Raw genomic sequence first — 144179 nt, 5'->3', positions numbered from 1 at the left:
AAGGCTGCAGCAGAACCCCATGGAGAAGCGGGGCAGTCGGCCTAGGGCCATGTAAGGTGCCCCTTAACACCACTCCCCACCCCCCGGGCTGGAGGTAAAACTCTGCAGATAAACTTTTGAACTCTGGAGCTGCACTGACCAGAGACAGAGACTTTTGGGGTGTTGGACTTTTGGGACTTCGGGTGATTTTTTGGGTTGCTGGATGAAGACCCTGGTGGGGGGAGAGGAAGGATACTGCCAAACTTACTGGGGGGGGATGGTGGTCTTTTGCTCATGGTTTGTGTTATGAATCCTGTTTGTGGTGTTTCCTCAACATAATGCCACATTGTTTCCCTCCTTTATTAAAAGGATTTTGCTACACTCAGACTCTGTGCTTGCAAGAGGGGAAGTATTGCCTCTTCGAGCCAGTTTTGCATTGTGTTATTGAAATGGAACCCCTAGATACTGAACCGGACCCTTGTTGCTGCCAACTCAGACAGGCAGAAGGGTTACATTAGCTTAGTGCATTATTGTAAACCCCCCTTGTTGTGTAAAATGCAAGCTATGTTTTGCTCAAATTCCTCCTCGTGCTCACGGCAAATTTCAATATATAACTGCTGCAAATGTAGAGGACCACTATTCTGTATAAACACAAGCTAATTATCTTTACTTTTAAGACCTTTCACTGCCTAGCTTTGCCCTGCCTATCCTCTCTTATATCCTATGGCTGACCTGTGCCTTGCCAATAATGCCAGTTCATTGCCCACTAGTCCAGTTTTCCCTCAGAAATCTTTATGCTTTTTCTCATGGTGTCCTTTAACTCTTTTTTCTTTCTTCACATGTAGTATCTAGTCATGAACCTGAGAACTGAAATCTGTCCGGAGCAGTATAGCCAGGACAGAGTGATTCATCCATTTCTTTAAACTGCTCATTTTGTGACACATTAATTTTTATCCACTAGCCACATCTCTCTCCAATAACTAACAGTAGACTTTGTCGTGCTTCTGTAATCTGTTTATTGTCTCCTAATATGTCTAAGAGGCATTATAAGTGCTTTGTTCACAGGGGCAGCTCTAGGCACCAGCAAAGCAAGCATGTGCTTGGGGCAGCCCATTTGCAGAGGCAGCAGGGATCCAGCATGGGAGCTGAGAACCAACAGGGGGCTCTGGGAGCTGTAGTTCCTTAGTTAGCTCCCTGCCTATAGAGGCAGCCCTGGAGCAGGGAAACAACTACATTTCCCAGCATTCCCTTGGCCACTACCAACAGGAAAGGAAGGGGGAGGGAGTGAGGTAGCTGAGACCTCATGCTGTAGCCTGCTGTGAATGGAGAGCTGCACTGTGAAGGGCAGGGATACCATATTTTAACATTCAAAAAATAGGACACTCCATGGGGAGGGAGGGTAGCCCCGCCCTGCCACCATCCACTCCCTCCAACTGCCCCCCACAGAAACCCCAACCCATCCAACGCCCCTTCTCCTTGTCCCCTGATTGCCCCCTCCTGGGATCCCTGCCCCTTAGGGCCCCACCTCCTATCTAAGCCTCCCTACTCCTTGTCCCCAACTGCCCCCCAACTTTCCCCCTAGGACCCCACCCCCTACCTGTCCCCTGACAAACCCCTGGGACTCTCATGCCTATCCAACCGCTGCCTGTCCCCTGACTGCCCCGCCCCGAACCCCTGACCCATCTACCCCCCCTGCTCCCTGTCCTTTGACTGCCCCCCTGGAATTCCCTACCCCTTCTCCAACCCCCCAGCCTCCTTACCATGCCACTCAAACCAGCATGTCTGGCTCCGAGCAGCGCCAGACACGCTGCTGCATACATGCTGCCGTACTCCCCCGCGGAGCCACAGCCCACCCCCAGCACCTGCCTTCCAGATTTGAACACCTCAAAATTCAGGGGTGCTCAAGCTCAGTTTGGGCAGCTGTTACTTCATTTCTCCCAAATCAAATATACTGTTCCATTGTAATTTGCTGTAGAAAAAGTAGGATAAAATTGAGCAAGAAATGCTTCCCAGTGGTTATTAGGACTGGAATTGCTATTTTCAACAGCCATTGCCTCTTTTTTTGTTTGTTTGTTTAAAAGGAAGACAGTGATATTGCACTGGCAAATTCCCCATAGAAAGAAAGAGTGGAACAAAAGAATAATAAAGACACCTCAACTTTTCCTAATTTATGTAGGACAGTCTTATAATATGCATCCAGATATCCTCCAATCACACAAGCTGAAAATTGTTTCACTTTACTGCAGTTCTGTAATGATAAGGAAACCAGTCCTGTCTGTTTTCGGTGCACATCTAAAATTCCTGCTGAATGACCTGCCCTGGGAGCGAGTTACCAGTGACCCAGGGCTGCGGCGGAAGGAGGGTGCAGGTGTGGGGGGGAGAGCCCAGGGCTGGGGCAGCAGGGGGGTGCGGCAAGGAGCCCAGGGTTGGGACGGGGGGGCAGCCAAAATTTTTTTTGATTGGGGTGGCAAAAAAACCTAGAGCCAGCCCTGTTTGTTCACTTCCCATTTAATTTTTTAGGATAATTAGTTTTAATTCACAGACTGAAATTGGAGTCTAATGCTTCAGTATAAAAAACTTTCAGATGCAGTTTATGCTCCTGAAAGTATTGCAGAGTGACATAGAATTTTTAAAAAATAGATAAAAGCTGGAAATACTAGAAAAAAACGGGTGAAAAATTCCCCATTGAGCTGGGCTTTCAAGAGGAATAAAACATTCACAATGGGCTTTTCACATTCCTAGTTGAGTGGTTTAATAGACCACATTGGATTTTCTATTTTTTTTTATAATGGGTGTTAAACCAATATTTAAAATCTAATTTAAAAAAAGTTGTATAATTTTATAGGCTACAGTGTATGCAAACAAGTTTTGTGTCTTTACTCTCATCTCCAAGGCATATTTTTTCCCAATCCTTTGGATGTAATTTATTTTTTATTTCACACACAAAAACAATTTTGTTAATAAAATACAAAGGAGAACACATAATAGTACAGCTATGTAAATAAAAGGACACATGGGCAATTAGGGTATGTGAAGATTTTTTTTAATAGTTTGAACAGTTTTACAAATGTCTTTACATCTGTTTATTCAGTAACAGTCACTGTATCTGCTTAGTATGTTAATGCTTGATCGCACATTAAAACTTTAAACTTTTGACCATGGATTGAAATAGAAGCTTTGTTGCTTGAGGCTGCTGATATTTTTTGCAATGTTAATCAACTGAAATGTTTATAGCATACACTATCAATGGGCAATTTTTTGTCCAAAAATAATGAGGTTTTATTTATTTATTTATTTGCAGTGTTCCAGTGGAAAAAAACTCCACCTAAAAATATTTGATTGAAAATGTTTCTTTTAAAGAATACTTTTTTAAAAGTGTCATTTAGCATTATTGTGATTAAAATAAAAAGTGTTGCTGCTGAACTCTTATATTGGTGATTTTTTTATTACAATAAAGATTACATGTAAACCATTCATACTTTAGTATCTTTGTTTCCATAACTTGGAAGAAAGGGGGAAGAAGCACAGAATATTGATTTGGCTAGAGTGCTCTTTGACTTGAGGCCAGTTCTGATTACCATAGTGATGGAGAGCAGCAGTGGGAGGAAAGGAATCAGGACCTATTATTAAAAGGGGGGAATGACAGATCATGGGAAAGTACACAAAGAACGAAAGCTTTAAGAGAGGACAAAATTACTTGGGAAAATAATGAAATGAAAAGCAGAAGAAGAGGAGGAAGAGAGGATCAATTAAGGCCTGGTCTACACTAGTCTGTTATTTTGGAATTAGCCTAGTTAATTAAAAAAAAAAAAGATTCCATCCACATGACCAAACCAGCTTTTTCGATTTTAAAGGGCTCTTTAATTTGATTTCTGTACTCCACCTCAGCAAATGGAGTAGTGCTTAAATCGAGATCGCAATCCCAGGTTAAAGGTATTGTGGACACAATTCAACGTTATTGGCCTGTGGGAGCTATCCCAGAATGCTCCCTTGTGATTGCTCTGGACAACACTCTCAACTCCGATGCACTAGTCAGGTGCATTTCCTGTTTGGTCACCATCAGCACAGTCCACCATCACAGCAGATCATGCAGTCCCGAATTTGCAGACAAACTCCAGCATGGTCCGAACAGGAGGTACTGGATCTCATCGCATGTTGGGGAGATGAATCTGTTATGGCAGAACTACATTCCAAAAAGAGGAACACAAATACCGGTACATACGTTGAAGTCTCCAGGGCCATGATGGAAAGAGGCTACTCCAGAGACACACAGCAGTGTTGTACAAAAATCAAGTTGCTCAGGCAAACATACCAAAAAGCCAGGGAGGCAAATGGGCGCTCTTGGTCACAGACCCATGCATTCTGCTTCTACAGTGAGCTGCATGCAATTACCCCACCACTACCCTACCACTGTCTGTGGACACCTGCAAGGGGGGAGTTGCATGGAGCGAGGAGGAAGAGTCATTGGAGGCTGAAGAGAAGGAGGAGGATGAGGAGGACAGTGCTCAGGAGGCAAGTGGGGAATCCGTTTTTCCCCCTAGCCAGGAACTATGCTTAACGCTGGAGCCAACAGCCTCCCTGCACTCCCAGTGCAGACTCCCAGACCATGACCATGCTTCCGCCGCAAACTCTGCTCTTGCCGCTTTTTCCATGTTGTCGGTCCTGGGCTCCCGTTGATGCTATAGAAGGCAACAATTCCCTGCTGTTTCTCGGCCATAGTGAACAGAGCCGCACAGACAATCTGGAGAAAGCAAAGGAAGCTGTCCTGGGCTCCTGTGGAAGCTACAGAGGACAACCATTTACCACCTTTTATCAGCCATCTTGAACCGAACAGCTCATTTTGCGCCCTTTTTCAAGGATTACCCGTGCAGGTGCCATTGCGCGGCAAACATGGAGCCTGCTCAGATCTCTGCTGCAGTTATGACCATTGTAAATAGCTTGTGCATTATCCAGCAGTAAGTTCAGTACCTGCAAAACTGGGTGAGGAAGCGACGACAGTGTAATTACTATACTGATGAGGACATTGACACAGACGTTTCTAGATGCATGGCATGTGGCGATTGGGAGATCGTGGTGGCATTGGGCCAGGTTCATGCTGTGGAACGTCAATTCTGGGCCCGGGAAACAAGCACAGACTGGTGGGATCGCATAGTGTTGCAGGTCTGGGATGATTCCCAGTGGCTAGGAAACTTTCGTATGCGTAGGGCCACTTTCATAGAACTTCGTGACTTGCTGTCCCCTGCCCTGAAGCGCAAAGACACCAAAATGAGAGCAGCCCTCACGGTTGAGAAGCGAGTGGCCAGAGCACTGTGGAAGCTTGCAACGGCCGACAGCTACCGTTCAGTCGGGAATTAGTTTGGAGTGGGCAAATCTACTGTAGGGGCTGCTGTGCTGCAAGTAGCCAACGCAATCATTGACCAGCTGCTATCAAGGGTAGTGACTTTGGGAAATGTGCAGACCATTGTGGATGGCTTTAATGTGCTGGGGTTCCCTGACTGCGGCAGGGCAATAGACAGAACGCATATCCCTATCTTGGTACCGGCACACCGGGGCAGCCAGTACATAAATCGCAAAGGGTACTCTTCCATGGTGCTGCAAGCACTGGTGGATCACAAGGGACGTTTCACCGACATCAACGTGGGATGGCTGGGAAAGGTGCATGACGCTCACATCTTCAGGAACTCTGGTCTGTTTGAACAGCTGCAGGAAGGGACTGACTTCCCAGACCAGAAAATTACTGTTGGGGATGTTGAAATGCCTATAGCAACAAATAGACTAACAGACGTTTTGCAGCATGAGCTTTCGTGGGTGAATACCCACTTCTTCAGATGCAAGTGACTTTCACCCACGAAAGCTCATGCTGCAAAACGTCTGTTAGTCTATAAGGTGCCACAGGATTCTTTGTTGCTTTTACAGATCCAGACTAACACGGCTACCCCTCTGAGAAATGCCTATAGTTATCCTCGGGGACCCAGCCTACCTCTTAATGCCATGGCTCATGAAGCCATACACAGGCACCCTGAACAGTAGTAAGGAGCAGTTCAACTATAGGCTGAGCAAGTGCAGAATGGTGGTAGAATGTGCATTTGGACATTTGAAAGCGCGCTGGTGCAGTTTACTAACTCGGTTAGATCTCAGCACAACCAATATTCCAATTGTAATTGCTGCTTCTTCTTCGAGTGATTGCTCATATCCATTCCATGTAGGTGTGTGCGCGCCGCGTGCACGTTCGTCGGAAGACTTTTACCCTAGCAACTCAGTGGGTCGGCTGGGCGCCCCCTGGAGTGGCGCCACCATGGCGCCGGATATATACACCAGCCGACCCACCCACTCCTCAGTTCCTTCTTACCGCCTGTGTCGGTCGTTGGAACAGTGGAGCACGGCTTAGCTGACCTCCACTTCCCTAGCTACTCATAGTTTCTCTCGTTAAGTATATAGTTCAGATGTTTATAGTTGTAGTTAACCTTATTTGTTTGTAGTATAGTATTTATTTCACAGGGGTTCGGGGTTTATCCCCTTCCCCTCACCCGGTGCCGGGTCCGATGCCCGGTCCACAGGGTTTTATAATGCTCGGCCGGCCACAAGCCGATGCCGACAAGAGATCCTCTCCTAAGTGCCTCGAGGAATCTCACCTCATAGATAAGTGCCGCATTTGTGAGGCCTTTAATCCGAGATCAAAGGAGAGCGGGACTTTCGTCTCAAACAGCTCCTGAGGGAGGCAGCTCTTGCTCCTCCGCTCTCGGCACCGAGCGCTGGTTAATCTTCAAGGAGCGCTCCCTTGGCACTGGATCGCCGGTACCGCCAAGGCCTCTCAGCACCGACCGTCGCTGGCTCCGACGTCCACTCGGCCTGGAGGATGAAGAGGCACAATATCCTTGCTGCGTCCGAGCCGCCTGCTCCGCAGCCGAGCGCTATGCTCAGTCGGATCGCCCGGCACCGATGTCTGCCGCGGCACCGACGATATCCGCACCGTTAACTCCGGCCAGGCAAGAGCCGTCGAGTCCGGTGCTGGAAAGCTCCCCAGTACAAACCGTGGTCGAGCTTGCGATTAAGCTGCGTCCGAGCCGCCTGCTCCGCAGCCCGAGCGCTCTACTACGTCGCACTGCCCGGCGCCGGTACCTGCTGCGGCACCGACACTATCAGTACCGTAGACTCCGGCCACGCAGGAGCCGTCGAGTCCACCACCTGAACGCTCTTTGATGCGAGCTCTGGTTGTCCTCACTATTCCCTCCACACAGGAAACATTTCCACAGCGAGGGTGTTAATGGCAAGGGAAGAACCTGCGCTGCTTTAACCCCTGGTACCACCGGTGCGGGTTATATTGTTGATCGCGAGCCTGTCTTGCTCATGCCACCCGGCGTCGGCACCACAGAGCGACACCGTTCACGATCGCAGTCCCACAGTTCTCGGTCCTGTCGTCAAGCCCGGTGCCAGCACCGTTCACGGTCTTGGCACCGTTTCCCCATATCGGTACTGGTTGTACCCGCGGCACCGATCAGCGGCCCGTTTCCCGACCTGGTACACTCGGTGCAGATCCAGCTCCCGGCACCGGTCCAGGCACTGGACTCACGTAGCCACTCCCGGCGTCGAGCCTCGAGATCTCGGCCAGCCTCCCGGCATCGCTCCGGTCGCAGGTCCCATTCTTGCTCCCGGTACCGGTAGGCCTCACGGTACCGATTCCCGGTGCCGCGTTGAGCGCCATGAGCTGCAGAGGGAGACTCCGCTCAGGGCTTTAACTTCTCCATGGCCATCCATTTGGATGTGGACACCAGAGTCTTCCGGGTGCTCCAGGACAGGACCCTGACCTCCATCAGTGGCTGCCCTGTACATCTCGGGCGCGCTACCTGTGCTCCCATCGCGCTCTGTTCCGTCAGAGCAATGGGTACCAGGGGTGACAGTTAGTCGTCCCCCTCCGACCAGGATGGAGGGAGTCCGGTTCTGCCACCGGATTCCCACATCCCACTAGAGCAGCAGGTCGTCCAGCAGCGTGAGCCCGCACAAGACCCACTTGCCCCGGGTTTTCGTCTCCCTCCTCCCCAGATGAGGCGGTGGCAGAAGCGTGCTCCTTAGGCCCTCCCCTAATCGGCCTGGGGGCCCATCAGGACCTCCCGAGACGGGTGGCATTCACTATGAATCTCCAGGTGGCCACTATCCCGCCTGTAGGCACGGGAGTCGAATGCATGTGCATGGTATCCTCCAGGGGCGACGGGCACCTCTATGTACGTCTTTCCCCCTGCTCCCTTGTCATCTAGTGGGAGACTTTATGGAGTTGGGTTCTCAGATCTCCCGTCAAGAGTTTAATGCCCTCCTGGAAAAAGGGTTCAGAGTGGCGAGAGCTTCCCTCTACACCTTGTTGGAGGTAGCAGACTCCACAGCCACGGCTCTGGCCTCGGGTGTTGCCACGAGGTGCATTTCATGGCTCCAGTTATCAAGCCTTCCCTCGCAGCTGCTGCACACTATACAGGACTTGTCCTTCAATGACAAAGGCCTGTTCTCAAAACTGACCCTAGGCTGCAAGGCCCAAAGGTCAGCGAGGTCACTATGCACTCCCTCTCGGCATGTACATGCTGATGTCTCACCGCCGACCTTTCCGCCCAGCCTCACCGCCCTTACCCTGCGCCTAGCCAAGACAAGGCTTTTCCAGCAGGCGACGCTGAGGCAGTCGTAAGTGTTGGTCGGGACCCCTAAGGGGCCAAAATCAGGGTCCTCCTAACCACCAATCGGGCAAAAGTCTATCCCTCCTCGTCCCTCTTAGGGACCCCTCTCATGAGCAATTCCTCTTGCAAGAGGTGCGGGCGCGCCTCACCATCGGAGCTATAGAGGAGGTTCCACAGTCAAAAGGGACAAAAGGTTCTAGCCCCACTAGTTCCTGATCCCCAAGGTGAAGGGAGGTCTCAGACCTATCCTAGACCTGCGGGAGCTCAACAAGTTATGATATACCTGGAGTTCCGCATGGTATCCATGGGGACCGTCATCTCATCCTTGGATCCCGGAGACTGGTATGCCGCCCTCGATATGAAGGGCGCGTATTTTCATGTCGCCATTTATCCTCCGCACAGCAGGTACCTCCAGTTTGTGGCCAACCGTCATTTCCAGTTTACGGTCCTCCTGGCTGACCTATCCAGCCCCCTGTGTATTCACAGTCTCTGGATGTAGTCGCCGCCCTCTCCGCCACTGTCGAATACATGTTCTCCATATCTGGACGATTGGCTCATTCCAGGGGCCACCGGGGCCCAAGTTACCACTCGTGGGCATCGACGAGGTCCTATTCCTGCGTTTAGGCCTGAGGATCCATATAGCGAACTCCACCCAGATTCCCGCTCAGGGAATACACTTAACTGAGGCCACTCTGGACTTCAGTATCGCACAGCCTGCTTACCTACGCCTTGCTTTCACGCGTTGGTAACCATTGTACAAGGTCTACGGACCTTCCCGGCAACTTTGGCTTGAACTTGCCTAGATTTTCTGGGCCACATGGCTGCCTGCACGTGCGTAACCGAACATGCCAGGCTTCGCCTCCGTACACTTTAATCATGACTCACCTCAGTGTACTACCCGGCCAGAGACAGCATGGTCATGGTCGCCTCGATCCCCCCGAGCGTCCTAGGCTCCCTCGACTGGGGGTCGACGCCCTCCCTGACGTGTGCAGGGGTGCTGTTCCATCCACCTCACCCTCGGTGTCCCTCATGATGGATGCCCCATCTCTTGACTGGGGTGCTCACTTGGGTCAGTTTCCCACTCCAGACCTTTGGTTGGCTCAACAGCTGCCCTTGCACATCAATGTCCGGGAGTTGAGAGCAGTCTGCCTTGTGTTCCAGGCGCTTCAGCAGCACCTACAAGGCTTTTGTGGATCCGTGTTCACAGATAACACAACGGACACCCGTTGCATAAACAAGCACGGAGGAGCACGGTCCTCCTCTTTTTGGCAGGGAGCTATCCAGCTCCGGGTCTCCTGCACAGCTCAATGGACGGACCTGGTAGCATCCTTTCTCTTGGGGACCGGAACACTCTGGCGGATCGCCTCAGCAGTTCCTTCCGGTCTCTCAAGTGGTGGATTCCTCCGGATGTTAGCCATTACATTTCTGGAACTTCGCTCTCACGGGAACGGAACGAGAGAGAACTTCTGCTCATGCCAAGGCCTCCCCCAGGACTCGATCTTGGCTGTTTTTCTGATGCCATGGACGTCCATTTTTCCCACTGCTCCCGCTGGTTCGCAAGGTCCTGCTAACACTCCGCAGGGACAGAGCGCATCTGATCAAGATCGCTCCAGCGTGGTCCAGGCAGCACTGGTACACCATGTCGCTAGACCTGTCAGTAGCCAACCGCTTCCCCTGCCTCTTTGCCCAGACCTCATAACGCTGGGTCACGGCAAACTTTACCACCTAGATCTGCAATCCCTGCACATCTCCGCATGCCTGCTGCGGGCCTACACCGATCCGTGTTACATTTGTTTTGCCTCGGTTCTACAGGATTCTCCTGGGTGGTAGGAAGCCTTCCACTCAGTTAACGTTTCTGCCCAACTGGCAGTCTTTCTCTTGCTGCTACGAAACACAATGTTTCCCCCACAGAGGTTCCATTCTATTTCCTCTGGGATTCCCTATGATCTTCAAACAGCAGCGCCTGGCGCAGTTCATCATTAAGGGTGCACTTGGCAGCCGTCTCTACCTTTCTCCCAAGGGAGAGTGGCCGCTTCATATTCTCACACGCTGTGGTTTCTAGGTTCCTCAAGGCCTTGGGGCATTTATGCCCCCAGGTTCACCGCCCCACCAACTCCTGGGTCTTCAGCCTGGTTATAAGCAAACTTATGCCTGCTCCATTCGAACCACTGACAATATGCTCGCTGAGATACCTGTCCTGGAGGACAGCTTTTTCCTTGTCGCCTTGCATCGGCTGGACAAGTCTCCGAGCTTCGGGCTCTCACAGTGAACCCACGGTACACTATGTTGCGTAAGGACAAGGGGCGGTTGTGACCATGTCCGGCCTTCCTCCCTAAGGTGCTGTTGACCTTTCATATCATCCGGGATATCTTCCTTCCGGTCTTCTTCCAAAGCCCCATTCATTGCGACGGGAGCACATTTGCCCTCCCTAGACGTCCGTAGAGCGCTCGCTTTTTATGTCGAGCGGACAAGCCTTTTTGTACGCCCCCAACTCTTCGTTGTATTGGCAGACCGGATGAAGGGCCTACCTGTCTCCTCCCAGAGCTTTCCATCTTGGGTGACGTCATTCATTTGCTCCTCCTGTGACTGGCCATGTTCCGTCGGGCCACCTTACTGCTCGTTTCACCAGGGCTCAGGCTTCTTCTCCTGCCTTTCCGACTCACATACCCTTCCAGGGGCTATGTCATGCCTCTATCCGGACCTTTGCCTCTTTGGTCTGTCTGTCCAGAGATGATGCAGCCTTTGGCTCAGCAGTTTGCATTCTGCAACATCTCACTCCGACCCCACCGCCTACGTAAGGCTTGGGAATCACCTACATGGAATGGATATGAGCAATCACTCGAAGAAGAAAAAACGGTTACTTACCTTTGTAACTGTTGTTCTTCGAGATGTGTTGCTCATATCCATTCCAAACCCACCCTCCTTCCCCACTGTCGGAGTAGCCGGCAAGAAGGAACTGAGGAGTGGGTGGGTCGGCTGGTGTATATATCCGGCGCCATGGTGGCGCCACTCCAGGGGGCGCCCAGCCGACCCACTGAGTTGCTAGGGTAAAAGTCTTCCGACGAACGTGCACGTGGCGTGCACACACCTACATGGAATGGATATGAGCAACACATCTCGAAGAACAACAGTTACAAAGGTAAGTAACCGTTTTTTGTTGTGTGCTCCACAATATCTATGAGAGTAAGGGGAAGACGTTTTATGGTGGGGTGGGAGGTTGAGGCAACTTGACTGGCAGCCAATTTTGCACAGCCAGACAACAGAGTGATTAGAAGGGTGCAGCAGGGTGCGCTGAGCATCAGAGAAGCTTTGAAAGCCAGTTTCATGACTGGCCAGGGTACGGTGTGACAGTTGTGTTTGTTTCTCTTGAAGTTACCTGCCCCCTATATATATGAAAGGAAATTAAGTCAAAAATTATTTTAAAACCGTTCTTTATTATTTGTTGCACAACACTTTGAGAGAAATCAGAAGGTAGACCGGGGGTGGGGGTGGGGGGAGGCGTAATTGGGTTAGGGAGGTGGAAGAGGAGGGAAGGACAAGTCCAGATACCAAATCAAAAGTTCGCATATGCCAGCTTTCTGCTGCTTGGGCGATCCTCTGGGGTTGAGTGTGTGGGTCCCCGTAGCCTCCCCCACCCCGTGTTCTTGGGTGTTTGGGTGAGGAGGCTATGGAACTTGGGGAGGAGGGAGGGCGGTTATACAGGGGCTGCAGCAGCAGTCTGTGGTCTTGCTGCCTTTCCCGCATTAGATCCACCATACAGCGGAGCATGTCAGTTTGTTCCCCCATGAGCTTGACCATAGCGTCCTGCCTGCTCGCATCGCGTGCACATGGGCGCCAACTTATATGGGCTCGTGGAGCTAAAGCCCCAGGAATATTCAAAATCAGGGGACTACATGAGCTCAGCAAACATGTCTTCCCGAGTTGTTTTTTTTGCCTTCTAATCTGGACCAGCCTCTGAGACAGAGTAGATAGGGGCCACGTTGAAACATTTTCATCTGCGGGAGGAGGAAAGGGGAAAGTAGTGTATTTTAAAAGAAACATTTCAGAGAACAAAGGGGACACTCTTTTTCATTTAAACAGGCAATTCATAGTACACAGCACATGTTCTTTCTGTACAAGTTAGCATTTTGCCTCTTGTACTGAAGTGCCTGCCACTTTGGTGTGAGTAAGCCATCACACACGGCCGGTCAACAGAATTCAGCTTGCAGGCAGCCATGGTAAACCCTAGGGGCATGCAGGGTTCTGCTTCTTCCGCATTCATTTCAATGCTTTCAAACTGCCAGGCCCACTTTCCCATAGCAAGCAATGCCTTGTAGGTTTGACATATAAAAGGAGGGCCTGCCGGCTCTGTGGGATGATCGCTTCACACCAGACCCCACCACCCCGCGTGGCTCCGATGTGGCGGCTGGGATTTAAAGGGCTCAGGGCTCCCCGCGGCTGCCAGCAGCTCAGAGCCCTTTGAATCCCAGCCCCTGGCCGCTGATTGCCCCCTCCCCAGACCCCTGCCCCAACTGCCCCCCAGGACCCCCACCCCCTATCTAAGCCCCACTGGTCCTTGTCTCCCGTTACCCACTCCTGAGACAACTGCCTCTAACTGCCTCTTGGGACCCCAGCCCCTATCTAAGCCTCCCTTCTCCTTGTCCCCAACTGCCCCCTCCTGAGACCCCACCCAACTTCCCCCCAGGACCCTACCCCCTACCTGTCCCCTGATAAACCTCCTAGACTCCCATGCCTATCCAATTGCTGTCTGTCCCCTGACTGCCCCTCCGAACCTCTGCCCCATCCAACCCCCCCTGCTCCTTGTCCCTTGACTGGCCCCTGGAACCCCCTACCCCTTCTCCAACCTTGTAATCTTGTGGCACTGACGCGTTGTAGCTTCATTTTATATCGGCTTACAGGGCGGGAGTGGGGGGGCACCACCATTTTGGGCCCCACCAAAAATTATACAAACCTGCCGCCTATGTGCATGCATCCCTCCTCTCTTCGTGTTCCTGTAATGCTTTACGGGACTCTGCAATTGTTTGCCTCCACGCATTCAGCTGGGCCCTATCAGTGCAGGGGGACTACATGAGCTCAGCAAACATGTCTTCCCGAGTTGGTTTTTTCGCCTTCTAATCTGGACCAGCCTCTGAGACAGAGTAGATAGGGTCCACATTGAAACATTTGCACCTGCGGGAGGAGGAAAGGGGAAAGTAGTATTTTAAAAGAAACATTTCAGAGAACAAAGGGGACACTCTTTTTCATTTAAACAGGCAATTCATAGTACACAGCACATGTTCTTTCTGTACAAGTTAGCATTTTGCCTCTTGTACTGAAGTGCCTGCCACTTTGGTGTGAGTAAGCCATCACACACGGCCGGTCAACAGAATTCAGCTTGCAGGCAGCCATGGTAAACCCTAGGGGCATGCAGGGTTCTGCTTCTTCCGCATTCATTTCAATGTTTTCAAACTGCCAGGCCCACTTTCCCATAGCAAGCAATGCCTTGTAGGTTTGACATATAAAAGGAGGGCCGGCCGGCTCTCTGGGATGATCGCTTCACACCAGACCCCACCACCCCGCGTGGCTCCGATGAGGCTCTGAGGAGGGATGAGCCCTTTAAAGTAAACACGAACAGCCCAGCGTGGCTAGGTTTCCCCTGGTCCCCCACCATGTGGCTCCGATCAGGCTTTCACTCATCAGAAGTACCTTCTCCAGGGTCATGATCTGGGAGCCCACCTTGGGAGTGGGGGGAGGCTATTAGCTCCAGTGTTAAAAATAGTTCCTGGCTAAGGGGGAAAACGAATTCCCCACTTGCTGCCTGTGCACTGTCCTCCTCCTTCTCTTCATCCTCCAATGACTCTTCCTCCTCGCTCCATGCAACTCCCCCCTTGCAGGTGTCCACAGACAGTGGTGGGATAGTGGTGGCGTCATCCCCCATAATTGCATGCAGCTCACGGTAGAAGTGGAATGTATGGGGCTGTGACCCAGAGCGCCTGTTCGCCTCCCTGGCTTTTTGGTACGCTTGCCTGAGCTCCTTGATTTTTGTATGACACTGCTCTGTGTCCCTGGAGTAGCCTCTTTCCGTCATGGCCCTGGCGACTTTAGTGTATGTATTTGCGTTCCTTTTTTTTGGAATGTAGTTCTGCCATAACAGATTCATCTCCCCAACATGCAATGAGATCCAGTACCTCCCATTCAGACCATGCTGGAGCTCATCTGCAAATTCGGGACTGCGTGATCTCCTGTGACGGTGGACTCTGCAGGGTCGGCTGTGATGGTGGACTGTTCTGATGGTCACCTGTGCTGATGGTGACCAAACAGGAAATGAAATTCAAAAGTTCCCAGGGCTTTTCCTGCCCACCTGGCTAGTGCATCGAAGTTGAGAGTGTTGTCCAGAGCGGTCACAAGGGAGCATTCCTGCACCCTCCCCAAACAAAGAATCCGGTACCACAAAACCTTTTACATGCCTGTAAGCATCTATTTGACCACTGCAAGCTCTGCAAGCAGCTGAAAGATGACAACAGGAGCGTCCCAAGCTCCTGAATGATATGGCTGATATCGAGGGAACTGAGTCTATGATGGCCCTGCTGATAAGAGTTGCTGCTGCAGACACTTTAGAAATCAAGACCATAATGGCCACTGTGCAATCCACTCTTATGCCAATTGATTCAACTCTGCAAGCACCAACAGGATGGCTGAAGCAAGATATAAGTAATGAAGGATCAGGTACAAGGCTCTCTGCCTAGGTGCAGAGAAGCCTTAAAGACATCTTCTGTAAAATTTAAATGGGCAGACCTTAAGGAGAGGTCTTGTCATCATAATCTGAGAATTGTAGGGGTACCTGAAGGAGCAGAGCAAGGCAAAACCCTAGAATTTGTCCCCCAGCTCCTTACAGAAGAGTTTTGACTACCAGATGGTTTTGAGTTTCTGCTAGAAAAAGCACATAAGTCCCTGGCTCTTATATAAGCCCTAAATGCCAAACCTCATGCATTAATTGTCAAGTTTCTGAGTCACTCTAAAAGCAGAAATAATGCAGCTAGCTCATGATTGAAAACACTGTTGGGGGGACGCTATGCAATGAGAACTTTTCAGTGTTTAGCAAGATGTGGTAGAAGAGAGAGCCTTTAGTAGGGCTAGGGAACTTGACAAGCAACAAGGCCTCAAATATTTCATTATGTTTCCAGCTTGGTTCCATGTCCGGATCGGTGAGGACGAGCATCCACTTCAAAAGCCGCAAGAAGCAGAAAGTCTTTTTAACTAGCCTGCAGAAAACTTTATTATTAATGATGTTTATTACAGACAGTAGAGCCTAAAAGGCCAGCCAAGAACGGGGCCCCAATGTGCTAGACACTTTACAAACAGAGTAGTAGACTATCCCTGCCCTGAAGAGTTTATAATCTAAATAGACAAGACATCACAGGAGTAGAAATACAAGCAGAGTGAACAATATGATGAAATCATGCCATTAGTGCCAGGATTTTATTTATCTATTGGGGTGGGTTTAGGTAGGATGGGATAACCTACATGGAAAGAAACGGGAAGGGGGGTGAAGGGGAGGGCAGAAGAGGGGCAAGTGTGGAGCGAAGCTGAAGTCAAAAGACTGGGAAGGAGGAGAAGGGGGGAGAAAGGGTTGGCTGTTTGCTGCAATCAGCACAGGACCGAGAAAGTTCAGTAAAAACTGCAGAGAGTTCTCTGAATGTCTGAGTATTTGTTCTCCGTTATCAAATTCTGCCCTACTTGCAGATATGAAACTATCCAGGGCCTGTGATAACTTTCTTTTCTGGGTTCTCTTCTGCTCCTAGTTTAGCCTGTATTAGGTTTTGTGACATGTAATTCAGTTCTCTTCAGTGGCTGAATGTGAGGTGCCCCACTAGAGGAGTTAAGGGAAGGGTTAACGCTAAATGAATATTCTGCCTAAGCTGCTCTATGTTCTAAGACTAGGTAGCTGACCTCTATATATTCCTCCATACTGGAGCCTTCCCAGGTAGCCCTGGTCAACAGCCACAACTATTATTTGAAAGCACTGGTGTGCTTTTATCATGGCACAGTTGTCAAACTGTTTCCAGCATGCTACTACCTCCCCACCTGGGTGAAACTTGACTGTGTACTAAACACCGGATTCCCACTGTGGGTTTTGTCTGTGTCTGGACAGTGCCTACCACACTGGGCTCTGCTTGGCTCGTCTTGTTCAATAGAGAACAATAAGGTGCAGTGGTGGCTGCACAAAGGGTGTGGACAGTCCTAGCTAAGAGGTACCAGCTTCATCCTCGCCTTCCTGCAGAGGCGCCTACGTGGGGCACAAACCTATAATTTTGAAGAAGTTGCTGAGCAAGGGCCTCATATGGGTCTCCTAATTAGTCAGCGATGAGAGCTTTGTCCCTTTTATGCTAAAGCAGTGCTCCAACCTGCCACCCTCAGCAGAGTGGCATTACCTACAACATTTACTAACATGTCAGTTTGGCCCAGACTTACTAGGACTGTGAGAGGCCTCAAACTACTGGGAACTTTATAAAAGCTTCATAAACTCCCCGGGCCCCTGTCCACTATGTATGCTTATTAATAAAGAAAAACTCGGTTAGACTAGAGTACTTTGTGAAAGCACTGGAAGGGGATTTATCACAGCCTTAAAAGTATTCCCATGGCAGAGCATATTACACAATGTTACAAATGCTTCTGTGGCTCTCCGGCTATGCTACATACAACAAGAGATTTTATTCAAAATATATTGGATGCCATAAAGGTTGCACAAGATGAAAGCCTTTTCCTCGGTTTGTTGGTACTACAGACAATGGCACACATGCATATGCTATGCAACTGTCCAATGATCAGGCAGCTGTGAAAAAGAGAGAGACATGAGAGTTAAAATTGCACTTGACGTCAGCAGCCAAACCTCTGCTGAAACTTACCTGGTAAACTGGGTTTAACTTCTCCACAACAATTTTGGTTCTTGAGGGCTGCAATGATCACAAAGTCTGTTTTACAAAGATAAAGGAGTAGGCTTATGCCCAGAGTAGTGCAGTGGCATTCAGACCTGTCTGAGTCAGCAGCCAATGAAATAATAGCTTCTCACGCTAGAGATAAGTTATATGAAGGTTGGATCCTGTTTCTAGGTATGTTTGGATAAAAAAATCAACCAAACTTTGAGACTGTTAGAAGAATGCCAGACCTCCATTTCACTTAACCCCCTCCCCCTCTAGTCCCTTCTTTATGTACCGTATATCTTCTCCTCTTTTATTATTGTAACCCCTGTCAAAGGACATGCCTGCCCTGTAGCACTATCTGCTGGTCAAGGATGGCTCTGTTAAGGCCTGGCCCCTTCAGAAATTCAACCAGGCCAGATATTCAAAATATTACCCCTTCTGGGGTCCAGTTTAGTTAGCCCTGCACAGTCTTGGAAAAAATCCAACTCAAATTTACAAAGTCTTCATCCCAGTTTCAGATGGGCCCAGCTCCCCACCTGAGGGTCAGAGTTTTAACACTAGTGACTCTTCTGCTCCAGTTCCAATCTGGACACAGCCCTTCCTCCCTGAGGGTCTGTCTTCCTGCTCTCCCAACACCTCTTGCCTGGAATTTGGCCTTCTCCACAGGCCTTCCCTGCTGGTGCCTTCCCCCTGCTGACTCAGTGCCCCGTAGGAGCCTTCCTAGACCCTGCAGTGTTTGTAGGCATCTGCCAACCAGCTACATCTGCTTCCCCCTTCATAAGGCCCAGGTACCTTCCCTTAAGCCCTAGTGGGCAGCGGGTAATCAGTCAGGTGCACTGAACCTCACTCCCTCTTAAAGGGGTCACTCACCCTGTTGACACTCCCACACTGCAAGATCAAGCTTTGGAGCAGAAGGACCACAGGTCTGTTTTATTATATGAAGTCCATTGTGGCCACAGATCTGTTACAGAAGCACATGTGCTATTGTAGATAGATGATGTCCTTCTGTGTTTGAAGAGTTTGGAAGGCATGTATTTTGGTTTTGCCTTTCATTTATTTAGTCTATTTGCTGGTTATATAATAAACTATACGATATTTGTACTCAAATTTGGTTTGAAATTTCTGAGTTCTTGAGTTACTACCTGGATGTCTCTAGAACACGGGAACTCTTATTATGCAATTTCTGTTGGATGTATTGTTAACAGTATCCTTTAATCTTAGATTAAAATATTTTGTCTGGTTTCAGTATCAGGGCAGATAAGAAGAGGAAAAGAATACAATTATATATCATATAATGAGAAAATAAACAAAACTATTAGGTGAACTACACAAATAATAGAAGTACTGGTTTCTTTTGTTTGTTATTTTATTAATTATAGCACCTAAAATTGGACTACAGGCAAAACTGGAACAATTAGCCACATGCCCTCGAAGCAGAAAAAATATAAGTGAGAGTGTCATCAGTTTTTATCTTTTCCAGATTCAACTCTGAAGAGAAGCTTAAAAATATTAAGGCTGTATCGCATTCTATCATAGAAAGAGGTTGATCTATTATTTTTTGTACATTACTAAAGTGAATTGTTAGCAATTCCATGGGTCAACAAAGAATTCAAGACTTTTTCCTTTGCATTGTATAGGCCATCTGAATTTGTGATACCATTACAGTGTTCTGTTATATGATGAAATGTTACCATGGCTGCGGGATGGGAGGGTGAGAATGATAAAAATAATATCACATAAATGATTAACCATTTGGAGTTTACACTATGAGGAAAGGAAGTTTTATACTTGTCTTCTTAAGGGCCTTATACTGATTTATTTGCACACCCCAAGCTTGAAATGAAATTAATGAAAGTTGCAATGTGCAAAGAATGGAGGATGACTGTCCTAAAAAATAAGCTTTCTATAGCAATCAAGGGTTTGTCTGCATGGGAAAGTTATACAACTATAAGCTAAGACAGGCCTGCACAACATGCGGCCCCTGGGCCGCATGCAGCCCGCGTGGGCTCACTGTGCGGCCCGCAGGCAAGCAGCGGGGTGGGACTGCTGGGTTCGCCCCCTGCCCAGGGGGGGCCCCACCTCACAGCCCCGCGCTCGCCGCATTCCAACTGCCCTAACGTCCAGAACTGCATGGGTCTCCATCTCCTGCTCCCCCCTCCTGGCGTACAGCAAGTGCATCACTTCTGGGGCCCGCTGAGGTGGGAAGCGCTGGTGCTGAGTGAGGGGAGGGGCGCCCGGCCTGGGCTTGAGCCACAGCTCGGGGGGGGAGGGGGACTGGGCTGAGACCCCCCCCTTTGGTTGGGGGCGGGGCGGCTACTGCACTGGTTGGTCCCAGGGCGGCCTCCGTAGTGATTGGGCCGGGGTGGGGGGGTTGAACTGTCTGTGGGCAGCCAGGAAATCTCCAGGGGAGACATGTGTATGTGTGTTGCACCTGCCCTGCCCCGACTGCTGCCCCCTTCCCTGGTCCAGGCACCTTCCCCCTCCCCAGCCCCTATCACACTGCCTCCCCCCCTTAGTTAACCTGCGGCCCCTGTGTTTGTGTGTTGAACAGTCACATCCGATCCCTTCACGCTACCCCCCTTTCCCCTCCCCTTAGTTCATAGACCCAGAAAATCCCTTCAAACTGTCCCCCTTTTCCCCTCCCCTTATTTCATGGGGGGATGATGAGCTGAGTGGGCGGGTGGGCAGTGGCGGCGAGGCTTTATACTGGGGGGGCGGTGTTTCCGTGGGGCTGGGCGGCGCTGGGGTTGGGAATGTGTTTCGGGGGGGGTTGGGCAGCGCTGGGGGGGTGTTTCAGCAGGGCTGGGGGGTTTCGGCCCTCAGCTGTTTTGTTTGGAGTAATATGGCCCTTGCCACTTTACGAGTTGTGCAGCTGGAGCTAAGATGTGAATTTAAACTGAGACAGTTATACCAATATAACTGCCCATGCTGATGCTCTTAGTCCATGATTGCTGGTTTATCTTATGTTACTTTGGAGCTGTTTAAGCTACCCCTCCCCCAATCACTCTGAATAAGGGCTTGGCTACACTGAAGAGTTACAGCGCTGGTGGTGGCTTTACAGCGCTGTAACTTACTCCCTGTCCACACTGGCAAAGCACACATATAGCGCTGTACCTCCCTGCCTACAGCGCTGCATGTACTCCACCTTGACGAGAGGAATAAAGAGAACAGTGCTGCAGCGCTGGGGTGTCAGTGTAAACAGTGATTAATCTTACTACGCTGTAACTGACCTCTGAAACCTTCCCATAATGCTTTTTAAGTAAAGATAACACTCTTTGTTTTGTTGTGAACTGGGGGCTCCCAGAGCTGCTTATCTAAAAAACAAACACAGCTACTGTTTGCAGTGAATGAGGCAGGGGGATGAATGTCCACAGCTAGTGTTTGCTTGAGGAGAGAAGCAGCCCGGAGGGGGGGAGGGGGGATCCGTTTTGGAGCAGCTGCTTATCTGGTCTGAAGGCTATTTGCATTTAGTGAATGAGAGAGGGCTGGGGGAAGGGGTCAAAACTTTTAAAATGATTGAAGGTTGGTGCTGTGTATCTTCAAGTCCTTAGAACTTGCAAGGCAGGGAGCTGACACAGTGTCAGCTCCAAAAATCCACTCTCTCTGTCTCCCCCACGCTCCCTGTCACACTCCACCCCACCCCCCTCCTTTGAAAAGCACGTTACAGCCACTTGAACGCTGGGATAGCTGCCCATAATGCACCACTCCCAACACCACTGTAAATGCTGCAAATGTGGCCACACTGCAGCACTGGTAGTTATCAGTGTGGCCACACTGCAGCGCTTTCCCTACACAGCTGTACGAAGACAGCTTTAACTCCCAGCGCTGTACAGCTGCAAGTGTAGCCAAACCCTAGTGCCTACAGGAATTATACTGGTATAACTATATCAATTTAAACATACCTGTATAATTTTACCAGTATAATTGGTAAACCTACCCCATGTAGACAAGCCCTGGGAGATGCTGGCCAATAAGTTAATAAATTAAAAGATGGATTTGAACTTAATTTTTCTCAGGGCTTTACTCAGGGTTAATACTTTTATAAATCACTCTGTGCTTCTCTAGATTTCTTTGATACAGAATTACAAAAGCCTTGAATGTAAAGCTGTTATTTTCACTTAAACTGTTTATAGTCTACCAGTAAATTTACCTAGTGAAGTGTGTTAATTGTATGAATTTTGCTGAGCAGAAAAATATATGTATTTTTAGTACAGTTATTTATTAAAGGTTGGAGTTTCATGTTCCATTCAAACTGAGAAAATTACATTATTTCCCACACGTACAATTTTTTAGTTTCTGCAAGCAAAAAATAAAGGGCTCTCTTAAACTTTTGGCTTCTGTTTTCAGCAGCTGCTGCTATAATTGCCCCGTTTCCCATGCTTACATTTTCCCAGGTGCCGAAACACTGCCATGGCTATGCAAAAATGTTTTCACTCATGCACGTGATTTTAGAGGCTGTGCTGAGGACCCTTTCAACAGTCATCACTCACTGTATCAATTCATTTACTTCTGAATACATGATCAAAAAGAAAATATGTGGCGGAATTAGGTACTAAGTGAGTACACTAGTGAGAAAATGGGGTTTAGGGAGCTCACACTCCACAGCATCTGGACAGGATTTCAAATTAGTGTTCTATTCATCACTGGAGAGGGAGACCGGCTACCAGGCTGGTCAGCACACCATAGCTTCAAGGCAATGCAGTCTGCTTAGGAGGTGTATGGTCACCTGAAGTATGTGCTGATACCTGCAGCATGTGATAGGAAGGGCAGCACACTGCTCCACTGGGACGTGATCCAATGCACATTGAAATCAGTGGGATTTCTTTCCATTGACTTCAATGAGTTTTGGATCAGAACCCTATAAAGGAGCAGTAGTATGCAACTCACAGTATGGGTGCAGCTTCATCTCTGGCCTGTACCAGCAAGATAGGTCTTGGAAATAACCTCTAGTTGGCATCATTTTGCTCCCCACCTGCAACGCTGCTCCCATCTGTGAGAGTAAACTTTGATCTAAATCCTGATGGCTATTAATGGCATGTAATAGAAGGTGTCAAATAAAAATGAATACAGCTTAAAACTTTGGACAGAGCTTTTCACCTCATCTAGAGTATACAGCATACATGTGGACATGCTAAGCATTTCGTCCCAATCTCCAAAGCTAATGGAAAGCACATGCTGTGGCTTTGCCAAATTAACATAGCAGATCAACCTAGTTTTGTATGTGAGTATTTTATTATTCCCTGTTTTTTTTGCTGTGTCTTGGCTTTGACTGTAGACAGAATGATACGCAGACTAGTGCAAAGAAGAGTAATGTGTTTAGTTCTGGCCTTGGACAGAAAATCAAATCCTCATGGAATGGAAGTCCTTTTTGTTAGGACAAATAGTATGTTTTATTTTGCTGCTGCTCTTTGGGACTCAACTCTGTGGTTGCTTTTTATATCTAGCTTTTAATGTGCTAATATGAAGAGGCCAAATCCAGAAATACTTGCTCAGGCAAAACTCTTCCTGAAATCAATGGGAATTTTGACTGAATAAGGAATGAGTAAAGCTTTCAGGATTTGGTCCATAATGCTCAAGGAGAGAGCCTCACTCTTATCTCTGGCCTCTTTATGCTGTTTAAAAGGGCAGAAGCAGCATAAAAGGGCCCTAAAAGCTCCATAACTAAAAGGATTCTTCTGGTGCACACATTGTGGAAGATAGATGCAAGGCTGCCTTCTGATGAGCCATTTGCAAGCCTCAGCGGAGAACATGTTGGGGGTGGGAATGGAGGTGGGTGGGGGCATGTTACGAATCGGGCTGCAGCACAGAGTGCTGCCACGGTTCTGGGAAGTGCTACCCAGGGACAAAGGTCCCCAGGGCTCCCTAAATTATGCAGCACAGACTCTCGCCCTATGAATTGTAAAACAAGTAATGTTCATCTGTGAAAGATGTTGCTTGGCCAGTCCTAGAGATAGATGGGCCTGATTCTGACTTATACCTTTACACTGGCAGTATAAAGGAGCCAAAGCACTAGTATACAGCAACATTAGTGTAACTGAGAATTCAGGCCAAAGGACTTCAGACTACAGCATAACAATAAGAGCTGTCTCGCATTGCCCCACTAGTATAAAGCCCCAGCTACTAGAGTCATGAGATTATGTGACACTCTCAGTTTTCATTTAAAATAAAGTAAGTTTCTGGCCCTCATGGTCGTAGACAAAAGCCTGAAAATGTGAATCTTAAGGACTCAAAATCCAGAAGGCAAATAAATCTCATGATTTGTCAGGTCTGATTCAAGATTTTTGAAAGCTTGAGATTGGCAATACTTCTCAACCCTGACCTAGAGGTGAGTGTGTTGTTCAGTCTTTATGTTCTCCTTGATCTGTCTATTGAGGATGCCAATTAGTGTCAATAGTGGTGATTTATAATTGGGACACCTCTCCAATAGGAACTACGATGAGACCCCCAACTCTGGTAATGTATTATAGGTAAGGCTACATTTTAGTCATGGATATTTTTAGTAAAAGTCATGGACAAGTCACGGGCAGTACACAAAAATTCACGGGCCATGACCTGTCCATGACTTGTACTATATACCTCTGACTAAATCTTGGGGCAGGGGTGGCCCCAGGGGTGCCACAGGTGCTGGGAAGGGGAGGCCCGGGACCCCCGCTGCTGCTGCGGGGGGTGGGGAGGAGGGCTGGTGAGGCTGACAGGCTCCATACCTGGCTCCATGGCTTTAAAAACAAAACAGCTGGAGAAAGGAAGGTCCAGATTGCCCTCACTTTTTCTGTGTGTGGCATTTTCCCCGCAGATCTAATTAATTATACTAATGTTCTTCTTGATCAATACGAACAATATCCAAAAACTTGCTATCTTGAGTTTTAGTTATATTCTTGATGGAACAGAACTCCATTTATCTTGAAGAAACAGAAGCAGGAAGCCTGCTAAACAACCAGTTGGGCCACTGGACTACGAGATGCTAAAGGAGCACTCAAGGATGATAAGGCCATTGCAGAGAAACTAAATAAATACTTTGCATCAGTCTTCACGCCTGAGGATGGGAGGGAGATTCCCAAACCTGAGCCATTCTTTTTAGGTGACAAATCTGAGTAACTGTCCCAGATTGAGGTGCCATTAGAGGAGGTTTTGGAACAAATTGATAAAGTAAACAGTAATAAGGCACCAGGACCAGATGGTCTTCACCCAAGAGTTGTGAAGGAACTCAAATGTGAAATTGCAGAACTGCTAACTGTAGTCTGTAACCTATCATTTAAATCAGCTTCTGTACGAAATGACTGGAGGATAGATAATTTGATGCCAATTTTTTAAAAGGGCTCCAGAGGTGATCCCAGCAATTACAGGCCGGTAAGCCTGACTTTAGTACTGGGCAAACTGGTTGAAACTATAGTCAAGAATAAAATTGTCAGACACATGGATGAACATAATTTGTTGGAGAAGAATCAACATGGTTTTTGTAAAGGGAAATCATGCCTCACCAATCTACCAGAATTCTTTGAAGGGGGTCAACAAGCATCTGGACAAGGGGAATCCAGTGGATATAGTGTACTTAGATTTTCAGAAAGCCTTTGACAAGGTCCCTCACCAAAGGCTCTTAAGCAAAGTAAGCTGTCATGGGATAAGAGGGAAGGTCCTCTCATGGACTGGTAACTGGTTAAAAGATAGGAAACAAAGGGTAGGAATAAATGGTCAGTTTTGAGAATGGAGAGAGGCAAATTGTGGTGTCCCCCAGGGGTCTGTACTGGGACCAATCCTATTCAACATATTAATAAATGATCTGGAAAAAGGGGTAAACGGTGACATGGCGAAATTTGCAGATGATACAAAACTACTCAAGATAGTTAAGTCCCAGGCAGACTGCGAAGAGCTACAAAAGGATCACTCAAAACTGGGTGACTGGGCAACAAAATGGCAGATGAAATTCAATGTTGATAAATGCAAAGTAATGCACATTGGAAAACATTATCCCAAGTATACATATAAAATGATGGGGGTCTACATTAGCTGTTACCACTCAAGAAAGATCTTTGAGTCATTGTGGATGGTTCTCTGAAAACATACTCTCAATGTGCAGCGGTAGTCAAAAAAGTGAACAGAATGTTGGGAATCATTAAGAAAGGTATAGATAATAAGATAGAAAATATCATATTGCCTCTATATAAGTCCATGGTTTGCCCACATCTTGAATACTGCATGCAGATGTGGTCTCCCCATCTCAAAAAAGATATATTGGAATTGGAAAAGGTTCAGAAAAGGCCAACAAAAATGATTAGGGTTATGGAATGGCTTCCGTATGAGGAGAGATTAATAAGACTGGGACTTTTCAGCTTGGAAAAGAGACGACTAAGGGGGGATATGATTGAATATAAAATCATGACTGGTGTGCAGAAAGTAAATAAGGAAGTGTTATTTACTCCTCATAACACAAGAACTAGGGCCCACCAAATGAAATTAATAGGCAGCAGGTTTAAAACAAACAAAGGAAGTATTTTTTTTTCACACAACGTAAAGTCAGTCTGTGGAACTCTTTGCCAGAGAATGTTGTGAAGGCCAAGACTATAACAGGGTTCAAAAAAAGAACTAGATAAGTTCATGGAGGATATGTCCATCAGTGGCTATTAGCCAAGATGGGCAGGGATGGTGTCCCTAGCCTCTGTTTGCCAGAAACTGGGAATGGATCACTTGGTGATTACCTGTTCTGTTCATTCCCTCTGGGGCACCTGGCATTAGCTACTGTCAGAAGACAGAATACTGGGCTCAATGGACCTTTTGGTCTGATCCAGTATCACCGTCCATATGTTCTTATGTCCTGAGATGCGCAGGCTGCCACAGCTTTAGTCATGGACAGGTCACTATACATTTTAAATTTTAAGCAATATATTCAAGGAAGATTTGTACTTCATGTGTTTACTCTTGGAATGACTCTTCTCTCTGCATCCTGGAGTGATTTAACCAGTCTTTGAAATCGATGTCAAGAGTGAGAATTAGCTCATTATCATTCATTCATGCCCGTCACCCCAACCGGGGTATGGGCCGCCAACCACAGATCTCCATAGTCTTCTATCCTGGGCCATTCACTCTAGCTGGTTCCAGGTATAGCCCATTTTTTTGCTATCAACCTGAAGGTCGCGTCGCCAGGTATTTCTTGGGCGGTCTCTTTTCCGCTTGCCTTGGGGGTTCCACTGCAGTGCCTGTCTGGTGATGTTGGTTGGCTGCTTGCGTAGTGTATGTCCTATCCAGCCCCACCTTCTCCTTCTAATTTCTTCCTCTGCTGGGAGTTGATGGGTCCTCTCCAAGAGGTGGATGTTACTGATGGTGTCTGGCCAGCGGATCTGGAGAATCCTTCTGAGGCAGCTATTAATGAAGGTCTGGATCTTCCTGGTGGTTGTTTTGGTTGTCCTCCAGGTTTCAGCTCCATACAGTAAGACTGATTTCACGTTGGAGTTGAACAGTCGAATCTTTATTGCCAAAGACAGCTCTCTGGAGCTCCAGATGTTCTTGAGCTGTAAGAAGGCTGCTCTTGCCTTACCAATCCTTACTTTGATGTCTGCCTGTGCCACCCTGCTGGTCGATGATGCTACCTAGGTAGGTGAAGGACTGCACTTCTTCCAGGGGGCTTCCATTCAGTGTGACTGGGTCATTGCTGATGGAATTGATCCTAAGGATCTTGGTCTTGTCCTTGTGGATGTTGAGGCCAACCTGTGATGATGTGGCTGCCACTACGTTGGTCTTCTCTTGCATCTGCTGTTTACTGTGCGAAAGGAGTGCAAGGTCATCGGCAAAGTCCAGGTCATCAAGCTGGGTCCACAATGACCATTGGATTCCATTCCTACGCTTGTAAGTGGATGTCTTCATAATCCAATCGATGACGAGAAGAAAGAGAAGTGGTGACAACAAGCATCCTTGTCTGACTCCGGTTCGCACCAGGAAGCTGTTTGTGAGCTGCCCTCCATGGATCACTCTACAGTGTATGCCGTCGTATGAATTCTTGATCAGGTTGACCACCTTTGCTGGGATGCCATAGTGCCGAAGGAGCTTCCAGAGGGTCTCTCGATCCACGCTATTGAATGTTTTCTCATAGTCAACAAAGTTGATGTACAACGAGGAGTTCCACTCCATAGACTGCTCGACTATGATGCGGAGCATTGCTATCTGGTCCGTGCATGATCTGTTCTGCCGGAAACCTGCCTGTTCATCTCATAGCTGTGGATCGACAGCATCCTTCATTCTCTCTAAGAGGACTCGGTTGAAGACCTTCCCTGGCACCGACAGGAGTGTGATTCCTCTATAGTTGGCACAGTTGCTGAGGTCTCCTTTCTTGGGGATTTTGATGAGATATCCCTCTTTCCAGTCAGCCGGAATCACTTCTTCTTCCCATATTTTCTCAAAGAGGGGGTACAGCATTTCCACTGAAGCATCCAGGTCTGCTTTCAGGGCCTCTGCTGGGATATTGTCAGGTCCAGCCGCCTTCCTGTTCTTCATCATGGTGATGGCTTTTCTGATCTCGTCTCTGGTTGGTTTATCGCAATTGATTGGGAGGTCCTCGTTGGCTGGGTCGATGTCTGGTGGATTTGGTGGTGCTGGTCTGTTCAGGAGTTCCTCAAAGTGCTCCGCCCATCTGTTCATCTGTAGTTCTATTCCTGTTATAGACTTTCCCTGCTTGTCTTTAATAGCTCATTATACCTAAGTGAATTTTTTGAATGCACTGGAATGAGAATCTGTAATGCATGAAAGCCTCTTATCTAAAGAAGACCTCTTCATTTCAGATTTGCAGCATTTAGGACCTGATCCAAAGGCCATTGAAGTCAGTAGCAAGATTTGACTTCAGTGGGCTTTGAATTAGGTTGTTATTTTGCAAAATACTTTATTTATGTAAATTGAGTGCTCTACATTTTGTTGAAATAGAATGAATGCATACACAGGCCAAGTGTGCATTCTATCTGCTTGTATATAGTTCTAACATAAATCTTTGAAGAAAGGAGGGATTGTTTAGTGGCTAAGGCACTAGGCTGAGACGTGAGTTCAAGTCTGCTGTACTATAGACTCCCTGTGTGATCTTGGGCAAATCACTCCACTGCCTCAGTTCCCTATCTGAAAAATGGGATAGTTGCACTGTTCTACCTCACAGGGGTGTTGTGAGACTAGATACATTAAAAAGATTGTGGTACACTCAGGTGCTACAATAATGGGGCCCAGATAAGTTCCTTAGATAAGCTATATACAAATATATACTCTGAATACAGTATGACACAATTTTAGGGCCTGATCCTACTTACATGTATTAGCCAGTGGGGGCCTATTCATATGGGTAAGGGCAGCGGGATTAGACTCTTATTTTGTATAATGCCTTTCATAAAAACTGTACCCCAAAACACTTTACAGAGTTAAATATAACCACAGAGTTATAAGAATAGAAGGAGAGTGTGATGGGGTGTCCACCCAACACTGGCCTGTAAGGAGTATTTGCTGCGTCAAGCTTTAATGCACAATTCAGATGGTTTGGTTCATTTTGCTTAAATGATAGTGCCATCTAGTGTAGTACTAGCATAAAATAATCCAGCAGTGTTACCAAATCCATTCTCCTTGATCTCATGTTCCAGCTAAGGAGCTTTCTACACTACACTTACAATTAAATCAAGCCAAGCATTTACTTTCAGACAAAGCGTACTGAGTCGTGTGTTGGTACCCTGGACAATGCCTGTCATGCAGTGCAAAGAACTACAAAGATTAGGCAATAAGAAGAATCTTTTTAAAAAATGTGAATGCCATGAAAAGCATCATATTGAGAGCCTGTGATGGGGTGCATGAGCCCCACACTGGTGAACTATGGGTTAATGAGCAGCTCTGGGTCCAGAAGGCCATGCCCAGTCACCCCTGCTGGGCATGCTCACATTGGAGGCTGAGCTCAAAAGGGAGCAGCTCAGGGTAGTGGAGCAGTTGTGTGCTGCAAGCTTCTGCAGAGAAACTGCCAGGTCTCCACATGGCTGGGACCAGGTCCCACTGTCCGGCAGTCACAGGCCTTTCACCCCTGGGGGCCAGGACTGACAGGCTGCGACTGATAGAGAAAAACCCTCCAGAGCATGAATAGAGAGGATTCCATGGGGAATCCAAATTCAGTCCAGTGGCGCCAGTGGAGGATCTGAAGCCAGGGTAGGAAATGGCCCAGGGAGCAGGCCTGGGGACAGCCACCCACCTGGCTGCACAGTTAAACTATTACTCACATGGTCCAGGGTCAGAACCCAGTAGAACAGGGAGGGCCTGGGTTCCCCCAGCCATTGACTCCTACCACTGGGTGGTGTTGCCAGGTTCAGATTTCAATCCCCTGACAGAGCCTTAAATTAAAGTGCCTCATCTATCTATGGGACAGACACTGCTCATGTAATCCTTGACCTCTTTGCTCACAGGTGCCAGCTGTGAGACAGACATCCATCTGTTAGAAAACTGACCGAAATCACCAACTCTATTAACGTAGGTGACCAAACAGACATCAGATGGTAACAATTTATAGACATTGCCAATCTAGCCTTGATTAGAACTGTAAATTTGGAGGTGAAAGGCCCTGGAACCCATTACTTATCCCCTGAGTCATAGAGTCCCTTAGTTATAAATAAAAACTGAGCAAAATGATAAAATAATACATAGTAAAGATCATAATACCAATATGACATTTCTACTTAAATACAATTTCCTCAGGGATAATTCTGCATTCCTATGTCTTAAGTAGCTAGACAGTGCCAATATTATAATTTTGATCAGAGCATGTTTCAAAGGGTTACTAAGGATAGTTTTAAGGGAAACTATCCTTAATTTCTTTCATTTGGAGAAAGGAAGCCTCTTTACTGTTAATAAAATACACTTTATTTTGCTTTGTTATTGCTTTAGTTATTTTATATGGCAATGTTTTTTAATAAATGGCAATGTCTGTGGTGTCTTGGATGATGATAACATACATGAAGCCCCTTAGTAGAGTATTACATAAGGTACCTTAGTCAGGCTTTGTTGACAGAATGGCTGGAATTGAGCCAACAACACTGGTTTAAACACGCTTGTTGACCGAACTTATTATAATTTCTCTGTTCGGTGTGGGCAGAGCATGCTAGAACTGTGCTAGAAAAATGGTGCTAGAGACTGGGGGTAGTTTTATGCCCATATGCTAGATCAGTGGTGCAAACAAGTACATTTCAGCGCTCATCTTCTCCTGTCTTGCCCCTTTAGCACAAGCACAAGTAAAAATGACAAGATGATTCAGGACGCTGACTAAACACGTTCTGAGTGTGATGGGAGAGACAGACCGAGGGTGAGGTCCTCCCCCTCACTTACCTTTTACCTTTAAAAAGCAAAGCACTGTAAAGGGGCCTAAAAGCCCTGGTTCCAGCATGGGGAGGATCCCCCTGGTGTAGACATTGTGAGGATATCCATAAGGCTGACCTCTGAGGACCCCCCTTGCAAGGTCTGGCATAGAAAACATATCAGGGTTGGGGCATGAACCTGAGTGGGGCCTTGGCACCCAATGCTGTGGAGATTCTGGGAAGCTCTGTAGCCCAAAGAACACCCAGGAGGCTTCTGTAACTTACACAGGCCCCTGGGGCTAAGTTAGACCTGGGGCCTCTGCAGTTCCCAGAGCAGCCCAGGCACAAGAGAGTACAAAAGTAACCTGAAGTCACCATAAGATAGTTCGGTGGTTTGAGCATTGGCCTATTAAACCCAGGATTGTGAGTTTAGTCCTTGAGGGGGGCATTTAGGGAACTGAGGTAAAAATCTGTCTGGGGATTGGACCTGCTTTGAGCAGGGGATTAGACTGGATGACCTCCTGAGATCCCTTCCAACCCTAATATTCTATGATTTTTCTATAAACCCCTGTAGTAAGGGGGCATGGTCACCCTTTGGGCCTGATGGGGAAGAATCACCGCCCAACCACTGGTGAGCGCAACCAGGCCTGCCCTGCTGGAAGCAGATGGGTGGAACAGGAAGTATAAAAGTCAGGCACTGCAGCTCATTTGAGTTGGAGCTGCTGAAGGAGGCAGAAGCCTCTAGTCTGCTGCTGGGGCTTGTTCCCAAGAGGGATCTCTGCCGCACCGAGGACCTCAAGCATAGGTGCTGGAACTTGGATTGTAGTGGTTTCCATTGTATACAGGGTTTACAGTTTGGTTTAATGGCTCTCAGCACCACCTCTATACACATTGTTCCAGCACCCCTGACCTGAAAGGATTGCCAGAGCTGCCAGCCGACAAGTATACCAAGGAGCTGCTGGGACTGCCGCTAACTGTGTACCCCAGGGAGACGGTGGATACCCATGAAGTGGAGGTACCCAGTGAGGGGATCATAGGAAGTAGCCTGGGGACACCAGACAATAGCCCAGTGTTGTGGACAGAATACTGGCTAGTGTGTTGCGGTGGGATCCCCGCTGACCAAGTGGCAGAGCCCTCCACCACTGTTAGGGCCTGGACTGGGACCCAGTGGAATAGGGTGAGCCCAGGTACCCCTGCCACCAAGACCACCCTTGGGATGGCAGCCTCCCCACTTTAGGCCAAGAGGCCTGCATTTGTCTGCCGTCTACCTGAGTTAGGACATTAGGCAAGAGACTGTTTGGTGCTTAGGGTTGCCAGGTGTCCAGTTTTGACCAGAACGCCTGGTCAAAAAGGGACCTTGGTGGCTCTGGTCAGCACTACTGACTGGGCTATTAAAAGTCTGGTTGGTGTTGCAGCGGGGCTAAGGTAGAATCCCTGCCTGCTGTGGCTCTGCGCGGCTCCCGGAAGCAGCAGCATGTCCCCTCTCTGGTTCCTACATGTAGGGGCAGCCAGGGGGCTCCACACACTGTCCCCCCCAAGTGCCGGCTCTGCAGCTCCCATCAGCTGGGAACTGCAGCCAATGGGAGTGGCGGGGGTGGTGCTTCCTGTCTGGCCGTGTCTACATGTAGGAGCCAGAGTGGGGACATGGTGCTGCTTCTGGGAGCTGCTTGAGGTAAACACCACCTGGAGCCAGCACCCAGGACTCCGTCCTGCACCTAGGGTGACCAGACAGCAAGTGTGAAAAATCGGGACGGAGTGGGAGGGTAATAGGAGCCTACATAAGAAAAAGACTCAAAAATTGGGACTGCCCCTATAAAATTGGGACATCTGGTCACCCTACCTGTGCCCCAACCCCCTGCTCCAGCCCTGATCCCCCTCCTACCCTCTGAACCCCTCAACCCCAGCCCAGATCCCCCTCCTGCACCCTAAATCCCTCATCCCCAGCCCCACATCAGAGCCAGCACCCCCAAACAGAGCCCTCACCCCACCCCCACACCTCAACCTCCTATCCCAGCCCAGAGCCTCCTCCTGCACCCTGAAACCCTCATTTCTGACCCCACCTTGGAACCTGCACCCCCATCCCAGAGCCTGTACCCACTCCCACACCCCGTCTCAGTCCAAAGCCCCCCTATAGTCTGAACCCCTTGGCTCCACCCCCAGCCCCAAGGTCCCTCCTGCACCCCAAATCCCTCATCCTTTGCCCCACCCCAGAGCCTGAACCCCCACCCAGAACCCTCACCCCCTCTCGCATCCCAACCCACTGTCTCAGCCTGGAGACCCCCCCACACACACCCTAAACTCCTTATTTCTGGCCCCACCCCAGAGCCTGCACCACCAGCTGGAGCCCTCACCCCCTCCCGTACCCCAACTCCTTGAGCCAGCCCAGTGAAAATAAGTGAGTGAGTGAGGGTGGGGAGATCGAGCAACAGAGGGATGGGAAGATGGAGTGAGCAGGGGTGGGGCCTCAGAGAAGGGGCGGGGCAGAGGCTCAGAGGAGGGGCAGGGCAAGGGTGTTCGGTTTTGTGCAGGTAGAAGGTTGGCAACCCTATTGTTTCTCCAACCTGCCTAGAGGGTTAAGGCCTCTGAGGCTGCTAATTCCCTTTTAAGGCGGTCCTGACCCAAAAAGGAGTTGGGGTGGGGTCACAAGGTTTTTGTAGGGGGGTTGCAGTACTGCTACCCTTACTTCTGTGCTGCTGTTGGTGATGGTGTTGCCTTCGGAGCTGGGCAGCTGGAGAGCAGCAGCTGCTGGCCAGGAGCCCAGCTCTGAAGGCAGAGCCGCTGCCAGCAGCAGCGCAGAAGAAAGGATGGCATGGTATGGTATTGCCACCCTTCCCTCTGTGCTGCTACTGATGGGGTGCTGCCTTCAGAACTGGGCGCCTGGCCAACAGCTGCAGCTCTCTGGCCGCCAGCTCTGAAGGCAGCACAGAAGCAAGGGTGGAAATACTGTGACTCCCCTAAAATAACCTTGTGACCACTCTGCAACTCTCTTTTGGGTCAGGACCCCCAGTTTGAGAAACACTGGTCTCCCCTGTGAACAGGGGTGAAAGTGAGCCGGTACGGGCTGGTAGTCTGTACCGGTAAGAACCCACACCGGCCCATACCCAGCCCAAATTAAAGTGCTGCTGCGGCAGCACTTTAATGTCCCTACCCCTTTTCCTCCCCTGTTGTTAGGGTCTGTACCGGCAGAGCTGCTGACACGGGGTGGGATGGGAGGGGCAGGGACATTAAAGCACTGCTACAGCAGCACTTTAAGGACGGTCCTTTGCCGTGGCAGCGCTTTAACATTTCTGTCCCCTCCCGCCCCCCCCCAGTAGGCGGGGGGTGCAGCAAGTTAAAGCGCTGCTGAGCAAAGGGCCCTGCAGCGCTTTAATGTCCCTGCCTCATTGGTCCCCCCTCCCCCGCAGCCTCTGACGGGCAGGGGGCAGGGCAAATGGAGCAGTTGCCCTGGGGCCAGCAATTTAAAAGGGCCTGGGGCTCTGGACGCTGCTACCGCTAGCACAGCAGCGACGTCCAGAGCCCCGGGCCCTTTAAATCAACACAGGAACCCCGGGCGGCACGGACCAGGTGGCCTGAAAGGGCTGGTTGGGGGATGCTGACCTGCAGCCCTGCCCCTTCTGCCTGAGGCCCTGCCCCTTCTGGGGGCCGGAGGACCCCTGTACTGGTAAGTGCCTAACTTACTTTCACCCCTGCCTGTGAAATCTCTATAGTATAGAGTGAAAACACACAAGACTAGATGTCATGGTCCATGACTCATTTTTCATGGCTGTGAATTTGGTAGGGCCCTAATTATAATGTTGTTATGGAACAAACTGATCTTTGTGAGTGCAACTCCAGTGAGTTACACAAAACTGAATTTGGCCTAAAGCATTTACAGGAACCTGTGGGTAACTGAAACTATCCTGTGGTAGTATTCAGTAATAATGTTGATGCATATAGTTCCAAGTAAGGACCTGACCTAGACCTCTTATCCATGTAAATAGTCCCACTGAGGTCAATAAGTAACGCCTGTAGGATCAGGCCTCAATGCTTAGAGATCCTTATGCTTAGTTTGGGGCAGAAAATATAATACATTATATGTGCCAACATATAGTGATGTTGATGTTCCTGCTGTGGGGGAAAATCTCTTGAAAGAGTTTTGCACGATCATTCTTCATTAGTTTCCATAGAAACATCTAGTATAGATGTTTTCTTTGTGGTTGACAAAACTGACATTTTCTGAAGGTGCTTTGCTGGTTTCTCTCATCTTTCTCGTGTGCTCCTTCTTCCTTTATGTCTGGATTTTTTCTTCACTGCAAAATGACTGGCCAAGATAAATGAAAATCTTTAGCTTTGTCTTTTAATATATAGTATTACACTGCTTTGCAGAGAAGGGGAGAAAGTAAGGTTACAACAACATCCAGTACGTTGTGGTAACTCACTGTGAGAGAATTGTTTAAAGATAGTTATGTTCTGTCCTCCACAAAGTCAGAAGTACGCAGTTCTGGTTTTAGGGCCTTCATTATTACTGTACATTTGTTTAATTTATGTTCTGCAATTTTCCATTACAAAATGTCAAAGAAACAAAAATGATAAAGTTCACCTAAATGTATTGTTTTTCAACAAAATCTATCCATTGCCCATGAAATATATTTGCTTTGTTCTGTATGATATAAAATGGCCACCACAGTCCTGATAAAATTTATTCCAATGTTTAAAAAAAGGATTACAATTGTGTATATTTTTTCTGTCTTTTGGCTAAAATAAAGTTAAGGTTCAGATGAATATCTGATATGTCCTCTGTGTGACTATGTTTACCGTAATAGGGAAATAAATTTGAGCTAGTAGACCATTTCTGTCCCTTTTATCCTATATTGCTCATTCTACTGTATCATGACTGTGTTGTATGTGGAATTAGCATGTGCTGTATATGATTATATATACGTGGAACAGGCAGGTTCATGTTTACATCTCCGAATAGTTAAATTGTAGGATATTTCATTCATCCAGGAGTTCTTCCAAATATCTTCCAAGTATCCCTTGGAATTTCTGCCATTTTAGCTTTAGTCTTGGCACCCTCAGCCTCAGACCATACTTCAGGCCAAAGAAGGATGGACACTGTTTTGTCCAGTACCTACTATCATCAGACTAGAGTGAGCAATAGAACAAGACCTAAAAATTTCAAAAGTGTTCACTAATTTGAGGTATCTGCATTTCTGGATGAGCATCTTGACCCTGATTTTCATAGCTACACAGCTCAAATGGGTCCCATTGTCTTCCTCTGATGTTGTAGATGTTCAACAATTCTGCAAATCAGGTCCTGGATGTCTCATGCTGGGCACCCAACATTAGTATACACTTTTGAAAATGATGGGTTAAAACTTCGCCTATTGTTTAAAATGAGAATAATTATATTTACCTACTTTAGAAGGATTCTGTGATGATAAATTAATTTATCATTCTAAAGTATGTAATCTCAGATTAAAAGTACTGTAGACATTCAAAGTAATAATGATAACTTAATTTCATGTATTGTCCATATTGCAAAATGAACTAGGGCTGAAAATGATTCAGAATTATACTTTAGTATCTACTTTCTGGTCTATCTATGTCTCAGTGTTAATTAGTCCTAAAATAACCAACTATCCCCTGGTAAGAAAGTAAAACACCTGTCTTCGAATTAATAATTAAAAACATGAGTATAGAACATGATTTCCATTTGGACAAATGAAGGTGATTCTGAAGCATTCCAAGAGAATAGCCTTAAACAAAAAGAATTAATGATATAGCATATATCTTAATAAAAAACAAGATGGAGAGAGCAAGCTCATTATATAGGTTCTAAGTTTATATACCATTTAGGCTTGGCCAAGAAACCCACTTTTGCTGTCTTTAAAGTGAAACCCTCGTACTGTAACAAACTTAATAACTGAGGGTCCAATTGTGACCCATGGTACATGCCTAGGCAATGGACTAAGGGAGAGGGCAGTAAGATTTTTCCCTTTCATTTGGTGGGCTACCCGCATTCTGAGTCATAGTGCAGTGAGTCATCAAAGGTGACATGTGGGCCATGAAAGATAAATGGGGCACTGGACTAGAATTCTGGAGATCTTGGTTCTATTGCTGGTTTTTCCACTGACCTATTGCATGACCTTGGGAAATCTCTGGGCCTGTGTTTCCTTTCCCACCCTTACTCAGTCTTGTCTATGTAGATTAAAATCTCATTGTGGTAGGAACTGTATGTTACTATGTGCATATACAATGTGTAGCACAATAATGGTTCCAGCCTACAGGTATTCCCATAATATAAATAATATTATAGAGGGAGGCAAGTGAGTGAACATGGCAAGGAATGGATGGAGCCTTGACTCTGTCTTCCCCACATGCCAGTGAACTCAGCTGTACCAGGTAAAGGACTGCCATAGTGAACCTTTCCCCCCGCACCCGCGGAGCAAAAGAGATTAGAGATAAAATTATGACTCTGAATTCCAATGCTTATTACAAAAGTTAATGTCTGAGTAAGAGCTTTTCCTTCCCAATCTCAGTTTTTAATTCTGCTTATCCATTGTGATGTAATTAGAGATGTGCCTGACCAAAATCCCATATATCAAAAAATTTCTTATATTTGGAGTTTCAAAGTTTGAGGTCTGAATGAGGCTCATCTGTTATAAGTGACCATATGGGGGATGGCTCAGGTTACTAGAAGTAGGAAATGATGTCTTTCACCTATAGGGTGCTACTTCCAGTTAGACTAAGGTTAATAATGACCAAAAGTTACTAATACATCTGATAAGCAAGCATCTCAACCAGGTTATGAAGAGAAAGCAGAAAGCCTTCAAGGAATGGAAGATGGGGTGGATCTAGGGCCAAGCCTAGACCAAATGGCACCCCAGGTGAGGAGTGTCTTTGGCACCCTCCCCCTCCATTTGTTAAATGTTTGAATACCTTCTTTTTTTTGCATTTGTAGCCTATTTCATTACTTTGATGCACAATTTGCATGCATGATTTATCCATGTCATATAAGACAATAAATTTGCATGTTAGGATCTGTAAATCTGTATTTATTCATGCCATATATAAGCAAATAAAAATTATTTTCCTCTAAGCTTATAGAAAGGTTTTAATTTTAAGAATAACTGAGATCTACTAACATCAAAAAATTTGAACTATGCACCAGCATTGGATGGATCAGTATTAAATAGTGTTACAGTAGGTGACGCCTTAGAATGTTAACCCTGGTCCTTGCAAACTGAAGCACAGCGTCAGAGATCCAAAGACTGGCCAATGGCATTTTCAAGCAATAAAATAGCTAGAGATGTCAGTCTCTCATTGGCCATCGTAGATTGAAGATATGTTTTAATGAGCCTGAGCTTCGAAAAGCTGCACTCACCACTTGCGACTGTGACCGGCAGCAGAATCCTCAAAGCTATCCACACATTAGGAAAAGCATCCAAGTGGAACAGAGAGGTCTACAGTCTAGATAAGGGAAATGTTATTGTGGCAAATGCAAATAGTGAGGAGGTTTTTCTGGCTGGTACAATAATGAAAATGTCACACCTTTAGCATCAGAGGATCCTGAATGGATCCACAGTGAGATAGGAGTCCATCCACTTGACAGCAAGGAGAAGCCCTGAAATCCTGCCCTACTGAGGGCTGATTCAGTTACCCTCATTGAAATCAAGTAATACCTTTAAAAATATTTGAGTAGAAGAGTGGGAAAATAAATAAGCATGGATGGGAAAGGCATTCTGTTCCCTTCAGGAACTTTCTGGCTGACAGCTGCCATAATAGCCATTGGAAGGCCCTGAAAGGGGTCTTTGAAGAGGAAGGGAGGGAGATCTCCTTTCCTTTGGCCTGGGAGATAAGGGCTGGTTAATGAGGCTCTCAGAACCCCTGGTGATGTGTTGTTATATTCAAGATGAGGATTATATTCAGATTTGCTCCATTTCTAGCAGAACAGACCGGTGATTCAACCCACAAATCAATGAATCCCTGTGGATTTGTGCAAGGCAAGGAACTGTCATATAGAGGCCCCTGGCTTATACTCTGCCAGCCTTCCTGCTTCTCCAAGGAGCTTTGCTACCGGGAGCTCCTCTGACTGACTGTTGCTGTACTTGAACCTCCTTGATGGGGTTGAGGGGATATTCCACAGTGGGCAGAAGAAGAACCCATGCAAACTACTGCTTAGTTTTCAGCAGTCGTTTGCTCTGTGAGAGCAAATGACAAGTTTTGAGGAGGGAATATGCCATGTGGAACAGAACACCCCTTGCCCACCTTTTCCCTACCTGTGGAAATGGATTCCTTTGGAGAATCTTCTATGGGGCTGAGGAGAATGGGAGAACATGCAGAAGAGCCACTTTTCTGCAGCTTCCATGACTAGATCCACAGGTTTCAGCATCACTCCAAATATAGTGTGCACCGGGGCTCTGAACTTTTTATCAGGTTCAGGGAAATATGTAACTTTTAAAACTTTCCTGACTAAAAATTGATGGCAAGCAATTTCTGATTAGCAGCCAGGAACACCTGAGTTCTAGTCCAAAGGCAGGCCACTAACTGACTTTGTTGCCTTGGGAAAATCAGTTTATCTCTCTGGGCCTCAGTTTCCAACTCTAGAAAACATGAGCTTAATAATACTTACCAACACCACAGCGGTGTATGAGGATTAATGCTGCACATATATTGACTAATTATCAATTTATGAAGAGCTACATGAGTACTAAGTATTTGTAATAAATCAGTTTGAGCTTCATATTAATTTCTTTAAAAATGGATGTAGTAACAAAAGATGGTTGCAAAAAATTGGTATATTTGGTTGTACCTGTTATATCCTTGGGGGCAGCCAGTTTAGGAAGAAATCACTTGAGGCCAGACAGCAGACAGCTAACAAAACTACCATTTTATTTACAGACACAGAGCTCACCCAACCGGCCGAAACAGGCTGGGCTATCCCCTAATAATCTAACTCAGTTGCCATAGCAACAAAAACCATGACAACCAAATACACAACATATTCCTCCCCCCCCCTCCCGCAATAAGAACATCCCCTAAATAAAACACACACTAGACTAGAGAAGGAGGGTAGACTGCCTCCATTCCCGGCTAAACCCTGGGGATTATTTTGCCCCATAACTGTGGGTTCGCCCTAGCTAAAGATCCAGCCGATGAGGAGGCCTTCTGTCTCTAGGTGGATTACAGCGAACTTCTGGTGTTGTTGCACCCGAAAGTACTATGGGCTCAGGGTCCGCAGCACGAACAGGTGAGGAGGTGGTATCAGCTCATGCTGGGCAAAGGGGTATCTCAGCCGCCGGCAGTAATGGAGGAGAACAGTCAGGAACAGGTGATTCGTGATACGGTGTCTCACCAGAAGAGGTGAAGTCAGACCCCTCAACTGCAGATGTGTCCTGAGGACTGGCATGACCTGGCAACAGCTGATCTACATGTCGCCGCCAGGTAAGATTCTCTGCAGTCCGGACTGTGTAGGAAACAGGTCCTGTTTGAGTGATGATTGTGGCAGGGACCCATTTAGCTCTGGAAGTATAATTCCGAGCCAAAACTGGCTGTCCCGGGCTAAAGGTTCGGTCTTTTGCTCTGGGTGCCCGTCTGATGACTTGATATTGCTGCTGATGTTGCACAATTTGTCGGGGTTCAGAAGGTTTCAGCAGATCAAAGCAAGTGCGCAGCTGTTGTCCCATCATTAGAAAGGCTGGGGAAGCCTGGGTCGTAGCATGAGGTGTGTTTCTGTAGGAAAGTAAGAAGGTATCCAGACGCTTTTGAATGGAGTGTTGTCCCCTTGCTGACTTCAAAGCGTGTTTCATTGTCTGCACAAATCTTTCAGCTAATCCGTTGGTGGATGGATGATATGGTGCTGACATGATGTGGTGTATCCCGTTTGCCTTCATAAAATTTTGAAACTCCTGAGAGACGAACTGCGGTCCGTTGTTGCTCACAAGTTGTTCTGGCAGACCAAAATGACTAAAGAGTCCTCGTAGTTTTTGGATAGTACTCTCTGCAGTAGTGGACTGCATTATAGAGACTTCTGGCCATTTAGAATGGGCATCTACTGCCACCAAGAACATGCTTCCTTCAAGGGGGCCAGCGAAGTCAACGTGAATACGTTGCCACGGGTTTTCAGGCCAGTCCCATGGGTATAGGGGTGCCCACTGGGGTGCATTCCTCACACCCTGACATGACATACAAGCTTTTGCCTTCTCTTCAATAGCACTGTCCAATCCAGGCCACCAAAAATAGCTTCGTGCAATTTCCTTCATGCGCACCATTCCACAGTGACCGGAATGTAGCTGTTCTAACATCTGTGATCTTAATGGTGGTGGAATAATGACACGTCTCCCCCACAACAAACAACCAGATTGGACCGATAACTCCGTCCTCCTGGACATGTAGGTAACAAGGTCGGGTGAGACCGGACAGGTTTGTTGAGATTTTCCATGCATCACCAGGTCCATAACTTGGGACAATACTGGGTCAACGCGAGTTGCCTTCTTTATCTGAGTAGCAGTGATGGGTGTATTCTCTACCTGTTCAAAGTAGAAGATTTCCTTTTGGGCACTATCTTGATATTTGACTGGCAAAGGCAACCTTGAGAGGCCATCTGCATTGCCGTGCAGAGTGGATTTCCGATATTTGATTTCATATGTGTGTGCTGAAAGTAACAATGCCCAACGTTGCATACGACTAGCAGCTAATGGGGGAATGCCTGTGTAGGGTCCAAAAATTGATGTCAGAGGTTGATGGTCTGTGAGAAGAGTAAACTTTCGCCCAAACAGGTACTGATGAAACTTCCGAATTCCAAAAACAATTCCTAATGCCTCACGTTTGATTTGGGCGTAGTTAGTTTTTGCTTTGCTTAGAGTGCGTGAAGCAAAAGCAATAGGTCTCTCTTCTCCTGAAAGCATAATATGTGACACGACTGCTCCCACTCCATAAGGGGAGGCATCGCAGGCCAATTGCAGGGGTAAGGATGGATCAAAGTGCGTTAGAACTTCGGAATTTAGCAATGCATCCTTAGCTTTGTTAAATGCAACATCACAGGCTTCAGTCCACTTCCAGGGCTTGTTCTGCCCAAGGAGCTCATGAAGTGGTCTTAGCAGTGTGGCTAACTGTGAGATGAACTTTCCATAATAGTTCAGTAGTCCTAGAAACGAGCACAGCTGGCTTACATTTCGAGGTGGGGGAGCCTCCACAATAGCTTTAACTTTTGCAGGGGCCTTATGAAGACCTGCAGAATCAATGATGTGTCCCAAATATTCAACAGAGGGCTTGAAGAATTCACACTTGTCTTTGCAAACTCGTAGGTCATACTCTTCCAGTCTTTGTAGGGTAGCCTCTAAATTCTTTAAGTGATCCTCTTCATTTCTTCCAGTGACCAGGATATCATCCAGATAGCACTGAACTCCTGACAAGCCACACAAGATCTGGTCCATAGCCCTCTGGAACAGGGCGGGAGCAGACGTTATTCCGAAGGGTAGGCGACAGTATCGATAAAGCCCCTTATGAGTCACAATAGTCAACAGCTCTTGGGACTTTTCATCGACATGCATCTGTAAATATGCTTGACTCAGATCAATCTTACTAAACTTTTGTCCCCCAGCCAGGCCTGCGAAGAGGTCATCGATGCGGGGAAGCGGGTATTGCTCTGCACACAACACTGGGTTGACAGTGACTTTAAAATCACCGCAAATCCGGAGAGAGCCATCTTTCTTCACTATTGGAATGATAGGAGTGGCCCATGAGCTATGGGTAACTGGTATTAGGACTCCATTGGTGACCAGGCGCTCCAGGTCTGCTTCAACTTTTGGCCTGATGGCATATGGCACAGTTCGGGCTTTCAGATATTTTGGTGGACTGTCAGGTTTAATGTTCAATGTCACAGTGATTCCCTTCATACTTCCCAAATCATCTCCAAAAACAGCAGCATGTTTCCTTAGTATAGGGGTTAGACTGGTTTCTTCTTTAGTCATCCGGTGCACTTCTGCCCAGTTCAGTTGAATCTTCCCAAGCCAAGACCTACCCATTAAGGAGTGGCAATTTAGCAGCCTGTCCATTGAGCTCCACCTTAACATCAGTAGTGCCCAACATGGGCACAGCTTCTCCCATATACGTCTTCAGAACAGTTTTTGTTGCCTTAAGCGGAAGATGCTGTAGCTTTTCTTTATACACAGTCTCGGAGACCAGCGAGATGGCTGCACTGGTGTCCAGTTCCATGCGTATAGGTTTGCCATCCAACAACGGGGTTACCCAGTATTCATGTGAGCCCACTGCCAAAGACAAAACATGCAGTGGCACTTCCTCTTGCGATGAGGTGTCATCTTGATCATCCTGGGTCTGCTCTAGGGTATGCAGGGTTCCTCTTTTTGTCGGCCAGACCACAGGCCTCTTTTTCTTTTGTTTACAGGCACACTCAATGTGTCCCTTTTTGCCACAGTGTCGACACACCAGGTCTTTACGCCAGCATTCTGATGTCTGGTGACCCGGCTTACCACAGCGGTAACATTCTTGACTCTGCACAGTTTTGTGGGTCGGTTCTTGTGACACTTTTTGCACCCTAGGGGATGCACCGATGTATTGCGCCTCCCTTGTAGCCAGTTCCATGGAGACAGCAGTATCAACAGCCTTCTGTAATGTAAGCTCAGCCTCTATCAGTAGGCGCTTCCGTATAGCTTCACTGTAGAGGCCACACACTAACCTGTCACACAGGGCATCATTTAACATCTCTTTAAATTCACAGTGTTCTGCTAGCTTTTTTAAAATTGCTACAAATTGTACAACTGTTTCATCTTCCTTTTGGTCTCTTTTGTGGAACCTATATCTTTCAGCAATTACCAGTGGTTTTGGGGAAAAATGGGACCCCAGGATTTCCACAATGTGTCTGTAAGATTTAGTCTCAGGCTTAACAGGGTGTAGTAAGCTGCGTAGCAGGGAGTAGGTTTTAGCCCCTACAACACTTAAGAATATTGGCACCTTCTTCGCTTCTGTAATGTCATTTGCAATAACAAAAAGCTCAAAACGCTCAGTATATACATGCCACTGCTCTATATTCTCATCAAAAGATTCCAGTGGCCTGGTCAGAGTAGCCATGATTTTTAGTTTCACTTTCACAGTCAGTGCAAACAAGCAGGTTTTTTGTTTGTTTGTTCTTTACCTTGACTTCTACTTCCTTCTGTTACTGGAGCAGCACTGGAATCCCATCCATCGTCGCCACTTGTTATATCCTTGGGGGCAGCCGGTTTAGGAAGAAATCACTTGAGGCCAGACAGCAGACAGCTAACAAAACTACCATTTTATTTACAGACACAGAGCTCACCCAACCGGCCGAAACAGGCTGGGCTATCCCCTAATAATCTAACTCAGTTGCCATAGCAACAAAAACCATGACAACCAAATACACAACAGTACCACACACACGCTGTTAATGAGGCACATGATCTCATTGGTATGTGCTGTGGAATAAAGACATCTGTAGAAAATTATTTGAAAAAGAGGCAGCAATCTCCCTGTGGGGGTTGCAAATGCCTATAGGGCATGGTCTTATCTGGAGAAACAATGTAGGAAGATATGCATGTAAGAAACCAGTGTGGAGGAGTCTGTCACAAGGAGACATATGTTGTATGATCCTCCAGGAAAATCATGAGAACAGTAGAACTAACTTTACAAGTTGTGTGTGAAAGAAGCATAGCGGAAGAGGGAAAAGGCCTACTCAGTCACATCAGTGTGCAACACACATCACCAAAATAGAGGGAGCCAAGGAGAAGCTGCTGAGGAGGTCAAGTTAAGATGGTCCAGAGTTGTAGTGGTATGAGTCTTTATGTGTAGATAAGAATGGTGCTGTTGGATACAATTATGTGGCACTTTTCCACCCTTACTACTTCACATTCTACATCTTTCACTAGCCAGACAATGGCTTTAAAGATTCCTATCCCATGGCATGTTGCGGCACAAGTTTCCTTTCTTTATGCCATCACAGTTTCTGTTGCATCTCACCTTCTCCCTAAGCCTTTTGCACTACTTTTTGTGGGAGAGGAGCATATGGTCTAAATTATTATGATCCATATAAATCACAAAGACTAAAATTTCACTAAAATGGATCAACTATTTAGTTGTCCCACTTCAAGATAATAAATCACAGCAGCACCAGAAACCTTTGAAGGAATAAAAATTGTTGATTACAAAGCTATTGCTCACCTTGAGAAATCGGAAGAAATCTTCACAATGTCTACTAATAAAAAAAATTAGAATGCAGCAGGAAATAAACAGATCAACTTGCATAATATGTAGAGTCTTTCACATTAAGTAAAGTTACAGTATGAACTTTCAACCTAATGTTATTTATACCAGAATCAAAACAAGCATAACACATACTATATACCTATTATATGCAGTAAGCCTAATCACTAGAACAATTTTGAAAGGTTTACAAGATTACAAAGAGAGAGAGAAATTCTCTTGAATATAAAAACACATCATGACGGGAGTCTTATTAAGACATCTTTGTTATGTCACAGGCCAAAGGAATGGAGATCCATTTCCCTGACTCTTCAAAGACTCTTCAGGGCTCTCCAGTTGCTACTGTGGCAGCTGTCAATCAGAAGGGCACAGATCCTCAAAAGTATTTAGGTGCCTATCCGTCTCGTTAGGAGCCTAAGCCCACTGTTTAGGCACCACTAACATTTTCAAAACCGCCACTCAGCTGCCACCTAACCCTATAGATGCCTCAGTCTCCTAGGAGACTAAGTTTCTGCCAGTCAGCATTTGCTGTCACCTAAATCCTGACACTATCCCACAGTAATGAACAGCTCTGACCATTAGCCCATGCTAAAGCCCAGGAGATCCCTAAGTGGGATTCTCAAACTAACCAGAGGATTGCCTATTTTGCAAGTGGGACCTGTTCCCATAGGCATGTTCTGACCAAGCCTAAGACCTGATGTCTGTCAAATCCTGCAGCAGGAGGAATGTAGGCCACCATTACGTAGGGGGGACAGCACAGCACTTGCACAAAAGGCTGAGCTGGGAGCACAGGAAAACATAGGACAAGCATGAGAGAAGTACTGAGCAGGAGACTGAGAAAGAGATGGTTTTGATGACTAGGGCAAGGGCCAGCCTGACTTGGCTTAGGTGTCCAACTCCAGGAGAGGGTTTGCAGCTGAGTATCCTGAGTGGAGGGAGGTGCCTATTTTTGGCCCATCAGCCAAGTGCACCGGGCAAGCTGCCTAGGAGCCTATACCCTCTCTTCTTTCTCCTCAGAATTTCACTCCAGCTAGTTTGGCTGCTCCTCATTCAGCTTGCTGGCTTCTGAGTATCTCTTTCCTAGGCACCCAACTCTCTCCATTCGTTGTATGGGGAGCCTGGGTGCCCAGCTTGGGGCTGAAGATTCCACTAGGTGGTGGGCCTCCTTGGCATTGGGTGTTACAATGCTGAGGGGAACAACACCTAAATACATTTGAGGCTCTGGGCCAGGTTCCTGAGGAGAGCAGAATGCCTTTCCCAGTCACATTTATTTCCCTGCTCTTCTAGTCAAATACCATTAAAATCGATACTGTACATAAAATTCTTAAAATACCAAAATGTATCCAAAATGCTTCACTAAACATTATCACAGCATCTCTGAAGAATTCTTGTCAATTCATTAGCTCAGCAAATGGTATATTTTCTCTACTTCTTCAGTCTCTCCAATTTGGCCAGATGGGCAAAAGTGTTAAAAAGAGTTGAAGTGCTTCACCTATTTCTTTATATGAGATATCAGACCAGTTCATCATCAAACAAAAAGAAATTACTTCAGTGCATTTGAATCTTAATACCTCAAGGGCTTCTTAAAACATAATGTGGCAAATCCTTCACTTTGCCCCTGCTACTTGGTCATCACATATTTTAAGATGAGAATATGTCACTGCGACACTGCTGAGTAATTTTATTCTAATATGGCTCATGCAACTGCAGATCTCAATTTGTCATTTTTATCTGTGGTCACATATAATGCTGCTAGCCTCTAAATTTACTCAGCAGCCCACTGGACATGTTTTTAGGTCTCTAATTGTCTTTATCTATCTGCACAGGCGTCAACTTTGTCCTTTCCCTAGAGGGTTCTTCTTGACCCCCTGCTCTGCCTTTCAGACCCCGCCCCACCCCTGCTCCTTCCCACCCTGCCTCTTCCAGCCCCGCCCCTGCCTCTCCCACCCCATTTTGCCCCTGCCCTCTCTCCTCCCCTTCACCCCAGCACCTCCTGCATGCCACTAAACAGCTGATCCGCGGTGGGCGGGAGGCGCTGGGAGCAGGGCTGGCTCCAGGGGTTTTGCCGCCCCAAGCAGCCCCCCCAAAAAAAGCGGCCATCGCGATCTGCGGCAATTCAGTGGGAGGTCCTTCGCTCCGAGCGGGAGTGAGGGACCCTCCTCCAAATTGCCGCTGAATCCCTGAAAGTGCCGCCCCACTCCCGAGTTGCCGCCCCAAGCACCTGCTTGATAAGCTGGTGCCTGGAGCCGGCCCTGGCTGGGAGGGAGGGGGAGGTGCTGATCGGCAGGGCCTGCCGGTGGGCAGGAAGTGCTGGGGGGAAGGGGGAAACTGATGGGGGACTGTTGGTGGGTGCTGACCACCCACATTTTTTTTCCCGTGGGTGCTCCAGCCCCGGAGCACCTATGGAGTTGGCACCTATGTCTATCTGTAAAGCCATATCTGTCAATTTTTTCCAGGTGAGGTTCTGAGCTCTTGGACGGGGTAGTGCTTCTGGAAGTTCCTATAAACAGGAAACTCTGGTATAGTTTAGATGGACTTGAAATATTTTAGCTGTTCCACTTAATATAAAAATTCCACAAGCTGGATAGCAGTCTAGAAATGAGGCTCTAGGAGCTGAACTCTAATGCAAGTAATGATCCAAAGATAGCTATTGACACTGCAACCATTTCCTTGAATCATTTGATAGTAATACATGTCCTCTTGCTGTATAGAAGATCTTTGCAACAATGTCTTTAAAAATTTGTAGTGCAGCTTGAGGAACATCAACAATGAGTTTTTAGTAAGATTGTGAAAAGGAAAAAATGAGCCTTTTTTTCCCCTTGATATGCAGCATAATATACATTTGCAAGGAGCTGCTGTATGTTCAATACCTTTGAAAATCAAGTCAACCTGGCAGCTTAAATGTGGGTTTGAAAATCTTAAAATTAAGCAGGTGGGTTTGAAAATCTTGGATGCTCTCTTTAACATGAAGGTGGTTTGGGCAAAAATGACAGTTACTGGTATGTGAAGTTCCATCCTGATTTGAGTGGAGAATTCTTTACTTTGTGGTATTAACTTTGAACCTGTCATAGCAGAGAACTATACTAATGATAGTATGGAGGCAGGCTGGATCAAGATGGAGCACTGCAGGCTTGTGTCATTTCCACACCTGGCACTGTGCACTTGAACCTATTGTCTATGTAGCCCAGGTTGGGCAAACTTGTGCCCCTGCACTCAGGGGCTGCAGCTGGGACAATGTGAATGAGCGAGAAACACTGTATGACTGTAATGTCTAACTGGAACACTGTGAAATTCTCCCTCCTGAGAGAAGACAGAATCTATGACAAACAATCACCTCAGAGTGAGCCCCACAAGAGGTGATCCTATTACTTGCACAAAAGGGAAGCAACTGGTCTGTGGCCAATTCCCATTCCCTATTGGGGAAGGCTGGGAAGAGGCAGGCAGGGTGGCTCCAAGCCCCAGCACACCAAGCGCGTGCTTGGGGCGGCATGCCGTGGGGGGCGCTCTGCCGGTCGCTGGGAGGGCGGCAGGCAGGCCACCCTCGGCGGCATGCCTGCGGAGGGTCTGCTGGTCCCACGGCTCTGGTGGACCTCCCGCAGGCGTACCTGTGGAGGGTCCGCTGGTCCCGCGGCTTTGGTGGAGCCACGGGACCAGCGGACCCTCCTCAGGCACGCCTGCGGGAGGTCCACCGGAGCCGCGAGACCGGCGACTGGCAGAGCGCCCCCCGCGGCATGCTTGGGGCGGCGAAATGTCTAGAGCCGCCCCTGGAGGCAGGCCTATGATAATGACTAGGCAGAGCACTAGTGAGGTTTACCGTTATTTCTAATTTCCTTTAATAACATGTATTCAAAACATTAAATATCTTCAAACCAGTAAGTTCTGCATAGTTTCTTTGATAACTTCCTACTTTACTCACCATTAACCTCCTCTTCACTGCCCAATTTCCATTTTGTTTTTTGTTGTTGTTCTTGTTTTATGGTCTCATAGTACATTTGGTGTTATTCATGAAGCCTCAGCCCCTGGATACTTGTTAAGTGAAACTCTCAGCTTTTTTTTTAAGTTTAAGTTTTTCATTCTTATGGTTGCAGAGAAAGTCTTGAAAATGTGAATTTAGTATTGTCAGTCACAAACATCCAAGACTCATGAGTCTGGCCCCCCAAATTATGAAATTGTCTTTAAAATCATGTGATTTTAAAAAATGTAATAATAAATTTTAAATAATATTTTTGTGTTCTTTTTATTTGCCTTGTTTTTGAGCCTTTATTGTTCACTTGTCACACTTTCATGCTTTTCTTTGTAGTCACGAGGGCTAGAAACTTACTTTTTTAATGAAAGCAGAGTCTTGCATAATCACACTTGTCTCCAGGAACATAGGGCTTAAATTAAGCAAGACTGATAATAAAACCACGAGAGCTGGCAATACTGGGAATCCTAATGCCTCAAAAACCAGAAGACAGAAAGAATACAAAGGCCCAGATCCAATAAGGTATTTAAGCACCTAATTCCTTCTGAAATCATTGGATTTAGGCACTTAAATGCCTGTGAGGATCTGTGCCAAAATGTATTATTTTTAAAATCTTATGTTATTAAGACAAACTCATGATTTTTTTTAATGACATATGATATGTTAGAATGGGAAAAGGTACTGAGAAGGGCAGCAAAAATGATGAGGGATATGGAACAGCTTCCATACAAGGAGACATTAAAAAGATTGGGACTATTTAGCTTAGAAAAGAAACCATTAACAGGGGATGGTATGGAGAATAGGGAAGTGTTATTTAGCCCTTCACATAAGAACGAGGGGTCATCCTATGAAATTAATAAGCATCAGATTTAAAACAAACATAAGGAAGTACTTCACACTATGTGGAATGTGGAATTCATTGCCGGGGACCTTGTCAAGGTCAAATGTGTAACTGGGTTCAAAAAAGAGTAAGTTAAATTTATAGAGGATAGGTCCATCAATGGCTTAGCCAAGCTAGTCAGGGAGGCAAACCCCATGCTCCAGGTGTCCCTGAATTTCCAACTGCCAGATGCTGGGACTGGATGACCGGTGATGGGATGCATCACTCAAAATTGCCCTGTTCTTTACATTCCTTTGAAGCACCCGGACCATTGGTCTGATGCATAATGGCCATGCTTATGATTTTAGAATGCCTGATCATGGGCAATTTTATTCTGTCATATGGAGGTTCTTGTACCAGGCCTCATCACTATAGTATCTGAGCACCATCCAGATATGATGAGACTAATAGCTATCACATTTGATTCATTTGCTCTCTCATCCCCTGGCATACTCCTCCCGCCTTGTGTTTGACTGTAAGCACCGTTATTGCAACTGAATTCACACATGCCCACCCTAATGCCCAGGGCTCCTTGCAGACACTGGGTCCTGCCTGCGCCCAACCAGTTACACGATTAGGACTTTAGATTCAGAGCTCTCTGGGGCAGGATCTGTCCCTGACTTGGAGTCTGGGCAGCCCTCCACCCCAATAGGGCGCCAGGCTAGGGCCTGCGAGCACTGCAGTATGATGCAGAATTCTGATTATAATGGGGTGGGTCACCAATCCCACCCCTCCGAGCAGGGCCGGCTTTAGGAAGTGCGGGGCCCAATCGAACAGTTTCGACAGGGCCCTGGCAGGGATAACTATATATATTTTAAAAAAAATATGTAAAAAACACATGGGGCTTGTACTCACCGGGCGGTGCTCCAAGTCTTTGGCGGCGGATCCTTCACTCGCTCCAGGTCTTCGGTGGCACTGAAGGACTCGCCGCCGAAGTGCCATTGAAGACCCAGAGCAAGCGAAGGACCCACCGCCGAAGTGCCGTCGAAGACCCGGAGCGCCGCTAGGTGAGTAAAAATTAAAAAGGCGCCTCTAGCCAGGGGCCGGGATTCTCACTGGGCGCGGGGCCCGATTTGGGGGAATTGGCCTCAAGCCGGCCCTGCCTCCCAGAGTGGGGGAGCCTGGTTAGGGAGCAAATCTCGAACCCGCGTGGGGTGACACACTCCCTGACTGAGGGCGGGGGGGGGCGCTGAGAAAAACTCCCCGGCAGGCCTGTGTGACCCCTCCCCCAGCCTGGCGCGGGCTCAGGCGCATCCTGTGGGGGCAGCAGTGGCAGCTGCTGCAGTAACCGGAAGTTCCCCGTCTCCTCCCGGAAGTGACGTTTGCTCCCCCTCCCCGGCGGCGGCGGCGGCGGCAGCTCTAGACCCGGGCGCGGCGGTGACGGAGGCGGCGGCCCGAGGAGCGGGCGGGCGGGATCATGGCGGACGGCGTGGACCACATAGACATCTACGCCGATGTGGGCGAGGAGTTCAACCAGGTGCGCGCGGGCGGGACCGGTCCCTGCGCCGCCTGCAGGGCCGCGCGGCGGGGAGGAGGCGGCGCCGCCGCCGCCATTGTTGGTGTAGGCGCCCGGCCGTGGGTTTCCCGCGGAGCGCTAGGCCGCTAGCGCAGGCCGCATGCGCGGGGCCCGGCAGCGGGGGAGAGGGGAGGTCGCGCCGCTAACTCCGAGGGGGGTGACGGGCCTCAGCCCGGAGAGCGAGAGCGGCCTGCACCGGGCGTCTGCCTCCCGCAGCCAGTCGGCCCGCTCCCTCATGGCGCCGCCCCCTCCGCCTTGTGGGTGCGTGCGCGGGGGAGAGACGGTAACGCCCCCAGCAGCAACCCCCATCTCTCCACCCCGAGAGACCCTAACGCACCCAGCACCTGCCCCCCATCTCCCCACCCCGAGAGACCCTAACGCACCCAGCACCTGCCCCCATCTCCCCACCCCGAGAGACCCTAACGCACCCAGCAACTGCCCCCATCTCCCCACCCCGAGAGACCGTAACGCACCCAGCACCTGCCCCCCATCTCCCCACCCCGAGAGACCCTAACGCACCCAGCACCTGCTCCCATCTCCCCACCCCCGAGAGACCCTAACGCACCCAGCACCTGCCCCCATCTCCCCACCCGAGAGACCCTACCGCACCCTGCACCTGCTCCCATCTCCCCACCCCGAGAGACCCTAACGCACCCAGCACCTGCCCCCATCTCCCACCCCGAGAGACCCTAACGCACCCAGCACCTGCCCCCATCTCCCGAGAGACCCTAACGCACCCAGCACCTGCCCCCACCCTGAGAGACCCTAATGCACCCAGCACCTGCCCCCATCCCGAGACCCTAACGCACTCCAGCACCTGCCCCCATCTCCCCACCCGAGAGACCCTAACGCACCCAGCACCTGCCCTCCATCTCCCCACCCCGAGAGACCCTAACGCACCCAGCACCTGCCCCCATCTCCCATCCCCGAGAGACCCTAACGCACCCAGCACCTGCCCCCCATCTCCCCACCCCGAGAGACCCTAACGCACCCAGCATCTGCTCCCCACCCCGAGAGACCCTAACGCACCCAGCACCTGCCCCCCATCCCCGAGAGACCCTAACGCACCCAGCACCTGCCCCCCATCCCCGAGAGACCCTAACGCACCCAGCACCTGCCCCCCATCTCCCCACCCCGAGAGACCGTAACGCACCCAGCAACTGCCCACCACCTCCCCACCCCGAGAGACCCTAACGCACCCAGCAACTGCCGCCCATCTCCCCACCCCGAGAGACCCTAACTCACCCAGCACCTGCCCTCCATCTCCCCACCCCGAGAGACCCTAACGCACCCAGCACCTGCCCCCCCTCCCCGCGAGACCGGAACGCACCCAGCAACAACCCCCGCATCTCCCCACCCCGAGAGACCCTAACGCACCCAGCACCTGCCCCCCATCTCCCCACCCCGAGAGACCCTAACGCACCCAGCACCTGCCCCCATCTCCCCACCCCGAGAGACCCTAACGCACCCAGCACCTGCCCCCCATCTCCCCACCCCGAGAGACCCTAACGCACCCAGCACCTGCCCCCCATCCCCGAGAGACCCTAACGCACCCAGCACCTGCCCCATCTCCCCACCCCGAGAGACCCTAACGCACCCAGCACCTGCTCCCCACCCCGAGAGACCCTAATGCACCCAGCACCTGCCCCCCATCTCCCCACCCTGAGAGACCGTAACGCACCCAGCACCTGCCCCCCATCTCCGAGAGACCGTAACGCACCCAGCAGCAACCCCCATCTCCCACCCCGAGAGACCGTAACGCACCCAGCAACTGCCCCCCATCTCTCCACCCCGAGAGACCCTAACTCACCCAGCACCAGCCCCCATCTCTCCACCCCGAGAGACCCTAACTCACCCGGCAACTGCCCCCACCTCCCCACCCCGAGACCCCAACGCACCCAGCAACTGCCGCCCATCTCACCACCCCGAGAGACCCTAACTCACCCAGCACCTGCCCTCCATCTCCCCACCCGCACCCAGCAACAACCCCCGCATCTCCCCACCCCGAGAGACCCTAACGCACCCAGCACCGGCCCCCATCTCCCACCCGAGAGACCCTAAAGCACCCAGCACCTGCCCCCATCCCGAGAGACCCTAACGCACCCAGCACCTGCCCCCATCTCCCCACCCCGAGAGACCGTAACGCACCCAGCACCTGCCCCCCATCTCCCCACCCCGAGAGACCGTAACGCACCCAGCACCTGCCCCCCATCTCCCCACCCCGAGAGACCGTAACGCACCCAGCAACAAAAACCCCCTCATCCCCGAGAGACCGCAACGCACCCGGCAACTGCCCCCCACCTCCCCACCCCGAGAGACCCCAACGCACCCAGCAACGGCCGCCCATCTCCCCACCCCGAGAGACCCTAACGCACCTAGCAACAACCCCCCCATCTCCCCACCCCGAGAGACCCTAACGCACACAGCAACAACCCCCCCCATCTCCTCAGCCCGAGAGACTGTAACGCACCCAGCAACAACCTCCCATCTCCCTACTCCGAGAGATCCTAACGCACCCAGCAACAACCTCCCATCTCCCTACCCTGAGAGACCCTAACGCACCCAGCAACTGCCCCCCCCAAGAGACTGTAACGCACCTAGCAACAATCCCCCCATCTCCTCACCTCCGGGAGACCGTAACACACCCAGCAACACCTCCCTCATCTCCATATCTGCCTCCCGAGAAACTGTATTACACAACCAGCAACATGCTCCCACCTCTGTATCCCCCCCCAAAAGACTGTACACTGAGTAACAACCCCCCCCATCTCTACATCTGCCCCGAGAGACTGTAGTGCACACACAGCAACTGTTCAATATCCCTAAAGAGAGAGAGAGATGGTATTATACACCCAGCAACAAATGCTCTCTCCCCCCCCCCTCCCCCCAATCTCTCTATCTCCTGAGACACTAACCCACACAGCGTCCGGGGTGGTGGGTGGGGGGGGGGGGCCCTCTGGGGTGGGGGGGGGGGGGGGGCGGCGGGCTTGGCCCCCCCGGGTAGTATAGAATTTTTTGTCTTCAGAAGGGGGTTGTGGTGCAATGAAGTTTGAGAAGCCCTGCTCTAGAGCAATACCCAACTCCTTAATCCCCATGGAAAGAGCAGCTGTAACACAGATGCAGAGCAATGTCCAATAGAGAGAGGTTGTAACACACGCACACGCACACACACAGCAATGCTTCCTGTATCCACAGAGAGCGAGAGCACAACTGTAACACACACACACAGAGCAATGGCCTCCGGATATCCCCAGAAAGAGTAGCTTTAACACAGATATAACAGACAGAGAGAGTAATGCCCCCATATTCCTGTAGATCAAGGGTTCCCAAACTTGGTTCACGGTTTGTTCAGCATAAGCCCCTGGTGGGCCACGAGACACTTTGTTTATCTGAGTGTCTGCAGGTATGGCAACTCCCAGTGGCCACGGTTTGCCGTTCCTGGTCAGTGGGAGCTGCGAGAAGTGGGACGGGCCACTGCTTCCTGCAGCTCCCATTGGCCGGGAATGGTGAACCGCGGCCACTGGGAGCTGCGAGCAGCCGTACCTGCGGGGACACAGATAAACAGAGCGTCTCATGGCCCGCCAGGCGCTTACCCTGAACAAGCTGCGACCCAATTTTGGAACCCTTGCTGTAGAGTGATTGTAACACACAGAGCAACAGCCCCTGTGGGTTATTGAGAGACCAACTGTAACACACAGATCAATACCCCCCATCTCAATATAGAGAGAGGCTGTAAAAGACAGCAACACCCCCACCAACTCAACCTGAGAGAGACTGTAATATACACATAGCAACAACTCCCATCTCCATATCCCCAGAGAGAGACAGACAGAAACAGACACCCACCCACCCATCCTCAGAGAAACTGTAACACACAGCAAAATCTCTCCCATTTCCATATTGGAAATCCACTTATCCCTTGAAAGTCTGTAAAACACATGATTCCCACCAGCACCAAAGAGGGAGTAGAGATACTGTAACATATGCATGAAAATCCTTAGTCTGCAGATGGATAAAGAAACCATAAAACAAGCATGATTTCTTGCCTTATCCAAGGTCTTCTAGTAGGAGAGACTAAAATGTGGCAAATTTATCATCCAGAGGGAAGGAAACTGTAAAATATGCACTGCATTTTCTTGCACAGTGCAAAAATTAATAAATATTAGGAGAGAGACTTGCACTAAGCAAAACTTGTCCAGTGAGTCTCGGGAAGGTGAGAGTTGGACCAGTCCCAATACACTTGGAGTATATACGTTAACAACCCTTTTTGCCTCCTAATGATAGAGCTTTGTGGAAACACATCTACTTCTTTCCTGTATTACAGCCAGTTGATTTTCAGCTGTTTACTCTTATAGTTCTTGCTTTTTCTCCCTTTTCATTCATCTCAAAAAGTCTATTTGCCCTTACCAAAATTCATGTCATGTTCTTAACAGGTTTGCTGTAACCTAGTTACCACCTGTATTTACGTCAAATGGGCTCTGGCATTACCCTAGGTCATCATACCCCAGATTGCATTGTTTCTGCCCCAGAGCATGAGAAATTAAATAAAGTGGCCACCCTCCTGCAGACACTTGCAGACCCGCAGAGCTACTAATGCTCTGCAGTTGGCACTTGAGCACATCTTTTAGCAGGGGGAGGTTGATGTGGGTCAGAGAGGGAAATAGAGAAAATGGGGGATGATGGAGCGAGAGGGAAATAGGTGATTGTGTTGGGAAGAAGTTATGTTTTATTTGGGTGGCGGATAGAAAAGGAACAGAAGAGTGATTATCACAAATGTTTAAATAAACGTTTAGACATTTGCGATTTCTTTAAATCAATTAGTCATTTTGGTGAGACTACATATTATGTAGGAGTGACATACAATAAAGTAAGCAGGCAATGGAGAAGAGTGGTTTGTTCTCTTAGGCCTTGTCTACATGGAAAAGTTGCACAGATATAACATAAGGTGTGAATTTGAACGGATGTAATGAAATCTGTGCAAAATTCTGTAGAAACACTCCAATTCCAGCACAAGAGTGCTTTCTTTGGTGTAGTTTAAGTTGGAACTGGTTTAAATTAAGCTGAAATACTCTTATGCCAAACAAAGGGTCCACACAGGGTTTGCACTTAGTTAACTAAGTCAATTTAATTAAACCAGTGCAAGCTTGTGTGTAGAGAAGCCCTCAAAGTGGGAACACTGTGACTACAAATATGGTGCAGATACCACTTCCTTTCCACTGTGTGCTTCTGATCCCAATAAAGTGGCAAATGTCTAGAATGCTGTTTGATTTTATTCTGTTTTTTCTGGATAGTAGTACACCTCTACCCCGATATAATGCGACACAATATAACACGAATTCAGATATAACGCGGTAAAGCAGCGCTCGAAGAGGGGGGGGTGTTGGTTGCGCTCTCCGACAGATCAAAGCAAGTTCAATATAACGCGGTTTTACCTATAATGTGGTAGGACTTTTTGGCTCCCGAGGACAGCGTTATATTGGGGTAGAGGTGTACATATCCTCTCTTACGTTAGGAAAAGGTTACATACATAATTGCGTACTGCCTTTCTTTCTTAGCATCTAAATTGAGTCAACAGTGCTCTAATAGACACTAGCTACAAACAAATCTGCCAAATGAAAAACAAAGTATTAAAAAACAAAACAACCATCTCTGTTAAGTCTGAGGTTTCTTTTAATGTGGTAGTAATGCTGGAAATTTCTGCTGTGACTAATTAGATGTGGCTCTCAGGCTTCTGGCAAGCTGCCACATGGCCCAGGTTGTCTGTTTTCTCTTTGCTCCAAAAATACACACAAGCCATTGCTGCACAATTGCTCATGGGCCTACAGTAAATTCCGGAGATGTAGTGGGGTTCAGGTTGTTAACTCTCAGCTTCCGAAGACAGTCCCACGCACACAACTCCCTTAGCCAGCTGATAATCCTGTTAAGGATAAAGATCTGGTAAGCAAATGAAATTGAGATAATAAAGAAGTTCTCCCCAACAATGTTTAGTCATTTTGTCTTATATTGACTACTTAGCATAATCACACTGCAGAATACTAGGCCTCTTTGTGTCATTTTTCTCTAATCCCCATTTTTGGGGCTTTGTTCATCTCATTACAACTTTTAATTCATTCTTGTTTGCATTTTTTGACCTTGTCACAATGCTCATTTTACTTCCTCAGACTTTGCTTATTTTTTTTAATCTTTCAGACTGCCTTTCTTATAAGGCACTTGAACAGTAATATTTTAAATTGCAAAGGTGCAAAGGAAAATACTGATCACTATCTTATTCACTTTTCCATTTCAGTTCTTCCAGATGTGAAGTACTTGTGATCATCATTCTTACTTCTACTACAGTAGTCCCTGGGTTGTTCTAATTGGGATTGTGTCCTCATTGTGCTAGGTGTTGTAGAAATTTATATGAGATGGTCTCTGACCCAAAAATCATACAAGTGGCGTGATCAGGGTGATGACTGGAAAATCTGTTGCAGCCTCAAAATGGTTAGCATTAATCAGATCTCCTTTGTAGTAAGCATTTTACACAGGAGCCAACTGCAAAGGGAACAGCTTGCTGTTGTATAAAGTGCTATGCTGCTGCTGTTGGTTTAGATCACCTCAGTGCTACAGGAGCCACTAGTTTAGGATGGGAACTGAGAAGTCCTGAAAGGGTTTATGAATCCATTAAGTAAAGGGCAACTCTACTTATACCCAAGTTATTTCATTACATACCTCTCATTTGTATCAGTGACAGTTGGTAGTTTTCACACAAGTTGGCAGGTTGAGGTAGAGACTATGTGGGAGTCTTGGGTTTATCTCGAACTGCTACCTTTTGTTAAAACTACAAACTGCCTTGTCTACAATAGCATTTTGCCTCGGTTACCATGTGTTAGCCAACAAGAGTTAAGAACACATCTTTTCCCCTAGTGAAGGTAAGGCCCTTTACTCTGCCCTCTTCTGTTCTAGTAGAACTCACTCATCAGTTCCACCTGCTGATTGAATTATTTCCAGTTTCTCTCAAATCCCTTTATTAGCTTACCTTTGCTATATATGCATCATACTCTAACTCCCTGCCCTTGCATTTAAGGCTCTTCCCAATATATTTTTTATTATTTCTATTATCATTACGCCTAGGAGCCCCCCAGGACCCCATACTGCCAGACACTGTTCAAACACAGAAGGAAAAGACAGTCGCTGCCCCCAAATTGCTTAAAGTCTAAATATTAGACGAGACAGCAGATGGAAACAGACCAATTGTGGGGGACCACAAGGAAACAATGAAGATAATATTAATCAGTATGATAGGCTGTGGTCTAGCTCCCATCAGTCTTTCTGCTCTTCCCTCCTTTCACTTGGCCAAAACTGCCTACACATGTCATTTTGTTCCAACTCAACGCATTTTCTTAAATGTTATCCTCTATGCCTGACTCCGTCCACCTTCAAGTTTCTCTTGAAAACAGATTTCTTCAAGAAGGCTTATAAACCCTAGCCTTCGCCTCTAAATTAAAAATAAAAAGTAATCCACAAGAAGCACGCATTCACTTAATAAAGGCTCTAAGAAAGTAGTGAATTTTTGTTGTTGTTCAGAAGTTGTGGCCACAGTTTAAGTTGCGGTTTTGATGCTGTCAGTTCAAGTACCATAATAAAACAAACAGGAAGAATAAAGACCTCCCATCTGAATGCCCCTACAAGGAGTCCAGTCCTGGGTGTACACTCACACATAAGCTCCAGCCACATTTGAATGAGTGGCTTTGCCACCTGTTGCACAAGGTGCAACATCACTCAAATTTGGCCCTACTGATGAGCAGATGCAGGTTTTTGTAGAGATGTCCACAAGGTAGCATGTGGTGGGGTTAGAGGGTAAAGGTGCCATCAGGACAGAGTTGTTAGTAGTGTCCTTTACTCTCCAACATCGGTTGGATAGCCCCTCTTCCCCAAGCCTTCAGTCCAGGGTGTGTGTGGGGCCTGAGCCTCTGTGCCCTGAGCTGGCCACAACTTAGAGACCCTTAGAAGCCCTGTGAAGGGACTGGCACCGCTGGGGCTCCCCTGTCCTGGCATCAAGCTCTTTGGAAGGCATAAGTCCCAGCTCCTACCTAGCTCCACTTACTGGGGCCTCCCCAAACTGGTTTCCCAGCACAGTTGTGCTGCTGAAGAAGGCAAAGTCTTTGAGGTTGTCTTCCTCATACATCACCATAGCCCCATCTCATGCACTAGGTTGCATCGCTACTCACCTAAATTTTTCTTCGTTGTCAACCAAGGTCACAATACTAGTCACTCAAATTTGCCCCGGCCGCCCCTCCACCATGATGGAGGAGGGACACTAAAAGTTGCAGTGAGTATTAAAAGTTACAGTTTCTGCAACACAGTCACAGCCCACAATTTTCTTACTGTCTTATTTATAGTCAGCCTTATCGGACCTTCTGCGTTCCTACAAACCTGTGGTTCGCTACCGTCTCTTGATGTTAAAACTGGCCATGGGGAGAGACCTGCACTGTTAGTGAGAACTGTTGTAATGTTCTTTCCTGCAAAATTCAGATATATTTTGGGGAGTGAAGGGGACTTCTTTTGCGTGTACATGTGCTTTTTTTTTTCTTCAGTTTTGTGTATACAGTAGAACCTCCGAGTTATGAACACCAGAGTTATGAACTGACTGGTCAACCACACACCTCATTCGCACCTGGAAGTGCGCAATCAGGCAGCAGCGGGGGGGGGGGGGGAGGCAAAAACATTACAGTACTGTGTTAAACGTAAACTACTAAAAAAAGGAAGTTTAAAAAAAAGATTTGTACTTGTTTCATTTAAATTGATGATTAAAAGCGGCATTTTTCTTCTGCAGAGTAAAGTTTCAAAGCTGTATTAAGTCAGGTGTGAACTTTTTGAAAGAACAGCCATAACATTTTGTTCAGAATTATGAATGTTCGAGTTACGAACAACCTCCATTTCCAAGGTGTTTGTAACTCTGAGGTTCTACTGTACATGGACAATGCTGCTATCATAACCTTTTTGGTAAAATCTCTAATAAGCTTTGGGTAGCCTTACTAGAATGCCATCACTTTGCCTTCAGAATGCTCTATTCAGACTCTTTTTCCTGACAGCTTTGGAAAACAAGGACACACTCATTTATAGTTTCTGACATTCTTTACTGAATGTTTTCACCTTGTTTCTGCCCCTGTGATTCCCTTTTCAGAGTTTTTACACCCTAAAACCTGTCTTGAAAAGTTTTCTGTGGTGTGGTGTGTTGGGCTATATGGGAGGGAGAGTACCTATAAAACAAGGGACAACTGTGGTTGAGAGAACAAATAACCAATTGGACACTAAACATCTGATCAGAGTTGCATATTTACTAAATAAAAAACATTTTACAATGCCAACTAATGGTAAACTGCTGTTGGTGTGAACATTGTTTAAAATTTTCTTGCTAAACTATGACTACGGTGGGTACATGGTAGTTTCTTTATGCTCTCAGTAGGTTAAATTCATTCTTGTTCTTATTCAGCTGACGTTTTTTTCAAAAGCTGAATTATGAAATTAAAGTAGGAAGCTGAGTTTGATCTTTAAGAGAGGAAGTTATGGTCCTTCCTATAGTGGAGATGAGATTTCCAGGTAAGTTGGAGAGCATGAGGGTGAGATTGTCTTTGTGTGCTTTAGTGCCTCAAATTTAAGGAACTGTTAAGGGGAAAAGAAAGGGGAGAAAACTTCAGTAGTCTGTGTTCTCATTTTCTCATTGACCTTAATTCTGCAGTGATTGGTGGATGCAGCAGGTCACTATCACAGTTTTTTCTACAGCAGAGCCTGGCGGCATATGTACAGTTACATTGTGAATATGTACTATTTTTGCATTTTGTATCTGAACATATACTGATGACTGTAGTCGTTTACAGAAGTAATTAGAAGATAAACTTGAAAACAAGAAATAGTTTTGAGACATACACGCAGTTCAATAATAAAAGTAATTAGACAGGGTAGCTAACTTATGCTAACCATACAAGAGACTACTATAGTGTTATGAAGTAGGCGTTGAGCCAGCTGGTATTTAAATAGTTCCAGGCCCCTTGTAGTTATGTAGTCCATGAGAACATAGACTTTTAAAAAGAAAAAACACCCTAATCTCTTCTAAAATCTGTTTGCTATCATGTGACAGCACATGATGGCTTTGCCTAGCACCCTGCTGCAAATTTTTGGATGCACTGGTTATCTTTCTGACTTCCTCCAGAGAGCACAATGGAAACTGAAATAGAGAAAATGAATGGGGTAAATTCTGTACACTTTTTAAGGATTTAGATTGGTTTACAGATAAAGATGTTTGCTTTAATATTAAGATAAGGCTGTGTAAATCAAATATGGCTTATTGAAAAATAATTTCTTTGAATTTGGCAGGCAGTTCACCGTGTTATTAAGGTTTTGCCCTTGCTTGTAAGGTCTTGGGCAGAGACTGCCTGTTGCTGAGTGTATGTACAGCAGCTATCACAATGGGGCATCGGTCCCTGTTGGGACATCTAGAATAGATGCTACCATAATACAAACAATAAAATAATATTCACATATGCTCTTAGCTACAAGTCGATTTTTCTTAGTTATTCCACTTGTACATAATTTGGCCACTTTCTCAATTTTGTAATGTAATATTCTCCATATATAAGTACATGAAGCTGTTTCAGAAGCTTTAACATCTGAGGATTCATTCCCTCCCCTGAAAAAAGATTGATGACACTGTATTGGTTGTATAGGGCTATACAGATCTTTCTATCTGTGATCTTTCAGGACCCGCAAATCCTCTCCATAAAGTAACAACACTGTGTGTGCAAACTTGGGATGCCGCTTGTGTAGGGAAAACCCCTGGCGGGCCGGGCCGGTTTGTTTACCTGCTCCGTCCGCAGGTCCGGCCAATCGTGGCTCCCATTGGCCTTGGTTCGCTGCTCTGGGCCAATGGGAGCCGCTGGAAGCAGCGGCCAGTGTATCCCTCAGCCCAAGCCGCTTGCAGCAGCTCCCATTGGCCTGGAGCAGCGAACCAAAGCTAATGGGAGCCACAATCGGCTATACCTGCAGACGTGGCAGGTAAACAAACCAGCCCGGCCCACCAGGGGCTTTCCCTAAACAAGCGGCGTCCCAAGTTTGGGAAACACTGTTCTAGGGTGATGGCTTCTGCAATAACAATGAGACCCCCCTGGTTACATAGCCTTGGACATCCAACAAACTATAGAGGACCTTCTGTTTGATGGTCAGTTCTTGTTTTCAGGCAAGACTAATGAAACTACTTACGTTTAAAGCCTCTTCTGCTACCCTTTATGTCAGTATATAGCCCGACAACAGTAATATCCATGTCAGTTTTTATATGCAGGCTTGATATTCACCAAGGCAACATGATTTTTTGAGAAGGAAACACAAACATCAGAGACAGAGGTCCTTCAACTTCACTTTGAGTCAGCCAGCTTGTCCTCAGTCAGCTGTGTGGAAGCAGCTCATTTGACTTGTCCTTTGAGGACAGCCATGCAGTTGTTGACAATCTTCCTACTATCTTCTCACCCCCTCATTTAGGGAAAGATTGTCCCATTTTCTCAATGCTTGAGAAGCCATGATGATAGCCAACTGGATCCTAAGCACTACGAAATTGGGATATTCTATCCATTTCCTCTCTGTCCACCTAACCTTTTCAGGGACCCATCTCATGAGTTAGTGTTTCTTCAAAAAGCTTCAGACTCTGTTCACTTTAAGGGCCATACAAGAAGTTCCCTATCAACCCTGGGGAAAGAAGTTTTACTTATGATACTTTCTGATCCTCAAGTTGAAGGGGAGCAGAGGTTGAGACCCATATTGGACTTTTGAAATCTCAAAAAGTTCATCATGTACATTAGACTTCACATGGTTTCCCTAGCATCAATCCTAGATCAGTTACTGGTTTGCTTTCCTTCATCTTCCATGCAACGGTAGTGCCAAGTAATGGGAAGTTTCTGAGATTTGTAGTAGCAGGCCTATGATTCTATGAATACACAGTACTTCCCTTTGGCCCATGATGTCAGTGCTACATGTGTTCACCAAGTGCATTGTAGTGGTGGCGGCCTACTTGAGGAGAACAGGGATGCACGTCTTCCCTTACCTAGGCAACTGTTAGTGTGAGGGAGATCTGAGCATCGGGTTCTCCACCACATGGTTTATCATTTTGTCTCTTTGATTGTGTGGGACTCAGCCTGAAAAAAGGGAAAATCCAGATTAATCCTGACATAGAAAATAGAATTCATCTGGGCCCTTCTCAGTTCTATAGCTCACACCTCTCCTCCACAAAGACAGTCAGGCCATTCAACTCAAGCAACTTTATTAGCTTTTCTATGGGATGTCCCCATTTGTAGGGCTGCTACTTTGTCCTCTGTGCATACCTTCACTCCTTATGCCATCATGCCTGCTTCAAGATCTAAAGCAAATTTTGGGAAAACAGTATTGCAGTTCCTATTTAAATAGTCTCTGCGCCCCATCTCCTAATAGTACTGTTGTGTGTCATCTGAGTACAACACACATGTGCAATCACTCAAAGATAGGGTTACCAGATAGCAACTGTGAAAAAACAGGACAGGGGGTGAGGGGTAATAGGCGCCTATATAAGAAAAAGTCCCAAAAAATGGGACTGTCCCTTTAAAATCGGGACATCTGGTCACCCTACTCAAAGAAGAAAAAATGGTTACTTACCCATATTGTAACCCCTCTGCACCGGAGTCCCGAGTCACCATATTCTGGTGCAAAGGAACTCTCGGGGATCAGGGCAGCATTGCCCTTATATAGGCTTGAGATGGGCCATGAGGATGTGCAGAGTGTGTGTGCCACCTTGACAGGTACAGCTACGAAAACACTCCGGCTCTGACTGGGTGCACTCTCCTATGTAGAATACATGTGTTCAACCACATCTCAAAGAACATCAGTTACAATACAGGTAAGTAACCTTTTTTTCTGGGGAAGATCTTGAGACAAAGATTCATATGCCAGTAATACATGAACAACACCCAACTGTATGTCTTCATTATCTCAGATACAAACAGTGCCATCCCTTAGCTGTTTTAGGGTATATCTGCACAGCAAAAGCTGTGCAAAGACCAGCCTACTAGAGCTAGCTTGAATCTAGCTAGCACAGGTAATATAGCAGTGATGGTAGTGCACTCTGGGCTGCAGTACATGTAGTACAAGCCTGGCATGGATCCTGGGTATGTACTTGGCTTGCTAGCCCATTCAGAAGCTATTGTTGCACTGTCTTCATCACTGTTGTTACCCACACTAGCTGGATTTAAGCTAGCTAGGGTAAGCTGGCCATACACAGCACTAGCTCAGGTAGGTTAGTCAGTGCACAGCTTTTGCTATGTGGACATACCGTTAGTGTCAGCGAAGAGCAGATGACTGATACTAAATGTGGTCAATACAGAATGATGCTGGTCAGGGGCGGTTCTATCCATTTCGCCGCCCCAAGCACGGCAGCATGCCGCAGTGGGCGCTCTGCTGGTCGCCGGTCCCGAGGCTCCGGTGGACCTCCCACGGACGTGCCTGCGGAGGGTCCACCGGTCCCGCGGCTCCGGTGGACCTCCCGCAGACCAGCCTGCGGAGTGTCCGCTGGTCCTGCGGCTCTGGTAGACCTCCACCGAAGCCGCGGGACCGGCGGACCCTCCGCAGGCACGCCTGCGGGAGGTCCACCAGAGCCGCCTGCCGCCCTCCCAGCGACCAGCGGAGCGCCCCCCGTGGCTTGCCGCCCCAAGCACGCGCTTGTCGTGCTGGGCCTGGAGCTGCCCCTGATGCTGTTGGAGAGAGGATAATGCTTCATAGAACTCAGAACCACATTAACACCCTCTATGGGGTGGGGCTAGCTGGAACCTTCATTGTTACTGGATGCCCAAATAAATATGGCTGCTGGAAAAGAGCTCTTCTGCCTAAAGCTGGCCAGGAGACTGCACCCCATGGTGTCAGTTTTGGAGTAGGCCACAATGATCCATGAGTTAATGACCTTCTGCATTTATTGTTGCAACATATCGTACCTGATTGTGGAGTACTGATGCATGTTGGTACCTCCTATTCTCTGCCTGTGCACATAATAGTCTAGTTTCCAGTGGGCTATAATATTTTGGTCTAATTTCAGTTATGTTTAGTGTGCAGGTGCTGGGTAGTGTAGGCGGCATGTTATGTACAGGAGGTCCCTTCTGGCCTTAAACTCTTGACTCTCCGATTGAACCACATTGTCCAATTAGTTCAAAGTGAAATAGCTTACCTACTTAATAACATAGGTTGCTGACAGTGTATCACCCCAATGTTCTGCTCATTTCACTGGCTACCCACTGAACCAAGTCAAACTTGGGGTTTCAGTTCAGTTCTGACATTGGCATGAGCTGGTTTAAAAGCCGCTTCTCAGTAATTATAAACTCCCATGTCAGCTGCATTCCTCAGGAACTGTGGAACTACTAAAACATGTGAAGACTTATAAATGCAGGTGACAGAACTGAAAGCTGCTGGCCTAGAAGTGTGAAACTTGTTTCTGCAGGAAATTAAAATGATCTTGAACCTAATTTTCAGAACAAAGTGCAAAATTCACTACTTTGATTTAGCTTTCCTTCATTTAAAATAGCAATCAGGAGGGAAAGAAACAGAGACTTTTTGACTTATAGAATTTGTAAGACAGTTAAATACTGTGGTGGTGCATGTGGCCTTCATATATTTACTGACTCAATTAATGTGTGGGTGAAGTAGGTATTTAAAAACAAAAGTTAAGATACAACAGAATTTTATATAGTAGAAAGGGGTGTATGTGGGGGAGATCTTGCTGTAAAATACAGAACTTTGGTAGATGTTTGCCGAGAGAATTTTGGAGGGTCATTTCATAAGGGAGAATATGGGTGTTTATAACTTGGTATTTTTAGTAGTTGCGCAACTGGCTCCTTTATAGAGCATCGGGAAACACTCTCCTCTTATGAAGAGTATGTAACCAGCTTTTCCTGCCCTGTGGTTTGGAATCCTGAAGTGGGGGAAAGCATCATGGGGAGTGGATTAAGGGGAACGAACCTGTTATGCAAGGGTCTGAGGAGAGTTTGTTGTGGCAGGGCCCTAAGGCAATGGTCTAGTCCCTGTAAAATAATTGTAATACAGGTAATGCCAGTGCTCTGTCACTCTGATTTTGTGGGTGAGGGATCAGTAAGACGGATACTAACTTTATTTGCCAAGTTGTCCATTTATATGACTGTAAGTGGAGATTAAAAAATGTAAATGGCTGCATCAAAGGAGTCTTCAATTTAGAGAAGATACTCTGGATTAAATCTTTTAATACATTTATTACTAGAGACACAGCTAGGATTTTTTTTATATGATGCTCTCTAATTGCAAAGAAGAGTATGTTGCCCATTTTAATGTTAAAAGGTCTAAATTTTAAAAAGAACGTGGACTGATAACTCAATTAAAAATTGATTTATTTTTGTTCCTATCTTAGTCATTTCCCATTCCAACTCATATTGTGATGACACGGTGATACCAGAAAGTGGGATATAGCTTTCTTTGGAAACAGTGTTTCTCCTTTATATTAAGTGGGATCATTAGAGTATGAAGTGCTCCCTTCTTGACCCTTTATTGCAGAATCACAGATCAAGTTTAGGATCTGATCTTTGAAAAGTTTGGCTGTATGTTGTGTTCATTGCCAGGACTCTCATAAAAGCTCAAACCACTTCCCCTATCAATTTCTTTTAATAAAGGAAAATATTTACTTTGTTTTTGCATAAGAGCTGAAGTTTACATGCTGCTATTTTGCTTACCAGCATCATTAATGTCTGCAACATTCTGAGAATAGAATTTGTGTTCTCTTGTTTGTCTCTATCAGTAGAACAAAATCATTGTAGGATTAAGCAGGAACTATAGGCTTTTTGTTAATTTTCTGTCAGTTTGGTGGAATTTTTAAAAAAGTAGAAACCAGAAGGCAGTAACAATAGATTTATATACATTTGAATGTAGATCAAATTGGGACGTAAACTGGGAGGGATATACTGTTGTACTTCAGGCCCAAATGTGTCTGTCTTACCTCATGTGATAATTCTCTGGGACATTTAGAGCAGTATTTGTTTTGAATAAATATTAAGAGTATTTTAGGTAATATGTAATCTACAGCATATCTTTTTGTATTTTAGGAAGCTGAATATGGTGGACATGATCAGATAGATTTGTATGATGATGTCATCTCTCCATCTGCAAATAATGGCGATGCCCCAGAGGACCGTGATTATATGGACTCTCTCCCACCATCAGTTGGAGATGACGTAGGTAAAGGAGCAGCACCAAATGTTGTCTATACATATACTGGAAAGAGAATTGCATTGTACATTGGAAATCTTACTTGGGTAAGTGTTGGAATTCATCTACACACATGCTTTTTTATTATGGGCAGTAATCTTACACTGATCAAATATACTCATTGTAGTTGACAGAATTTTACTAAAATATTTAACTTTCTGGCACACAGTACAAGAAAAATCACGTACTGATATCTTAGAACAGAGAAGCAGGTTTTCCGAACATTTTAGTGAAAATCTTAGGGGAAGAATATAGTTTTGGGATGTTCATTAAAATGGAGGATATTTACAATATAAAGGTTCAGTTGTGTCTTGCTTGTAGAATAAGGTAAAGGTGAAAGGGGAAGCTTTCTGGGAAAGCATGGTAGGTTTGCCACCCTGTTAGGGCTTAGGGGAAACTCTGAAGAGAAGGAACAGAATAAATTAATATTTTCCATGCAAAATTCTGAGTTCATGGTTGCTTCCTCTGCTAAAGCCTATACTAGTACCAGGCATGCAGGAAAATGCTTCATACTTTGTTTTAAGTGTTTGATGTCAAATGTTGCAGTATCCTGATTTCAGGCTCTTTCCAGGTAAGTAAAGGAGGTACTGATTTATCAAACACTTCATTTAAAAACTTATTTCTAGAGATGGGATTTTTAAAACACAGTATTGGCCTAATTCTGCTTCCATTGAAGTCAATGGCCAATTGGCCAATGCTGAGTGTTTTTGAAAGTCCATATGTAACTTTAAAATCTGTATCGTTACTACTGACTTGGCATCTTAAACAGAACTATCTACAACATTTTGTGTTTACCTTTGTAAGGATTGTCAAGTTTTTCTTTGATTTTGTTTTTTTTAAGTGGCATTAGATTCAGCAATGTAGTTTGCTTGCTGTGAGCCAGAAGGGTGTTGAGGGTTCTGTACTAGAGCTGGTGGGAGGGTATATAAGGAGTTTGAAAACTTGAACACCCAGTTCCCTCTCTCTCCTGAAATTTAGGGGCGTTCTGGAGTTAAAGGTTTTCTTCTTACTCCAACTCTTTCAGTACCAGTGCACACTTACAATCAGGGTGAAAGTGTTTAACTTCAGAAATGGATAATGTTTGACTTATAGTAGAGTCAGTTAGATGTTGATGGATGTCACATATCCATGGGCCACTGAAGTGGCTGATAAACTCTACTTTTCTTACTCTTTTTCTGTTTTTTTTTCTCTGCCATCAGTAAGTAAAACAAAACTTCTTAGAATCTTGCTGTCTAAAGCTTCAAAAAAAAACAGTAGTTCATGGTTCGGGCTTTTTAGTAAATTAAATTTCACTTGGGCCAGTTTTGGCACTGGTATAGAGCACCAGGTATAAGGGGTACAAGTGTGCTAACACATCTGAAAGTGAAACACACTATTGAAATAGTCTTGAAATCTGACCTTGTTCAGAGATGTAGGATTTTGGGCTAATATAAACTGAGTAATAATCGCTTTTAAAGAGGAAAAATTTGCAATCCTTGAGGTATAAAACAGACAGACAAAAAAAGTGGCTATTGAAATTGGTCAGATTAAAGCCTTGCAGCCTTGAAAGTATGTTTTTGTTTTTCATAAAAACAAAACTTCTTCTAACGTAGCTTTCTTTAAGATAGTGCATTATGTATTAAGGGTGGTAATGCATGTTAGGTGCTGTTAGTGCCATATGTGTTGTATTACACATCATTTGTCTATTCATATATTTTAGCAATGATCTTTTTGAGAAGTAACTGTAAAGTGTCCCTTGGAATATTTTCTGGCCTTTTTCTACAAACAGCCACAGAAGATATCCAGTGAGATGCACTACTACTTGATCATTTTCACAATAAAGTAAAAAGCAATAGTACAAACATACAGGATTAGACTGCTGTATTCTTAGTGAAAATTGGCATTTAATGTGTTTTGACATTTGAATATAAAAATATTTTGCAGTGGACAACAGATGAAGACTTAACTGAAGCAGTGCATTCACTGGGAGTAAATGATATTTTGGAGATAAAATTTTTTGAAAACCGTGCTAATGGCCAGTCAAAGGGGTAAGAATTTGTAATCCACATTTTCTGCTATTGGTCATTGATCTGCTACGGTGAGGGTGAATGGTCCGTGTTTTCCGCAGCTAGCAATGAGCTGTTTACTTTTGTTGGACAGCTAATGTCTAGCAAGGGTTTAGTACCTTATTGTTTCTCATTGACGACTAATTCAATCACAGAAATAAGTTCTAAAGACAATACTATAGGTTTCACTATTCCCTGAATAGGATTGTGATATTGGCATTCCTTATACATTCATTTTCCTAAATTTCAGACTGTGTACTCTTAATTTTTTTTTACCTCTCATCAGTGTGAATGCCTTCTTATTCTACCTTTTGTCAAATCTCTTTTTTAAAACTTGATTTGTTAGCCTTTTATTTCTCCATTTTCATTTTGCACAGCTCTGCCAGTGCCTCTCAATCCCTACTAATAACACATCTCAGAATCCAGTAAATGGTTTTTTGTTTACTATAAATTGTCAATTGTGTGAGTTTTGTGCTGTGGACAAACTAACTATTTCAGTTGTGATTTAAACTATATTTGATTTAAGGTCTTCATGAATGTCAGGTTAACCCCCGTACCCTCCTTTTGGGGGTGGTGGTGGGTGAAACTAAACTAACATTCAAAGTGCAGCTTTGATTAATTTATAATGAAAAGAAGAATCAGTTACCTAATGCCAGTTTTATCAAATACAGCTCAATGGTGAAAGATCACGTCCTTTGGTAAAATACCAATTTAAAAAAAAAAAAAACTTTTAAGCTTGACTAAATTTGATTTAGCTTGTTATAGTCTAGTTTAGTTATCTAAAACCTAAAATAAATTTCCTTAAGAAACCCTAATTTGTAGAGGAGGAAATATTCATTCTTTAATTTTGAGCTGCTTTGAAAGTCTCTATGAGAGAGACAGCTTTCCTTAATCCATTTGTTGAGTTTCTCTCTGCAGTGATTCTTTCCTTAATGAGGCTTTTTAACCACTAAAAATGTGTTCAGAAATTGAAGTAAAGGGTCTAAATTTTGTGGACATGCCAGCTAAACAGGTTCATACTGTATGGTTGAGCAGAAGAAAAGTTACTTTCCCATCTCCATTCTTTTCATGGGCATTTCAAATTGAATGGTGGGAAAACTGTAATTTTAAAGTTCATATTTACATTTAGCGTTCTTTTCTCATAACTCGAGAGTTTGCGTTATGATTTTTCAAGTATCTTTAAGACTGAATTAACCAAGTTTGTGGGGAGGATTTTTGTCAAATGTTCTTTTGCTTGCCATGTATTTATCTTTTCTCTGGAAGGCAATCAGATTTTTCTGGTGCAAGAAATTGATGCAGCTTTTCACCCTTCTTTTTTAGGTTTGCTCTTGTAGGTGTGGGATCTGAAGCATCCTCCAAAAAGTTGATGGATCTCTTGCCTAAAAGAGAATTGCATGGGCAAAATCCTGTTGTGACTCCATGCAATAAGCAGTTCTTGAGTCAGTTTGAAATGCAGTCAAGGAAAAGTAAGTCTTCTCTTCTTAGTTGCATTGTAAATTTAAAAAACAAAGGTCCATGATAACATGTATGGTTCCAAATAGTTATGAAATTTTTACGGTTATGGAAACTTATCAAAAGGTGTTTGGGCTAATACCTTTATGGATCTTTTCCCTATAATTCTTTGAGAAATACTATGTGCGTGAAAGCATTCATACAACCAGATTGAACAAAATGAATACATTAACAACTTGGACATTTGCAGACAATTTGGACTAGATTCTGATATCTGACTGAGCTCTGCTTGTTGCAGGATCTGGAATGAGATGGATGTCACTGCTCTGTTCTTCGCACAGTAGTTGGGCCATGGATTAGCTTTGAGCTGCCTGAGGGCTAGTATAACTGGCTTCTGAATGCAGTGGGCCCAAGGTGCTCTTCCATAGCACGAAATACTTCTTTTGTTCTAGCCAAACCCCTTTCCTCATCTGAATTCCTTATGATAGAAAATGGGAAACAACAAGGTTTGATGTGTGGCTGACTATGCCAGTCTGATCACACCAGGGGAATTCTTGAATAAGTGAGCTTTGCTGGGGCTTTGTTCTGGTGGACCAATGTAATGCAACCAGAGCAGGGGCCATGATTTGACCCATTAAATCCACTTCACTCCTTTTGAAAGGAAGGAAATTACCAAAAAATAAAAACTGCACAATGAAACAGTTTTACATGTAATAAAGAAATTTTTTAAAATCGTCAATGAACTTCTGATGTGAGTAAACATATTAAGGAACTTTTTTGTATCGTACTTTTTATTCAGATTCTATGCTTGGTTCCCTTCTCCACAAGCAGGAAGAAAGGGAAAAAGGAACCAAGCATAGTGGCAGAATAAAAACAGGTATGATTTGCTTTATGGTCTGAACTTTCCTCTCCCTGGTGGCTGACAGCTCAAATCCACTTGTGGCTCTGGCCCAGAGAATGGCTTCTGTTTTCTCTTCTCCTTTATTATGTAGCAGCGGAGTCCCTAAAAGAGTTAGTTAGGCAGGCGTCTCCATGTTTCCAAGTCCTTTTGCAGGCTTCTAGGCTCTTTTTTTCCCTTCCCTTTTTATCTATTTAGTGAGAGCTTAGATATCTGTTGTAGAAGCAGCTAGACGTAAGAATAGCACCATGTGATCATCCACTTTTCTATCTGTGGGCCCCTAGTTGTCTGCAGACCACATTTAGGAATCTTTGGTTTAGTGGCCTGAGCATCGGACAGATGGTTAAGAGATTGAAATACAGTTGCCAAATCTTCCACTGATTTGCTGAAAGAATTTGGACTAGTCACTTAACTTCTCTGTGACTGTTTCCCTATCTTTAAAATAGGGAGAAGGAGGCTTTATAAAGCACTTTGAGAACTGTGCATGAAAAGTTCTATATAAATATGAAGAGTTAGTACTCAGCATTGCTATTGAAGACACACAGCAATGCTACCTCTTCACCCCCCAAAAAACAAAACAAAAATGAACTCTCGGTTACGAATTGGGGGAAAAAAACAAAACAAAAACCCTTCATGTTACAGAATGATAATATACGTTTGCTTCCCCATTGCAGCTACACAATCAGGCCAAATGTCTGGAGAAGGTAAAGCTGGTCCTCCAGGAGGTGGCTCACGTGCAGCGTTTCCACCAAATAACAGAGGACGAGGCCGTTTTCCAGGTGGCATTCCAGGTGGGGACAGATTCCCTGGACCTGCAGGACCAGGAGGACCACCGCCTCCTTTCCCAGGTAAAGACACTAAAACCTTTGTTTAATTTCCTAGCTTACCACTTTCAGTTTTTAATATAGCCAAATATTAATATAGCACACTTTCTAATTTGTTTTGGGAATTACAGAGACCCAGGGAATTGGACTTGTTTACAATAAGTCTTTACTTTGTCACTGGAATGTAGAATTCTGTGGGAGCTCTGTATCACTGTTCAGCATAGGGAAATCCAACTTCTGATATCAAAGGGGTGTTTTCACGCTCCAGAGAAATAGGAGCATGAGTATAAACAAACTTGATAACAATATTATAACAAAAATCCTTAAAGTGATAGATAATTTTATTTAGTGTCACAATGTATATTTTAAAACACTAGTTACACTGACTCACCATTCTGCGCAAGCTTGACTTCGCTGATCTATTAGTTCAAGAGCAGTCACTGCAAAACAACACTCAAGGAGCACAGAGCGATTGTATTAGCAGCATGGTTCAGCGGTATTCTTCTTCGAATGCTTGCTCATGTGCTTTCCATGCTAGGTGTATACACACTGCGTGCACCATTGCCAGAGATTTTTCCCTTGGTGGTATCCTTTGGACTGCATGCTTATATTCCAGTGTAAGGGGCGCTGCTGCCACGCACCCTATCAGTCCCTTCTTACCACTTGTGAGGGTTGCTGGAATGACCCTGTGACGGGTTGGATCACAGAAACCCCCTTGGGAGCTGCCACCCGATGTGCCAGACTACTTCCACCCTTGCTTTCCCCGCCAGCTCAGGATTCCAGCACCCTGTCTGAGCCAGACACTCCCGTCTGCTCCAACAAAGACCCAGGGTCTGAATTACTTGCCCCAAAGCTGCAGGTTTACCCGAAAGCAGCTAACAGATGTCCAACTCCCAGTGGAGTCTAAACTCAAATAAATAAACCCAAATAAATCCGTTTTACCCTGTATAAGCTTTATTAATTGTTCGCTCTCTATAACACTGACAGAGAGAGATGCACAGTTGTTTGCTCCCCCAGGTATTAATACATACTCTGAGTTAATTAATAAGTAAAAAGTGATTTTATTAAATACAGAAAGTAGGATTTAAGTGGTTCCAAGTAGTAACAGACAGAACAAAGTAAGTCACCAAGCAAAATAAAATTAAATGCGCAAATCTATGTCTAATCAAACTGAATACAGATAAGATCCTCACCAGTTCCAGAATGCTCCCTTTTACAGACTAATCTCTTCTTAGCCTGGGTCCAGCAATCATAGATTATCAGGGTTGGAAGGGACCTCAGTAGATCATCTAGTCCAACCCCCTGCTCAAAGCAGGACCAATCCCCTGACAGATTTTTGCCCCAGATCCCTAAATGGCCTCCTCAAGGGTTTAGCAGGCCAATGCTTAAACCACTGAGCTATATATGAAAGGGTTAGTACTGTTATACAAGGCACCGATGAGACCTCATCTGAAATACACTTCTACCCTTAAAGTCTGTGAGTCTATAAGCTGTGCTTTGTGTTGCACAGACACTGATGGAGATCAGGGCCCCATCATGCAGCACATGGCAGAGAACCTGACTGAGATCAGCAGCCCCATTCTACTGGGCACTGCACAGACAGAGAGGGACAGTCCTTGCCTCAAAGAGATCACAATCAAAGTAGACAATGGGGAGGAGGAAAACAGAGAGGGGCTGTGACTTCCCCAAGGTCACCAAGCAGGTCAGGGACAGAGTCAGGAACATACCCTGTTAACGCCAGAGCCACATCACCCGCAGCTTGGAAAGGTCCCCAGATCCCATTGTATTAGGCTGCAGGAAGAGGTGGTTTGTCCATGGATGCACAGGCTGTCTTGGCAGGGCAGCTTAGCTGCGGTCCCTGCACACAGCTGGGTGTGTGGGTCATGGGTCAGGAGAAGTCAGTGTCTAGTCCTGTGGGGCTGTGCTCCTGGCTCATACCTCCAGCACTCACTGCTGCCCCTCTGTTACCAGCTACACTGTTCAGCCAGCCCCAGGCCTCAGTGAGGTCACTGCTCCCCCTCCCCTATCCCCTGCAAGCCTTCAAACAGGGACATGGTGCACCAGTACCAATCAGAGTGCACTAGTGTAAATTCTGTCTGTACTAAGGGTTTGCACCAGTGCCTAAAACACCAGGGTGGCAGAGACCTTCAGTACCCAAAACAGCAGTACGGTGGCACTAGAACTGGGATCTAGTTCTAGCTCCATCACGGACAGCCTGGGTGACCTTGGACACGTCAATGTTTCTCCTCCCAGCTTCAGTCTCTTTACCCAGCTGCCCACTCACTGGGGTCTCCTCTCTCTCCAGAGCTGCTCACCACTACAATCTGTGTGGGTGTCCCCAGAGCTAAGGCAGTTCAGCTCTGGAATTACTATCCTTTGTTCCAGTTTTTTTCAAGGATCCTGGGGTGGGGGAGATGGAGAGGCTCCCTCTTTAGCCAGGTGAAGACAAAATGGAAGGGTCTCCCAGGGGTTTAAATAGACTTTCTCTTGTGGATGGAGACCCCCCCCTCCTCCTTCCCATGCAAAGTCCAGCTCCAAGATGGAGTTTAGGAGTCACCTGGGCAAGTCACATGTCCATGCATGACTCTCAGTTTTTGCAGGTAGCATCCATTGTTTACATGCTACCTTGAATGTCTTCAAGTAGACTTCTTATGTGAATTAGAACATTCATAACTTGGAATACAAAAATGATACATACATGCAAATAGGATTAATACATTCAGTAGATCGTAACCTTTACGGAGATATGTCACATGGCATATGCAGCATAAAACACATTCTAAGCATGTTTCCATAGAGCCTTATGGGAGGTACCGTCACAGACCCCTCTTGCTCCAGCAAGGCTTTCTTCCCTTTGGTTTTTGGATCATAGTTCAGTGTGTATATATAGTTTTTGTAATCAGTATTTGTGTACATAGCATAAATAGATATCTCTGTCATCGAGGGCCTCTTTTGTCCCAGGGCTGGGCATGCCCCGGTCCCTGGGCTTCAAGCCTTGTGCCTCCTGTGGCAAACCTGTGCCTGTGAGTGACCTGAACTCCAGCTGCTTGAAGTGCTTGGGGGAGACTCAAGTGAAGGACAGTTGCCGGATTTGTCAGGACTTCAGACCCCGCACTAAAAAAGACAGAGACATTAGGTTGAAGGCTATCCTCGTGGAAGCCGCTTTCAGACCAACCTCAGAGCAGAGCCGCTCTGATTCGGTGCCATGCACTTCAGCGTTGGTGCAAAACCCTCCCTCGAGCTCTTCCTGGTACCGTTTACCATCTTCAGTTCTGAGGAAGAAGGACTAAAAGCAGCTGTCTGACAGAGTGCAATCGCCAGTGCAGAAGAAATACAAGCAGGGAGAAGGCAACACAGTGAGATCTGTGCTGGGCCACTCTTCCGCTCCTGGGCCCGTGATGGCACTGTCAACTCTGCCTAGAGCGTCAAGTCCAGTTCAGGACCTGACACCCAGAAGCCACCATAGTATCAGTGGTCTGACTGTTCCATTGACCCAGGAGGCATTCCAAGTGGCTAGGGACCTATTTTCTCTCCCAGTCCCTTGAACTCTAGTGGGATACCTATCAGCTCTGGTGACCAGAAGTAGGAGAGAACAAGGAGCATCAGGCTCCTTCCCAACACCGTTCCCTCCCAGCACCTTCTAGGGGTAAGCTGTCCCTAATCCTGTCATCCCGATCACCTCTGGTCCGCTGCCAGTCCCAAGAATTCCGGCACCGCATGGAGGCAGAAGCAAGTACTGCTCGACCAGGGTCTCCAAGAGAAGACTCCTGAGTCTAAAGGGGAGCCTTACGTGCAACTGAAAGCCCGCCACCAATACCTGGCCAGCGGGTCACTGGCCTATGCAGTGGCCTTACTGGAACCGCTGGGGGTTTCCCTTGGTACCAGATCCTCCCTCCCATTGTTCCTACTCGGTGGTTTCTGAGAGACTGGCTACTGCTCCTTCCCACTTGGCACCGGACCCCCACTCTAGTACCGACATTCAGGAGATGGCTCCAGATGTAGCTGAAGAAGAGGAAGGAGCCCCTCTTCCGGTGCAAGCATCCTTCTCCGCAGACGAGGTTGTTGTGGGACCCCATAGCCTGCTTCCACACGATGATTTCAGGACCCATCAGGACCTTCCGAAGTGGGTAGCTGCGAACCTGGGTCTTGAAATTGAGCAGTTCAGAGAGATATCACACAGCCTTATTGGTATCCTGGTTTCAGCAGCTCTCTTCAAGGTGGCCTTACCCATCAATGAAGTGGTGATGGGACTGGTCAAGGTGACTGGTCCATCTCTGCCCCCCACCTCAGAGGACAGAGGAAAAAGTATGTGCCAGCAAGTGGGTTCAGATACTTGTATTTGCACCCCCCTCACCCCTGGTCCCTGGTGGTGTCTGCAGCAAATGAGAGGGACAGACAAGGCCATCAAGTGCAACCCCCAAACAAAAAGACACTAAAAGACTGAACCTTTTTGGAAGAAAGATTTAATTGACAGGTAACCTTCAATTATGTATCTCCAACCAACAAGCTTTGCTGGGGAGATACAGTTATAATCTATGGGACTCCTTTGCTAAGTTTAAGGAATCCCTTCCCCAAGATTCAAGGCAGGAATTCACTGCTCTCATGGAGGAGGGTAAGAACATGGCCAAGACCTCTCTCCAGGTTGCTCTGGATGCTGCCGACTTGGCAGCCAGGACAATGGCCTCTGTTGTCACCATGAGACATTGTTCTTGACTCCAGTCCTCCAGGCTTCCTCACGAGGTCCAACAGTCTATTCAAGACCTCCCATTCAAAAGCTTCTCTTTTCGGGGAGTTGTCTGACATGAGACTTCATGGCCTGAAGGACTCAAGGGCCACCTTATGATCCTTAGGCCTTTACGTTCTGTCAGCTTCCAGGGAGCACTTCAGGCCCCACCAGCCATGTCAGTTCTCCAAGACAAGAGCCCTACAAAAGAAAAGAGAGAGGTTAAAAAATGTGCTAACCACTTCCATTCACCTTCAACCTCCCATTCGGATTTTCAGAGGTACTCCGGAGGGCCCAACCAAGCCTTTTAAAGGTGTGCCCGAGGGTGCTGTATCAGTCACCATTTCGGATCTTCTTCCCCTTTTTTGTTTTTGAACCATCTATCCCTCTTTAGCCTAGCATGGTCATACGTAACATTGGACCGTTGAGTGCTGAGTACAATGTCTGTTATACTCTTCAGTTTTTATCCACCCATCCCTCCCATCCTCCATCCCTGTCCCTTTTCAGGGACCCTTCTTATGAGCAACTCCTCGTCTAGGAGGTACAATCCCTCCTACGAATGGGGGTTGTGGAGGAGGTTTCACAATTCTTGAAAGGAAGGGGTTTTACTCTGGTATTTCCTAATTCCAAAGGCCAAAGGGGACCTCTGGCCCATCTTGGACCTGCATCGCCTCAACAGATATCTCAAGAAACTGAGGTTCCGCATGGTTTCTCTGGCTTCCATCATTCTCTTCCTGGATCCAGAAGACTGATATACTGCCCTTGACTTAAAGAATCCATACTTTCACATTTCTGTCTTCCATGTTCACAGAAGACTTACCAGGTTTTATAGTGGATCAACACCACTAACAATTGCCGTCTGCGTTTTCACGAAGTGTATGGCGGTAGTAGCCGCCTTCTTCAGACGGCGAGGCGTCCAGGTCTACTGGAACCTCAACAACTGGCTGTTGTGTCGGTTGCAGGCTCACATACAGAACATCATCAGGATGGTCTAAGCCACCTGGTCTCCTGATAAATGAGCAGAAGTCAACTAGAGAATAGAATTTATTGGGGCGGTTTTCAATTCAACCCAAGCCACGGCCTTCCTGCCCAAACCTGATTCCATACCATGTCAGACCTGATATCCAGTGTCATGGTCCACCCAATTATGACTGCTCGTGCTTGCCTCAAGGCCCTGTGGCAAACCCCTTCTCTGCCCCCCCCCCACCTTAGGTATGGGACCACTGCTATGGGGGCACATGGTTGCATGTACTTACATGGTCCAGCACGCAAGGCTGTGCCTCAGACCCCTTCAGATGTGGCTAGCATCAGTATTATCCCCGAGCAGACACCACTTGGACTCGGTGCTCAGGGTCCTTCTCATGGTCCTCGCCTTCCTGGACTGGTGGATATCGGTAATGATGGATGTTCCCTTTGTTACCCCTCAATAGTTGGTAGCTTTGGTCTTGGACGTGTCAGACCTAGGGTGTGGAGCCCACCTCAACAACTTCAGAACTCAGGGCCTCTGGTCCCATGAAGAACTCTCCCTGCATATAAACATCAGGGAGCTCAGGGCGGTATGCTTAGCATGCCAAGTGTTCGTCTCCAGATCTCAGGTGAGATGCTGCAAGTCCTGACAGAAAGTACCGTGGCCATGTTCTATATCAGTAAACAGAAAGGGGCCAGATCTTCGACCCTGTGTCAGGAGGCCATCTGTCTGTGGGACTTCTTCACAAAGCACTCTATTCATCTCGAGGTGTCACATGTCCCTGGAGAATGGAATGTACTTGCGGATCCCTTCAGCAGATCCTTTTTCTCTCACAAGTGGTCCCTTCACTCAGAGGTCATCAGGTTCATCTTCCAAAGATGGGAGCTCCCCAGGTGGACCTGTTCACTACCAGGCAGAACAGGAAGTACCATCAATTTTGTTCCCTGCCCAGGCACAGCCCCGGCTCCCTCTCCGACACTTTCCTGCTCCTGTGGACAGATCTCCTATTTTATGGGTTTCCCTCAATCCCCATGTCCCTCGTAAAAATCAAACGGGACAAGGTGAGAGTTATTCTGATAGTCCGGTGTGGCCACGTCAACACTGGTTTGGTATGTTCCTGGATATGTCAGTAGCAACTCCACTCTCGCTCCCACTCCATCTGGACCTAATTTCAGAAGACCACAAACAGTTGCTTCATCCAAACCTCACCTGCCTGCACTGAACTGCATGGATGCTGCATGGCTGAACCCAGAAGAACAAGCTTGCTTAGAACAGGTCCGACAGATCTTGCTAGATAGTAGAAGGCCTGCCACTAGGGCTACCTACCTGGCCAAGTGGAAGTGCTTCTCAATTTGGGCTTCTCAATGTGTGCTCTCTCCATCTCGATCTTCTCTCCAGTCTGTCTTGGGCTGTTTGTTCCACATAATGCAGCAGGACCTGGCCCTCTCATCTGTCAAGGTGCACTTAGCAGCCATCTCAGCCTTCTACCTTCCAGTGAACAGCGGGTCATTGTTCTCCCACAAAACGACAGTACTGTTTCTCCAGGAGCTGAAGAGGCTCTGTCCTCAGCCCCGAACCACCACCCCCCTCCCCTTTCCTCCTGGGATTTAAACCTGGTTCTATCAAGACTCACGGTTCCCTCCTTTGCTTTTTTAGCATCATGCCCCCTGCTATTTCTCTCTTGGAAGGTCGCCTTCCTGGTGGCGATCACCTAGGCCAGAGGGATCTCTGAAATCAAGGCCTTTATGTCAGAACTGCCTTCTGCGGTGTTCTTTAAGGAAAAGGTCCAACTGCGCTCCTATCCAACCTTCCCACCAAAGGTGGTGTCACAATTCCATAACAACCAAGCCATTTTCCTAACGGTTGTCTTCCTGAAACTTCACAAGAACTCTGAGGAATGGCGGCTTCACTTGTTGGACTTTAGATGTGCCCTTGCTTTTTATGTTGAGAGGACTAAACCCTTCCTCAGGTCCACACAACTCTTTGTTGCAATAACAGAAAGGATGAGAGGGCTTCCTGTGTCAGCTCAGAGGATCTCATCCCGTATTGGGCTTGCTCTGGCCACCTTAACTGCTCACTCCACAAGAGCCCAGGCTTCGTAAGTAGCGTTTCTCGTGCAGGTTCCAATCCAGGACATCTGCAGAGCCGCAACCTGCTCGTTGATGCATACCTTCGCATCCCACCACACCAGGAGTAGGCAACCTATGGCACGTGTGCTGCCTTCGGCACGCGAGCTGATTTTCAGTGGCATTCACACTGCCCGGGTCCTGGCCACAGTCTGGGGGGGGCTCTGCATTTTAATTTAATTTTAAATGAAGCTTCTTAAACATTTTTAAAACCTTATTTACTTTACATACTACAATAGTTTAGTTATATATTATAGACTTATAGAAAGAGACCTTCTCAACTCGTTAAAATATATTACTGGCACACGAAACCTTAAATTATAGTGAATAAATGAAGATTCGGCACACCACTTCTGAAAGGTTGCCAACTCCTGCACTACACCATCACCCAATGGGCCTGAGACGGTAGTAGTTTCGGAACAGCATTGTTGCAGTCAGTATGTCTGTGAACTCCGAGCCTATCTCCTTGGGTACTGCTTGTGAGTCATCTAACATGGAATGACATGAGCAAGCACTCGAAGAAAAAACGGTTACTAACATTTTGTAATTGTTCTTCAAGATGTGTTGCTCATGTCCATTCCATGACCCACCCCTTATCCCTCTGTTGGAGTTAACCTGCAAGAAGGAACTTAGAAGGGTGTGGCTGGTGGCACCCCTTATACTGGCGCATAAGCTCACGGCTCTTGAGGACATTTGAACCAGCCCAATGAATACCACTGCAGGAAAATTCTCTGGCAATGGTGTATGCGGCGCACACACACACCTAACATGGAATGGACATAAGCAACACATTTTGAAGAACAACAGTTACGAAAGGTTCGTAACTATTTTTTCCTATTGCATATTAGCTTGAATGTCACAGCACTTGAGCTTTAACTCATGCCCTCTGACAGACCAGCTAGCTCGAGTTTAAAACACCTCTTCACTTGAACTAGAGATTTTTGTGTGTGGATGGGAGCTGATACTGCAGTGAAGAGAAACCCTCTGTGCGTTGTGGGGCAAGTTTAAGTATCTCTAATAAGTATGATCATGCAGCGAAATGAGTTGTCTGTAACATTCAGATTTAAATGAATACTGAAACTAAAAATCATTAATTTAAAAAAAGAACTGAAAGCAGATTTGAGTGCTGCTCCCAGCCTTAGTTTTCCTTAACAATACTTGTGGATTTACAATCACTTTTCTGTATTTAAATGTATATATTTTCTTTCTCTATGAAAGACCCACACAAACAGCAAGGTTAACTGACTTAAATCTTTTCCAGTACTAGTAGCCTTTGGTGTTACTTGTATGAATAATAAGTGCTAGATTTCCAGACAGCAATATGACTTTAATAAGATATTAATAGTGTCCCTTTACATGTTAATAGTCAAGTACTTGTTTGAACTTTATCAAATGATAATTTGCTTTTTCCAAAGGTGGGAATACATAATCTCTCATGCACATCAAAATTGTTCAGTGAGACTTGCAAAAGTTTGGTTAAAATCTAATTATGGAAATAACTTTATTTTCCCATTTTTCTTTCAGCTGGACAAACTCCACCACGTCCACCTCTAGGTCCTCCTGGTCCCCCAGGCCCACCAGGTCCTCCACCTCCTGGTCAAGTTCTTCCACCTCCATTAGCTGGGCCTCCTAATCGTGGTGACCGTCCACCACCACCAGTTCTGTTTCCTGGACAACCCTTTGGTCAGCCTCCGCTGGGTCCACTTCCTCCTGGTCCCCCACCTCCAGTTCCAGGCTATGGCCCCCCTCCAGGTCCACCACCACCACAGCAAGGTCCACCTCCGCCTCCCGGCCCTTTTCCCCCTCGTCCACCTGGTCCACTTGGGCCTCCCCTGACACTTGCTCCTCCTCCACATCTTCCTGGGCCACCTCCAGGTGCTCCCCCACCTGCTCCACACGTGAATCCAGCTTTCTTCCCCCCACCAGCCAATAGTGGCATACCTACTTCAGACAGTCGTGGTCCACCACCAACAGATCCATATGGCCGACCTCCACCTTATGACAGGGGTGACTATGGTCCACCTGGCAGGTGAGTGCTTTTAGCACATTTATTCCATGTAGGAGGCATCAGATTCTTTTTGGCTTTTAAGTAGCTTCTTTTCCACTTTCTTCATTAAAACATCTGTCAGAATGTTTTTATAGGTGTGGCAGCATCCTCAGATGCAGTGTCCTTCTCTTCCTCTTTTTCCCCCTTCAACTCAGACCTCTGTCTGCCTTCACTTTTTGTAATCTTGGTATCATTTTTGACCTTCTCCAACATTTTCTATTTCTATCTGGCACTACGTCTGCAATGGTTTATTTATGCTTTTTCCTCAGCTATATCTCTAGAAAACTTCACCTTCATCTTCTCTTACTCTATGTGGCAACTGTCTTCTCATGGCCTTCCCAAGTCCCAGGTCTGCAGACTCCATCCTATGCAAAATGCTGCTGTCCTTTTTCTTAACATTTATATAGTTCAGTATTTGTAAGTACAGTATAGTACAAAGAACCACGACTATATCACTCTCATCTTCATGCAATGCCACTGGCCCCCATTTTTGTCAGGATTGGAATCCTTGTTACAAAAACCCTCCATGGATTTTCTCCACCTCTGGGACTTTTAATTTCCTTCCTCTCGCATCTCTATTTGCTTATCAAGTACCAATCTTGCTATAGTTGGTGCAAAATCCTTCTCTGCAACTCCTGCTATCTGGAACAGCCTTCCTGATTCTCAAATCTTATCTGTAATATCTCTTCTCCTTTGCCTATACCAGGGGTTCTCAAACTGGGGGTCGGGACCCCTCAGGGGGTCGTAAGGATATTACCTGGGGGGTCGTGAGCTGTCAGCCTCCACCCCCAAGCCCCACTTTGCCTCCAGCATTTATAATGGTGTTAAACTTATAAAAAAGTGTTTTTAATTTATTGGGGGGGGGGGTCGCATTCAGAGGCTTGCTGTGTGAAAAGGGTCACCAGTACAAAAGTTTGAGAACCACTGCCTATACCTGTTAGTTTCTTTATACCTCCACTGTTGTTTATTATCCATTGTATTTGTGTTATACTCTGTAAAGCATTTGGGGACAGTATGTAAGAAAGGCACTGTACAAAATGAAGTTTTATTGTATTTACATATAGATCTTATGAGTTACATTGGTCAGACTTCCAGTGTGAGGAAGACATGCGTATTCTGTCATTTTATTGTTTCTGTTTGGACATTGGTTCTGGTTCTTCCAATTATGGAATTCATAAGTAAAAATCAATTATTTATAAATGTAATGTTCATATAGAAATTGTATGGATATTTAGAGCATTTGGCATAATTACCTTATATATAATCGTAATAAACACCAGGTCTTTTCTGGTATCCAAGATTGAGGTTGTCCACAGTTCGTAGAAGGATGGGGGAGGAAAAGGGTGGGAGAACAAGAAAGAACCACTGCACTTGCTGTCCAATTTTTTCATTATCATAATTTCAAAATTACAATCCATAACTATTTAAATTGTCATTAATTATATATCATAGGCGTTTCACTGGAAATAACATGTCCATAAGAGAACAATTACATATTCCATTGTATTGGAGGCATACGAAAAATAATACTCAAAACTCAGGGAGGTATGAATTTTTAGACATTTCCTCTTATGCTAAACTGGCTATAGGATCTTGTTCCACTTCTTGCTCTTAAGAGGATAGCATTGCTTATCATTCTGCATTTTCTTTCTACCAGAATAACTAACACTATTTTAGTAATAATATCCAGCAGTGAGCCAGTTTAACAGTCTCATTAACATCATCCTCCAGATATTCTATATAACAGAGACTGGCTGATAGAACACTGCAGAATTGGATGGGAAATTTTTTATCCCCATTTTGTATAGGTTAATTTCCATTTCTCTGGAAACCAAATACACATGATCAATAAAATATTTACAGCATTCAGGGAGAGTACAAGAATTCCCTTTTACAACCCTAAGTGTAAGCTTGACACTTTCTCCTTAAGATTTCTTGTTAAAACATTAAATCGGAGCACCCTTGAACTTGAGCAGAAAAATATTGGAAATTAAAGCAGAAATAAAATCTTTGAAATGTTATTCAGGAGGTGGAGCATTAATAATGCTAGACCAAATTTACTTCATCTGCTGCATAACTTAAAGTCCTGATGTGATAGTTAGAGCAGGGGACTGGGAGCCAGGAATTTGAGTTCTAATCCCATTTTTGATACAAATTCCATCTCTGACTGTGGGCAAATCACCTGACTCCCCTGCCTCAGTTTCCCCATCTATACAATAGGGATAATACCTGCTGGTGTTATAGGTATGTTGTGAAGATTAGTTACAATTTTGTACAGCATTTTGAAGATGGAAAGCACAATATAACTGCTTCTAAATCTTCAATATAAATGGATGATCAAAGATAGCTTAAGCACATTTACACAGCAGATGTTTTAATGGTAATGTACTTTTTTTTGCCTGCAAGTTTTGTACCATAAAACTTTTTAAAAATTAAAAACAAACAACCCCCCCCAAAACCTGCTTTCTGTCCTGTTTGTCACTTTGCTTAAAGTTGCAAACTTGAGTTGTTGATAACTGCAATGCTATCTTCACAAGCTTTGAGTTACTTTTTTAAACTTTAGTTTTTTTAATTGCAGAGAAATGGATGCTGCAAGAACACCTTTAAGTGAAGCAGAGTTTGAAGAAATCATGAATAGAAATAGGGCCATCTCAAGCAGTGCTATTTCAAGAGCTGTGTCAGATGCCAGTGCTGGTCAGTAAATCTTTAGTGTCCCTCCTGGTCCATCCCACTAAAAGCAATTTTATATAATTTCCCCCTGGGAATCTTGGAGATGTGATACCACTTTGTGTTTAAAAAAAAAAAAAAGAAAAGAAAAAAAATCAGAGTGCCATCTTGATTGTAGATATTTCTTGTGACTGACGAACTATACTCAAATTAGATGTATATGGACACTTGCTGGGTACAAACATAGACCATAGCTGGTCCACAGAAGTGGCTTCAATGGCTGTTGCAGAGCAGACCAGCTGTCAAAGGATAATAGTTTTACAGATAGATTTTTATTACATTTTAGTCTCTTTAATCAACTAACATCAAATTTACTTTCTTCTTTTCAGGGGACTATGGAAGTGCTATAGAGACCTTAGTAACTGCTATTTCCTTAATTAAACAATCCAAAGTATCTGCTGATGATCGTTGTAAAGTACTTATTAGCTCTCTGCAGGATTGCCTTCATGGAATTGAGTCTAAGTCTTATGGTTCTGGATCAAGGTAAAGCTTTCCTGTTTCATTCACTAGCTGCACTCTAAATAAACGACCTATAAAGGATAGGAGAAAGGTGTTTTATCCTCATTTTACAGATGGGGAACTGAGGCACAGAGTAATTAAGTGACTTGCCTAAAGTCACACAGGAAGCCTGTGATAGTGCTAGAAATTGATCTTAGATCTCCTGAAACCTAATTGATTGTCCTAAAGACAAGGCCATCCTTCCTCCCCAAACTGACCTCTGTAGCCTCATTTTAAATGTAATTTTAATTAGAATTATATTTCTTTACATGCTGCAATAATAACATGTAAACATCAAAACAAAATTAATTACAAACTTGGGAACAGATTAATATATAATCATGATTATGAATGTAGTTATTAAAATTAATTTATAAATTATACAAAATCAGTTATCTGAATTCTTGTCTAGATAATTGTAAATGGCAAGAAAATTGGATAATGTTCTTCTGTTATCATTATAATTATGTGTTAAGGCTACTAAGAGAAGACATGAGGGAAAAGGGCAGATTGAAGTCCATCAGGCTTCACCCAATACTAACCAGATATTCATATTTCTTCTAGAATTAACCCCCTATGGAATTTGGACAGATATTCAGTTTGTAGTCAGTCCAGATACTGTACTAATAGTGTAATTTACTGATATTCACATTCAAACAAATGCAATACCACTGTCTCCACAAACTTTCAATACCTAAAATGGCTGCCACACTTGCAGCAGCCATTTTAGGTTGGATGCATTCCCATGAGCAGCTGTCTTGTCATCCTCTCCTCAATTTTTTCCACCTCCTTCCTTTCTCCTTTCAGTCCCCAATACTAGCACATCTCCTCAAATGGTAAGTGCAGGAAACAGAAAGTATTGTGCTTCATCTGCTGCTGGAATCCTCAAAAGTAAAGAAGAAATGGGTTTAATTTGGAAAAGTAGGAGTAGGGTACTTATTCAGTATTCTTTGAATACCAAGTCTGCACTATTAAGTATTTGGTGGCTGCATGAAATAAAAAAACAGATTCACCCCCTCTGTGCACTATACACATATGCATCTCTGTATCAAAACAAACATGTCTTTTTTTTTTTTTTCTTCTCCACATTCTTGCTTGCGCATTTTCATTTTATTAAACAGGCAGAACGTAACACACCTTAATTTTCTGGTGTTGTGTGTGTATTTTCAGTAAAAATTAATTAAGTGATTTCTTTTAGAAGACGTGAACGGTCAAGAGAGAGGGACCACAGCAGGTCAAGAGAAAAAAGCAGGCGTCACAAGTCCCGTAGCAGAGATCGCCATGATGACTATTACCGGGAAAGAAGCCGTGAACGAGAGAGACATCGTGATCGTGATAGAGATCGTGATAGAGAACGTGACAGAGAACGAGAGTATCGCCATCGTTAGAGAAGGTGGGCATTTCAGTTTTATGTTGTGTAGCTTTGATGGGTACTTGAATTAACAGTAACTACTTTGGCTTTGGGATTATTTATACAGTAAATATGTACACTTAAGTGTAGTCCAGCAGTATGTATTGAATCCTTTCCTTCTTGTAGAATCTGAAGAGAACTTTGGTAAGTAATGACAGGTAACTATTTTGACTTGAGTGGGTTTTTTTCTTTTGCTAATTGCATGAATATGTAATTTCTGTGGTGTGGTGTCAATCTTTTTCAGTTTTTATGGACGAGAGGATTTAAATATGTTACTGAAAAGGCAGTAGTAAATCAGACTAATCAAAAGGAGTCTGTTCTTGCTTATCTAAACTCTGAAGATTAGGATACCCACAACTCTTAATCACATTTTGCAGTTTCATTTAAAGATTTAGAAATGTTTAAATTGTGATTATTTCATTGTAGGCAGTACTTACATATATAAAATCCGAAGGCCTAAGTCCCACAGAGCTAGCTAAGTTCTTATACAAGTGAATTTTCTGTTGGTTGCAATGAAAGTTTTGCTCGAGTAAGGACTGAAACAGGATGTGGCTCTTTCTTTTATAAAATGTGACCTCTTAATATTTCCTGGTCCGTGAACGAAATTCAGGTGTTGTCCCCTTTCAGTTGTCTGTGCTGCACAATTGGTGATAGAATTTCTGCCTATAATCTAAAGATTGGTGAACAAATGTAAACACCGGGAATGGGTTTTTTTAAAAATTATTTTACACTCACTAAATGTTTCAGACATCCACAGTCCTTTTATGGATTAAACTTTATTTAAAAAAACAACCAACCTTGTAATTACCTGTAGAGTAGCACTTTGGGTAGACACTTAAAGAACTCTGGCTAGCCACTGAAAAAATGTCAGTGTAAATATGCAGTGACTATATAACTTAGTTGTATACACAGTTTGAGGAGCTTGAATTGAAATTGCTTGATTTTTTTCTTGAATTTGACAATTGAAACCAAAACCTTTCTGTGTTTGTCATTTGGAAGTCATAATCTTTTCCTATCTTTGCGTATTTAGAACAGTTCTTTAATATACTATGTTAAAAGTCCCACTAGGAAGAAATGTCTCCTGACTGTACTTTATTCTTATGTTTACCTTACAAATTTGAGAAACAAAGTTTTAATGTGGCATTTAGTCATAGAAATTCATTCAAAAGACATTGATATAGTTGGAGCAAAACTATTCTGAGAATCATGAAAATCTTAGTAAGCCTTAAGTAAAAAGAGTTATATAAGCCATTTAAAGTGAATGTCAGTTTTTCTTGGAACACCTTATAGCATTTCTGTGCACTAGAGACCCAAGTCTGACCTTAAAATATCTGATCCCACTTAATATTGGGACAATATGTATTGTCCTTGGTTCATGCATTCCTAGTGGCTGATCCATACAGTAATGGCCTATGGAAGGGGAATCAGAGGCAGTTAAGTGAAGTTGGCAGTCTTAATATACCTTCATTGCTTAAGTGACAGTGGCCACGGTTTTACTTTGTACAGTGTACTATTTTAGTACAAACATTTCCTGGAATTGTAAAAAAATTATTCACCATGGTTGCTAAGCATAAAATGTCAGAACAAAAAGTTTCAAATTTACATGATTGAATGTGGTTTCTTTCATTAAAGCGGATTTTCCTTAGCTACCACAAATTTGTTTTTAAATGTACAGTAGAACCTCAGAGTTACGAACACCCCGGGAATGGAAGTTGTTCATAACTCAGAACAAAACATTGTGGTTGTTCTTCCAGAAAAGTACAACTGATCACTGAGTTAATACAGCTTTGAAACTGTACTTTGCAGGAAAAAAATGCTGCTTTCTTTCTCTCTCTCTCTCTCTCTCTCTTTTTTTTTTTTTGTAGTTGTCGTTTAACACAATACTATACTGTATTTGCTGCTGCTGCTGCTGCTGCTTTTTTTGGTGGTCTCTGGTACTTCTGGTTCCAAATAAAGTGTGTGGTTCACTGGTCAGTTCGTAACTCTGGTGTTCATAACTCTGAGGTTCTGCTGTATTTAAGTGCTACACGTAGGTAGTATTGTGTAGGAGGTAACCCAGATGAGCTGAATGATAGTTGCATTTCCAAGGCTTTCACTTCTTCAGTGGGAGATGAGTAAATTATATTAAATACTGTTAATTTGAAGTTCCCTAAATAAAAATTAAGATGGGAAGTTACTTTGGATGCACTTGATTGTTGAAGCTTTATATTTTCATGTATTCAGACCAGGTGTCTGTATCATGGAACTTCTATACTAAGTATAGATATATTTTCTCCCACAAAGTGTCTGAGGGAACATGGTTGCATTTAGTACTTACCATAACACTGTTTTATTTATTTATTTATATGCTTGCACATTTTAAGCATGCTGTGTGAGATTATCTGAATTATTATTTATTCAACTCTGAGTACACATGGGATTTACATATGCAACCTCCCTTTAAATTTGTGTGTTGTGCACCAGGACTTTCATTAGAATTAAGTGGAGTTGAGTAGATATATTCCCCTTCATCAAGAGGAAAATAGACTGCAATAACTTTTTATTTAAAGGACAGATTTAGTGAACTACATGCAAATGAGAAGTTGGTATTTTAAAAGATAAATTGTAAACAGTTTGTCTTGTTATTGTCCTTTTAAAGAAGGGCTTAATTTTTGTAGTTTTTGTTAAGTACTTAATTTCAGTAATCTTCTGGCGTGTGTTTCATTTTCACCAGGATATATGTTTTTATACTTTTTTTGGGGGTGGAGGAGGTTTGCATTAGATTTGTTTATGAACAGTAACCAAAGGTTCCCAGACACTTACTAAAATAATAGAAATACTGAGAGGAACATCACCCTTTATTGCTAGTGTTTTACAAGATAATGCGAGTTTGTCTGTGCCTAAAAGATATGAATGACAGTGGTTTTCCTCTCTTTATTCCCATGTAAATTTAGTAGTGCTGTGATACCCTGCTGGCATATTTTAACAAAAATGTTAAACATGCTCATTTTAGAAGGGTTTAAAAGTTCATTGTAAAGTTTTGTATGCTGTGAAACATTAATCAGTTTTTTATTACTCATTTTGTCATTTGTATCTACTTGCATTCATATAGCGGGATTAAATTTGAATAATGTTTTATACAGTTTTATTGAAAAAAAATCAAATGTACCATATCAAATTTTCACACTTCTGTTTGTACATTTAGAAATCAAAAACTAAGTTGTCAAACTGACTTATGCGCTTTCAGTTAGGCAGTTGGTCCTTATGTGCATTGCCAGTGTAATCTTGGCAAATACTTAATTTGAATGTTTTCCTGAAGTCTGTAGCTTTCGCTAGCGTAGTGGTATAATTATTAATGTAAAAGTGCAGAACGGTGGTTGATTTTTTTAAAAGTACAACTTGCTGATGTAAAATCTAGAAAATCAAGAACCTATGTGTTAATAATCAGAGGAATCTGATTTAAAGGAGGAGTAACACCAAAATGAACATGTACAAACAGAAAAGTAATGTAACTTCATCAACTTTAGCCCCTGATTTTTAGAAAGGTTTTAGTTTAACTGGTGGTTCAATTATGTATTTCAGCTATTACTGTCCCATCTTAATCTCACTGTCTGGATTTTAATAACTTCTGAATGTTACACATTATTTCATTTTATGTTTTTGTTATTTGGATAGCTGTTTTCTAATTGTATAATTTTTTTTGCACAATTAAACTGAATTTGGAATGAACTGCAAAGAGAAAAGTACACAAACATTGTAATATTCAATATGTATGTAGACTTTGTGCTCCATTTTTCATAACTTATTTCTCTTCCTGTTCTCAGACCACTGTAAGCAAAATCCTTAAGCCTTCTAGTGTACTTCTGGAGTATACAGTCCCAAAATAAAGTACTTGTGTCCATCTGTAGTAAAATAATCTTGAGCAGGGGTTCTCAAACTTCATTGTACCTCAATCCCCTTCTGACAACAAAAGTTACTACATGACCCAAGAGAGGGACCCAAGCCTGAGCCTGAGCCTACCTCCATGGGCAGGGACGCCAAAGCCTAAGGGCTTCAGCCCCAGGCGGGGGCCTATAACTTGAGCCCCACTATTCAGGGCTGAAGCCCTTGCACTTTGGCTTTGGCCCTGGGCGGTGGGGCCTAGGCTACGGCCTTGAGCCCCAGCAAGTCTAATGCCATCCCTGGCAACCCCATTAAAAAGGGGTTGTGACCCACTTGGGGGTCCCGACCCACAGTTTGAGAACCGCTGATCTTGAGTATTAGTATCACTTTAAAAAAAACAAAAAACTCACACAACTTGTCCTTTCTGTGTCTGTAGAAGAATATTGTACTTGATAATACATTGTTACAGGTAGATTCCTGTTTTCCATGGAAAATAAAGATGAATGCTCATAAGATTGATAAGCACTTCACTTGTTAAATGTCAGATAAATGAGCCTGTTTTTTGAAAACTTGCAATTAATAGAAAAATATTTATTTTGCAGATTGATTGTTTTATTATTAAAACGAATAACTATTAGCGTATCTCAAACAATACAGCAGTACTGTTCAGTGCCTAACTGCACTAAGCAATTTGGCATTGTTTCAGTGATAGTTAATTTTGGAGATATTGCTGCCATTTTTCTCAGATACACCTAGTCTCTGATTTTAAAAAATATTGTACTTGGGGAAACATGATGTTAATTTGGAAACTGAAAAAGATGGCAACAGCTATAGAATGTGCAATATTATGTCTTTCTATTTCCTTATACTATGAAAACTCTTTACTTCTGTCAAATTAATAGGCCCTTTTTTTGTAGAGCTAGAATTCCTCATAAGAGGTATCATGCTTTTTGTACATTTGGTTGAATTCATGAAACTCATTCTGGAGGAGAGAGTGTAAAAGAGAAGCTGTACCTCAGTGGTATGCTCTTCCTTTTTTGCTTTATAAAATTTATTTTGTATTATTTGCGACTGCCTCAATGCTTTATGGGAGTGAGTAGTCTATCGTTTAAAAGTTTACAGTGCCTTTGAACAATTTCTGCACTTTCATCATCTCCTTCGGGGGTGCTCTGATAAAATATATGTTTGATTATTATTATTTTTTTTTAAAAAGCAAAACTAAAATCTTGCCTATTAACTCTTTTCAAATGTATAATGGTATACCGTTTCTCAATCCTATTGGTATCTGATATATTTTTTTGTCTGCACACATTACTGCCTGGGTTTCATTATATTTCCATCTTCCCTACACCTTACATTATCTCTTTTCCCCTCAGTTGTACAGTCAATGTCGGACTGAAATTTGCACTGTGAAGCAGTTCCACAAGAAATGTATCTTTAAGGTGGCTGCTTTACATTTGAAAACTGTTAAAGGGTGGGCTGGATACAGTATTGTCCAATGAATGAATAAATTGGGTTAGGTTTTATCCTTTTGCTTACTGTGGTTTGAGAACTAAGTTTGTTTAAAAAATCCAACATATTTCCCTTTTTATGTTTCTCTGTGGCAGCTTGATCTGCCTTTGTGTCTTCCTCATACCTGAATGTGAAAGATACTTGCCTAACGGCTTTTTAATTTGTAAACTAAAACCTAGTTTCTTCTTTTCAAAGAGAGAAATTGCATTTTATTTTTTTTAATGAATCCTTATGAAAATTTTCTGTATTCTGTAAAAGGGTATATATTTCAGTATATTGATGTCATATTTTTAGTAGTCTGTTTTATTATAGGTAAAACACTGCAACATTAAAAATCTAATTTGTTAGGCAAATTGGTTAGAAAATGCAAATCTCTCTGCTGAACACATTTATGAACTAAGTTACCAGTTATTTTCAAAGAATAGACAATCTGGGATAATAGAAAAGGTTTAAAGTGACATGAAACTGGAGTTTGGGAATATATTTTCCTTTCATAATAGTTATTTTTGTGGAGTAGGGGTGGTTTTGGTGTCAACCTTAAAGTATACATTAAGGTTGAACAAAGGTATAAGGTAAGTACAGTAGTAATAGGTGAAGAAGCATAATATGTAAAAGAGTAGTGAAAGTAGTGAAAGAATAGTAGCATTTACACTAATGATCAACAGAGCTGAATTCATACAATGTCTTCTGACTTAAATTCAGAAGAGCAAGTGAATTTAGAGTCATGATTGAAACTGTTCTCTGCTCACTCTGTCGCATGTAAATGTTACTGAAAAATATAACACTTTTGGGAGGTATGTAATATTATGGACACTAGGTTGAGTTGAGGAATGAATTTCAGCCTTGAAACTGAATTTTTGTAAGATTTGATCTTTGTGTGTTAATTAATGATTTTGTTTGTGTATAAAATAAGATAAAAGGAGAACTTTATTGCAGTACATGAACATGTTAGGAACTATTAGTATGTGGAATAAATCTGTATTTTTACCTCTTTCCCCCTCCTCCCCCAAATGTGAATATATGATGATAGACTGTAACTTCCTTGAAATGGATACGTTTGGTTAGGGTATTGCATTTATTTAAAGGGCATATGCACATAAAATCTTTTAAATATAACGATAGAAGAGAGTTGTCATACTTTCATTTCATAGCTGTTAAAATACTTATATGGGACATGCAGAGGTTTAAAAAAAAATTTCAAGCTGCTACTGCAAGCTCCACCCAAAAAAAAAAAAAGACCTGTTGAGCCACGTTAAAAAATGTATATTAAAAAATGAAGATATTCTCACTCTGTATAGGAAAAACAAAAAAATGCCCAACACTGGCAAATTAAATCATTACATAAATATACCTTAAGAGGTAAGCAAAGTGTTTGAGACTACTTTTAGGTGATGTGGGGGGACGTAGACCAAGACCAAAGATTTAGCCTTAAGCAGGCTATTCTACAAGTAAGATATTTAAAATGTGAGGAAAAAAATCAGTTTTATTAACAGGAACACTGGAAAACTCTGTAGTGTATGGAAATAAGCAGTTCTTAGACAAAGAAAGAAGTGGCATTGCAAAAAGACGTTGACTAAAAAAAAAAATTCAATATGTAACCTTTTGCATTTCACCCTTTTTATAAGCTGTTTTGTACTTCAGTTTTCTACAAAGTAGAATGTTGAAAATGTTAATGCATACAGATTTATTTCCTACTATAGGAAGCATTACATCTAAGCTTGCTAATTAGCCAGAATATGTTGACAGGTTAGTTTTTTTTTAATGAGAATTTATACTAGTTTGGGGAATTTTAGTGTTTTATGTTTTGTAATTTGTAATTTAGCTTCAGTATAATCTTGACAGTCTCTTAGAATCTGCATAGTGCCCTAAATTAAAAAGTGGTGATCCTGTACAGGTTCTTCAAAAGTACCTGTGATTCTTTATGAACTCTAGAAAATCTAGCAAACTCTCCCATTGGACTCAAACTTTTTATGTTAGTATTGTAAATCAAATTGATGCTTTTGGATCTGTTAACTGTCACTGTAGCAGTGCTGAAAGATCCACTATTTCTGCACAGCATTGTATTGCAAGAGCAGCAAATTCTGACATGCAGTCTCGCAGCTGTCATTTATTTATTTGCTCCTCTGAAACATTGAGATCCCTTGTTTGCATTAATAACTTGGCTTTCAATTGCAAATGTTTGTTTTGCATGCAGGTGACACTTTAGTACTACTTTTCTATTGAAAAATCGAGTTTTAAAAGCAGCTGTGGGGATCTGGTCTCTTTTGGAGGAGAGAATCCCCAAAGGAAGTCACTAGTCAATACATTTGTCACTTGATAGAAAAGGTCTTCCAGGCACTAGTTCAAATTTCAGTGATTCTGCTGTATGCAGACTGTAGTATATAGATGATAAATTCTTTTTTGTTTATTTTATTTTATTTTTTTAAATCAAACATTACCGGTCATTCTGGGGGAAGGAAGGACAACTAATTATCTATCATCCATACAATACAAGTTTGCTACCTAATTATCTTGAACCATTTTAGTAGTACAAGAATCCTTATGACAGCTGTGCATTGGTGTGTGTTCATGAAATTGCTTCTCTAAATGTCTGATTTTTTTTTTAAATGACCGGTTAATGTGTTTGGTTCTTTTAAGCAACTTGATTTAAATTCTTATGAAGTTGTTGAATGTAGAAATTGTGACCTATTGATAACGTACAGTTAACTAGTTGTGTTTTGTAATGGAATTTAAATGAAGCATCAGTGAATGGAATTATACCATCCAAGTATTATGTGAGCTCTACAATTATATTTAAACGAGTTGTTGTGATTCCTTTTAGATACATTGATTGCTGAAATAATTAGTCTAACTAGGATGTAGGGTGTTCTGTTTTTTTGTTTTGTTCTTGTGTGGGAAACCTGAATTCTCATCTGTATTGTATTTTTTTTAAGCAAAGTGGGTTTTTGTAATTGTGACAGTACTTTTTTTTTAAATCCAGAGCCCCTATTAATTTGTTAGTTTCCAAATTTTGTAACATTGGTATGAAGCTTATAAATTGCAGAAAATATTGTGCACTGTTAAATATATTACTAATCTGTAAAACACCCACTGCATTAAACATTTAGTGCAGTATTTAATTGTGAAAGAACCAGTTTAGAATTGCTGTAAATGGGTGGGTAAAAATGTAAAGAACAAATCTGGTTGTAGCAGCATCATCCAAGTACTTTTCTTATTGACTCTTTCAGTATGAATACTTCAGGAAATGTTCTATATAAATGTTTCCATCATTCACAGAAACAGTAGCTATTTGTTTCTTGTGGTTTGGTACATTAATTGTTAAATTGCATTTTTTCAACTTTCTTGTACAACTATTAACCTTTAGTAAAAATAGATTTTATAGAAAAATTACACTTTGAGAATTTTCAGACAAACAAGTAGCTACTGCTTCAATATCTTTTATTTGTGTTAGATTACATTATGGTGAAGTAGGTGCACGACTTGTGTATGTATAGTTAAGCCAACAATTTTTCTGTGTATTATGGGGACTAGCAAAATCTACATCACAAATTTTGACACATTACAGCTGAAGGAAGAGGAACACCTTGCAAAGACAAGAAACATTCTTCATGGAAAGATGCTTGTCCAGCGGTTTGCTTCTTGTGATTGAACTGAGCCTGTAAGGATTCATGGATAAAATGAACAGGAATAGATCTGAATAAAGCAAATCTGCATACATGGTAACCAGTAGCTCTTTTACTTTTTTATGTTGCTTAACTGTTTTATTTGAGGGAAACCTGTGTGATTTGAAACTTATAGCTTTTGCAACTTTATTACTGGTTATATACATTTGGCAATTATAATGTGCAAGCAATTGGAAAAAAAGTCAAGTAAATCCTTGTTTTTATAGTAGTTTGTTCTTGTTAAAAATGTTCATATGATAATGTCTGTACACAGCACCACTTTGATTACAGTAGATGTAGTGTTGTAATAAACTCTTTAATGGGGCTGATGTGTAAAGCTGTTCAAGTTATTTGATGTTTACACCTCAGGGAAAGTCTTGTGTTCAGCAATATTTAAAGATAATGATTCTATGAAAACATTTATATTGTCTTTAAAAAGCATTGCAATACAGTTTTTGCATATGCATCAACCTAATCTTGCGTTCAGTGACTTAAAAATACTAATGCCACTCTTTCACACTTGTTTTTGATATACAAATAGGTGATTACACAAAGGCTTTAGTAATTTGCTTTTCCAGCAATTTTTACATAGATGGCCTGTGAATTTGCTGAAAGGCATGTAAAATTGTAAAAACTGCAGTTTGACATTCTGTGATCCACATAGTCTGTCATTGTTTTGGGGAGAGGAAATCCTAGGTTGATGATTTTAGTAAACTGAAAATTGTCTCCTACAACATGCAGCTGGACTAAGACACTACAGTTTACATTATTTTAATGTAAACTCTTAATGTTGGGGAAATGCTGGCCTTTTTGAAATACAGCTGCAGTTGTTTACGGTTTTATGTTAATAATGCTTGTGTTTGTTTAGGTTTTCCAAGGCCATAGGCAGTCTGTACATAGCTGTATATTAGAAAAATGTGACCGATGAAACCAGTCATGATGTTTCCACTTTTTCAGATAATATGGATTCCAGTGGGCTTGGTATTTTCTTAAAACTGGGGTTTATCCACACATCTGTGTAAAAGGGGGACAGTACACTTGTACATCCCTTGTGCACTGGTGGGGAATACCTTACTGCCTTAACAAAAAGTGAAATAGATTTAGTCATGAGGTTTTGCAAACTTGTCTAAAAACAATTTATTGGAAGTTGGAATTCAAACATTTTAATATCAGAGTATGAACTAAAGAATGAAAGAAAATTTCAAATGACTAGAATTTGTTCTAAATTTTATGAAGGATAAAAATTAGAATAATAGGAAGTGTGTATAACACTTGGCAAATTTACAATTTGCTTTTGCAGACTGGCATGGATGTTCATTCTTAAAATATAGTTTGAGTCACTTTAATAGATTAGTCTGAGAAGTTTTCACTTCTTATACAGATAGCTTGCAGAGCATGTTTTAACGTTTTAAGCTAAGTTTCAAGACCTCAGTGGCTTCAAAAGGTACTCTTTAACACAAATCATTGGTTTATTTTATAACTTAATTTTATGTTAAATATTAAGGCCCTATTCAGGAAAACACATGCTTATGTGCTTTATTGAACTGGGGCCTATATCCTGTGCAACTGCAAAAGCTTTATATAAACACTGAGACTCTTAATTTAATTTTTGTCATCTACCATTACGCTAGATTTTCTGCAGATAGGCTGATACTATTGGACTTGCCCACATGCCTCTGCACATTTTTATTTCTTAAATTCTGTACCTCAAGTTCTCATGCACGGGATTATTGGTGTTTGTCAAACTACTTGCTTTTGACTTTCAGATGTTTAACCCTGTTTAAAAATGAAAACTGACTTTTAAAACTTTGTATACTAAACATTGTATCAAACAAGTCACATGACTTTTTCCTGTTTTTGTGAGTAGGTTGGTTTTAACTAGTTCTGATGTAACTTCTTAGCTTTCTTAACAAACATTGTTTATTTTCTGTTACTTGTAATAAGTTTAAGGGAAGAAATAACCTGCATATACCTTTACATGGGAAATAGCTAATACCGAAGGAGCAGCAGGTAAGTAATGTGTCCACATGGCTAGAAAGCTTAAACCCAGAAAAGAAGTATTTTTTAATTTCATCACTAAAATTAAAAAAAATTAAGCAGGAACCAAGATTTTGTTCAATTTAGTTATCTGAAATTGATGAATGATACTGTTACTCTTTCCACATTGGGTATCATTTCTTTTCCCTTCCTCGTCCTTCTGTAGAGACTTCCATTGCTGGCAATGGAGGCACCAAAATATCCAATAGAAAAGTTAAACTTTTAATAGAAATCTGTCTGGCTTGTTGGTGAGGTCCTAATATATGAGGCCCCTAATTTCTACCTTGTCTCAATATGTATATAGTTTGAGTGGTTAGATAGCGATCTGATGTATCTAGTGACTAGATGGATTATCTCTTCATTGTAGGTTTACTTTTGTCAAATCTGTTCTGGTTTAAAGTGAAAAGATCATGTGTGTATAAAAATAATCCAAAAACCCTTACAGACGCCAAAAAGGAATATGTCCCATTATACGTTTCATGTGTGTAATTAGATCTGCAATGGAATTTGTATCATGCTTCAGTTTATTAAGCAGTACTGAAAATTTTCTGTGCCCTCTCAGGAGATGTCAGTTTGTTAGTTTACCAGCAGGCGGTGATGCACCTGGATGATGCATTAATTTTTCTTGAAGTGTTCTTTGGTATCCAATTGTATTTATTCTCCTTCTGTTTGTGAAAGGACAAAATAATCTGTTAGGAAGTACATGATATTTTGTATGTGGGCTTTCATAAGTAACATTTTAAGTTAACATGATATGGCTCTTGTCCAAAGGATTAAACGGTTACCTGAAATAATGGATTTTTTTTAAAGCAACAAAAATAAGAATACTTTTACAGTCAGGTTAGCTAAGAAAGTTAGTCTGCTTTCTAAAAAGGTGTTTTTAAAGACCGAAAAACAGTGGACTATATTGGGGAAACATGCACCTTTTGCTCTCATTCCCTCTCTGTTCTTTAATGTGCCAACAACGTAAATTCAGATTGTATTACACAAGACAGGCATTTGTCAATTTTTTTTTTAAATTACATAGAATTCGGCTCTCAAATGGCTATTGCATTTGTGTGTGTATAACAAAAGATACCTTATTAAATTTAGGCTTTAACTTGTTTATGAGTGGATGTTCTGATTTTGTTTCTTTGTTGAGAGTATTGAGGTTTGTGGATTTTTTTTAATGCTGTATTTTTTCAATCTGATTATGCTTAGTTGCATACCCAAGTCCTTGTAAATGTTTTCCCTAGCTACATGTGGTTAATTGCAGATTTAAATGTTGTATATATTTGTCATTTGTGTTTCTAGTAAAAATACATGGCATTCTTTTTAGAAATACCTTATTTCTTTTTTCCTTTCCTTACTTCTGTCAATGTACAATTTACTGACTTTTTTTTTTTTTAACTAATTTTATTTATGGAATCTTATGCCCCTTGCATAAACTGTTTATCAGTGTGTTTTGTGTAAACTAGGTTATGGACTTAAAACCCTGGCTTTTTGCTAGGTAAGGTACACTGTGTCATATAGCATTATATAAAAAAAAGTATATTTAATATTTCATTTACACTTGAAAGGCTTAAGACCCTAAATTCCTTTGCATTGAACTTCAAAAATAAAAACTTCATATTCTCATAGAAGAAAAGTAGTGATCAGAATATACAGATTTCCTGTAGCAGGCAGTATGTCTTTTGACTTTGGAAAGAAGCAGCATTAATTTTTAGGATGATCAAAATTATTCAGGTAGTGGGTGATATTATATGTCTTTAGTGTAGTGAAATGATTTTAGCATACAAGGCAAGACTGAATGTGCATTATTCAGAACCTTTGGTAGTATCCTACAATTTAGGTTTTTTTACAGTGGGATAACTCGTGATGAAAAGTTCCGTATTAAAGATTCTATAATGTTTACAATATTGATAAAATGGCATCTTTTTAAAATAGGGATGGTCTAAAGGGTCATCTTAGATCCAGATCAATTGTAGGCTCTGCTTAGAGGCTGAACAAACACGAAGGTTGTTTTTTCATGGAAATATCTATGGTCATATGTTCTCTCAGGATTTTTCCTGTGTTGGATCAGACGTATATAAAGAGCCCCTCTGGGTTTTGAATCTTTGAGGCCTGTTGAGATTTGGAGGTTTGAGTCCTTTCCTTACCCCCAGTTAAACTAGTTTAGTTACAGGTGCTAACTGGCAGGTAGTCAAATGTATAGTTTATCTCCTTGAAATAAGGAGAAATTTCATTTGAAATTTCCCAACCAAACATGATAGTAACATATACAATAATCTTAAATGTATAGACTTCATCATTAATAGAATTGTAATATAACCAATTAATAGAGCTTGTTGACACCACAGCCCCTTGTTTAATGTATTTTGTGTAGAAAAGATTTTGAACTGTTCATATTGTTGTCACATGTTGTGTTGTTAAATAACATTCCCATGACATCCTATAAAGCTGAGAAAATAAGGGGTATGCATTCTGAATACATGTGATGTTAGATTCAGTTTGCTTACTATTATTGATGTCTTGAAAAAAAAAAGGTAGTGTTAGAAAGGAGAATAAATTCCTTTTTGGGAAATTTACAAAGGGTAACTAGCACTGATGACTCCTTCAGCCTTTAAAGGTTATATGGTCTTCCTGTACTGTTCTTCTCCCTGATCTCCATTCTACTCAAAGGTGCAATAGTTCAAGACATAATTTTAAAGTGTGACCTTGGAAATTTTTGTATTAATAGAAATGCAGACTTATTGCATTGCAAATTGTAAACTGATTGGTGTCTATATGAATGCCTGACTCAAAAAGGTTTTTATGAATAGTAACCGCTTCCTAATACCAGCAGGCCAAAGAGTGTCATAAGGTATTGAGTTTCTGGAGACCTAGATTTCTCAGCAAGGTAAGGTGCATTTCTGAATACATTTTCAATTGAGGCACCTAGGATTCTAAATTAACTTTATTAAGACTCGTTCCTTTTTCATGTTATGCTTGGAATTTTACATTAATTTTCATTTTTTCATTGGTTTTCTTTTTTAATTACCTTTCTTCCAGCCTTTAGAAGACTATTTAGCAATTTGCTGTCCAACCTTTTTGTTGGTCTTAAACTGCAATACTAGTTTACCTTGTAATGAAGAAATAAAATTCAATTTTTATTAAAAAACAAAAACAAAAACCTTTGTGTGTCACTTTTATTTTGTCTAACATTCTTACAACAGTCAGCATGTCACATTCTATCAAACTCAGATATTCAGACAAATATAAAAGTAATATTGTGTGCGGAAATAGTTGACTAAATTCTCTTCTAGAAATATTTTCATTCCTTGGCCAAAAGTAGGACAATTTGATATTGGTAATTTCTAATACGAGAAGGCACCCATTTTCTCACCATTTAAAAAACCTGTGGTTCACTGTGTTTCAGATTTTGAAGAAAGGATAACTTTAAAGATTTGCATAGCTTGCTTTGTTGTCAGGGTGTTCATTTTCTTCCTTAAATTAGTCTATATTATTCAAAAGCAAAAATGTGTGTATGCTATATACTGTAGTTTGGCACAAAAATCTCTGCTACCTGGCTTACACTAAACAAACTAAACCCTATCCTTCGTAATGCTGAGGATCTGTTCACCAGTTTGTCAGCCCAGGAAAGCTTGAAAGGGGAAGAATTGCTGTTCCCTGTGTATAGTTTTGCTGTTGGACAGTAAAGCTGTTGTCATTACAATTGAGATTTTGAGTCTATTGCTTGCAGTGGTTGCTCTGAAAGTGATGTGTTTGACATGGTTCAATTAACATAGCATTGTCCTAATGTTGCACTTTGCAGTGTTGTCAACTTTCATGATTTTATTTTGAGTCTTGTGATACCGGGTATTTTTTCTTAAAGCCCCCTCTCCTGCAGTCATATGTGAGAATCTCAGCTTTCATTTAGAAAAAACAAAAATCCCAACTCTCATGGTTGCAGAGAAAAGGTTAAAAATGGGACCTGAATGCACCCCAAAGACTCAGAAGGCAAACAAAATGAGCCCCAAGGTTTTTTATTTTATTTTTTATTTTTATTTGTAATTGAATGCCTGAGGTTGGCAATACTGTGATGCTATGTATAGGAAAGACATTCAGAAATGCGTGAGTTATTTAACTTATGCTTACAGCTCCACATATGTAATGAATGAACATAACCCTCCTGACTGCAGAGGTCCAAGTATAATGGGTCATATAGTCGCAAGAGGCAAATTGAAACATTCAAGCTAACTCTGCTAGGAGCAGGCTTGTGCTACTTCTGCCTGATTTATATAAGATAATCCAGTGGGAGGCAAGCAGTTCAAGGAGGATGTTTCTCCACTTAAGCTGCATCTAGAGAAACAATTAGTTTAAACCAGAGGTGTCAAACATAGGGCCCACAAGATCTTTTCCTCCTGTCTGCAGCTCCCTCTTCCTCCTCTAAGGCATCCAGCCTGCACATGCTACACTTCAAAAGAGTCAGACCTGGGAGGAGCGAGATTGCACCTGACTGGTCACAGTCAACTGAGCTCTCACCAGATCTCGAACAGAAGTTTCCTTCTCAACTTCTCCCCACTTGCTGCCACTGTTGAGCCATGCAGCACCAGGCCCAGAAGAGCAATTGCCTCTCACTCCCTCTTGCCTCTTCCTGCTGCTCTAAGCAGCTCAGCCTTGTGGAAGAAAGCTGCCTCCAGTGCTGTAGGGGGGGAGGGTCTCTTCACTCCACATCTCCTATCCTCCTGCCCAGCAGTTAATTCTCTCCCATCTAAGCCAATCCTGTCCCCCAGCCCTGCCATCAATTCTGCCCCTGGTCCCAGCCTCATCTCTGCAGCTCCTGGGATTCTTCCCTCACCAGTCAATTTTTAGAGTGAGGGAAGGGGGCTGCAGCAGGTATCCGCTCTCCCCCTTCTCAGCCCAGTGTTGCAGGGAGGGAGAGGGAAGCGGGGAAAGAGTACATCCTTCCCATTGCTCACAAGGGGGAAGTGGAGCACCTGCCCTGAGTTGCTGGGCTCTTTCTGCTCCCTCCTGTCTTGAGATTGGTGTGAGCTCCTGAAGCGCGGGAGGGAGAGCAGCTCTACCTCTGCAGCTGTCCTGTTCGGCTGTTCTTTCCAAGGAGGAAGGTAAGTGGGGAAAGCAGCCAATCAGAGGGAGTTTCCCTGAGGCAGTACTAAAAATGTGTGCCTCAGCAACGTGGCTGACTTAGAAATTTTATTTCCTGGGTCTGTGAAGAAGCTATGTGTGGCTCAAAAGCTTGTCTCACCAATAGAAGTTGGTCCAATAAAAGATGTTACCTCACTCACCTTCTCTCTCTAATCTATGGAATCCAACCAGAAGGGTAAATGGCCCTCACCACAGAATAAGTTTGACACCCCTGGTTTAAACCATGAATCTTTAACCATCAGCATTGTCACACATGGAGTATTGTGGAACGAAGTTCTCACAGCAACATTTGTGAGCATGAATTGCTGTATAATCACAGTATCAGAGGGGTAGCTGTGTTAGTCTGGATCTGTAAAAGTAGCAAAGAGTCTTGTGGCACCTTATAGACTAACAGACGTTTTGGAGCATGAGCTTTCGTGGGTGAATACCCACTTCGTCGGATGCATGTATAATCACATTTGCATTCAGAAATTGATAGTACTGATATCTTCTGCTTGTGTGTAATGAGATTTTTAACAACAAAGATGAACTGGATAGAGTGATTCCAAATAAAACTTTAAACAGGGAAGGGAGGAGCCCTGTAGTTTCCTTAGGTCTTTTTTCAGTGGTGTGCAGACAGGGCTCTAACCTTAAGGTTTGGCATGGGACAGAGCCATGACAGGTGCACAGAGGGCAGCTGTTGCATGACTGCTGTAAGGTTAAAACTTCAGGCTTGACCCCTCACATAACTAATGTAGTTCAGAATCCATTAATTTCACAGTTAAAGGCAGAATAATACCTTCAGCAGCTCTGGTCTGACACCCAGTTGGCTTCTGTAACTAAAATGCAGATCCTTCTCTGACACCGCCACATGGTGGAATTACTCATGCACTTTGAGGTCAGAAGAGACTGTCCGACTTTCTGCACATTGCAGGCCACAGAACCTCACCCGCCCACTCATGTAACGGACTCAGACTCATAGACTTTAAGGTCAGAAGGGACCATTATGATCATCTAGTCTGACCACCTGCACAATACAGGCCACAGAATCTCACCCACCCACTCCTGTAACAAACCCCTAACCTATGTCTGAGTTACTGAAGTCCTCAAATCGTGGTTAAAGACCCAAATGCATGGTTCTCTTTTCTGTCCTGCCATTTGCCTTCCCAGCACTCCTTTCATTCCCTTTTTTCTGCATTGGAGCACTGCAGGACCTCCTGGAACATGTCGTCTTTGCTTTGTCTTGGGCGTTTTCTTATCTGGTGGAGATGCTCGGTTGGGGTGTGGGGGGTATTCCTGAAGGCCACATCTGGCAAGTCCTCAAATCATGATTTAAAGGCCTCAAGTTACAGAGAATCCACCATTTACACCAATTTAAATCTGCAAGTGACCTATCCCCATGCTGCTGAGAGAGGCAAAAAAAACCAACCCCAAAACAAACCCAGGGTCTCTATCAAACTGACCTGGGGCAAAATTCCTTCCTGACCTCAAATATAACAATCATTTGGACCCTGAGCATGTGGGCAAGACCCACCAGATAGACACCTGGGAAAGAATTCTCTAGTAACTCAGAGCCTTCCCCATCTAGTGTTCCATCACCGGCCCTTGGAGATACTGCTGCTTGGCTACATGCTATTGTAGGCAGTCTCATCATACCATCCTCTTCATGCATTTATCAAGCTCAGTCTTGACGCCAGTTAAGCTTAAAAAGCTGTTCCAGAAGGAATTGAAGGCCTTTCAGGCAAAAGCAGAATTGAGAGAGAGAGCCCCTTGTTTTCTGATAGAATTAAAGCTTTGCTGGACATGAAGAAATTTAACTTTTACATTTCTGAACTGAATCTCACAGTTGGAATTATTACTAGGATATTATCACTACACCAATTTAACCATACATTCCTTTATTTAGTCTAAAGCTGAATGGCATACAGTTGTGCTAAACATATCTAAAAGCTTTAATAATAATAAACAGTTACTACCCCCATAACATAAGTATTGGCTCACTACTTATAAGAGGTTTAGACCCGGGGGTGCTCAAAGCCATGTTGGCTGGCTCCAGGTTGGGGTGAAGCAGGTACTAGTAATGAACTTTCAGAGTGTACACTTTTATACCTTTTAACAAACACGTGTTGTTATTGCCGATAGCTAAGAATCAGTTTGGGGAAGTTTTAGACTGGACACTTTTCTTAGGCCTGGAGTAGACAAGATTTACAACTGGGCTCCTCCCTTTCTGCAAGGCTTTTTCTCTTATCAGTTACCTTCCAAGTCCAGTTTTTACAATTAAGCCACATTCTACAAGGCTTTCCCACAACTGCTAGCACAGGGGCGGGCAAACTTTTTGGCCTGAGGGCCGCATCTTCTTTTGGAAATTGTATGGAGGGCGGGTTAGGGGAGGGGTTGTGCCCCCCCCTACACACACACACGCACCCATGCTTCTCGCCCCCTGATGTCCCACCCCCGGGACCCCTGCCCCATCCACCGCTCGCTCCCTGTCCCCTGACTGCTCCAACCTCTGTCCACATCCCTGCCCCTTGACCACCATCCTGATCTCCCCTGCCCTCTATCCAACCTTCCCTGCTCCCTTACCATGCTGCCTGGAGCACTGGTGGCTGGCGGCACTACAGCCATGCACTGCACAGCACAGAGCACCGGATCAGGCCGGGCTCTGCAGCGGCGCTGCCCCAGAGCTTGCAGCCCCGCCACCCAGAGCATTGCGCCGGCTGCAGGGTGAGCTGAGGCTGCGGGGGAGGGGGAACAGCAAGGGAGGGGCTGGGGTAAGCCTCCTAGGGAGGAGCTTAGGGGCCGGGCAGAAGGGTCCCGTCAGCCGGATGTGGCCTGCGGGCCGTAGTTTGCCCACCTCTGTGCTAGCAGAATGTTCACCTTACACAAAGGGCAAGGCGTATTTTTTTAACCAAAGCTATTTAACCCTTTATGTACCTATCTAATCTTCTATTCACTTTTCTAGAAAAAGAGGGGACTCCGTGCAGAAAAGGAGGGCTTCAAGGGCTACTTCCTTCTAAAGTGAGAAAACTCCCTTACCCTGTTTTAGTAGTTCTCTTAGTAGCAATGGCTGTCAGAAGCTGGCTACTGTTGAAGACAGAAAGCCGGAGTAGATGAACCATTTACCAATATAGCAATTTATATGCTCCTGTGGAGATGACCTGCCACTCTGTTTTCTAACACAAATATAAGAACAGTGGGGACCCCCACAAATCCTATGGCAGCCTGTGTGCAGAGGCAAAATCATCGCTCCTCCTCCTGATGACCTCAGGATCAGCTTCAGTGAAACCACTTTGAGCTCCCTCTTCCAGAGCTGCTATCCTGCCTCTCTTGTCACTGGAAGAGCGGGGCAGAGAAGTCAAAGGGAGCCTCAAAACCCACTTCATAGAAGCAGGCCCTAGTTTTTATCGGAAGTTCCCTTACCTGCACCCTCTGATGAATATGAGGCTTAATTTTTTTCTAGGTGGTGTCCCTCAGTCTCCCAGCTGCTCCATAGAGGTGGGGGGAAGAATACTTGTGTTCCTCTGTCCACCTCCCCACAGAGCCTCTCGGGGCTGTTGATATCAGAGGGAACATGTGGTGTTTGAAGCAGTATTGTAGTTTGGACTTATCCACTCCACAGGACACAGGGAAACTGCAGAGGGCAAAGGCCTCAGTCTGCAAAAGGGAAGAAAAGTGGAAAATTAATCAAGGACCCCAAATTGGGTCGATCTCTGGTTGAAATGATTAAAAAGGATGAGAGCATGGACACTCATCAGGACCCCTGCTCTTAAAAGATGAATCCAGCCCCGTGTCTAGAGCAGGGGTCGGCAACCTTTCAGAAGCGGTGTGCCGAGTCTTCATTTATTCACTCTAATTTAAGGTTTCGCGTGCCAGTAATACATTTAAACATTTTTAGGAGGTCTCTTTCTATGAGTCTGCAATGTATAACTAAACTATTGTTGTATGTAAAGTAAATAAGGTTTTTAAAATGTTGTATATAAAGCTTCATTTAAAAATAAATTAAAATGCAGAGCCCCCCAGGACCGGTGGCCAGGACCCAGGCAGTGTGAGTGCCACTGAAAATCAGCTCAAGTGCCACCTTCAGCACGCGTGCCATAGGTTGTCTACCCCTGGTCTAGAGCACACAACTCCAGTGAGGTCTGCAATTCACATTGTTTCTTGCAAGGTAAATGAAGATGTGGTTTCTGGCAGGCCACTGGAAATTTTTTAATCAAGATTAATTGTTTTTTTTAAAGAGATGCTTTAGTGCAAGCACAACTATTGGACTTGATGGAGGAATTATATAAGAAAGTTCAATGGCCTATGTTATGCAAGAAGGCACACTGCACTGTCACAATGGTCCCCATTTGGCCTTAAAAATCTATGAATTGGCTTTGCAAAAAGCTCTCAATCGTCCATCCAAACTTTGCTATTGAAAAAGTAGGTGGGTCTTACATTTTCCAAGGCATTTGCACAGCATGATAAATTGTTTATTTCTCACATATATTTTGGCTACATAGAAGTTACCTGAAAACGTAGCTGGGGAATTTTTTTTATTATTTATTTTTTTAAAGAACTCGTGTTGTGTTCTGTGCTGTACAAGAATCAGCTACTGGGACAGTCATATGAGGAGTGTTAACCCTGTGGGAAACAGACACAGAACAATACTCACTAGGGGAAGATAATTTTGGCTGAGACACTTTGGACAGCTTGGAGGGATGGTATCAGAGTGGGAACAGAGGGGTGGTAAGAGTACCCAAGGTGGGAGATCAGATTGAGAACAAGTTTTGACTGTTGGGATGGGATGGAAAGGAAAGGTCAGATGTCCAAAATGCATAGAAGTGTCTTGATTTAATGACAGCCTGGAGGGGCGGTGAGGAGTTGTCAGAGAAGGCGCAGAATGTAAACCTGAGAGACGAGGTGGATGGTTGAAGGAGGAAGAGTGGAGGGCTGAGGACGAAAATAGAGCTCTGTTTTGATCAGGTTGAGTTGGAGCTGGCACTGAGCCATAGAAATTCCGTCTACCTCCTGCTTATACACAGCATGGTGTGTGCCAGATTAGGGGGGAAAAATTCTATTAAACAGGTGTTAATCCGGGTGTGTTTATATTGGTGCAGCAAAGGATGAGCACACCCAGACCTCCAGAATCTGCCCAAAGACGTTTTTTTCATTACACTTACAGAAACTCTGCTGCTGTTGGAGTAAAGCTAAAGAGTAGTTGAAGACTGTTTCCAAACGTAGTTCTTCCCTTCACCCATTGATGGGAACTTACTGCCATTTTTTTTGCTGGTCCTGTTCATCACTTCTGAGTACGTCACAGAAAAACACTGCATTCCCTACTGCTTCCCTTTAGACTGCATTCATTGCATGTCTTGCACTTCTGCATCTGCTCAAAGGGAAACTCAAATTGGGGGAACTTGGAGGAGAGATGCTCCCCATCAACAGGGTTTGTCTACTTTACAGAGCATGACCTACTGCAAATGATGGATGTTAACGGTGGATGTAGCTGATCTATGAGGACTATTTAGCAGCAACTGTAGACAAGGTCAAACCATGTGCAGCACTATTTCCAAAAACTGTTTGTCTCTGTTCAGCAGTGGTTCTGCCACACTAAGCACCAGGTCATTTTTGTAACAAAGATAATCCCCTAATATTCTTCAGAATTGGGGGGGGGGAAGCAGTCCAAATATCCCACACACTTTCAGACTATTTTAACTAACAGCCTCCTACTGCCATCTAGTGGCTAAAATTTTGCTTTTAAAGAACAATAAATAACTCTACACTGAAATTGACACTTGCTTTTATAGAATTAAGATCACTGTGAGTTGCAGAGGGGGAGCATTGAGCTTGTGCCCCCTTTTCCTCTAATGCACTCCCCTTATTTTTCTTGGGTTTTTATTATGTAGAAAGGAGACCTATATGATTTTTTGAAAACCTGCATTCACTTAAATTCAAATCTTTTCTGCTTTAAAAGCCATTATGTTGATGAGACAACGAGTGAAAGTGTGGCTTCAGAAGAGACTTAAAGTTGAGCGCTGAGAGGGAAGGGATTTTTAATTGGACTATTTGAAATTTTTAACACCTGTCAGTGTTTGGGAGAAATGTTGTCATTTACACGTTTGACACCCATCTGTAAGATCCCAAGAGCTACTCCAGCAAAAACCAGGCTTGGACCTGGTTTATACTTAAAAATTAGGTTGACACAGGTACCATGCTCATAGGTGTGAGAAATTCACAGCCCTGAGTGTTGTAGTTAAGCCAACTTAGATATCGCTAGGTCAACTAAAGAATTCTTCCATTGACCTAGCTACTGTGACGTGGGGATGTGGATTACCTACAGCAGTGGAACAATCCCATTTCTCACTGTAGGAAGCGCCTACTCTAAGGCACTATGGTGGCATAGCTGCAGTGCTGTAACTGTACCACTGTAGTGCCCATAGTGGAGACGTGGCCTTGGTACTCCTGATCTATCCCAGTTTTAAGACATCAACCTGACAGTCACCTCCTCTTCTCTGTCCTTCCCACTCTCCTTAGAAAAGCCAAACAAATACAAGCTAAACCTTTTCATGCCTTTATACATCATACAAAGTTCTCATTTCTTAGTCTACATTGTAAAAAGCAGCTGTCACCTTTTGATCACTGTGCTCTTTCAGGTTTATCTGCATAATGTTTGAGAGTATGTTGATAATAGTATCTTTCATGCTGGAATGATGTGCAAATTAGATACAAACAAGCATCACTTTGTCACTGAAATACGCTTTTTGAGGTACAGAACCGTATAGATAGCAGGAAATGAAATTTTTGGCTAAGGCTACTGTGGCAAACACTTTTACAGAAGATGATATGGGATTGGTAGACGTGTGTAGAGGAGATAGTACTTCTGTCTGAAAGAGTTGGCCATTTAAGGATACATGCTCATGATTCCAGAGAGTCTATGTATTTCAAACCCGATGGTTAGAACATGAGGCATCCCCTTTCTTTGTTTAACCATCTGCTTACTAGTTACAGAAACAGAACTAGCCACCATCACCCTTTACAAATTTCAGACTGTGCTTTACTCAAATGTGTGGCTTTAGCTGGATGTGTTACAGCTCTTTACTCTGCAGAAAGGGGGATAAAACAGAGACCATTCATGGGTCAAGCTGTACAAGTCTCAGACTCCAACCTCAGAAGGCTAATTGGTGCTTGTACATGATTAAAACTGCAGTCTCACCTTTGTAAATCATGCTTCCTGGAATCTTTCCAACACAGGAGTTGACAGCAACCCATTCATTTCAAAAGCATGTACTGTAGAGGTAACAAAAAGGGTGCTCAAGTCAAAACATTAGTGTCTTAGAATAAACTTTTGGAAATAACATGTGAACTAATGTTTTTAAAAGTGCTTTGAAATGCTTATCCTGGCACAAAAGGATAAGAAGGCAAATGTCTTATTACTATTATAAAAATAAATGGAATCTCCCATCTACACCAATTTTCTCTATGAACAAAGTTCTATCTTCTCCTTCTGGAGCTGGAAGCATTCCTTCCAGGGATTGGCAATAATTGTACTGTATTTTGGAGACCAGGGAAAATCATATTGTGTATGACTGATCCCCAGTGTGAGCCCTACTTTTGACAACTGGCCCCATTTAATGAAGTTACTTGGAAAACCAGTTATGCTTTTTATTCTAAATGAATCTGAAAATAAAACTGAGTTACTTCCAGGTTGTTGTGTTAATTCAGCATTTATGGTCATAATACTATTAACCAGTTTGGCTTAGTATTTGTGAGCGGCTCCGATACCTCATTGAAGAGCCAGGCAAGACTTAGGTAAAATCGCTTTATTTAAAGAGACAAGTGGCATGGCACCAAAACAAACACTCCTCCCCCCCTCCCTAGTTAAAGTAATAATCTGCTAAAATGTATCACAGCCTATCAGGAAAGCTGGCAGCCTGAAGTTCAGTACTGGAGCCATACTTGTGATATCTCTAGCTGTGCCTAAGCCTTGCTTTGAGAGGGCTCTGGGCCTGTTCCGATTGGTTCTCTTTCTGCAGCCCTGATCCTGCAGTGAGCTATGCAGGAGTCTGCCCACATGGAGCTCATCGTGCAAGACCAACACCTGGGAAATTGGTCATAATGCCCCCACACAAACAAATTGAAATCTTTCTCCTTTATTTAAAAAAAACCCCTCCAATTACCTCCCATTAAGCAAGTATGCTTGAGTTAATGTAAAAATAATTCTGAAACCCACAGTCTTCAGTTTTCCTATTCATAAGCGAAGAGGCAACAAAATGATAGGCCAACTCCTGACCATCAGAACCCAACAAGTGTAGGGTTGGGGTGGATATTGCCTCCATGGTCTACACTGGGGGGTGGGGAGATCGATCTAAGATACACAACTTCAGCTACAAGAATAGCGTAGCTGAAGTCGACGTATCTTAGATCGACTTACCTCCCGTCCTCACAGTGCGGGATTGACTACCGCTGCTCCCCCGTCGACTCCGCTTCCGCCTCTCACCCTGGTGGAGTTCCGGAGTCAACAGGAGCACATTTGGGGATCGATTTATTGTATCTAGACAAGACACAATAAATCAATCCCCGATAGATAGATAAATCGCTACCTGCCGATCCGGCGGGTAGTGTGGACGTACCCTTAGGTGTAGAACATTTCAGCCTCTGTCTGCGTCTGTTACAGGGAGCTCCTAAACACAAGGAGGACTGCTAGAGCAAGAAACAATTATTCTAGCTCTCAAGGGCCATGCTATGACACAAACAAACATTCAGTCACTGTGTAGCAAACAACACGGTACAGTAGCTTTTAATAATCAATCTTTAGTTCACCCCCCCTCGCTGGATATTGACCTCTTAATATTTACTTTTCCCTAGAAATAAGCCTTTCATATTCAAAATTCCCTTTAAGAGTACAGAGCTTCAAAAATATCCTTTCCCCACTGCAGTCCCTGTCTCAGGGTAGGATGTTTTGTGATTACCCTGGGTCACAGCAAACAAAGCATGTATTATACAACAAACAAACGGAGCCACCCACATGTTCCTACTTGTACACAGAGCAGAGTAGCCTTGTCCAGGAGAATTGCCCATTGTGATGACAGGTATTAGTAACTGAACAGCTGAACTGCTGCTGAGCACTGTTTAACAGAGACCTGTGTGCTTCCTGTTCCATGTATCTCTACTGCTCTCCCCTGGGAGTCATTGGGCATGTTATTTACACTATGCCGTTAAATCAAACACAAAATACCAAGCCACTTGCCTGTTTGTATCTCATACTTGCTTTATACACGGAAAGGCCTATTTGATCATTAAAATCAAGGCCGAGGGCCTTGGTTTTGGCATTTTACAAGTAAATGTAGATGGATGATTTCACTCAGACTATTTGCAGATCTTAGTGTTTCTAATAAATCAGCTGCCAGGGGCTTTACTGTGCCTAACTCCTGTATGAGGGTGGGCAATCATGTGCAGCAGCCCAGAAGGGGCTCAGAGGAAACAAGTCCATTGGTCTGTTTTCTCCTGCCTTTCCCCCCCTGCCTGCTGATAAACTAATTTGCCCATCTGCGGAAAGAGTATGCTGATCTTGCCTGTGGAGTGGGGCATATATTCCCCAGCCTGCCAGGGAGGCCAATAGGATTGCCAACTTTGGTTGGATGAATTCCTCGAGGTTTCATCACAAGACATTATCTTTAATTAAAGATAAATCTTTAATTCCTGCTGACTCCAGGACAATTCTGGAGGGTTGGCAACCCTTGAGGCCACACACTACCTGCCATTCTCCCTGGTGTAGTGCTGCTCTGTCCCACCGTCCACCATGGAGCTGTGCATATGAGACACAATCTGGTCTGTAATGGTTACAGAATCACATCCTGCCGCGATGTACACCTGCCAGCAGCACTTTTCAGTCTCATTATGCAGAAGTTCCATTTAATTAAGGCCTTGTTTCTCTACAAGTCCTTTTTTCTCTCTCTCTTTTCATCAGCCCAATGCTAGTATCTCCATCAGTCCCTGACACTTATTGCTGAGCGGTCTGTCACTTTTCATGTGATCTTGCCATTTTTAATCCCAGCCCGCACTGAACATGTGTGGTTCAAATACCACATTTCAACAACTTTTACCAGGCGTGTTCATGCTGGAGGTAGCCTTCAAACTACCAATACATCCATTTCGTGCATTGTAGCTCTTAATTATCAAAGATTTGTGAGTAGTTCCAAAAAAAAATTGAGTCTCTTTCACCAATCTTCTCCCCACACCGTCACCCCGCAGCAACGCGATAATGTGGCTGTAACATGGCCTTTTTCTCTAAGGTAGCATGCTGATGACAGAAGGGGAGGGACTTGATCACTTTACTGTGGGGCCAAAGGAGAAACTGAGCTGTCCCAAATTTAATACTTATTTTGCAAAAGAAGTTTGGGGAAATGACTGATCCGTGTACTGAAGCATGGACGAAGCCCCCTTCGCTCACAGCTGTGCATGAGGAACTGCAAGGAGAAGTGGTGCACTTTTTAACGGAAGTTTTAAATTCCTGTGCCTACTTGGAGTAGCCAGGCCATGCAATATGCACAGGCAATTGTGGGGAGAAATTCTCACCTCTCTGCTGCTCAATGGCTGCAGCAGCCTTCCCTGCCTTTATGTTCTTGTCCCTGTTGTGGGAGGATCCTGTGATCCACATGACAGTGGATTCTGGGATCCTATCCCTGCAGAGCAGGGCTTTGCACTGTGCATGAAGTGCACCCCTCAAATCCCCTTTCTTCCCATGCAGTTGAACTGCATCAGTTCTGCTGCCAGAGGATCTCTCCATTGCCAGAGAAGCTCGGATTGTCCTAGAGTCTGCAAAACAGGGTCTATGGACCAGGGGCGGCTCTAAACACTAGCGCGCCAAGCAGGCGCGTGGGGCGTCCGTTTCCCAGGGGGGCGGCATTTGGCTCCGGTTGAGCTCCCGCCAGCATGCCTGTGGCAGGTCCACCAGAGCACGGGACGAGCGGACCTGCCGCAGGCATGACTGCGGCGGGTCCCCTCTTCCCGCGGCTCCGGTTGAGCTCCCGCAGGCATGACTGCGGCAGGTCCGCTTGTCCTGGGCTCCGCTGGACCTGCCCAGGCATGCCGGCAGGAGCTCAACCGGAGCCGCAGGAAGAGGGGACCCGCCGCGGGACCGGGGAAGGGCGGCGCAGCGCTCCGCGCTGCTTGGGGCAGCCTACTTTCTAGAGCCGCCCCTGCTATGGACAAACCTGCTGTAATACACCACATTGACCCTTTGGTTCAAGAATAGCCTATGGATCCGGGGTGGCTGAGGAATTTACATGCCACTCAGTTTACGTGGTTATTCTGAAATTGCATGTGCACATTAAGACATTCTACTGAATGCAGCTGCAGTTCCCCCTGGGGCTGACCATCCTCCACAAAGCTGACCAAAGTGGGTTCGCCCCCATATAGATTCTGAATGGTGTGACAGTAGGTTCATGTGGCCATTGTGAGATGAATTGTTCTTTCTTACATCCTTCGTTCAGTCAATAAATGAGATCACCCTGTAGCTGAGTGGCAACATTTTTGGCACTAAGCAACAGGGAGGTGGGGTGAGCATGATGTTGTTTAGACTAGACAAGCCAGAGCAAAGAGCAGTAATTTCCCAGCAAATGCTATCCGTGTCAGACTCAGATATCAGTGAAAATTATAGGGGGAAATGGAACCATAGCTGCTGCAGCAGTTTGGTATGATGCTGCTGCTCGTTCTGTTGGGCCATCAGAGCAGTAGCCATACTTGCACTAATGCAGCTTTTGCCCTGGAGTATGGCGTAGTGTCCACCTGTAGTCTTTTCATGGGGACCAATGTTTGGTTGCCATTCCTTATCGGTGTGTGCCGGTCTATCATGATCACCCTAGGGGAGTGAGCTTATTTATGTTCAGATGAATTAACATGTCAGAAAAATCCTTCTTTCCCAATTTGAAAGAAAGCATCATCTTTTGTGCACCACCAGCCCCACTTTCTGGTTCGGAGAGCTGCCCAGATGCTTGGTCTTCCTATTAAGTTTGGTAAATTACACCTATATCTGTGGGCAGCCACACTCTGAGGTCTGGATGTGGAATGGCCACGCTGGAAGGGAGCCAATGCTGAGGAATATATCTTATAGCCCCCTAGGCCAAGCCTTCTGGCTATGGTCCTTTGGTGATAGTGCTCAGACAGAGGCACGTTCTTCTTTTGGGAATGTAGAATTATCCTTGCTGCTCTTCACTTTCTTCATGTTACGAGGAATGATTCTTATGCCGCATCAGATCAAGAGAGACCTAATCAGGAGGTCATCTCTTCCCCCCTCCCCCCATTGGACATCATAATCAATGTGAGTCACCAATAGCAGAAAAAAGAAGTGTGAAAATTCTACAGGGCAGTAGCCCCAGGGCCATGCAAAGAGCGACTATATCTATAATATGAGGCTTGTTTATCATCTCTACTGCTGGGGAGGAAACAGCCGCTCCCAGGCCATGAAATTACAATCTAGAATCTCAAAACATGGGAGACTAATAGGCACTGATTATTTTCTGACTATTGCAGAGAGAGAAATGAAATGCAGTCTCCTTCCAAAGAAATGTGAATTGAAATGGCTCTGATCCATACAAGGGGTAGCTGAAGAAATACCATCTGACTATTGCCAACCAATCCACTTAAGGGGGAAAAAAGTGCCTTGAAATGTTTGTTGCTGGCAAACACTTGAAGAAATTCACATTCTCAACATGGACATTAACACATTTCATGTATACAGAAGCTGCAGTTTAGCTTGAAAAAAGATATTTCAGGTATTATTAATTTTTGAGTTTGATATTTGGTACAACTCTACAGAAAACTCAAGGTGACAGGTGGAGATTAGCCTGTTTCTTCAGGGGTCATTTATGCTTTTTTGTCTGCTTGGCTATAGCCATATTTATTATTTCTAATCCACACCTTGCTGTAGAACCATGCGTCAAAATCCTGATCTTTCAGAAAACAACCAAGAAAAACAAGCAAAAAAACTAATAACCTCCTTTCTAGCTTTCATGGCAGTAAAAATACTTAAAAGTATGCTCAGTGGGAATCAGTTCAGTGGTGTCTTCCGGAATCTGCACACAACCAGAAACAATAGCTCTGAGAGGTCTGAACGTCTCCATTGTTCTCAATGGGATGTTAATTCTGAAGCCTTAAGATGACATTTAAAGTGTTAACATTGTAAATTATTTTAATGGAGGATCATTTTAATAGAAACATCCAGCCTATTTCCTTACCCCACGTTTCCAACCTCCTACTACTGCCTGAGCTGCAAAAAGCACCCAGCTGCCCATCCCTCCAGTTCTTTCTTGCCCGAGCCTCCTGTTTCCCTCTTGACAGTTTCTACAATGCAGTTGTGATGAGCAGGAGGGGGTCTGCAGGGGCTTGTGGGAGTCCTTTGTTAAAAGCAGGTGGATTTTCAGGTCCAGGAAGGAGAATTTTGGCTTTCATTAAAAATAAAAAGTGAGTCTTTAGGCCTTCTAATTGCACAGATAACCTGGAGACTATAAATTGATGTACAGTAATTGCTAGGGTAGAAAGGAATAAACAGCTTGGTTCATCTCTGAAGATCCTCTCCTGCCCCCCATACACACATTTTACTGATGTAAAATGAATAAATAAAGTATAAGTGGGTGGATGGATGGGGTGTACCTGAATAGTCATCTTACTAATTCTTCCCAAAATATTTACATCATCCCTGCTGGTGTGCTCATAGTGAAGATAACTCAGTGACCCAGGCGGGTATTTATTTCACTGGTCCTCCTCCAGAATGGTACAGCTGCTTGTTAAAATGTTTAGCCACCTTTGAAACTAGGAGCAAGCCAGCTGATTGATTGATACTCAACAAACTCCTATACCTAAAGTTGGGTGACATTTTTTGGCCAAAACTTTTTTCAGGGAAAAATGCTGATTCAGTGGCACCAAAGTGTTTTGCGAATTCGTGTGGATTTCACCAGATTGTTCATTTTTAATAAATACAAACAAAATCTCAAAGACTCTAAATGTCTCATTTTCTCATTTTCAAAAGGCAACTTTGATTTTTCGTCTTGCAATGACTTTTTGTTTAAAAAATTCCTTTAATTTTATCTAAAAAAATCAAGAACATTTTAAAAGGGTTGAAATCAAACAAAACATTTTGTTTGATCAAAAATGAATTCTGTTTTACTTTTCAGTTTGCTGGAAATTTTCATTTTCTGTCTGACCCAAAACCAACTTTTTTCCACTTTTCAAAATTAGCAACAAAACAAACAAATCCATTATTTACCCTGCGCTAGCCACACCCAAAGGCCTGGTGTGAACACTGCTCAGGAATTCCCCTCCTACATCCTCCATCATTTTGCTAAATCCTCACATCCCCCAATCCTTGCTGGCTACTCCCTGGTACACCAGGGTGGGAGGTAAACTTAGTGCGCCTGCACAGCATGGGAATCTAGAAACCCTCTCCTCTCCCTTGATGCCTGCCTGCCTTCCCAGCCTCAGCTCAGAATAGGAAGAGCTGGCATAGGAAGGGCCTGGAGCTTACATCACCACACAAAGAACATCCATTCTCTAATCTGACTCCCATCACAGGCAGGAGATACCCCCTTCCTGACCCCAGTCAGCCACCGGAGACCCACTCCCACACCTACCCCCCCATGTCAGAGAAGAGCCATCTACTTTAAGAAACAAAGGGGACTCAATTCTCAACCAACCATCAACACAGAAGGGACAGGCTGCAGGACATCACCCCTGCCTACCAGAATTGCTGCCATCAAAGGCCACAGGACAGCCACCTGCATCATTGCTACTTCTGTCAGGAAGAGCTGCCAGGTAGGGGAACCACCTCAAGGATCCTTCTATGAAATGGCGGGTGGGGGAAACTGTAGTGACTCAAGAGGTGGCTGGCCAGGAAAAGGGGGGTGGTGGAGTTTTGTGTCGATGAGAATTGTTTGTTGGGGGAAAGGGTGTAGAATTGAACTTTTATGTTTGGGGGCATGGAGAGGGTGTTTACCCAGGGAATGGCACACTTTTGAGGGAGCCCATTGTTAAAATATTGGCAGCACAGCCCTGCTTCTGAAGACCTAGGAAGAGTTAACTGTAATAATTTATACTCCAGTCAGATCGCAGTGGGGTGATTCCATTCTGGCTATCTATGTTCAGCTAGAACTCGCAATGGACACAGAATTCTTCACTGTTGTGCTGCTGTGCAGTGTTTAAAGGTTTTCAGTGCCAGCTGTGGCTGCATTCAATGGTGGTTGCAGTGTTCTCTGATTACACAGTTTTATAGCTAGTCTGCTGCTTTGGCTGTTTGGAGAAAAACACTATATAAATATCTCTCACATACAAAGACTCAAAGGTCATATTATAAATGACCCCCCCAAATCAACATTTAAAACAACAGATTTGGGGTATTATCTTCACTAAATTGCCATGGTTGACATTTTTCATACTTCATGAACTTAGGAATTCCTGAACAACATTGTTTAGGGCTCTCCTGTCTGGCCATACAGTGTATGGAAAAGAACTCTTCAACTTTGGGCGAGATCATCAGCAGATGTAAATTGGTGTAGCTCCATTGAAGTCACTGATATGTTCCAGCTGAGAGTCTGGCCCTTGGTCTTCAGCGTTTCGGCCAGCTTGGGAAAGGAATAGCAATGCTGTGCAGAACATGCACTTAGTCCCCACTGACAGAGAGTTGAGGAAAGGGGAAGCATCTTGTACCAGTAATCCCTTTGGCTGCACTGGTGCTGATGGCCTCTGAGGAGAGGCCCCATAGATATCAATGTGAGTTAAGCACCTAAGTACCTTACAGGATCTGGGCCTAGGACTCCCAAGTCTTTAGAATATTAGGTAGGGGGGAAAATGTGAAAGGAAAGATCTTGTGAGTCCAAAAATGGCTTGAAGGATCCTGTCCTCTCCCCACCCAAGAATAAGCTGTGATTTGTACTGGAGACAGTACTGAACCTGATATTACATTGGCACAAATGGGACTAGAGACACATATTTTTACACCCAGCTTGGCAAACTTCTGCAGTGCTCTGTTAAAATCAAACTGTTGACAGATGAATGAGGAAACGAAATAATGTATGTTTCTCTTTCGGTAACAGAAAACCACACATTTTTTACAGGGAGTCAGAAATACTAATTTTGGATTTCCCAAGAGGGCTTTCTTCATAGTGCTGCTCTCTTCCCTGTCTGTATTTGCACAATTCTCCTGATTAAGATGAAAAACAATACAGTACTGTTCTGGGGTGAGTTTTGTTTTCCTATCATCTATAAATTGCATGTGTAGTAAGGTACAAATCTGGGCCTGGAGGCTAAGACTGAAGCATTTTAGCTGTATTTGTTATGTGGAAACTGAGGCCCACACCACATACAATCCATCTATGGCATTTAAATGGCTCCCATCATCGAAATGTGTGAGCATTGCATACCACCTCCATGAGGTACGGAACAAAAGCACACAGAGACCAAACAACAGAGGAAATCTCTGGCAGAATGGGGAATTGAACCCTGGCTGCCCAAGCCAAGCCCTAACCACTGGGCCATCCTGGCTTTCAGAATAATAAAGAACAAACCCTAAATGAAGGAGTCTCTAGTCTATTTGAATTTAGTTTTAGCTTTAGGTGTTGCGATTTTGCATCTCATCACAGTCCATAATCCCCCTCATTTGGAAGGATTATTCCAGGGGAAAAAAATGTTGTTCTGGTGAAGTTAATGCTGCCTGTACATATCAGCAACTCCAGTGCAATAAATCCCTACAAGCACCTTGTCACTAGCCAAAAGAAATAGATAAACTCCGGTAATTCAGGGAAACTCATACACTGGAAAGTGTGGAAAATCAAAGTTAAGGTGCCCAAACTAGATTCAGCTCTGGATCTGTAGGCTAGTACATGATGTACTCAGTAACCTAAATGTGATCTCCAGATTTTTTTACTACACAGTGACAAATATATATACACCCTTCCCCGAATAATATTTTTTTCTGAACTTCTGCTTTTATGGTGTCCAATTCATTTCAGGTTTTTAAATAAAATCTTCCCTCTCAGACCTATTTTATCAGTTTTGAAGCTGATATTCCTGTGGTTGGGTATTCTAGCTGGAGTGGTCTAAATCAGGTTTGTAATAGAAATAGAGTGACAACATTAACTACAGAGTGGCTATTGTCATTCTACAGTGTTACGGAAACAGAAATCTCAGGGTCTGAGCCTGTAGTATTTATACAGACAAAATTCCTATTCACATTTTTTTTTTAATTTACAGATCAGAGTCTCCAAAGTACTATACGGATTTTAGATACGATGTGCAGGCCCTGTTGGTATCAGTGTAAAGGGTATTAGTGCCCTAATTTAGCACACATCCATATAATAAAGGTGTTCTCCAACCACTGGAGAAAATGATATATTATAAACTATTCCCTTATGGTACAGAAAGCCAGTCATTAGTGAGACTTATTACTGTAAGTCACAAAAATAGCACTTGATCAGAATAATAATTGTACCTAGCAATTATACAGACCATGTTATCTGTAGCTCACAAAAGAGGTAGGTATAAATATGCCCTTTCTGTGTATGGGGAAACTGAGGCGGGGTGAAGTAACTTGCCCAAAATCACCCTGCAGCCCAGTGGAGGAGTTTGAACTAGAATGTAGATCTCCTCGATCTCAGTCCAGTTCTCTGTCCACTAGACCACACTGCAGCTCCAAATACATAGCAGACTTTACAAATGCCACAGTGAACTATGAGATAACCTTTTAACCCAGCTATCAAAGTATTTGTAGTTTGTCATGCAAACCTGATGAAACAAAACATTTTGAAGGTAACAGGATTTTTAGAAACATGCAGATTATATTGGCTCTTGCCTATTCGTTTTTCCAGGAACTCCATACACTAATCCTGAATTACAAAAGCCAGTCAGAGTTAACCAGCTATGCATTTCCTTTATAAAATGCCTTAGAGTGACTCCAACAATGTGGGTAAGTCCCACAGGACAGATGCTGCCCAAGCTTCAAGGCTAACTACAAAACTCACTTCTTCAAACTAGCCTTCCCACAATCCCAGCACCAAAACAAATACAATGGAGCAGCGAGAGAGAATTTTGCACCCTTCATAATTTGGAGAGACCTTAGACACCACGTAGTGACAGACATCATATAAGAACGAAATAGGTAGATTGTGACATTGCAAGCTTGCTCTCACTGTTACAAGGAGCTTCACCCCTGGAATAGAAAAACCACCTTTCCAGAGTGAGAGCATGGTTTAATACTCATGCTAATTAAAACCTTTACCTCTGTCAAGACTGCAAAGAGTGGGTCAGTCATGGTGGTGGGATTTGTGCAGGGGATATGGATGAATGTCCAGCAGGTACTGATCTCAGCTCATTAGCTCTTTATAAGCAGCAAAGAATCCTGTGGCACCTACGAAGTGGGTATTCACCCACGAAAGCTCATGCTGCAAAACGTCTGTTAGTCTATAAGGTGCCACAGGATTCTTTGCTGCTTTTACAGATCCAGACTAACACGGCTACCCCTCTGATACTTAGCTCTTTATAAGCCACTGTAGCAGCCTGTATGTCCTGAGTCAGAATTGTAGCAGGGATCTAGCAATAAAACACAGGTGAGTGAGCTAGCCAGTTCCCCATGGCTAAGTGATTTTAACCTCTGGGCAGTGACCCCAAGAGTACTGAGAAATGTCCAGGCTGCTCGTGGCCTGTTTCCACTTCACTCAGGAAGTGGAGACTTCAAGTGTGGAGGAGAGGAGATTACAGTCTCACCAGCCTCTCTCTTTCCTTTTAGTCTCAGTGGTAGGAGCCTGGGTTTGCTACGCTGCCAGCATGAAGATTTTGCTAGTCCTGGGGCTTCTCCTCCTGCCTCTGGCTGCTCATGGGAAGATCTACGAAAGGTGTGAGCTGGCAAGAGCAATGAAAAGGCTTGGGCTGGATGGATACTGGGGCTACAGCTTGGGACACTGTAAGTCTGCTGCCTTGGAGGAGATGTCCGTGTGATTCAGAGGGTGGGCAGGTGATTTACCCATTGAATGAATCCTAGGCCAGGGGTCGGCAACCTTTCAGAAGTGGTGTGCTGAGTCTTCATTTATTCACTCTGATTTAAGGTTTTGTGTGCCAGTAATACATTTTAACATTTTTAGAAAGTCTTTCTTTTGCTGCTCCATCACTTCAGGAGCTCCCCAAATCACCTCTAGTCCCATCCCAGGGCTAGCAGGGTTCTCAGGACAAATTTTTGGTGGCCGTAGAGTATGGCCACCAACTCTTACTGGTGGCTGCGCTCATATTTTTTCCTAAAATACTTGATTAACTGTAGGAGAAACAAATAAATATGCACATTTACACATTCAAATCATTGTAATTTATTTATTGCTAGCTAATAAGTCTGTTGTGAAAAGTGATATTAACAAACATACAAGTATCACTTTTCACAGCGGATTTACTCAAGGCCCTGGCAAGCCTGGGGACAAATTAAGCCCTGGATGAGGGGGTTGGGAGGCAGCAGGTGATGGGGTGGGTTGGTAGGTGGCTGCAGGGAGGCAGCAGGGAGTTGGAGCCTGAAGCCCTGTGGCCAGATCCCAAAGTCCCATGGCTGGGGGATGGGGCCTGGGGATGGAGTCCGAAGCCGGGCGGCTGGAGCCTGGGGTCTGCTGCTGCACAGCTGGAGCCCAGGGTTGGAGCCTGAAGTCCTGTGGCAAGAGCTTGCTGCCCCACCACCCCTGGGCTGAAGCCCAAAGCTTGAGCCCCACCGCCCCTGGGAAGATGGGGAACTCACTGACTGCCTGCTCCTCCAGCATTGTGCCCCATATGTCTCCAAAGGGGGACAGAGCCCAACCCCTGCTAGCAGCGCCAGTAACCAACACCAAGGTGGTGCATCCAGGAGCAACAGGGAAGGGCCACTACTTTGCCGCTTCCCTCCCCGCATCGTGCCTCCACAGCCCAGGAGGCTGTGGCTGCAAGAAAAGCCCCTGGTTGCCGCATGCTGCACGGTGGCTGCATTTGAGAAATGCTGGGCCAAGGTGTCCACTATGCCGACTGGGCATGTCGCCATATAGCCCTTCACTTCGAGGCATACCTTGGTTGCCAGGTAGGGTCACACATCCCTGTGGATACACTGGAGATAGATGGGTGTCCCTGCCTTGTCGGAGGATTCTATGAGACTGGTCCAGGTAATAGTCTGACTGCACCTGGAGTCCACCAGGCCCATTACCTGGGTACCACTGATCCTCACGGGGAGCAGAAGATTGTCCAGACCTCTCTTCCAAGCTTGGGGGCTTGCAGTCCATAGCTACAATCCATAAAAAGTCACTCTCACCTGAAATGTCCTTCTTGTCCACATTCAAAGCATGGGCCTTTTGGTGGGTTCTTTCCTGTAGCCATGGAACCTCCAGTTGGCATGTACCCCTCTCCCTGGAGCTCTCGGACTCTCCTTCGTGATGCGTCAGGGCTTAGGTCCTCCCTCTGGCCAGGGGTATTTCCTGTGGCATCGGTCTGACCAGTGGTCCCCTGTCTCCTTTCCTAGCGCAGCAGCCTCCAGGATTTGGGGACTTACTCCCAGGGTTTTTGGATCTCAGTGCTCAAGTTATCAGGTCTTCCATGTAAGTGCCAGGCCATATAATCTTCCATGAGTGTCACCATGTCCAACAGTGTGAATAGCTGATGGCACTTCACCCAGTCCCTTCCCCTGGTGGGGAGAATCTGGGTGAATTGTTCTATCATTATCATCTCTGCCACTTGTACCTCCATCTCTTTCTTTGGGTTCAGCCAGCACCAGCAATGGCCCCATAGATGTTGGGTCACTACTCATGGCTGGGGGTCTGGGAGGCTACTCCTGTTGAAACCTCTGTATGTCTTGGAGTTGATTCCCAGTTGCTCAACTATGACCTCCTTCACTCTGGCATAGTCTAGCATGTCCACGGGGTCCAGGCTTCGGTATGCCACTTGCATGGAGCCGGTCAAGTATAGGGTCACCAAGGTAGCCCAATCCTCTGTTGGTCAGCATGCCACATAGGCTACCCATTCAAAGGTAACCAAGAAGGCCTAAGAGTCATTCCTGGCGCCCACCTTCGTGAGCCTTATGGATAGTCCTTCAGGGAAGTTGTATCTGCCTGGCCCAAGCACTGTGGTATTAGATGCCCTGTGAGCTTTATTAGTGCTGCCAGCTCTAGGACCAGATGCTCCTGTTGTGCCTGGTGCTGGACTGCCAGTTCTCATATCTGCAACTGCTGCTGTTCTTGCTTCTGCTGGACTGCAATCTGCTGCAGCATCTGCTCCTGTTGCAGCTGATGTTGGACCGCCTGCTGTTGCTTGCTCTCCAACACCCACTTTAACAGTTTTTATGTATCCATGATCGGCGGGCCGCCTAAGCAGCGTGGCAAGCCATGGGCGCCCGCAGCAGCTGAGCAGCGGACCTGCGCGGCATGACTGGCAGGTCCGCTGGTCGGCGCGGCTCAGCTGGACCCTCCGCGCGGCGCCGGGCGGTTCGCTGTCCGGGCGTTCGTTGCTCGGCTGAGCGCCCGCCTGCGCGGAGGGGAGGTCCAGAGCCGAACCAGCCGCCGTCGAACGTCGCCCTGGGTCAGGTCCGGTCGTCCCGGCCCGGTAGACCTCCCGCAGGCATCACTGCGGCAGGTCCGCCGGCCCAGCCTGCCGCCCCCCTGGGAAAGGGCCGCCCCAGGCGGGTGCTTGCCCCGCTGGGCTCTGGAGCCGCCCCTGTCCATGATTCCTTGTCTTTATAATATTCTTAGCTCCCTGTTGGTCCTTTTAACAGAACCTGGTCGTTGCCTGCATTCTCCACCATATGTCAGGGGTTGGCTGAATGCCCTGGGCTGGCAGTACAGTCTAATGGCAATAATACCTGCTTGCAAGCGTTAAAAGGGGCTGATTCACCTAGCAGCAATATCGGGGGTAGTGTCACCTACCAGTGAGAGTACAAGGGGCCACTTTGCTTAGCAGCACTATCAGGGGTAGAGTCACCTAGTGGCGAGCATGGGGAGGGGAACCCGGGCCCTCCCTACTCCGACCCAGGGCCCTTCAAAACAAGGTATCCTGTTACAGGGTTCAGTTCCTGATACCACCCAAGCACATTTCCTGGGTCACTTCCTACTCTTGTCCCAGTCACTCTGGCATCATCCCTGGGGTTGGAAGTGGGGTTCTTTTTGTGTCCCTTCTGCTCTGTCTCCAGCCACTCCTCTGATGGCAACAGCAAGTCATGCTTTTCAGTTCCCACGGTCATCTGGCTTCCCACGGTGCAACTAGGAGGCTTAACCTGGTGACTTGCAGTCCCAGAGGCTTCCTGGCAGGAGGCTGCTGCACACAACTGCTCTCCTCAGTCAGCTTAGACTGAGCTGAGCTGCTCCTCTATGAATGCTCCCTCCACTGGGAGCAGGCCCAGCAGAGGTGAAGGGTGTGTGGCCTCTTGTACCCAGAACTGCTCATTAAACTCTGCTTTACCAAGGAGAGATTGATATACTCTGTCACAATCATCTTGCTATTTCTTCCCCAAATCCTTACACCAACCCTTGCTGGTGTGCTCATAATGAAGATAACTCAGTAACCAAGAGGAGCATTTATTTCATTTGTCCCCCTCCAGAATGATACAGCTGCTTGTTAAAGTGTTGCGTCCCCTTTGGAGTTAGGAACAAACCAGCAGATTGATGATGCTCACTCACGAAGCTCTTACACCTAATGTCGGGTGAAATTTTTCAGCCAAAACTTTTTTTGCGGAAAGATGCGGATTCAGTGACCCCAAAGTGTTTTGTGAATTTGTGTTAATTTCGCCAAATTGTTCATTTGGAATAAAAACCCCCAAACATCCAAAAAACTCTAAATGTTCCATTTTGACAATTTCAAAAGGCAACTCTTTGATTTTTTGCTTTGCAATCACTTTTTGTTTCAAAATTTCCTTTATTCTTATTTTAAAAATTCAAGAACATATAAAAATGATTGAAATCAAAACAAAACATTTTGTTCAATCCAAAATGAATTTTGTTTTACTTTTCAGTTTGCTGAAAATTTTTCATTTTCTCTATGCTCCAAAACCAATTTTTTTCCTACTTTTCAAAATTGGAAACAAACCAAAAAATCCATTATTTGCCTTGCACTAGCTACACCCCAAGTGCCTGGCTATGGCTGTGAGCACTGCTCAGGGGAATTCCCTGTTACATCCTCCAGCACTTTGCTAAAGCCTTGCATCCCCCAATCCTCGCTGGCCATTCCCCAGTATATGAGGATGGGAGGAAACCTACTGCTGCTGCACAGCATGGGAATCCAGAAACCTTCCCCTTTCCCATCCGACGCCTTCTCTAAAACTCTGTCAATAAAATCTCGGGAGAAATGAACCATTCCCAGAAAGGATCTAAGAGCTGTGACATCTGTGGGAACTGGTAGTTTAAGAATCAGCTCCACACTCTGTTGATCAGAGGAATGCCCCTTCTGTCCCAAAATCACTCCAAAATAGTTTACTTGTTGGGACCATGATTGAGCCTTTCTTTAGATTTACTTTAAACCCAGCTTCCTGAGTCTTTTGTAACACCCTGTCCAATACTTCCAAATACTCTTCCCTGGGGTCTGAGTGCAAACCAGGATGTAATTCACATAAGAAATCACACTGTGTCTTTCAGGCATTCTGTCTTTCACTGATCTATCGCTGTACCTACTCTCATCACTACCATTTGCTTACAGAGCTGCAGGAAGCTTCCAGAAACTATTACCATGCTCCTGTACAAAATCATTCAAACTATTTCCCCAAATCATTTCCAACTTTTCTTTCTTTCCAGATATTCCCTTTCCTTCTAACGTATCTTCTTACCCAATCAGGCTGTCAGCCCGAGCCCTGAATCAGTAGCAGAATGTAACGATAAATCAACTCATGGGCTACGACATGGAAAATTACAGATTGCAATCCTGTTCCACCTTCCCTTCCCCCTAATGCAAACAAACAAACTACTTGTATCAATTGTCCCCTCCTCTCCACCACTCCTGGCAACTGGCTCACCAGATCCATTACCCAGGGTTTTCAGAACCCAAAGCAGTGGTAACTTAATTTAACTTAACTGTTTCATTCCAGGTGGTGTCAGGAATAAATCAATGGGAACACAGCACTTCCGGCTAATGAAAGATTGATACAAGTAAGTGTGCGCTTATCTAAAACTACTATTTATTAGATTTAAGCACACACAGACATAAGCAATAGGTTTAGAACATTCCAAATAATGACCTAAACTCTGAGATGGTATTGAGTGATGAGCAGCAGGTCAGCAATGGCCAGGTGCTTCCCTGCCAGAGAATATGGTTTTGGGAAAAAGACTCTCAGGATTGCTTCAGAGAACTGCTCCAAAGTACACTCCATTATCTAGTCTTTTTATAACTAATTTTTAGAAAACTCATAGCCCATTGTGACCCCTACTGAGTCATCACTTATCCTAACTTCAATCAACTACTTATTAACAAAACATTCCTAACAATCTTAGCTATAAGCTTCTATATCAAAAGCACCCAGCTCAAGGTCTCCATCCACTTATTTTCTTTCAGTCTCATAATTTGTTGACGCTTTTCTCCCCTCCTCCCATCACAATAAATAGAAACTGCAAGCTTGCAGCTAGTGTTCTCCAAACGTCCTGCTTATGCAAATTAACCCTTAACTATGTGGTGGTCTATTTTATTACTTCATGGTGGCTGAATAAACATAATATTGGTGCAATTAGCATAATCAAATTCTGGAGTAACACACCTCTCAATTCTTGGGTAATACAGCCACCGGAGACCCATTCCAACACCTAACCCCCCATGTTACATAGACAAGTGCCATCAACATTAAGAAACAAAGGGGACTCAATACCCAACCAACCATCAACACAGAAGGGACATCACCCCTACATACCACAATTGCTGCCTGCAGAAGCCACAGGCAGCCACCTGCATCATTTCTACTTCTGTGAGGAAGAGCTGCCATGTAGGGGAACCACCTCAAGGAGTCTTCTATGGTGGGTTGGGGGAAAACGTGGTGACTCAGGATGTGCTGGGCCAGGAAAAGGGTGGTCTTGTGTCAACTAGAGTTGTTTGTTGGGGGAATGGCACACTTTTGAGCGAGCCCATTGTTAAAATATTGGCAGCACAGCCCTGCTCCTGAAGACCTAAGAAGAGTTAGCAGTGATAGTTTAAACTCAAGTCAGATTCCAGTGGGGTGATTCCATTCTGGCTATCTATGTTCAGCTAGAACTCGCAATGGACACAGAATTCTTCAGTGTTGTGGTGCTTTGTAGTGTTTAAAGGTTTTCAATGTCAGAGGTAGCTGCATTCAGTGGCGGGTGGAGTGTTCTCTGCTTAGTTTTATAGCTAGTCTGGTGCTTTGGCTTTTCTGGAGAAAAACACTATATAAATGTCTATCACATATGAAGACTGAAAGATCATACTACAACTACCCCCAAAATCAACAATTAAAATGACAGGCTTGGGGTGTTATCTTCACTAAATTGCCATGGTTGACATTTTTTAAACTTTCTGAAGTTAGAAATTCCTGAACAACATCGTTTCTGGCTCTCCCATTTGGGCGTACATTGTATGGAAAAGAACACTCCAACTTTGGGCTAGATCCTCAGCGGATGTAAATTGGTGTAGCTCCATTGAAGTCACTGATTTGTTCTAGCTGAGGATCTGGCCCTTGCTCTTCTGCTTTTGGGCCAGCCTGGGAAAGATTGCACTAGATAGCAATGCTGTGCAGAACATGCACTTAGGCCCTGCGGACAGACACTTGAGGAAAGGGAAAAGCATCTTGTACCAGCAATGCTTCTGGCTGCACTGGCGCTGGTGGCTTCTGGTGAGAGCAACATAGATTTAAATGGGAGTTAGGCGCCTAAATACCTTTGAGCATCTGGGCCTAGGACTCCAATATCTTTTGGATAGCAGGTAGAGAAGAAAATGTGAAAGTAGGAAAAATCTTGTGGCTCCAAAAATGGCTTCAAAGATCCCCTCCTCTCTCCATCAAGGAAGAACCTGTGATTTATAATTGAGGGCTTGTCTACACTACAGGACTATTTCGAATCTACTTAAGTCGAATTTGTGGATTCGACCTTAATAAGTCGAATTTGTGTATCCATACTAAATACACAAATTCGAACTTCTTAGTCCACATTCACGGGGCCAGCTTCGACTTTGGAAGCGGTGCACTGTGGGAACCTATCCCACAGTTCCCGCACTCCCCGCTGCCCATTTGAATTGTGGGATTTCCCCCCAATGCATGCTGGGGGGAAAAATGTGTCGTCATTGAACCGTCAATCCCGCCCTCCCTGTCTTCCTTGAAAGCGCAAATCTGTTCGTGCCCTTCTCTGGTCGGTTACAGCGCGGACGCCACAGCACTGCGAGCATGGAGCCCGCTGCGATCATCGCTGCACTTATGGCGTTGTCAACTCCTCGCACATTATCGCCCACCTCTTCCACAGTCAGATGCTGAGAAACCGGGCGAGGAGGCTCCGGCAGCACGGTGAGGAGAGTGGCGCAGACCTCTCAGAAAGCAGGGTACGCCGGGCAGTGGAGATCATGGTGGCAATGGGTCAAGTTCATGGTGTGGAACGGCGATTCTGGCCCCGGAAACAAGCACAGACTGGTGGGACCGCATAGTGCTGCAGGTCTGGGATGACACAGAGTGGCTGCGAAACTTCAGGATGCGTAAGGGCACTTTCCTTGAACTGTGTGACTTGCTGTCCCCTGCCCTGAAGCGCCAGGACACAAGGATGCGAGCAGCCCTGACTGTGCAGAAGCGAGTGGCCATAGCCCTCTGGAAACTTGCCACGCCAGACAGCTACCGGTCAGTAGCGAACCACTTTGGCGTGGGCAAATCTACCGTGGGGATTGCTGTCATTCAAGTAGCCCACGCAATCGCTGAGCAACTGCTCTCAAAGGTAGTGACTGTCGGAAATGTCCAGGCCATCATAGATGGCTTCGCCGCGATGGGATTCCCAAACTGCGGTGGGGCTATAGATGGGACTCACATCCCTATCCTGGCACCAGCCCACCAGGCCAGCGAGTACATTAACCGAAAGGGCTACTTTTCAATGGTGCTGCAAGCTGTGGTGGACCATAGGGGACGTTTTACCAACATCAACGTCGGGTGGGCGGGCAAGGTTCATGACGTGCGTGTGTTCAGGAACTCTGGTCTGTTTAGACGCCTCCAGGCAGGCACTTTCTTCCCGGACCACAAAATAACGGTTGGGGATGTGCAGATGCCTACAGTGATCCTCGGGGACCCGGCCTACCCGCTAATGCCCTGGCTCATGAAGCCCTATACAGGCGCCTTGGACACTGAAAAGGAACTCTTCAACTACCGGCTGAGCAAGTGCAGAATGGTGGTGGAGTGTGCTTTCGGACGTCAAGGAGATGGCGGACCTTACTGACTCGCCGGACATCAGCGAAAAGAATATCCCGTAGTTATTGCTGCTTGCTGTGTGCTCCACAATCTCTGTGAGAGCAAGGGCGAGACCTTTTTGGCCGCTTGGGAGGTTGAGGCAAATCGCCTGGCTGCTGTTTACGATCAGCCAGACACCCGTGCTGAGAGAATATCCCAGCGGGAAGCGATATGCATCAGGGAGGCTTTGAAAGCGAGTTTCCTCGCAGAGCAGGGTAACCTGTGACTGTCCACTTGATTTTAAGAGAGCCTGATCATAAACCAAGTTTTCCCCACTTCCCAAGGACATTTTAAAACTAAGGACATGTTTTAGTAATTAATAATAAATCTTTCGTTGACTTTGCATTTCTGTTCATTCGTTGAAACATGGAAGCATTCTGTGCTGGTTAAGGTGTGCACTGATGGGTGGGTTTGCAGGAAGGGGCGAGGGGTGCCGTCCTTGGATAGGGGTTACCATGACGGCTGTGGGTTTGGGCGTTGGAAGGGGTGAGGGGTGGGCGAAGGGGGAGTCACTGCCCCTGGATGAGGTCTCTTTGGGGCCTGGGCACCGGGAGGATCGTGACTACGGTCCAAATGCATGTGAAGGAAGCCTGCCTTTACATTCGGGGATGTCAGGCACCAGGACCCTGCACAAGCATACACATCAAGGAAAGACCCAGGGCAGCATACACCACACAGACTGTCCCTGGTGCCTAGTGACTGCAGTCTGTGTGTGCCCTGCAGTTGACCCTGCAGCCAAGTCTGTAGCATGGCACTGTGGGCTATGAAGTGACATAACAATTCCCCCCCCACAGAACAACAGAAAGTCTTCTGACACCAGAAACGTGACGGAAACAGTCAGTAACACCAAACCGCTTTTAATAATGTAATACACAGTGGGGGGTTTGAACTTGGAGTTGGGACTGGTTGATGCTGTAAAGAAAGAGCTTGTACAAATTTACAGCGCGACAGTTGTCTCTAACATTATCGGTGTGCTGCGTGCAGGGACAGTTCTCACGGCCCCTACCGCCTCCGTCTTGTCACTTTGGGTGAGGGGGGGACAGGACTTCTTGGCGTTGGAGGGCGGTTGCAGATGCACTGCAGGGGGGCTCTCTCCTCCTGACTGCGGTCTTGCAGAACATCTACAAGGCGCCGGAGCGCCTCCGTTTGCTCCCTCATTAGACCAAGCAGCGTTGAGTCGCCTGCTGGTCTTCCTGCCGCCACCTATCCTCCCGCTCCAGGTGTGTGCGATGCTGCTGACACAGGCTCTCCCTCGACTGTCTCTGCTCTGCCGCCTCCGCTCTGGAGCTGGCCATCAGTTCCTGGAACATGTCGTCCCTTGTCTTTTTCTTTCGGCGTCTAATCCGAGCCAGCCTCTGCGAGGGGGATGGCGGGGCAGTCCGGGAAGGAGCCAAGCTGTGTGATGTGAAAAAGTAGGTGATTTCCTTGAACACATACATGTTTGCCAACAGTAAACACAGTCTAGTCAGTTTCAGTTAACAAGACCAAAGAGGGAACCAAGTCTCAGGAGATCTCAGAACTAGTCCGAGATTTCGAATACGCCTCATTGGCGGCGCCATTGCACTGGAGAGCGCATGCGAGGAAAGATAGCTGCATCCTCTTGCACAAAGTCCTGGTAAGCCTTACAGTACATACTGCTTATCAGTTACTGGTTAGCTGTGCTCTCCTGCTAAAGGCAATGTGCAAAGCAGAAAGGATAAGCCTTTGCAGCCCCTCCCGCCAGCGCACGGAACGATCAATGCATGCTTGTTCTCTGTGGCCTCTCGCACGTGGCTGTTAGGCGAGGGTCATTGTTATGCAACCTAATTGTAAACCATTAACAATAGTAACACTACACTAATTGCCCTACTTAGATGCAGTATTTGCAGAACGAGATCACCATGAGGCAGGTCACTGCCCAGAAAGACCGCATGTTACGGGACGCACTGCACAGACCAGGACCATATGCAGCAATGCTAGTAGAGGCGATGGTTCCACTCTATATTCGGATGTCCTGGCGTGGAAGAGTCTGCTTCCACGGAGCGCCCAACAAGCGACCTCTTCCGACGAACCTCATGCGGAGGCTTTGAGGAACTGAATGACACCTTCGTAGAAATGTCGCTAGAGGACTATTTTTCTATCCCCATTTGTGTGGACCTTCTCTTTATATAGTTTAATATATATTATAGTTTAATATTTAGAATGTTTTAAATTGTAAATATTTAGAATTTTTAAAGTCCATTTGTGTGGACCTTCTCTTCATATAATTTAATATATATTATAGTTTAATATTTAGAATTTTGTAAATACTGTTTCTATTTTTCTATAACAATGTTATAAAAATAAATGTTTATACGTGTGTTGCACTTACCGCCTGATCCTTCCCTGATTCCGAGTCCTGGTTAACGGGCGGGACGGTTGGTAGGGGATCTCTGTGAGGGTGATGAAGAGATCCTGGCTGTCAGGGAAAGCGGGAGTGGGTTCGATGTCGCCTGCGCCGTCCTCTAAAGACCCTTCCTCATCTTCCCCATCGGCGAACAGGAGGGGGAACTGTCCCGGTACACTATTCCGCCCTCGGAGTCCACCGTCACTGGTGGGGCACTGGTGGCAGACCCACCTAGAATGGCATGCAGTGCCTCGTAGAAGCAGCATGTCTGGGGCTGCTCGGAGCGTCCGCTTGCCGCTCTGACTTTTTGATACCCTTGTCTTAGGTCCTTCACTTTCACGCGGCACTGCATCGCATCCCGGCTGTATCCTTTGTCTTTCATGGCTTTAGAAACCTTCGAACGCTCGCGTTCCGCTTGTTGGAGCGCAGCCCGAGAGCACAGACTCTCGCCCCACACAGCGATCAGATCCTGGACTTCCCGGTCACTCCATGCTGGGGACCTCTTTCTATTCTGGGATTGCCCGGACTCCTCTGCTGGAGAGCTCTGCATCGTTGCAGGTGCTGCGGAGCTCGCCCGATGTGCAACCAGAACGTCAGATTCAAACCGCCCAGACAGGAAAATGAATTCAAATGGTCATTTCCTGTGTGGCTGGCCAGAGAATCCAAGCTCGGACTGCTGTCCAGAGCGTCAACAGAGTGGTGCACTGTGGGATAGCTCCCGGAGCTGCTAAGTTCGATTAGCATCCACACCAAGCCTAATTCGAGCTAGCAAGTGTGAATTTAGCGTTACTCCACCTGCCGGGGTGGAGTACCAAATTCGAACTAAAGAGCCCTCTAGTTCGAATTAAATGGCTTCCTGGTGTGGACGGTTGAGCGGTTAGTTCGAATTAACGCTGATAAATTCGAATTAAAGTCCTAGTGTAGACCAGGCCGGAGACAGTGCTGGACCTGGTATTACACTGGCACAAATGGGACTAGAGATATGTATTTACATCTCTCATTTTGTAAACTTCTGCAGTGCTTTGTTAAAATCTAACTGTTGACAGACTAATGAGGAAATGAAACAAAGTATGTTTTTCTCTGAGTAACAGAAAATCACACATTTATTTGCAAGCGGTTAGAAATGCTAATTTGGGATTTCCCAAAAGGGCTTTCTTCATAGTGCTGTTCTCTTCCCTGCCTGTATTTGCACAATTATCCTAATTAAGATAAAAATCAATACAGTAGTGTTCTGGGGTGGGTTTTTTTCTTTAACGTCTATAAATTGCATGTGTAGTAAGATAAAAATCTAGGCCTGGAGACCAAGAATGGAGCATTTTAGCTGTATTTGTTCTGGAAAAACAGAGGCCCATAGCATCCATCTATGGCTTTTAAATGGCTCCCACCATCAAAATATGTGAGCGGTGCATGCCACCTCCATGAGGTAGGGAGCGAAGGCACACAGAGACCAAATGACAGGAAATCTGTGGCAGAATGGGGAATTGTGTCCCCAAGCCAATGCCCTAACCACTGGACCATCCTTGCTTTCATAATAGTAAAGAACAGGGTGCAGGCTTTGGGAGGGAGTTTGGGTGAGGGAGAGGTGTGAGGTCAGATTCTGGAAGGAGTTGGGGTGTGCGGTGCAGGCTCTAGGCTGGGGAAGTGTAGATAGCACCAGGGCCCTAATTTAGCACACATCCCTGTAATAAAGGTGTTCTTCCACCACTGGAGAAAAAGATATAGTATAAACTGTTCTCTTAAGGTGTAGAAAGCCAGTCATTACTGAGACTTATTAGTGTAAGTTTCAAAATAGCACTTGCTCAGCATAATAATACCTAGCAATACCTATACAGAGCATATAGGTCACAAGAGAGGTAGCATTATCCCCTTTCTGCATATGGGGAAACTGAGGCAGGGGTAAAGTAACTTGTTCAAGGTCACCCAGCCGGCCAGAGGCAAAGCTTGCACTACAGTGTAGGCCTACTGGATCCCAGTGGTCCAGTGGTCTGTCCACTAGGGCACACTGCATCTTCAAAGACAGCAGAACTTACAGATGCCAGAGGGAACTAGACAACCTTTTAACCCACCTACCAAAGTATTTGCAGTTTATCATTCAAAGCTGGGAGCTGCAGGGAGGGGCTGTTGCTTTAGCTGCCCAGTGTGGCAGGAGGAACAGCTGAGAGCGGAAGGGAAGTGCCGCTGCTTTCGGGAAGGGTGTGACTTGAGCTGTTCCCGGTTGTTCCTCCCCAATATTAGCAGGCACACGTCGTCTCTAGTCTCAGTGGTAGGAGACTGGGTTTGCTACGCTGCCAGCATGAAGGCTTTGCTAATCCTGGGGCTTCTCCTCCTGCCTCTGGCTGCTCATGGGAAGATCTACGAAAGGTGTGAGCTGGCAAGAGCGATGAAAAGGCTTGGGCTGGATGGATACTGGGGCTACAGCTTGGGACATTGTAAGTCTGCTTCCTTGGAGGAGATGTCCATGTGATTCAGGGGGCAGGGAGGGAAAGAGGATAAGTTGACAGGTGCTAGTTTTCCAGTCAAAAAGGGGACCTGGCAGTGTCCAGTCAGATGTACTGACTGGAGACCAAAAGTCCGCTTACCACGGAGGGTGAGAGTGGGAGGGGAGGCGCTGGGTCATCAACCTTCAACAGCCCCCGCTCAACCACGGTTGCCTTCTATCTGCAGACAGGCGGGAGGTAGGCTCTGAGTCCAACTGCAGCTCCTTTCCCAGCCCTGGAGCAGAGGGAGCCCAGCTGTGAGGGAGGGAGGATGAGACAATCCAGCAACAGGGAGGAGGGAGAGCAGTGAGAGGGCGAGAGAAGAGTGAGTGGGGGCAGGGCTTTGGGGAAGAGGTGTGGCTGGAGTGGGGCCTCCGGAGTTTGATTTTCAGCAATTAGAAAGTTGGCATCCCTACCCCAAAACACTTCCTGGTGTTTCCTTCAAAGATATTGGCCCCATGTGGTGTTCATATGACAATCAAAAGTTTTACATGTAGAATGTTTTTTTTCTTACTCTTCATATTTAATAAGGATTGTGAATCTGATCAGATTAAAAGGAAGCAAAACTACCTGTGTGTACTTTGTACTAAATAATCATTTGCATCATCTACAAATTGGTGATACAGGGGCATATAGATTCACATTCATGTAAAATATCAACCTATGAGAAGTTTTTATCACCAGAGAAAATACATCAATCTGTGTCTGGTTATTTTTTTTAAACGGAACCTTCACAGGGGTGTGCACAGCAAGATACGAGAGCACCTTTAACACAAGTGCCACGAACTACAACCCTGGTGACCAAAGCACTGACTATGGGATTTTACAAATCAACAGCCACTGGTGGTGCAATGATGGCAAGACTCCAGGAGCCAAGAACGCATGTGGAATCCAGTGTCGTGGTAGGTGCAATATAATGTTCCCACAGGTAACACTATGAGCGGGCAATTCTGCCCTTTTACACCAGTGTGAGCCTATGGCATTGCAAAGTTAGAACTGAAGGCAGGTTGTGTTCCTAGTAGCCCTATATGAAAAAAAACCAACCCCTTATTCTACAGACAGAAGGGTGGGGTTTCAATGTATGGGGATGTATGTGGGCTACAAAAGGGGGTTCCCAAAGGATTTTTCCAAAAGGAATAGTGTTCCTTTTTTCAGACTTTCTTTTTTAGAAATTGATTGTTCCTTCCTAAATGGAGTACTTTGTCCTTATTGAATTTCATCCTATTTACATCAGATCATTTCTCCAGTTTATCCAGATCATTTTGAATTTTAATCCTATCCTCTTTTTTAGGTTTCTTTAATAAAAACAATTCCCTTTTGGAGATGCATTTAGTACTTACCAGTTATGTTGATTTCAGGACACTTAACTTTGTTCTTAGAGGATGAAATTCACTGCTATGTGGAATGCCAGCACAAATGCTGGTTCCTGATCTTGCTTGGTTTTAAAAATACAAATTTTAATGTTTATAATTTAAAGAGACACAATCAACTTGAAAATCTAATCCACTTTAAGGAAGAATTTAAAGTAATTTCAAGTGCTGCAATTTCCCTTCACCCACCCCCTGCCATTTTTCAAACTTTTACAATCACTACTTTTTATATTATTGTATTTTTTTGGACTAGTCTCCTCTGTTGCTGTGTGACACTCACACAATCAACATAGGGAACTATCTGTCTGACTATACAGAAAACCAGCAAAATAGCTATTCACAAAGGGTAAAACCAACCCTTTTGGAGAAAGTTAGGTGAGACCCTATGTCCTGTGCTAAGACATATTTCACCCAAAGAGCTGTCAAGGGCACCCAGTAAAGAAGATGGAAAAAATACCAAACAATATTTTTCTTCATTTCTTTGAATTTCTAATGGCTCTTAGGTGCTACTTGTAGTAATATTTGGTTTGAAATGTTCAGACAAGGGTGTGATATTGAAGCAGATGGTGTGATATCCCTTTATAGTACTAGAACAAAATTTGCTTTGAAATAAGATCATTACATGTATCAGAGAGGTAGCCGTGTTAGTCTGGTTCTGTAAAAGCAGCAAAGAATCCTGTGGCACCTTATAGACTAACAGACGTTTTGCAGCATGAGCTTTCATGGGTGAATGCCCACTTCGTCGGATGCAACATCCGACGAAGTGGGCATTCACCCACGAAAGCTCATGCTGCAAAACGTCTGTTAGATCATTACAGTAACTCCCCACTTAACATCCTCTCGCTTAATGTTGTTTCGATCTTACGTCCCTGCTCAATTACAGAACATGCTCCATTTAAAGTTGTGCAATGCTTCGCTATAACATTGTTTGGCTGCCTGCTTTGTCCATAGCTGGCAGCCCCCCATCAGCTCCCCTATGCCCCCCCAGCACCTCCCACCTGCCAGCAGACCCCACAGATCAGCACCTTTCCCTTCCTCCCCCTGCTTCCTGCCTGCAGCAATCAGCTGGCTTGCAGCATTTCGGGGGGAGGAGCGAGGACTTGGTGCGCAGGCTCCTCCTCCCTCCCCTGCCTCCCGAACACCACAAATCAGCTGATTGCTGTGGGCAGGAGGAAGGGGAGGGAGGGGGAGCCTCCGTGCCCAGTCCTCACTCCTCCCCCCACCCCTCCTGCCCCCTGAACGTCACAAGCAGCTGATTGCTGTGGGCAGGAGGGAGAGGGGAGGAGCGAGGATGCAGCACACCTCCCCGCTCCCTCCCTTGCCTCCTGCCCGTGGCTTGTGGTGTTCAGGAGGCAGGGGAGGGAGGGGGAGCCTGTGCGCCGTGTCCTCCCTCCTGAACACTGCAAGCCAGCTGATTGCCGCGGGCAGGAGGCAGGGGAGGGAGGGGGAGGAGCGAGGATGTGGCGTGCAGAGTAAAGGGTCAGGGGGCAGAAGAGGTGGGTTAAGGGTGGGGGTTTGGGAGAAGGGTTGAACCCCCCGCCCCTTGTGCTTGCAGAGTAGGGGAGGCTGACACTGCTGCTGCTCAACGTGCTTCTCCTAGCCTGCAGCACCTTCAGCCTCCTTGCCTCCCTCCTTGTCTCCAGTGCCAGTGGGCTGTGCACCTCCCAACTATAGTACTGCAATGTACTGTATGGCAAAAAAAAATTTCCCTGGATCCTAACCCCCCATTTACATTCATTCTTATGAGGAAATTGGATTTGCTTAAATCGTTTCACTTACAGTCACATTTTTCAGGAACATAACTACAACGTTAAGTGAGGGGTTACGGTATATATCAAACACAGCAAAGAAAGCCAAATGAAAGTAGAACTAGACAGAAACTACAAAGAGAGGAACATAGCAGTTGCCATATGGATCAGACCAGTGGTCCTGTAGTTCAATACAATGTCCCCAGTTGCACTGGCGAGTACCACATGCTTCAGAGGAAGGTACAAGACACCTTGCAGTAGCTGGCTGTGGTATAACTAGCTCACAGACTGACAGCATTCTAAAGCTAGGACCCAGTTGTGAAATAACATGATGCTTGACACCATCACATTGTTCACTCTGCTCGTGTGTTATATCCCTTTCCCCCACCCTGGGTCTGTCTTTCCATTCAGATTGTAAACTCTTCAGAGCAAGGACATCTGGTATTCTATGCTTGTACAGTGCCTAACACCACTGGGCCCCATTCTTGGTTGGACTTATGATGCTGCTGTAATCAACTTGATTAGTAAATAATAACAATCAATAAAATCTAATTTCAATATCAATTTAGGGTGACTGATTGAAAAAAATGAAGGGTAAAATGTTGATTTTTCTTCTCCCTCCTGTTACCACTGTATTTCTTTAGAGTTACTGACAGATGACATTACAGCGAGTGTAAATTGTGCAAAGAGAGTTGTTCGCGATCCCAATGGCATGGGTGCATGGTACGTTTAAAACTCTTATAACAACTAACAGTGACATACTTGCATGTATACTTAGGGGGAGGCTAAGTTAAAAGAGAGAGACTACAATCTTCTTTTGGATAAACAAGCTTGTATAGAAGCAATAAGAAGGTTGATAATATATTCGTGCTTATTTATTAGCATATTTGAACTCAGAACTTGTAAACTAAGAGTTCACAGCACAATAAATTTATGGACATTCAGGATTCTCAGTTGTAGCTATGATCAAGGTCATCTGGACCTTTAGAGCAGCAGTGGAGATAACACTCAGATCTTCCTCGTCCAAAAACTCCTACCACTTGGACTGGAAAAACCTCTAGGGCTTATGACCTAGTTTATCGGTTTTGATTCAATTCAGGATAGGGCAGTGTCACTGTGAATGGGAAACTTTCCCATCTGCTCTAAACAACAGTCCAGGTGTCCTTATGGCACCTTAGAGACTAACAGATTTATTTGGGCATAAGCTTTAGCCCACAAAAGCTTATGCCCAAATAAATTTGTTAATCTCTAAGGTATTACAAGCGCACACACTCTTCTGCTTAGAGAAATGTATTTGATGAGCATCTGAGATTCCCAGGAATTCAAACACCAATGTGACAAATCCAGAACCATCAAGGAGTTCAAGATTATGTCTATGCTACACACCAGGGCCACTTGATCCTGCATACGACACTGGGGATAGAACTTAAATCAACTTTCTCCAGAAGCTGTAGCTAGAAGGCAATGAGCAGTAGTTCTGCAAATACACCAATCCTCTGTGGCAGGACTAGCAGCTGGTAAGTGGGCCTTTTGAAAATCATTATGGCAATATTTTAGGAAGTGTTGGTAGACTCGAGATTGATTCAGGCATGATCCAGGATGCAGGATCCAGCTGGCCCATGCAGAGTAGGCAGGTGCTGTAGCAGAATTGGGTCAGTGGCAAACTACTTGTTATATTATTTTTGCTGTCTGCACAAATATTAACCATGTACATACATTTAAAGCAGTTGGTATTTTTCTTGGGAGCCTTTTCGCTAATTTATGAGTTTGCCATAATCAATTAACATGATTTTTAACTCACCCAGGGTGGCATGGAGAAATCACTGCAAAGGAACAGATGTCTCCCAGTGGATCAGAGGTTGCCAGCTGTAAAGTGTTGGGGTTTATTTATCCCAGCTTGGTTCCCTTGCAAATTAGCAGGGATTTGCATAGAGCAAAATGTTCCCTCCACTTGTTTCCCTTTTACAATTAATCATGTTCAAAAAAACTCGAGAGAGCTTTAGTGCAATTGACTGGTGAAATGCAAATATTTTACTCCTTGCTGGTAAGTCTGTGGATCTTTTATCAGCTCTATATTATATATACACATCAAGATAAGTCAAATCTGTTTTTCCTGTGAAATCCTGCTACTATTTTGTTCTGCTAATTATAGTAATACGTCATCTTGCTTGCGAGCTTACATTCATTACAATCAATAAAATTACTTACTTTGCACATAGTTTTTGTGATTATTGGTTAATGTAGAAGAGAAACTGAATTTGAGATTATGAACTGGGGCCCACTGAAATCAATGGAAGTTAGGAGCCCAAATACCTTTGAAGAGCTGGGCCTAGCACTATGAAATAAAGAGTATGAGAGAAGTGCATCATTAGGGAGTCCTAAATATTTTATCTCAACTATCATAGTTTGTAAACACATGGTGCGGAATTGTAATTTGTTATATATAATTACATTCCAAAACCACGGTTTAAAAAATCTGTTTAGGTTCTTACTCAAATACGCTGATGTCACTCATCACATCATTTACAACAACCCAAGCCCTTAAAAGCAAAGCAATGAATAGTTAGCAACACTGGATATCATACACTGGCCACATGACACTGGTCCCAGTTTAACAAGGTATTGAAGCACATGAATCATCCACAAGGTCAGGGGGAGAGGAGAAGGACTCCCAGCACTCCTGCAAACCCAGCTAGCAGATGCTCCCTTGGAGACTGATACCAGCTGGCAAAGTTAGCTCTCCACTGTGTTGACAGAATTCTGGTCAGCATGGTGTTGTGGTGGGATCCCCACTGACCACGTGGTGGAACCCTCTGCCACTGTTAGGGCCTTCGGCTGGGACCTGGTGGAGTAGGGTGGCCCAGGTTTAGTGCAATTGGGACCTGGTGGAGTAGGGTGGCCCAGGTCCCCCATCGCCTGCTGCCAACCCTACCCCTGGGGTGACAGCCTCCCCACCTTCAGCCAAGAGGCCTGCATTTGTCGGCTGTCCTAAATGTCAGGTGCTAGACTGCTTCCTGCTCCTCCCTGCCCAGAGGGCCAGAGCTCCGAGACTGCTGGCTGCTCTGCTCTGCCTAGAGGGTCAGAGCCCCTAGATTGTTGGTTGCTCCACGCTGCCCAAAGGGCCAGAGCCCCATGACTGCTGGCTGCGCCACTCTGTGTGAGGGCCTGAGCCCTGGACTTCTTGCTGCCGGGCCCCTGCCTAGATGACCAGGACAGTGGAGACTGCTAATCCCTCTTTGAGCCCGTCTTTCCAGAAACGCAGAAGCAAGGGGGCCTGCGCTCCCTCTGAGCCTGACAGGGAGGGACAGCCACAACCTCCTACATCTCTGGTGAGAGCAACCGCCAGCTCCCATAGATTTAAATGGGAGTTAGGTGCCTAAATATCTTACAGGATCTGGTCCTAGGAATCCAAAGTCTTTAGGATGGCAGGTAGAGAAAAAAAATATGAAAATAGGAAAGTTCTTGTGGCTCCAAAATTGGCTTGAAGGATTCCCTCCTCCTGAACCATCAAGGAAATACCTGTGAGTTGTAATGGCATTAGTCACATATATTAATACACACAGCTTGGCAAACCTCTGCAGTGCTCTGTTAAAATCAAAGTGTAGACAGATGAATGAGGAAATTAACTTTTTTTTTTCTTTATAAAAGGATAGAAATATTAATTTATGATTTTCCAACAGGGCTTTCTTCCTAGTGCTGTTCTCTTCCCTGCCTGTATTTGCACAATTCTCCTGATTAAGATGAAAGTCAATACAGTTCTGGGGTGGGTTTTGTTTTTAACATCTATCAATTGTATGTGTAGTAAGGTACAAATCTAGGCCTGGAGGCTAAGAATGAAGGTTTTTAGCTGTGTTTGTTGTCGAGAAATTGAATCCCATACCACATAACAATCCATCTATGGATTTAAGAAGTGTTCCTGCCTTTAACACTTAGGGTACGTCCATACTACCCACCGGAGTCGGCGGGTAGCAATCGACTTCTCGGAGTTCGATATATTGCATCTCATCTAGACGCGATATATCGAACTCCGAACGCGCTCCCGTCGACTCCGGAACTCCACCACCGTGAATGGCGGTGGTGGAGTTGACGGGGGAGCCGCGGACTTCGATCCCGCGGCGTCTGGACGGGTAAGTAACTCGAACTAAGGTAGTTCGACTTCAGCTACGCTATTCGCGTAGCTGAAGTTGCGTACCTTAGTTCGACCCCCGCCCCCAGTGTAGACCAGGCCTCAGATGCGCAACTCCCAATAAAACCCAAATAAATCTGTTTTACCCTGTATAAAGCTTATGCAGGGTAAACACATGAATTGTTCGCCCTCTATAACACTGATCGAGAGATATGCACAGCTGTTTGCCCCCGCCGGGTATTAATACATACTCTAGGTTAATTAATAAGTAAAAAGTGATTTTATTAAATACAGAAAGTAGGATTTAGGTGATTCCAAGTAGTAACAGACGGAACAAAGTGAATTACCAAGCAAAATAAAATAAAACATGGAAATCTAAGCCTAATACAGTAATACAACTGAGTATAGATAAAATCTCACCCTGAAAGATGTTTCAATAAGTCTCTTTCACTCTTCCTAATCTGGCCACAATCCTTTCTGCTGGTACAACCGTTGTTCCAGCTCAGGTAGTAAGTATCATGATGTCTCTCCCTTTTCTAAGTTCCACTCACTTACATATCTTTTGCATAAGGTGGGAATCCTTTGTCCCTCTGGGTCATCCCCACCCCGCCCCTTCTCAATGGAAAAGCACCAGGTTAAAGATGGATTCCATTTTAGGTGACATGATCACATGTCACTGTAAGACTTCATTACCTACTTGCCAGCACACACGTATACAGGTAAAACAGAACCATCTGCAGTAAATTGACCTGGTTAATGGGAGTCATCAGGACTCCAAACCACCATTAATGGCCCTCAGAGTTATATTTCATATTTCTAATTTCAGATACAAGAGTGGTACATTTATACAAATAGGATGATCACAGCTTTGTAATGATACCTTACAAGAGACCTTTTGCATGAAGCATTTTCCAGTGACATTAGCATATTTTCATAAAATCATACAGAGTGCAACGTCACAGTTGCATAGCTGGAAATTCATGTAGATATCGTGAGTTGATACATGTCAAATGGTCATTTTAACACATGCCGCAGGTAGATGGTTAAGAATCGATCGAATACTGTGGAAAAGAATAAAGAATAAAGTCTTTCAGCATTATAAATCCAAAATGTGAGTATCTTCAAGCGTTATTAAACCTTAGCGTTATTATTGGGCTGTATAATT

General features: G+C 44.9%; 3 protein-coding genes and 2 long non-coding RNA genes across 9 annotated transcripts; 3 read left to right on the top strand and 2 right to left on the bottom strand.

The window, feature by feature from the left end:
* Positions 1-40421: 40421 nt before the first annotated feature.
* LOC120400395 (uncharacterized protein K02A2.6-like) lies at positions 40422-42641 on the bottom strand (the record flags this gene model as incomplete). The annotated part of the gene is made up of 1 exon (XM_039528887.1): positions 40422-42641. A coding segment is annotated over one exon (2220 nt), but the record flags the coding sequence as incomplete, so codon positions are not given.
* Positions 42642-51208: 8567 nt separating this feature from the next.
* CPSF6 (cleavage and polyadenylation specific factor 6) lies at positions 51209-100902 on the top strand. 5 transcript variants are annotated; one of them, XM_039500810.1, is made up of 12 exons: positions 51209-51363; positions 67512-67721; positions 69598-69701; positions 71040-71185; positions 72744-72917; positions 82234-82738; positions 84209-84301; positions 85335-85450; positions 85813-85966; positions 87180-87374; positions 87519-87536; positions 96331-100902. In XM_039500810.1, the coding sequence occupies exons 1-10, from the start codon at positions 51304-51306 to the stop codon at positions 87367-87369; spliced, it is 1752 nt and encodes a 583-aa protein (XP_039356744.1). In that variant the 5' UTR covers positions 51209-51303; the 3' UTR covers positions 87370-87374; positions 87519-87536; positions 96331-100902. The 5 variants fall into 5 exon arrangements, with proteins under 5 accessions (XP_039356744.1, XP_039356734.1, XP_039356755.1 ...); XM_039500800.1 differs by lacking the exon at positions 87519-87536 and having other exon boundaries at positions 51211-51363; XM_039500821.1 differs by lacking the exon at positions 87519-87536 and having other exon boundaries at positions 51213-51363; positions 87183-87374.
* On the bottom strand, positions 77471-110833 carry LOC120383167. The gene is made up of 3 exons (XR_005588360.1): positions 110763-110833; positions 106991-107224; positions 77471-77817 (listed from the first exon to the last, which is right to left on the bottom strand). It is a non-coding gene; the product is annotated as an uncharacterized LOC120383167 (long non-coding RNA).
* Positions 110834-117674: 6841 nt separating this feature from the next.
* LOC120397572 lies at positions 117675-127657 on the top strand. Its single transcript, XR_005593870.1, has 4 exons — positions 117675-118357; positions 119656-119778; positions 122322-122495; positions 127596-127657. It is a non-coding gene; the product is annotated as an uncharacterized LOC120397572 (long non-coding RNA).
* A 7854-nt stretch (positions 127658-135511) lies between these two features.
* LYZ (lysozyme) lies at positions 135512-140876 on the top strand. The gene is made up of 4 exons (XM_039526808.1): positions 135512-135722; positions 136508-136672; positions 139533-139611; positions 140694-140876. The coding sequence occupies exons 1-4, from the start codon at positions 135587-135589 to the stop codon at positions 140758-140760; spliced, it is 447 nt and encodes a 148-aa protein (XP_039382742.1). The 5' UTR covers positions 135512-135586; the 3' UTR covers positions 140761-140876.
* Positions 140877-144179: the final 3303 nt, after the last annotated feature.

This window comes from Mauremys reevesii, linkage group 1, assembly GCF_016161935.1.
Source record: "Mauremys reevesii isolate NIE-2019 linkage group 1, ASM1616193v1, whole genome shotgun sequence".
Lineage (NCBI taxonomy): Eukaryota > Metazoa > Chordata > Testudines > Geoemydidae > Mauremys > Mauremys reevesii.
The sequence above is the reverse complement of the archived record's forward strand: the minus strand, read 5'-3'. Positions and strand labels throughout refer to the sequence as shown.

Excerpts from the sequence above, each read along its gene's own strand:
- CPSF6 (XM_039500810.1), top strand. The coding sequence starts at position 51,304 with ATGGCGGACGGCGTGGACCACATAGACATCTACGCCGATGTGGGCGAG. Across the intron at positions 51,364-67,511 it reads TGGGCGAGGAGTTCAACCAG|GAAGCTGAATATGGTGGACA; the intron begins GTGCGCGCGGGC and ends TTTGTATTTTAG. Across the intron at positions 71,186-72,743 it reads TGAAATGCAGTCAAGGAAAA|CTACACAATCAGGCCAAATG; the intron begins GTAAGTCTTCTC and ends TCCCCATTGCAG.
- LYZ (XM_039526808.1), top strand. The coding sequence starts at position 135,587 with ATGAAGGCTTTGCTAATCCTGGGGCTTCTCCTCCTGCCTCTGGCTGCT. Across the intron at positions 135,723-136,507 it reads GGGCTACAGCTTGGGACATT|GGGTGTGCACAGCAAGATAC; the intron begins GTAAGTCTGCTT and ends GAACCTTCACAG. Across the intron at positions 139,612-140,693 it reads CCCAATGGCATGGGTGCATG|GGTGGCATGGAGAAATCACT; the intron begins GTACGTTTAAAA and ends TAACTCACCCAG.